Below are 120,521 nucleotides of genomic sequence, written 5' to 3' on the forward strand. Positions count from 1 at the left end.
TGGCTTAACTTGTTGCACCATACACGTGTCCTTCCCATTTTCATTTTTTCAGTATGTTTTCTGTATATATTTTGTTTGTGGTAACCATGAGGCTTAAATACATGACTTAAAATTTTTTTAAAGTATTTATTTATTTATTTATGTGAAAGAGTTACACAGAGAGAGGAGAGACACGGGGAGGGGGGTCTTCCATCCGTTGGCTACTGCCCAACTGCCGCAATGGCCGGAGCTGCACCGATCTGAAGCCAGGAGCCAAGAGCCTCCTCTTGGTCTCCCACGTGGCTGCTGGGTCCCAAGGACTTGGGCCATCCTCCACTGCCTTCCCAGGCCACAGCAGAGTGCTGTAGAGCAGCCAGGTCCCGAACCGGCACCCATATGGGATGCCAGCGCCTCAGGTCAGGGTGTTAACCCACTGCTCCACATTGCTGGCCCCCATGCCTTAAGATTTTAGCAATCTATTTTGAGGTGCTATCAACTGAGTTTTAATTACATATACATGGAATTTTTTTTTCTTTTTTCAGGATCTCTACATTGGTTGATATTTCTCCCATTTCCACCCCCTTGCAGGAACTGGAGCTTAATTTTCCTATTATTTTTTAAGCTTTCTTATTCTTTTTTTTAATTTATTTATTTGAAAGAGAGAGAGAAAGGGGGGGAAGAATGAATATCTTCCATCTGCTGGTTTACTCGCTAGATAGCCACCATGGCTAGGGCTGTCCATGCCAAAGCCATGAACCAGAAGCTTCTGTGTCTCCCACGTGTGTGGTGGGTGCCCAAGCACTTGGGCCATCTCCCACTGCTTTCCCCAGGCCATCAGCATGGAGTTGGATCAGAAGTACAGCAGCTAGGACAGGAACCAGTGCCCATTAGGGATACTAGTTTCACAGGAAGTGGCTTTACCCACTACACTACAATGCTGGCCACAATCCTCCTTTTCTTGAATGAGTGCTAGTCTTAGTGACTCCCCCAAATATTCTGACAAATAAATTATAGAAAGGGACAAAATAACAATTTTACAATAGAGAAATATGGTAGATACCACATTAACCAAGTGTTCACAGTTGGTGTCACCAGTATAATCATGTTGTTGACATGTGATGTAGACCCTGTACATCTGTGGAATTCTTCCCTAAAAGTCAGAACACCCTTCTAATCATAAGATATCAACAAGTATACACAATTTGGGATCTTTCAACCCACAAATTAATGATTAGTACTCTTCAAAACTTTCAAAGTTATTAAAAACATGGAAAGATTGAACAACTATCCCAGATCAGGGGATGCTTAAGCAACAAAGTGAGTAAATTCAATGTGGTATCCTAAATTGTATATTGGAAATAAAAATGACATTGTGGAACACTGATATAATTCAAATAAAATCTTATGTTATCTTTAAGTTGTTCTCTTTGTTCAACTTATCAAAGATGTTGACATGATAGACAGGAAGATCCTAGATAGCAGAATAAGGAGGGAGCTTACTGTTCTAGTCTAAGGGAAGAGAGTTTGTAAAAAAAAAGAAAAAAAAAATGAGAGAGTGCAGTCTTGGGGAAGAGTTAGGGAGAAAATGACAGAAGAAACTTCATGCAAACTAGAGGGACACTGTAGACCTATGTGGGAGGTGTGGAGGCACACAACTCAGGACCCCAGCAGCAAAGAGCCTCAGCACCAGCTTTAGAGAGTGAGGTGAGACCAGCCTACAGCAGCCTAAACCACTGGCAATAAAGCTGTGGAAAGAATCTGGCATGGGACCAGCTTGGAGCCCTGTGGGAAACAGTATACCTGTTAATCTAGAGGAGAAAAAAAGGGACACATTCCTTGTTCCCCGACCATCCTGCACTGCCATCCTGTAACAAGCCGAGAGGATGGGCATCATTTTGGACATTCATAACAGCTGCACCAGCTCATCTCTACATGCCTAACAACCAGCTTAGGGGAGACGCCTGAGTCTGGCTGGAAGAACTAACAGAGGGCTGGATGCTCGTGACTGTGGGAGGCTTGTGGGCCAGGACTGTGAAAACACTGTGGCTATGTGGGAGGGTGCAGCGTGTGGGTGGGACTTTGGGCAGAAACTCCACCTGCTCGGAGCCCCCTGATTCCCTGGTGAGGGTCATTGCTCTGGGATCCATCCTCACACCAAGGATTGCACAGATCCTTGTTGTGGTTCTTGGGGCAGCACGGATGAATATTGTACTCAAGGGACTATCGACCAGGCAATGGCCTCCTTTGAGGAGAGGAGGTGAGCATGAGACTATGCCAACAGGTCAGAACAAACCCCTCGTATAAAAAAAAATGAGATTTACCATGCTTAACCTGGCTTTTGGACACTAAACCACAGAGGCATACTCCAAAGATAAAAGCCATCACAGGGAAAAACCAAAACTAAGCAAAAAAGAAACCAACAAATATCTCTACAAATGCTGAATAATAAATGCAGTGATCCAAGAAACAATAAGGAAGACAGCATCACCCCCCAAAGAACATAACACTTAAATAATAGAATGTGAAGATGAAGAGATTGAAAAAATGCTAGAATGGAATTCAAAATATTGATCATACAATTACTTAAAAGTAATCAGAAGAAAACCCACAAATTAATGAAATCCATACATGACATGAAAAAAATTATCCCATGAAATTGAGATCTTTTTTGTTTAAAGCTTATTATTTGGAAGTCAAACTTACACAGAGAAAGAAGGAAAGGCAGAGAGAGAGAGAGAGAGGTCTTCCATCTGCTGGCTCCCCAGTTGGCTGGCAATGGCCAGAGCTGCACTGATGCTAAGCCAAGAGCCAGGAGCCAGGAGACAGGATCTTTTTCCAGGGGCCAAAGGACTTGGGCCATCTGCTACCACTTTCCCAGGCCATATCAGAGAGCTGGATTAGAAGTGGAACAGCTGGGACACGAACTGGCATGCACATGGGATGCTGGTACTGCAGGTGGTAGCTTTACCTGTTATGCCACAGCACCAGCCCCAAAATTCAGCTCTTCAAGAGAAATCAAAATGAAATCCTGGAAATGAAGTTTTCAATAGAACAATTAAAGACTGGTGGAAAGCCTTAACAACAAACTTGGTAAAGCAGAAGAAAGAATATCCAAGTTAGAAGACAAATCTCTGGAAATTTTACAGTCTGAGCAAAAAAAAAAAAAAAAAAAAAAAAAAAAAAAAAAAAAAAAAAAAAAAAAAAAAAACAAGGAGAAATTAGAAAACTAAAAAATACTGTTGGAGATCTACAGGATACTAACAAATGACCCAATATACAGGCCTTAGGAAGGTGTGGAAAAGGGAATGGAATAGAAGGTCTCTTTAGTGAAATAATAACAGAAAAATTATCTAATTTTTGGAGGAAGAAAGGGATGCACATAGAGGTGTACAAGTACAGGAAGCACATAGAGCACTTAATAGACACGACCAGAGAAGATCTTCATTACAACACATTGTAGTCAAACTCTCCACAGTAAAACATAAAGAAAAGATTCTAAAATGTGCATGAGAGATTACTTTCAGAGGATCTCCAATTAGACTCACAGCTGACTTCTCATCAGAAACCCTACAGGCCAGAAGGGAATGGAGAGAAATAGTCCAAGTTTTAAAGGAAAAAAAAACTGTCAACCTAGAATACTGTACCCTGCAAAACTCATTTATGAATGAAGGTGAAATAAAGACCTTCCATAACGAACAGATATTGAAAGAATTTGTTGCTACTCATCCAGCCTTACAAAAGATGCTTAAGGATGTGCTACAGACAGAAAAACAGAAAAATAGCCATCATTATGAAAGAATGAGAAGGCAGAAAATCTCCCAGCAGAAATACAAAAGAAATCCAAAGTAAACAGCAGGAATACTTATGGAAAAATGGCAGGGTCGAGTTGTTACTTATTGGTAGTCACCTTGAATGTAAATGGCCTCAACTCTCCAGTTAAAAGATACAGACTGATTGAATGGATTAGAAAACAAGACCCACCTCTTTGCTGCCTGCAAGAAACACATCTCACCAACAGTGATACATGCATATTTAAAGTGAAAGGATGGAAAAAGATATTACACACTAACAAAAACCAATAAAGATCTGCTGTAGCATTGTAAGATCAGACAAAATGGACTTTAACACAAAATCTGTTAAAAGAGACAGAGAAGGGAACTATGTAATGGTTAAGGGATAATTCAACAAGAAGATGTGACTATTATAAACATATATGCAACATGGTCAGTGTCCTATCAAATGTGGAAAAGTTGGAAGCATTCCCACTCAGTTTCAGAACCAGACAAGGATGCCACTCTCACCACTGCTATTCAATATAGTCCTGGAAGTTTTATCCAGATCCATTAGGCAAGAAAAAGAAATCAAAGGGGTACAAATCGGGAAGGAGAATTCAAAAATTGCCAAAGTACTTAAACAGGATTTTTCAAAAGAGGAAATACAAAAGAGCAACAGACACATGAAAAAATACTCAAGATCATGAACTATCAGGGAAATGCAAATCAAAAACACCATGAGGTTTCACCTCAACCTAGTTAAAATGAATTTCATACAGAAATCAACAAACAAAAAACGCTTGCGAGGATGTGGGGTAAATGGTACCCTAATCCACTGTTGGTGGGAATGTGGAATGGTACGGTCACTGTGGAAGACAGTATGGAGATACCTCAGAAATCTGAATATAAACCTACCATATGATCCAGCCACCCTACTCCTTGGAATTTACCAAAGGGAAATGAAATCAACATATGAAAGATTTATCTGCACCCCTACATTTATTGCAGCTCAATTCACAATAGCTAAGAATGGAATCAACCCAAATGCCTGTCAACTGAAGACTGGATAAAGAAATTATGGGATATGTACACTACAGAATACTACACAACAGTAAAAAAAAAATGAAATGTGGTCATTTGCAACAAAATGGATGATGCTGAAAAATATCATACTTTGTGAAATAAGCCAATCCCCAAAGGATAAATACCGTGTGTTCCTCCTGACCTGTGAGAATAGTAGAGCACCTAGAAGGCAATCTATAGAAGTGAAATTGACTCTTTGAGATGTGATGACTTTGAACAGAGCTTGTCTCAACTGCTGAGGAACAGGTTTTTCTCCCCATATATTTGTTGAATTCTTTCCTTTACATAGTGTTAATTATATGTGTGTCAAGTTAATTGACAGTAGATCTTAGTAGAAAATAATAATGAGAATAGGAGAGGGAGGAGGAAAAGGGATGGGAGAGAGGGTGGGAGGGCAGGTATGGTGGGAAGAATCATCATGTTCCTGAAGTTCTAGTTATGAAATATATGAACTTTGAGTTCCTTTACTAAATGATTTCTTGGAAAAAAATACAAAAAAAAGATTTTTTTTCCTGAGCTCACTGCCCTTTAGTTCTGCCACATCCTTCTTCTTAACTTGTCCACTTTTTGTTTTTTATGTTTGTTTAATGTCTGTCTCTTCCCCCCAGAAATATTAGCTCCATAAACAGGGGTGAATAAAAGTGCAAAGAAAAAGATAGAGTAACTCTTTGCATAGTTTAGATTAAAGAAAGAAAATATTTCACTGCACCTGACAAAAAACAACTAGCATTAGGGTTACTTCCAAGGAAGAACAGGGCATTGGACCAAATGAGAGAGTCTAATATTCCAAACAATTAACATATTAAGATAGCATGAGAATATGAGGAGGTAATGTTTGAGTCTACTTTGAACTCTGAAGTATGGGCCAGGAGAGGGAAGTCCTGGGTAGAAATTTGGGCATAGTCAAGAGAGAAAAGTAAATATTGAAGGTTTACATATGTAAATACAAGGAGGCATCTCTAAGAAATGTTGAGGATACTGTAGGTTTCTCCTGGTGACCCTTTCCTGGAAAGACCCGTTGTTGATAAATCACACAACTGTGTCCACATTACCTCATCAATTCTACTTAGGTCTGATATTCATGCAATTCACCAATATGGCCACCCTGTATTTAGAATTTTGAAATGTTCTATGAACTGGGAGGGATACCTGGTTTTGGCCTCTTGGTACCAATTGGTTAGCCTAGATATAGTCTTTTGCTTACATTGATTGTCTTTCTAGAGTTGAACTTTCTCAGCATAGAGCATTGGGAATGTAGTCAGTTTCCCTTGAAGCTACATAAGAACAAAAGTCATGTCTGTTTTATTCACTATTAAATTCCCAGCAGGTAGCTCAGTGATGGCACATGATAAGCACTCACTCAACAGACATTTTGATTAAAAGGTGAACAGTAAAGAAAGTAAAACCTTGAAGATATAGATCTGAAAAGATCACCAACAATCATAGAAAAACAAATCATCTAAAGTTTTCCCTGTTACACAGGTGATGAATTTGAGGTCTCAAGAAGTTGCAGTCTTGGGGCCCACGCTGTGGCTTAGCAGGTAAAAGCTGCCATCTGCAGTGCCAGCATCCCATATGGGCGCTGGTTTGAGTCCCAGCTGCTCCACTTCCAATCCAGCTCTCTGCTGTGGACAGGGTAAGCAATAGAAGATGGCCCAAGTCCTCGGGTCCCTTCATCCAAGTGGGAGACCTGGAAGAAGCTCCTGGCTCCTGACTTCGGATTGGCGCAGCTCTGGCCATTGAGGCCAATTGGGGAGTGAACCAGTGCATGGAAAACCTCTCTCATTCTCTCTCTTTCTGCCTCTGCCTCTCTGTAACTCTGCCTCTCAAATAAATAAATAAATAAATCTTTAAAAAATAAATAAAAAATAAAAATAAAAAAGAAGTTGCAGTCTTGCCCATCCAACCTTTATTCATTAATAGAACTGAGTGCAGAACCCTGGCCTGTGTATCTCCATTCCATGTTCTTTTTATTATTCTGAGCTGCCTCCCTTAGATCCAAGGAGACAATCCCCCTTATAATAGGACATCACAGAAAAATTCAGAGTTGACTATAATTCTCCGTCAACCTCATGGGATCTGGAATTTAAGCTGTAGAGTTACATCAGGAAGTAATCACACATAATAACTGCAACTGGTTTTGCTTTACTACCATTTTTGGATCTGGTGGGCACTGTGAGGTCAAGAGTTTAAGCAGAATGGGAGAGTTTGAAGAAGTCGTTATGGAATATGTGAGAGGAAGTTAACAGGAGTAAATAAGGTGCTCGTTGAGGACAGGAAGAATGGTGTCCACATTAAATGTGGTAACTGTACGGGAGGTGAATTTTCTCAGCAAATGTCATTAAGAACAGTGGCTTTTCTACTTGCTACTTGTTGAATTCTGTATTTAGTGGAGGGTTAAACTTGTGATTGTAAAGTAAATTAAAAGTATATAATAAAAATGAAAAATAAGGAAGGAGGAGAGAGGGATGAAAAAAGAAGGAAGGGGAGTAGGGTTGTAAATATCATTATGCTCATATGGTATTTCATATGAAATTTGCTCCCCTTATATAAATAAAAAAATAAAAAGAATAATTATCCAATCCAAAATTTCAATAGAGCTAAATTTGAGAAAGCCTTCCCTAGAAAAGTGTTTCAGTGTTATAGTAGTCACGTGTGGCTAGTAGTCACTATATTGAACAGCACATATCTAGAACACTTCTATCACTGTAGAACATGCTAGTAAGTGATTCCAGTCTGGAAGATTTTCAAGACTCAATTTACTTCTGAGGTCCTAAGCAAAACGATGAATGAAAAAGAGGAAAAGCACAAGATGGTAAGGATGCTGGGGAAAAAATAATACAAAAGGATGAACTAGAACTGTCCTCAGAAGTACCAGTGACCAACTACAGTCACTAAACGTGTGGGACATGTCTGAAATGGAGAGCCCCTAGTCTGTTTCTAGATGTATGAATCACAGCAAAGTGTAGCTTTTGGATCAAATGACCTATTGCCTCTATGTACGATTGTTGAAAAACTAAACACCACTTTGCAAATGCCACTGTGCTCCACTTACCTCTTCCTTTGCTTCTTTCTTACCTCACTGCTATAGCTATGCATGGACAGTCCTACCTCTTTTCTAAGGAGACAACATACACAATCAAGGTTTTCTTTAGAGTAAAATAGGCAGTAAATAAGATATGTGTTTAAAGTTATCCTATTAGACTTGAATAATGACTGATTTTAATTCTCCTTTTGGGTACTGAAATACCTTTCTGATCAAATCACACCTGTATTCAATTCTAGGCACCTGAATCCTGTAGAAAAATGAGCTCCCTTTGGTGTTTTTAAATATCTGAATGGTTCCCCACAGAAATGTTTAAAAACATTACCTGGTATTTAGAAATAAGAGAAATGCTGACTGCATGTTCTTTCAGTGAAGTCCTGGGAATTGTCTGACAGAAAGCTGATAGATTAATGACATCTATAGGGATATACAGCTTTGGCTGCTTGTTTAAAAGAGGTTAACTGGTAGAAAACCAACAGCAATGCAGATATTGTTATCCATGACAATGCACTTGAAATACTGCAGAGAAATAACTAATTTCCCTCCAGTAGTAAAGATAATCCCGAAGTTTTCAATTTATCACCTTCTATGACATTAACCAGTAGTGCATTTATTAGCATATTAGCAATTTTTGACTGCCTTGAATATGTAAATCTGTTTTTTTTTCTTTTAAACTGGTTTTAACGTCTTCCTCTGTAGTCATTAATACAGTCTTTGACATGTTCATTTTATTTATCTATAAGAGCCATGCTTTTCAACTTTTTGAAAATTACACTTAGAAGAAATCTACCTGGTCAGTATTGCTCCTGTATCCAGTGCAGTGGATCAAGGATGTTTAATGGAAGTCACAATTTTTTTTCAATTATGTTGAAAAAATTCCTGATAGGTTCTGCTGAACATTTTCCAATTGCCTCTCAAAGTTATCTACTCCACACCCTGCTCTGTGCCCTGAGATGTTGATTCATATGGACTACATCAATGGACTCTCTTAATCCAAAATTGTAGTAGGCAGTTAGTCTCGGACTTGATGCTGTGGTTGTGGAGACCTCAAAGTAGCTCTCCTTACCTTTTGTGACTTGGGCACCTTTCTTGCTTCAATACAGTTCCAGTCTTGTCTTAACCCCTGACTTTTTTTTATTTTAGCCAATTGGATATCTTATAAGCTCAAGGGAGTATGAGGATAGTGAGGTTCAGGTATTTATTAGACAAGTTTCCTCCCTGATATGTTTTCATGGACTGGCACCATAGCTTCTGTCTGTACTTGGATTTCTTTTTCTTTTTTTCTTTTTTTTTTTTTTTTTTTGACAGGCAGAGTTAGACAGTGAGAGAGAGACAGAGAGAAAGGTCTTCCTTCTGATGGTTCACAACCCAGATGGCCGCCATGGCCGGCACACTGCGCTGATCCGAAGCCAGGAGCCAGGTGCTTCCTCCTGGTCTCCCATGCGGGTGCAGGGCCCAAGCACTTGGGCCATCCTCCACTGCCTTCCCGGGCCACAGCTGAGAGCTAGACTGGAAGAGGAGCAACCGGGACAGAACCAATGCCCCAACTGGGACTAGAACCTGGAGTACTGGCGCTGCAGGTGGAGGATTAGCCTAGTGAGCCGCGGTGCCGGCCTATACTTGGATTTCTTGAATCTTTCCTTCCCATAATCCCATAGGCTTGGGGTTGTTACTAGCTCTGAGGTATTACACTATCCTTTATGGTTTCCCTACACACTAGTCCCTTATTGAATTCTCCTCAGATTGTCTACTTGGATTGTACTTCTCAATTCTTGTCAGGTCCTGGCTGATATACAATCAGCAAGGGCTGAAAATGGCATGGGATGCTTTGATTGCTCCATTCCAGAAGTGCATAAACCAAGGCTGAATGACCAGTGCTAGGAAGCAGCCATCATTTCTGGGAAAAGACAAAACATTGCAGTTATGATTTCTTAATACGGAGGCTGCACAGTTCCACAAAAAGGGACTGTGTCTGTGTGCGCATGTGTGTGTATGTGGGCGAGATCAGGAAAGATAAAAGTGTCAGAAGAAGAGATATAGTTCCCTGTTATCCTATTTAGTAAAGGGAAGTTTGTTGAAGTTAACTGAAAATGACATCTATGTTAGTAAAAGAGAGTGATGGAGGAGTTGAGGGAGATGTTTTTCAGGATCAAGTGTGTCAACATCCAAAGAACTTTTGGTCTACTTTTTAAAAATGTGACTACCTGATTATGGGCTCCAAGTATGAGCATACAAGTCTTGTGCCCAGGTGTAAATTTAATGTGGTTATGCTACAATCTCTTACTCTATGTAAGAGGAAGAAACATTTTAGGTGTACTATATGTATGTGTGTGATCAAGATAGTGAAATGCCGGCCGGCGCCGCGGCTCACTAGGCTAATCCTCCGCCTTGCGGCGCCGGCACACCGGGTTCTAGTCCCGGTCGGGGCACCGATCCTGTCCCGGTTGCCCCTCTTCCAGGCCAGCTCTCTGCTGTGGCCAGGGAGTGCAGTGGAGGATGGCCCAAGTGCTTGGGTCCTGCACCCCATGGGAGACCAGGAGAAGCCCCTGGCTCCTGCCATCGGATCAGCACGGTGCGCCGGCTGCAGTGCGCTGGCCGCAGCGGCCATTGGAGGGTGAACCAATGGCAAAAGGAAGACCTTTCTCTCTGTCTCTCTCTCTCACTGTCCACTGTGCCTGTCAAAAAAAAAAAAAAGATAGTGAAATGCCATCTCAGATTTAACTACGTGATATTCTCAAAAAGCTTTCTTTAATATAGTTTAATAATGTAGGTAAAAAATTCCTAATATTCATGCAGAACATGTGAGGCTAGGTTCAGACCAAGCTGCTGTTTCAAGAGCTAGCTGGGCAAGGAAATTAGTGAGGGTGGCCTGGGATCCTAGTATCTGAGTTCCAAGAATGTGTGACTCAGCAAGAAAGGGAAGATTGATGATTTGAAAACAGTTTGAAAAGAAAGGAAGGAAGGAGGGAGAGAAAAGTAGGAAGGGGGGAAGGAGGAAAGTATGGCTATCTTCTTAGAACTGTACCTATGAAATACATGAAGTCTGTTCTCTTTATATTAATTTAGCAAAAAGAAAACCAATTGAGCTGTTCTCATGGGTGTCCCTGCCACCCTGTTGACACTCACTATGGGCCAGTACCTATGTCAAATGCTGGGGATCCAGATCCAGACCTGCACTATCACTTCCTCACTTCTGGCAAGAGGTGAGATTTTAAATCTTCAATTTGATGTTCTATATTCAGAATATTTAACAAAAGGCCTTTTGATATAAAGTATATTGGAAGATATGCACTGGGCCTTGAGGGAGCTAAAAAATGATGACCATCTTCCCCATCAGAATTTGAAAGCAGTTGAGAGATGCAGGAGTTAGATCGATTGCAGTTATAGCACAATTTGAAGTGTTTAGACAACATGGCTTAGGTTTGGGATCTAAATTGGCTTGTTGAGGACCCTGTTCTGCCTCCTTATCCCCAACTGTGGGATTGCTCATCCCATGGGACCATCAAATATTCAGAAGGCACTCATTTTCTAAGGATGCCTGCCCTTTCTCATCTGGAACAAGAGGAAGAAGAAAAAAATCAATTCGCTGGTACTTACAGTCTATTAAGAAATTAGTCGGAACCAATCAAGAAAGCTGGGCTAATTGCTACCACCTGCAATCAGGCTTGACACAACTCAGTGGGGGAAAGTGAGTAATGGATGGGCCAGGAGACACTGAGTATTACCCTAGAAAAGACTCTTTTACCCCACAGGTAAACAAGAGGAAGAAAAAATTCAATATTCTTTCCTAACTGTTTTTTTTACACTTTGGACTTCATCATTAAGTTAATAGTCAATCAGGGTTGTGTCCATCATCCCATGGAAAGCAGATCAGCAGCTGCCAGGAAAGTCCTGCTCCCACTTTCATGAGATTGCCTTATACTATGCCTTCTTGAGTTCACCTTAGAGTGTTGGTCACTAGTGTTGATTATGTATCCAGAGTCTCTAAAATCATACATTAGTCATATCAACTACAAAACCATGATGTATCAAGATAAAAATATCGTTTGTCACTACATTCCTTAGCTGGAATGCTATTTTTCTTACATGGCTCAGGGAAGCTCAGATCACAGTGTCTTACTGGCCATGGTCCTAAAAGTGGTAGAAGGTAAAAGTCTAATCCAATGTGGGCTGGTGCTATAGAAAGGTTAAAAGAAAAACTAAATGCCAGAAATAATCCAAGCATCTACAACCGACTTATATTTGACAAATGAGCTAAAACTAATCCTTAGACGAAGGACAGTCTCTTCAACAAATGGTACTGAGAAAACTGGATTTCCACATGCAGAAGTATGAAGCAAGACTCCTACCATATGCCTTACACAAAAGTCCACTCAAAATGTATTAAAGACCTAAATCGATAACCTGATACCATCAAATTATTAGAGAACATTGGGGAAACTCTGCAAGACATTGGTATAGGCAAAGATTTCTTAGAAAAGACCGCAGAGAGGGGAGGGTTGCGGGTGGGAGGGAAATTATGGGAAGGGGAAGCCATTGTAATCCATAAGCTGTATACTGGAAATTTATATTCATTAAATAAAAGTTAAAAAAAAAAAGAAAAAGAAAAGAAAAGACCGCAGAGGCACAGGCAATCAAAGCCAACACTGACAAATGGGATTACATAAAATTCAGAAGCTTCTGTACTACAAAAGAAACACTCAGCAAAGTGAAGAGGCAACTGATGGAATAGGAGAAATTATTTGCAAGCTATAAAACTGATAAAGGATTAATAACCAGGATATATAAAGAGATCAAGAAATTCCACAATAACAAAACAAACAACCATGTTATGAAATGGGCTAAGGAATTAAACAGACATTTTTCAAAAGAGGAAATCCACATGGCCAACAGACATGTGAGAAAATCAGGATCACTAGCATTTAGAGAAATGCAAATTCAAACCACAATGAGATTTCACCTCATCCCCTGTTAGAATGACTTTCATACAGAAATCAACAAACAACAAATGCTGGAGAGGATGTGAGTGAAAAAGATACCCTAATCCACTCTTGATGGGAATGTAAACTGGTAAAGCCACTATGGAAGATAGTTTGGAGGTACCTCAGAAATCTGAATATAGTACTACCATATGACCCAGACATCCCACTCCTGGGAATATACCCCAGGGAAATGAAATCAGCAAATAAAAGAGTTATCTGCACACCCATGTTTATTGCAGCTCAATTCACAACCGCTAAGAGATTGAATCAAACCAAATACCCATCAACTGAAGACTCGATAAAGAAATTATGGGATATGTACACCATGGAATACTACACAGTAGTAAAAAAAAAAAGAAATCCAGTCATTTGCAACAAAATTGGTGAATCTGGTAAACATCATACTTAGATAAATAAGCCAGTCCCAATTGGACAAATACCATATATTCTCTCTGACCTGTGATAACTAAGAGGGTACCTAAAAGTCAATATATGGAAGTGAAATTGACACTTTGAGAAGCAGTTATTTGAACAGCCCTTGTCTTGACTTTGAGGGACAGATTTTTTTTTATGCTATTTGTTGAACCCTTTACTTAACATAGAGTTAATAATATGTGTATAAAGTTAATTGAAAATAGATCTTAGTAAAAAATAAGAGTAGGAATAAGAGAGGGAGGAGGAAGAGGGGTTGGGAGTATGAGTGGGAGTGTGGGCACAGTGGAAAGAATCACCATGTTCCTAAAATTGTAATTGTGAAGTGTATGAAGCTTGTAACTCTAAAACTGTACAGTTCTGCATACATTCCTACAGACTTACTTCTAAGGGTACAGTTTAAAAACTTGCCATGAGGCCCCAATTCTCCCTTAAGCTGGGTGGTAAAAATACCATCTTAAGTGTTAAAATGATCATATGGATAGGATTAAGTGTTAAAGTGATCATATAGATAGGATTAAGTGTTAAAGTCATAATATAAATAGAATTAAGAATCTGGTAATAATAATAGATAGAGGGGCTGGCGCTATGGTGTAGCAGGTAAAGCTGCCACCTGCAGTGCCAGCATCCCATATGGGCGCCTGTTTGAGTCCTGGCTGCTACACTTCTGACTCAGCTCTCTTCTATGTCCTGGGAAAGCAGTAGAAGATGGCCCAAGTCCTTGGGCCCCTGCACCCATGTGGGAGACCCAGAAGAAGCTCCTGGCTCCTGGCTTCAGATCGGCCCTGCTCTGACCATTGCGACAATTTAGGGAGTGAACCATCAGATGGAAGACCTCTCTGCCTCTGCCTTTTCTGCTACCTCTCTGTAATTCTGCCTTTTAAATAAATAAATCAGTGTTAAGAAAATTTCTCATTTTGGTCAGTCTCTCAGTCTTGAGACATTGACTAAAACCTTGGGCAGGGATGCCACTTTCTGTCGACATGATGGACTTATCTGGTCTCAGTTTGGAATTCACAATGAGAAGTCAGTTGAATGACTTTGTTCTACTTGTGGTTTTGGTTCTCTAATTAGAACGAGACCATTTCATGTACAGTCAGGGCTGCATACAAGCATTTAAGGTTCCTGAGAGGATACAGCACACCAGGGAAACTACTATGAGGAGTAATTGGGGGAGAACATCAAGAGACTGATGTCTAGACCCAAAAAGGAGTTCCTATGAAACAAGCCAATTAAAATGAGTAAATAGTGGAAGAAGAATCTACTTGTTTTTAATCATGGAACTTGTTTGTTGACTTCTTATAGCTGAGTTTCTACCATACCAGATATAATTATCCAAGGGCAGCAAAAGGTGTTAATTTTTGCATACCTATTTGATCAATTTGATGATTTGAATGATTTGAATCATTTGATGATTAGCTCATCTTAAGTAATGCTGTTATCTAAAACATCTTTATTAAGAGAACTTAAACCAATTCAAAGGGTAACTTTAGCCTTTCCAATAGAGTGTACTATGGTAGTTAACATTGGAAAGAGACTTCTAATCATAACTTTGTTTATAATATCTCAAGATATGGAAAGAGTACCCTACCAAAAGATGCCCAATTAGGGGTATTTATAACTTCAGGAAAATTCCTCTTTATTTTATAGTTCAAATTAAGAGATGTTCAGTTTCCATTTAGTTAGGAAGTGATAGTGGAACTGGTAGCATCCCTAATCCACATTGGCCCCTAATTTTCTACTTATTGAAGCATGAAGCTGCCAGTGAATGCAGTTGATTTAATCCTCCACAGATAAAATTTTATCCTGGAGCAGCACACCAGAGAGTTGTCTGTGGGATGCCTTGTAAGTTAGGGGTCACCCATAGAGAGGCACTAATAATATTTATCCAAGGCTCCATTATTGAATCATTACATAATTGGAGACTAACAATAATTAAGGGATTAGGGTTATAAATTTGTGTACAAACTTTTGAATTATTCTTTTTGATTTTCTTATTCATTTTATGGCATACTTTAACTACAAAACCTTTACTATAGGTTTTGCATGCTATTAAATTTTAAAAAGGATTCTGAATATGTTAATTTAAAAGTTTAATTCTGTATAAAAGGTTATATGTACAATTTGACTGGATAGTCGCACTAAAAGTATTAGTGAAATTTGTTACAGAGTGAACAACATAATCTTTAATATCTCAAGGATTATTTAGGAATTCGTGTTTAATATAACACAGCAGGTTAAGTTCCTTGCAGAAGCTATCCATTGTGAAATTATAGTTATCACATTATCTTACCAGGCATAAACAAAACACAAGTGTAGGGAAAAGGAAAGAGGGGACAAAGATTTCACAATGACTGAGGAGAGGTCTTGATCTGTGACCTTGGGAAAGCTGTCCACGTCTAAGTTGTCATCTGCCTCTGAAGAGAAATCTTCTTAGTCAGTTTTACCTAGAAATCTTCAATGGATAGACAGCCTCAAGAGTCTAGAGTGTTTCTCATGAGTTGAGAAGTGTAAACCCAAGACCCTCTAGCTGTGAAGGTTTGCTGCAGCGTGAGCGGTGAGAATTTCTAGTGTCTGAGGGGATGGCCGCTTTTCTTGGGTGTCATTTCCCAAATACCCAATATCCAAGTTTTAAATCATGGAAGATCCAGTTGTCATGAAGGGCTTTCCATGTGGTGAGGATATATTTTGGTATAATTCAGGAAGTCTTGTAATATTGAGTCCTATCTGAGTTTATAAGAGTGAGATGAAGGTAAGGATTTAGCACTAGTGGCATAGACCTTCCAGTAGCTAATTCCTAAGGGGTCAGTCAGGTTTCCTAGTGTAAATGGGTCTGCTTGCCATTAAGGCCATTGGTAATACTTTGGGCCAAGGTGACCCAGCCAATTCAATTAGTTTTGCTCGATGTCATTGTATTTGCAATACCTTATTTATCTGTTTTATAACTTGTGTGATGAAACAAGTACCTCTGTCACCGGATATCTCTCCAGAAGTGTCTCCATATAAGAGCATTTTAAATTATTTATTTACCTGAGAAGCATAAACAGATAGACACACACAAACACACAGAACAAGAGAGCAAGAGAGTGAGAGAGAGAGAGAGAGAGAGAGAATAAATTAACCAACCAACCAAAAAGGAGCATCAGGTCCTTGAGATGCTTATCCTTTTATTCACTCTCCAAATGCCTGTAATGGCTGGGACTGGATCCTCGAGTTGGAATTCAGTTCAGTTCTCCCAAATGAGTAATAGGGACCCAACTTCTTGAGCTATGACCATTACTTCTGAGGGTTTGCATTAGCAGGAAACTGAAGTTGAGAGTGGGTGCAGGGTTTGAACTCAATTAATTCTGATATAAGATCTGAATATCTTAACTGCTAGACCAAACGTGCACCCCAGGAAGCATATTTTGTATCTTCTTAGCTACTGTTGTAGCATTGGATTTCCCACACAGATGAGCTTCTACCCAAAAAGAAAACATACAAACTACCACAAAACTCAGTTATCCCACCTAAGGTGGCAATTGATTGAAACCCATTTGTAAATGTTTAAATAATAATGTTAGGTGATGGAAATGAACCACTTAAAGTTTTATATTCCCAGGATTATTGGTTTGACAAACAAGACATTGGTTATAGATCATTTTAGCAATTAAAACACCATCTCACTAATATTTTCCCATAATTTGGATCATCTTTTCTACACCATAACGAGTTTTGCCTATATACCATGATGAGTCATGGAGTATAAGGATTTTTAATAATGGAAGCTTTAAGGATCTAGGAAGAACCAAGTGGCCATCCAGGTCTTCTATGTGTCCATGCTTAATACTGAATTTACAGTCTTTTAAATATGTTTTGTTTCTCAAGTTCCTGAGCATAGTGCTATACATTAATAGATTATCATAGGTAACCTAATTTGGATCAATCTTATGGAATTAATCCAGATTGTGTATGTTAATAATTGCAATACTCACTGACTTAGTGTGAAAATCTACCAAAGCATTTCCTGGATATTCAATTAACTCTATTTGACATTAGGTTAGCAGTTTAGTGACCCAACTAATTTCTCCATTGGCATTCTGGGAATGCTTATCTGGTCCAATGGAATGACCTTATAGTTATCAGAAACCTGTGCTTGTCAGAGTTTTTTGAATGGGTCTTCTTAAAGATCAAATACTTTGTGAACAGATGCCCATGAATAGCATTGATGGCACACAATAAAAGAAAATCTCAAGTTTCAAGCAGAAATAGAAGAATCCAAACCAATTTTACTTCCTTACCTATGAAATTTCAAAAGTCCTTCCTTAACAACTTAAATGCTTCTAATCCAAACTGTTTCTCCTCCAGTACTTTCTTTTTTTTTTTTTTTAATATTTTTTTTTAACTTTTATTTAATGAATATAAATTTCCAGTGTACAGCTTATGGATTGCAATGGCTTCCCCCCCCCCAATAACTTCCCTCCCACCCGCAACCCTCCCCCCTCCCGCTCCCTCTCCCCTTCCATTTGCATCAAGATTCATTTTCAATTCTCTTTATATACAGAAGATCAATTTAGTATAAAGATTTCAACAGTTTGCACCCACATAGAAACACAAAGTGAAACATACTGTTTGAGTACTAGTTATACCATTAAATCACAATGTACAGCACATTAAGGACAGAGATCCCACATGAGGAGCAAGTGCACAGTGGCTCCTGTTGTTGACCCAACAAATTGACACTCTAGTTTATGGCGCCAGTAACCATCCTAGGCTGTCGTCATGAGTTGCCAAGGCTATGGAAGCCTTCCAAGTTTGCCGACTCTGATCATATTTAGACAAGGTCATAAAAGACAGAGTGAGGATAGTAACCAATGATCCTAAGAGTGGCATTTACCAGGTTTGAACAATTATACAGCATTAAGTGGGGAAGAGGACCATCAGTACACACATGTTGGGAGTAGAGCCATTGGTGGTAGAGTAGAGGTTATGATTACAAAGGAATGAGGCCCAAGTGCACTAGACAGGGCCTAGAACAAAGGACAGAGTCATTATTAGAGGAGCTAAGAAAGGTGCTGTCTAAGCTACAATTAAGTTTTCTGATTGAGAGGCAAATAGAACCTGATAGAAGGGGCTTGATAATAATCTGGTGGGCTTTAGGCCTTGTAAATTCAGAGGCCCAGACCTATCTATCTCTTCACATGGGGTATATCCTAAGGGAGGTGTGAACCTCCTAGGGGAAGGCACTCTGTTGACTTTCATTACTTGGCTGGCCTGGGAGGAGAGCTGGCCAGGTAAAGGCAGGTGGCATCTCTAACAAGAAATTTACAGTTCTGCCTGCAATGTTGCTGACCCTACTTGACCATCCCCTCAGCTGCAGTGGTCACTTTGGAAGTTGGGCTGAGTGAAGGGCTTTTCAGCTTAGAGCCAATAAGATCTGTGGCTCTGACCTGGGCATCCTTCGACTCCAGGGCAGGTCCATTACCAGTGATCCAACTCTTGGCAGAGCTGCCAGGGCTCTTCACAAGCTGACTTCTGCTGAAGCCCAGGCTTACCACATTGAAAGCCACTGCAGTGGACTGGCCTGTTGGGTCTCCTTGAGGGCAGATCACTGTACAGATCAGCCATTAATAGGCCTGCCACCCATTGCTTCTGATGCCGAGCTTTCTTTTCCTCCTGGTTTGTGTTAAAGCAGACCAGAGGATGCAAGTCAAGGGAGTGCCCGTTTCCCATCTCTAATCTTCGGTGGCCTGAACTACAAGTCTATAGTCACAGGCATGTTCTGTAGTAGTTTTTCTAAGGTAGACAATGCCCATGAGGAAAATTATATTCTCACTTTAAAACTTTCTTTCCCTTTGGTCTGAAAGGGAGGTTTTTTCTACTTACTGTATACTTCGCTGATGGCGAAGTGAATCTAGCTATGAGATTATTATTTGAGTTCTTATTTTGGCTATGCTATTGCAGAAAAATGTTAGCCATCTCTTTTATAAGGTCTAAAGATTAAATTGTGCATCCTACAGATTCCTTCATAATAGAATTAGTTTCCTACCTTGAAGAGAATAGAGAAATGAAAGAACAAGTTGGGCTTCGAATAGAGAAATGAGGGAGCAAGTCCTAGATCGCTTGCTGACAATAGCAATATCACATGAATACTTAGCAAACCGTTTTAAGTCCTTCCTTAACAACTTAAATGCTTCTAATCCAAACTGTTTCTCCTCCAGTACTGACTTTCTTACTCAGTTTTATCTTTTAATTGTTGGAATTTTAAATTATTGCTTTTTATTATTTTCAGATAAACTCTATGGAATAAATTATAAGTTAAGTAGACTTTTGTGGTCAATCTCAGTTTATCACTTCCAAGATTAGTTATATGTGAAATACATTCTGAATTCCAAACAAATGAATTACAAATTAGCTTTTAAAATGTATTGTGGAACTGGCGCTGAGACATAGCTGGTAAAGCTGCTGCCTATAGTGCCAGCATCCTACATGGGTGCTGGTTCAAGTCCCAGCTGCTTCACTTCCTATCCAACTCCCTGCTATGGTCTGGGAAAGCAGTGGAACATGGCCCATGTCCTTGGGCCCCTGCACCTATTTGGGAAATTTGGCCTGGCTCCTGGCTTCGGATCAGCCCAGCTCCAGCCATTGCAGCCATTTGGGGAATGAACCAGTGGACGGAGGATCTCTCTCTCTCTCTCTCTCTCTCTCTCTCCCCCTCTCTTTGCTTTTGCTTCTCTGACTCTGCCTTTCAAGTAAATAAATAAGCTTAAAATGTAACTTGTTTTTTGAATTTTACCTTCATATTGTTTGAATTAATGAGAAACAATAAAATAGCAATGCAATAATATACTTTAAAATAGTTAATACTTACAGGATTTGCTATAAAAATTATTTTGGTTACTAAATACATTATTAATTTAAATTATTTAGTGATTCATGAAAACATTATACTTGAAAAAATTACATAATAATGAAGTTCCAACATCTACTAATACAAAAAGCTAATTTTACAAAATTTTTAATTGCATAAATTGCTAACGTAATGCTTTTTCCCATGATTATGAAAAATTCAGTTATATGATTAACTCAATGTTCATTAATTAAATCGTAAGGTTTTCTTACTTGATAATCAACTACTTGGCTTTAAACAGTAAATTTCCAGTCAGTTTATGCCAGTCTGAGTACCAAATCAGAATTTATTGTAGGAATGTTATTGATTGATCATTCTAAATAACTGAAATAAGTAATGAACTAATTCCTCTTGTTAGTTACTTTCTAATTTTGTCTTATTATTTAGTACGAGTGTTGATTGTTCTTGAACAGACCACTTTGATTTGTTAATTCCAATTTCTGTACCTTTTTTGTACCATCCATTAAAATATTACTATTTGAAAAAGAATTTCGTCTATAATCTTGAAATGATTATTTGCTTCTTTTCACCCCAAGATTGCTGTACAAATGGTGCTTTGTGAGGTAACTAATTTTCATCTGGCAAATTTAACAAATCATCCAGTGGTGTTATATTCTTTGATTTGTGTATTTTGAGTATATTTTTGACAGGCTTTGAGAAACATGTGAAAGGCGAGGCACCAAATTTGTGTGTGTCCATTGGTTTTACTGTGTAAAACATTTTTTCACATTTGCCAACTTTAGTATTCATTTCTTGAACAACATTTTTATCCAGGTAATGCACAATTTTTTTGGTGAGGCTGGAAGAAGCCTGTGGGGGCCTATTGCAAGATCCATTTTCTAACTTCTGATTGTTACTTTTCTCCTTTGTGATCCTGTGGCCCATTTCAAAGGGCATGGGTCGTGTATCGTTCCTCCATGCTATAGATGTAGTTTTCTGGGGTTTGCAAAGAGTGATAGATTGACCGCTAACTAAAGATTTGAGAACATCACAATTTCTTTCTAAAACAAAGTTTGTTCTTTTACGTAAATAAGTGTTTTCATTGTTCAAAGGATAAGTAGAATGTCTATTTTTGGTCAAAAGCAACATTTGTACGTTTCTTGTGTCATGGAAAATGATGGGATTTGTTTCACTTTCTTCCTGTGGATTAAAAAAATAATACTCAGTCATAAGTCTATTGAGGCAAGAAATACACATTAAACATAAAAATAAAGTCGAACATTATTCCAACAATGACTACATAGGAGTATTTATTTATTTTGCTCTTAGGGAATGTGTAAACTAACGTAATTTTTTATTTTTTAACTTTCTGGGTTTTTTTTAAACTTTTATTTAATAAATATAAATTTCCAAAGTACAGCTACCGGATTATAGTGGCTTCCCCCCCCATAACTTCCTGCTCCCTCTCCCATCCCATTCACATTAGAATTCATTTTCAATTATCTTTATATACAGAAGATCAATTTATTATATATTAAGTAAAGATTTCAACGGTTTGCACTCACACAGAAACACAAAGTACTATTTGAGTACTAGTTATACCATTGATTCACATGGTACAACACATTAAGGACAGAGATCCTACACAGGGAGTAAGTGCACAGTGACTCCTGTTGTTGATTTAACATTTGACACAGTAATCACCCTAGGCTCTAGTCATGAGTTGCCAAGGCTATGGAAGCCTCTTGAGTTCGCCAACTTCGATCTTATTTAGACAAGGTCATAGTTAAAGTGGAAGTTCTCTCCTCCCTTCAGAGAAAGGTACCTCCTTCTTTGATGGCCCATTCTTTCTCCTGGGATCTCACTCACAGAGATCAGAGATCTTTCATTTAGGTTTTTTTTTTTTTTTTTTTTTTTTTTTCCCACAGTGTCTTGGCTTTCCATGCCTAAAATACTCTCATGGGCTTTTTAGCCAGATCCAAATGCCTTAAGGGCTGATTCTGAAGCCAGAGTGCTGTTTAGGACATCTGCCCTTCTATAGGTCTGCTGTGTATCCTGCTTCCCATGTTGGATAGTTCTCTCCTTTTTAATTCTATCAGTTAGTATTAGCAGACACTAGTCTTGTTTATGTGATCCCTTTAACTCTTAGACCTATCATTATGATCAATTGTGAACTGAAATCGATCACTTTGACTAGTGAGATGGCATTTGTACATGCCACCTTCATGGGATTGAACTGGAGTCCCCAGGCATATATCTAACTCTACCGTTTGGGTCAAGGAGTGTATTCATATTAAATACATAGGAGTTTAATATGAACAGTAATGATATTCAAATGCAAACAAAGCATGTACTTGCATGTGGTATACTTCTTTCTCCTCTTAATACTTTATGGCATGGCAGGGATAAAATCTGAACTTTCAGCCTTGTTAAGTTCTTTTTGAAATAAAATAGGATATGAAGAAATAAGTATAGTTCTTAAAGATTTGGAGTGTTGTCATTGCAAAATAAAGTTGTGGGTAAGATAGAGTATTGTTTTGGCATTTCTTAATTTCAATACTCCAGAAAAAAAAAAAAGCATATTGGGGCTGGCGCTGTGGTGTAGCGGGTAAAGCCGCTGCCTGCAGTTCCGGCATCCCATATGAGGACCGGTTCGAGTTCTGGCTGTTCCACTTCCTATCCAGCTCTCTGCTATGGCCTGGGAAAGCAGTGGAAGATGGCCCAAGTCTTTGGGCCCCTGTGCCTGCGTGGGAGATGTGGAGGATCTCCTAGATCCTGGCTCCTAGCTATGGATCCATGCAGCTCCAGCGATCGTGGCCATTTGGGGAGTGAGCCAGTGAATGGAAGATCTCTCTCTCTCTGTTTATCTCTCTGTGTAACTTTGCTTTTCAAATAAATAAATAAAATCTTTAAAAAGGATTAATACCAAAGAAATAGACTACATATATATTATTAGTATTTAGCTTTAAAATTTGTACTTGTTGAATATTATGATTAGTGGTGAATTAAACCTGTGATTATAGAGTGAATTAAAATTATGTCTTTGCAACAATTAAAGAAAAATACAGAAAAGAAGAAAGGAGAGGGGTTGAGGAAGGGAGAAGATAAGGGGAGGAAATATGGTTATCTTCTTAAAACTATACCTATGAAATACATAAAATCTGTTTTCTTTATATTAATAAAACATTTTTAAAATAGAGAAATAAAATTTAGTCACCTAAAAAAGAAAACTTGAGTCAATAAATGTTATTTTTTGTTTAAAAATATAACTAATGAAATAAGAATTTAGTCATTGCTCTTGAATATATTTAGTATAAAAGACAAATTAATGCCTGTGATTTTCTTTTTTTTTTTTTTTTTAAGATTTATTTACTTGAGAGGCCGAGTTAGAGAGGGAGGGAAAGACAGAGAGGTCTTCCATCCTCTGGTTCACTCCTCAAATGGCCACAACAGCCTCATCTGGCCTGATCTGAAGCCAGAAGCCAGGAGCTTCCTCTGGATATCCTGTGTGGATGCAGGGGTAATGCACTTAGGCCACCTTGCACTGCTTTCTCAGGCCATTAGCAGAGGGCTGGATTGGAAGAGGAACAGCCAGGAATCAAACCAGCACCCATATGGGATGCCAGCACCACAGGCAGATGCTTAGCTCACTACACCACAGTACCGGCTCCAAGGTGATTATTAAAAATGTGACCAAAGACCTAGTTTGAAATCTACTATTGGTGCCTATATTCCCTATTTAGCCACAGCAGTGGAATGTTGGCATAGTTTTGATCTGTCCAACATCCTAGAGGATTTCCCATCTTACTAGCGTGTGAACCCTGTATGGGCAGAAACTCTTTGTCAGCCTCTCTTGGTGTGATCTAGGCTCTGCCAATCAGACACGCCTCCGGCAGTCCAGCTCAGAAAAAGCAAGCCCTGTGTAAAGGAAGGCAGTGTGAAGACTCTGAAGGATGGTGTAAGCTTTGGTAATCTAGCTTTGAATGGCATCCTTGTCAAAGGTCATGGCAAGAGCATGTACTGTCCAGCATCAGAGTTGTAAACTGTTATCTGTGACAATAGTGTGGAGCTCAGGGGAGCAGGCTAAGGGTGTAACTATTTGATTCCTGATGAGAGAGTTTTCAAGCCAGGTCACCTTGCTACATATGCTGTGGGCTCCCAAATAACCTTAAACAAATGCATATTTTGTTCAAAACAGCTGAAATAATTGTTAGAAAAATTAACACATTATCCAGTCATTTTGTAATTTGCATTTTTATTTGGTATTTCTGTTATAGTCAAGTAAATTTGATAAAGCCTTCTTCACAAAGAAAAACAACATTTCTAACAGATGAAAAGGAATCCCAGTGTTGAGGGTAATGCTAAATAGAACATTAAGAATTTAAGTGCTGATACATGTTGGAATGTGAAACTTAAAAATAACAAGGCTTTATCAAAGATTCTGGTCACTGGAACACTCACGTATGATAGATTCCTACAAGTGACTATGAATAAGCATATTTACTAAATAACAATAGATATTACCATATGAAAAGGTTTTCTTTTCGCTGGACTAATGATCTTGGCATTTGGATTTTTCAGTTCATCCTCAAAGCATAAGGGGACCAAGTTTTTCTTTCTTACTGAATAATAATCACTTAATTGGCAATTTCTGGTTGACTTATTTTCTTTTGTGTTAATATCATTCGTCTGTGGAGGGGCCTTTCTTCTGAAAATGAAAACAAGTTTGGGAAAATGTTTATAAGGCTGATGGCATCCTGTCAGGCAACTCCCAGACTGGCTGCTTCCTTTTATCTCTAAAAGTCACTGCCAACATCCCCACCAGACCCTCTCCCAGATACTTTTAAACTGGTAAGACCATCGCTTCTTGCCTAGTTTCTCTGATAAAACAGCAAAAGCAGGGGTGGAAGCAAAACGGATACTTGTGTAACTCATTGGTTTTTGAGTGGGGAGGACGTTTACTCTGTAGGTTGGTGAGAACACTAAAGGTCGAGATATATTTGCCACAACCTTTGTTGAGATTCTGGGGAAAACTTCACACCAACTTAAAGTGACTCCAGCTTTGTTAAGAGGATGGAATGGTGCACCCATGGGACACGGGCAGTGAGTTGATGATTTTCAAGGGACTTGCCATTGCAGGGATGAAGTAACCTATGACAAATGTTTGGTATGAGGAGACTATGGGCTGTCTTGTTTAAAGAGGGTTAGGATCGAGGACATGACAGACTCAGAGGGTTCTTCTACACAAGTGGAAGTTGAAGGTGTACCCTCGCCAAGATTAGAGAGAAAAGGCCATAAGTCCATGAACCACAGATACTTAGGAAAAGTATCAGCAGCCACAGGATACTTAGGAATGGTAATCACCAATCCTGGCAGCAGCACAACAGTACCGACCATGACCTTTAGTCAGATACCTTTTCCTCAATGTCACAGACTCCAGTGAACCCTCACTCACTGTGTCGGAATGAGAAGGTCATGCCAAGATGGCTGCTGGCAACAGAAACTGCCTGGCAACAGGCTGTGATTGGATGGCTTTGGAAACCACATGGCAATGGAGCCTGCCTGGCAACAGGCTGTGATTGCTTAGGGCATAGACCGTCCCTTGACCGGATTGGCTGCCTTGGCTACATAAGCGGCGGTACCAACTGAAATAAATGAGTCTGTGGGCTGCTCGCCTCTGGCCTCCTTTCACTCAACTCCCAGGGTCTGTGTGGTGACTCCACGCCTCTTGCCCCCACCATGCTCCTCCTCTCAGAACGAATCCACCTCAACATCTCACATTCTCAGATACCTTCTCAGGAAGAAACCAGAGGACTGAGTTAAATGTAAAGAGGTTGTTCATTATTACTGCAAATAAAGGTCAAGACACATTGGATTAACAGGATTTTCCCCATTAAACAGTGATTTATGGGCTCATGAGAAAGATCGGAACCTTTTAAAAAATTTTACTTAAGGTACACAAACTTCATGTATTTCATATATACAAATTCAAGAACATAATGATTCTTCCCAACCTACCCTCCCTCCTGCCTGACTCCCACACTTCTTCCTCCTCCATCTCCTATTTCTATTTTTTTTTACAAAAATCTATTGGCAGTTAACTTTATCTTCATAAGATAGTGTAAAGAAGAAGAAACACACTGTTCCTCAACAGTCGAGATAAGAGCTATTCAAAATCATTGCATCTCAAAGTGTCAATTTCACTTCTATACATCACCTTTTAGATACTCTGTTACCACAGACCAAGAACATATTGCATCTGTCTTTTTGGGACAGGCTTATCTCACTAAGGATAATGGTTTCCAGTTGCATCCATTTTGTTGTAAATGACAGAATTTCATTTTTTTAACCACTGTGTACTATCCCATAGTGAATATATACCATAATTTCTTTATCCATTCTGCAGTTGATGGACATCTGGGTTGATTCCATACCTTGCTATTGTGAGTTGAGCAGCAATAAACATGGGTTACAAATAACATTCATACGCTGATTTCTTTTCATTTGGATAAATTCCCAGGAGTGGGAAGGCCTGGTTGTGTGGTAGGTCTATATTGAGATGTCTGAGATAGCTCCAATACTGTCTTCCACAGTAGCTACACAAGTTTACATTCCCACCAAGAATGGATTATGGTACATTTTCCCCACATCTTAACCAGTATTTTTTGTCTGTTGATTTCAATACGAAAGCCATTCTAACTGGGGTGAGGTGAAACCTCAATGTGGACTTGATTTGCATTTCCCTGTTGGCTAGTGATCCTGAGAATTTTTTCATGTGTCTATTGGCCATTTGAATTTCCTCTCTTGAAAAATTCCTGTTCAGGCCCTTTGCCCATTTCCTAACTGGATTATTGGGTTTATTGTTACTGAGTTTCATGAGCTCTTTATATATTCTGGTTATTAATCCTTTATCAGTTGCAGAGTTTACAAATATTTTCTCCTCTTATGTCAGTTGCCTCTTCACTTTGCAGAGTGTGTTTCAAGTGCAGAAGCTTCTCCACTTGATGTAATCCCATTTGTCAATTTTGGCTTTGATTGCCTTGTTTAAAGGGTCTTTTCAAAAAAGTCTTTGCTGGTGAGGCCAAGGCAACTTTGGCTGGCTGACAAGGTTACAGCAGAAGGTCTGTTTCAGCAAGGTGTGAGAAGGACAGCTGCAGTCCTCTTGATGGTTTTAGAATTGTTGGGAACTACACTCTGCTTAAGAAAGCCAAAGCTTCCTGGTGGTCCTGCTAATGATCACTGTATTCCTAATTTTAGGGAAGAACGCTTAGTATCATTATCCCAAAAATGTCCATTGCTTTGCAGAATTTTAATCAAGCAGAATGTTAGTGTAGGTGAAAGGGTTAATGCTTTATGCAAGGTTGAGCTGTTTGTGGAAAAGAATTAAAAGGCAACAGGCTCTCTGGTGTATGCTTCCCCGTAGAATAAAGATAAATGTTAAAGATTTAATTCACTAAATGCTACAAATACTACAATGGTTAGGATGTCAAAACTGTAGAATAGATCTAAGTGAACCTTTAAATAAGTACAATAAAGAAATTAAAGGATTACAGAAATAACTTCAAAGAGAGGATACATTTTAAAAAGGGTCTGTTTTGAACTTGGGGCTTTTAGTAAAGATTAGATTAGGAAGGTACTATTCTAGCTTGTGTAGCCAATTTCTGCATAGTTCAGCAGCACTCGAGGCCTTGGCTTGTGTGGGCAGCCCATTATCTCACACCTGTCTGTGATTGTAACCCATGCTCTGAATATGCCCTTGAAAATCAAAGAAATTGTAATTAGAAAATAATGGACAACAGACTTATTTTTGTGAGAAAAAAGAATCATTATGTGGCTTATGATATAAAAATAAAGTCTGGTGCTTGAGAGCCAGAGCCATGCCATCAGCTTGGCTGTGAGTGTGTCTCTTATTTCTTCGAGCGCTGACACCTCTCACACCTTAGGGACCTTGGACTGGCTGGAGCTGGTCTCCTGCACTTTGCCTAAGCCAATGTCTTATAGGGTTTCCCAAATGTTTTCTTCTAATTTGATGCTATTGAGTCCTAGATTCAGGTCTTTGATCCATTTTGAGTGGATTTTTGTGTAAGGTAGAAGGTGCAGGTGTGTGTGTGTGTGTGTGTCTTGTTTTATACTTCTGCTTGTGGATAACCAGTTTCCCCAGGACCATTTGTTGAAGAGACTGTCCTTGCTCCAGTGATTAATTTTCAGTTCCTTTGTTAGGAATAAGTTGGTTGTAGATGCATGAATTGGTTCCTGGACCTTCTATTCTGTTCCATTGTTCTCCATGTCTGTTTGTTTGCCATCACCAGTCTGTTTTGAGTATAAATGCTCTGTAATATGACATGAAATCTGGTATTGTGATGTCTCTGGCTTTGTTATTTGTTGTATAAGATTGATTTAGCTATTTGGGGTCTATTGTATTTCCCTGTGAATTTCAGCATCATTTTTTCTAGGTCTGAGAAGAATGTCTTTGGCATTTTAATTGGGATCACATTCAATCTGTCAATTGCTTTTGGTAATATGGATATTGTGATGATAATGAATCTTCCAATCCATGAACATGGAAGATTTTTTTCCATTTTTTGTGTCTTCTTCTATTTCTTTCTTTAATGTTTTGTAATTTTCATAATAGAGATCTTTGAAATACTTGGTTAAATTAATTCCAAGGTATTTAATTTTTATAGCTATTATGAATGGGAGTGATCTTACAAGTTCTTTCTCAGCCATGGCATTATCTTTGTATAGAAAGGATATTTATTTTTGTGTGTTAATTTTATAACCTGCCACTCTACCAAAGTCTTTTACGAGTTCCAAGAGTCTCTTAGTGGAGTCATTTGGACTTCCTGTATTTAGAAGCATGTATCTTTTTTGGTGAGATGTGTTTCTTGAAAGCAGTAAATAGATGTGTTTTATTTTATTTTTTTTAACCACCCCCCCCCCAAACTGAGGGTTTTATTTTTTAATCCATTCAGCCTCTCTGTATCTTTTAACTGGTGAGTTTGGGCCATTTACTTTCAGGATTATTATTGACAAGTTACAACTTGGTTCTGTCATTTTCCCATATATATATTCCTATTGTTTACTTTGGATTTCCTTTGTACTTTTACTGGGAGATTTCCTGCCTTCACCTTCTTTCATAGTGATGACCATTTTCTGTGTTTTTACGTGTAGCACATCTTTAAGCAACTTTTGTAAACCTAGATGAATGGTGACAAATTCTTTCAATTTATGTTTGTTATTGAAGGTCTTTATTTCATCTTCATTGATAAATGAGAACTTTGTAGGGTACAGTATTCTGGGTTGACAGATTTTTTTTTTCTATTAAGACTTGAACTATGTCTCTCTGTTGTCTCCTAGCCTTAAGGGTTTCTGATGAGAAGTCAGCTGTGAGTCTCATTGGAGATCCTCTGAAAGTAATCTGGCATTTCATGCACATTTTAGAATTTTTTCTTTATGTTTCACTGTTGAAAGTTTCACTACAATGTGTCATGGTAAAGATCTTTTCTGGTTATGTCTATTAGGAGTTCTGTGTGTTTCATGTACTTGGGCATCACTTTCTTTCTTCAATTGGGGAAGTTTTCTGTAATTATTTAACTAAATAGGCCATTTAATCCATTCTCCTATTTCTGGTATGTTGGGTCATTTGATAGTATCCCATAAATCTCCAACATTGTTTTTAATTATTCTTATTTCTTCTCCTTCTTCTTCTTCTTCTTTTTTTTTATTTTTTGTTTGACTGAAAGATTTCCTAAGATTTGTCTTCTAGCTTGGATATTCTTTCTTTTGCCTCATCAAGTCTGCTATTAAGGCTTTCCACTGTGTTCTTTATTTGATCTATTGAATTCTTAATTTTAATATTTCATTTTTATTTCTTTTTAAAATCTCAGTTTCATGGGAAAAATTTTCATTCATGTCTTGTATGGATTTGTTTAATTTGTGGATTTGCTTCTGATTACTTCTGGGTAATCCTATGATCAATTTTTTGAATTCTGTTTCTGGGAGTTCATCAATCCCTTCATCTTTACATTCTAGTATTAAAGTATTGTTGTGTTCATATAGAGGCATCATGTTTTATTCCTTATTCCTGCTTCTTGAATTTATGGATTTATTCTTAGGCATTTGTGGAGATACTCAGTGTTTTTTTCCTCCAATGGCTTTTACCTTTGAACTATGCCTCTATGGCTTAGTGGAATGTCTGCTGTTTCATTGAATACCCAGAGATGTGTGCTGGATGTTGTCAGGGAGCTCTGGTAAATGGTCCAGGATGGGGCGAGTATCCAGGGTGAAACCCAAGTGGGCATGGTAGATATCTTTTTTTTTTTTATCAGAAGTGAGTGTTTGAGGATCTCTGTTGGCATAATCACACCCTCACATCATCTCTTCCTAGGTGATCAATGCCCAAGTGTTAGCACACAGTGGGTACAAACTCATCTGTGCTGCCATAAGTACCATGCAAAGGATCTGTGAAGTCCTCAGTGAGAACACGGATCTTTCTGCAATGACCCACCACAGGTAATCATGGAGCTCTGAGCATGTGGCACTGCTCACAGTGACTGCCCAGAGACCCAGCTACATCTTACACCCTCTCATGCCCTCAGATTTCCCACCATCTCAGCACACAAGACTCCCATAGTCTCAGGGAGCAGAGGATCTACTCTGCCCTGCTAGCCTGTCCTGGCCACACAGAGGCAGAGACGTTCCAGAGCCAGCTGCCTGTGCTGCTCCACCTTGGCAGTCTGAGCACCAGAGCTTGTGATATGTCGAGACACTGGGGGTACCTCACAGTCCTATGTGAGTGTTCAGCCCCCATTAATCCTCATAGCCTGACTTGATGTCAATGGAGAACATGGATTTTTCCCTCTGGTCCTGGATCACATGCATACACAAAAAGCACAGGTCACAGCTCCTTCTTATTTCATTATGGTGCTTTCTCACTGCTGGTTGCCCCGTGTGAGGACTGGAGCCACTGCCACGGCTACTGACAAGATGGCGCCTATCTCTTCTTGGTTGCTGGGCCTGTGCACAAGAGCTGGCACAGCTGTTACATTTGTCCAAAATGGTGCCTGCCCTCTCTCAGCCAGTTGCTGGCACACAGGGGCAAACAGGGTGGGAGAAAATGTCCCTTTATTTTTTCCCTGATATTTTGGCAGGTATCCTATCCCCCACAGGACTCCAGGGTGGAGTCATGCAAGGTTCTCTCCCCAGCTATATCGCCAGTGGCATAGACTGCTACAGTCTGATCTCTCCTCACTTTCCAAAGCTGGTGCTCTCTCAGGCTCTCAGCTGCTGGGGTCCTGTGTTGGATCTGTGATCATGATGTGTGTCCACACCCTACCACATAGACCCATGGGTCCCTCTTCCTTCTGTAGAATTTTCACTGCAGTTTTCTCCCTAACTCTCCCCTGAGAATGCACTCTCACCAATTTTTTACTGTCTTCCCCCAACCTAGAACAGTAAGCTCCCTCCCTATTCTAGCATCTTGAAAAACCAAAATCAGAACCTTATACAAAAAATAAAGACCTATTTTTTCACATCTGTGTTCTCATATAGATTTTTGCCTCTACTTCAAAAACATAAATGTATTCTCGCTATTCATTTTCCCATGTCCTTGTCTCCATTTGACTGAGTTTACAGTCTAGATGTGATACCTATTGACTAAGCAGTCTTGAACCATTCATTGGATTGTCTTATGGAACTAAATGTTAATAATAAGCCAGGATGAATTAATTCTGCCCTATTACAAGATAAAAGGCAAAACTCCTACTACCACAAACATCATTTAATAGAGTAAAATATTTGTGTCTGAAATAGATTGAATTTTTACTCTTTGTATTAATATCATGTTAGCATGACAATTGTGCTATAGTAAATATCATGCATTTGCTGTGACCCTGAATTGAATGTACTGAATTGAATGTACTGATAGATTACTTAAAAATTGTAAAACAAGTTACCTTTTATTGACACCATCTTCTAAGTGGACAAGAGAATCCAATGATTTCCCAGTTTTGTTTTCAATTTGAGCTGAGATGGAAAAAGATTTTCATATAAAACATGTATGTATTATGGCATCTTGAAAATATCTTGTATAAAATATCTCATAACATTTTCTTTTCTTTTTTTAAAAGATTTATTTTATTTGAAAGTCAGAGTTACAGAGAGGCAGAGGCAGAGAGAGGGAGAGAGAGAGGTCTTCCATCTGCTGGTTCACTCCCCAGATGGCTGCAATGCCTGGAGCTGTGCCAATCTGAAGCCAGGAGCCAGGAGATTCTTCCAGGTCTCCCACATAGATGAAGAGGCCCAAGGACTTGGGCCATCTTCCACTGCTTTCCCAGGCCATAGCAGAGAGCTGGATGAAAAGTGGAGCAGCTGGGACTTGAACTATTGCCCATATGGGATGCCGGCACTGCCTGTGGTGGATTTACCCACTATGCCACAGTGCCAGCCCCTCCTAACATTTTCTACCCGATGGAGAACATTCTAATTGATATGTTTTGTACAAACACTGGGATAAATATTGAGTGTACTGTGACAGGCTTCCATAGGGTCAAAGGTCAGACTCCAGGGCTGAAAAATCAATATTTTAGTGAACTCATAACCCCAGTATACTGGTTGGAAAGCTCTGTTTCAGAGGGAGGAGCTAGTCAATAAGCAAGTAAATCAACAAATAAATCAATGCATACACAAATTCCAAGTCCTTGTAAGTATTATGCAAGAATATAAACATGTTACTGCACTTACGATGGCAATTGAGAACCTCTCATAGGAGGGGATATTTGAGGTAAAATCTGAGTAGAGAAAAGGAAGCATCTAGGCAAAGAGCTGGGGGGAGCAACTTTGTGGAATTAATGAATTGAAAGAAAATGCCAAGAGATTCACTAGACATACATAGACAACGTTAAAAAGTAAGGGAAAGAGTGCAGTCTTGGGAGGAGTTAGGGAGAAAACAGCAGAGGGAACTCTGTGCAAATTGGAGGGACACAGTAGACCTACATGAAGGGTGAGAACACACACAACTCAGAATCAGAATATATAAAGAGATAAAAAAAACTCAACAACAACAAAACAACCAAGTTAAGAAATAGACAAAGAAATTAAACAGACATTTTTCAAAAAAAGAAATCCACATGGCCAACCAACACATGAAAAAAAACTCAGGATCACCAGCTGTCAGGGAAATGCAAATCAAAACCACAATGAGATTTCACCTCACCCCAGTTAGAATGGCTTTCATAAAGAAATCAACAAACAGCAAATGCTGATGAGGATGTGGGGAAAAAGATACCCCAATCCACTGTTGTTGGGAATGTAAACTGGTACAGTCACTGTGGAATACATTATGGAGATACTCCAGAAATTGAATATATACTTACCATAAGACCCCACCATCCCACTCCTGGAAATTTACCCAAGGGAAATGAAATCAGCAAATAAAAGAATAATCTGCACCCCTATGTTTATTTCAGCTCAATTCACAATAGCTAAGACATGGAATCAACACAATTTCCCATCAACTGAAGACTGGATAAATAAATTATGGGGTATATACTCTATGGGATACTACAAAGTGGTTAAAAAAAATGAAAACCTGTCATTTGCAACAAAATGGATGAATCTGGAAAACGTCATACATAGTGAAATAAGCCAGTCCCAAAGGGACAAATATCATGTTTCCACGATCTGTGAGAACTAATAGAGCACCTAAAAGGAAAGCTGTGGACGTGAAATTGACACCTTGAGGAGCAATGACTTCAACAGCCCTTGTCTTGATTGTTGAGGGACAGTTTTTTTCTCTTTTTCATACTATTTGTTGAACTTTTTTACTTAGTTAATCATATGTGTATAAAGTCAATTGAAAATAGAGCTCAGTAAAAAATAAGAGTGGGACTAAGTGATGGAGGAGGAAGTTTGTAACTGTAATGCTTTGGCCTGGCCCAGTCCTGGCTGTTGCAGCCCTTCTGGGGAATGAACCAGCAAATGGAGGATCTTTTTCTCTGTGTGTCTCTTTTTGTTTCTGTAACTCTAACTTTCGAAATAAATAAATAAATCTTTAAAAAAATAGAACCAGAAGAAGGAGGACTGGAAAGAGCTTATATGCCATCCTAAGGAATCTGAACTTTACCACTTTTGTAATACAGTGTCTTCATCTGTTTTTAAGTAAAAAAATATGGTGAATGTTCAAAAATAGTACTCTTCAAGCTTACATCTTAAATTTGGATACAGTTAACTTTCAGTTATTTCAATATAAACATGCAATTTGAATACCTGTGCATGAAATAGAGTCTTTTTCCTTTTCACAAGTGTTAGTGTGGGAGCTGAGTACAGGAGACAAGACTGTAGAGCTGAAGGAACTTCCACAGGCTTGTAGAGGCTGTGAAAATAGAATATGCAAGGGCTCTGCATTTTCCAGATGAACAGCAGGCGAAATGAAAAACTATCACAGAACTTAATTTTTATTGTGTGTATATTTAAAAATCATTTTTACTTGATAATTCATATTTGGAATGTTTAATTATGGTAACTAACAGCTGTCTGTTAGTTTAATGCTTTCAAATATAATGCTATATTTTATTCTCAAAATTCCCTATAAGACAGACATTATCACTACTACTTTATGGATAACAAAGCAAACCTGCAGAAGAGAAAAGGCTGGCATTTGGTGCAGTAGTTAGAAACTGCTTGGGACAATTGCATTTCATTTTGCTGTGCCTGGGTGCAAGGCCTGACTCCACTTAAAGCTCCAGCTTCCAACTAATACACACCCTGGTAGATAACAGGTGACGGCTCCAGTAGTTGGGTCCCTGCCATCCATGTGGGAAACCTGGGTTGAGTTCCAGGCTTCTGGCTTCTGCCTGGCCCAGCCATGGCTTTTGCATGCATTTTGAGGGTAAACCAGTGGATAGAAGATTTCTCTTCACCTCTATCTGTCTTACAGCTTCTAATCCAGCTCCCTGCTAATGTGTTGGAAGGCAGCAAATGATGACTCAAGTGTTTCTACCCCTGACACATAGATGGAGTTTCTGGCTCCTGGGTGAGGCCTGACCCAGCCATGGCTATGCAGGTTCTTAGGGAATGAGTCCACAGATTCTCTCTTTGCCTTTCAAGTAAATGAAAAATGAATAAAAAACATTTTTAAAAATTGAATACTCATTACACAATAGAATGTATTTTTCACTTTTCTGAAGGCTAGGAAGTCCAGCCTTCGGATCAAGCTCTGGCAGAGTTGCTGTCTGGTGAGGGTCCATGCTCCGTTCCACAGGTGAACCCTCGTCGTCATGCTTCACGTGGCAAGAAGTGGCAAACAACTCCCTTACACGGCTCTTCTAAGGTCCCTAATTCTGTTCAAGAAATGTTCAGCCCTTCTGACTGAATCACATCCTAAAAGCCCAGCTCTTAATGCCATCACATTTGTAATTAAGCTTCCACATGTGAATTTTGGAAGGACATATTCCAACCACGTAACAGCCAGATTGGATAAAAATTAGCAACTTCAAAGATACATATCATGATCAACAAAAAGAACACCTGGTACCAGAAGAAACATATAATTTAAGAAACTAAAAGAACATAAGAAAATGAACTCTAATATCTTTGGAAATTTTTTTAGAACAAATGTGACAGGATTTTATAGGGGAAATAGACAACCACAGGGTTTTAGAAACATTGGGAAGTGAAAATATAACTGCTGAACAAAAGTGCAGATAACGGACTGAAAGAGGAAACTGAGAAATTTCTCATAATGAAGGCCAAACTTTCAAAGACAAAAAAAAAATCTCAAAAAGCATTTTAGAAAATATGTCCAATGAATAGAAACACCAGAAATCAATCCAAACATCTACAGCCAACTTATATTTGATCAAGGATCTAAAACCAATTCCTGGAGCAAGGACAGTCTATTCAAAACTGGTTCTGGGAAAATTGGATTTCCACGTGCAGAAGCATGAAGCAAGACCCCTACCTTACACCTTACACAAAAATCCACTCAACATGGATTAAAGACCTAAATCTACGACCCAACACCATCAAATTATTAGAGAACATTGGAGAAACCCTGCAAGATATTGGCACCAGCAAAAACTTCCTGGAAAAGACCATGGAGGCACAGGTAGTCAAAGCCAAAATTAACTATTGGGATTGCATCAAATTGAGAAGTTTCTGCACTTCAAAAGAAACAGTCAGGAGAGTGAAGAGGCAACCAACAGAATGGGAAAAAATATTTGCAAACTATGCTACAGATAAAGGATTAATAACCAGAATCTACAAAGAGATCAAGAAACTCCACAACAACAAAACAAACAACCCACTTAAGAGATGGGCCAAGGACCTCAATAGACATTTTCCCAAAGAGGAAATCCAAATGGCCAACAGGCACATGAAAAAATGTTCAAGATCACTAGCAATCAGGGAAATGCAAATCAAAACCACAATGAGGTTTCACCTCACCCCGGTGAGAATGACTCACATTCAGAAATCTACCAACAACAGATGCTGGAGAGGATGTGGGGAAAAAGGGACACTAACCCACTGTTGGTGGGAATGCAAACTGGTTAAGCCACTGTGGAAGTCAGTCTGGAGATTCCTCAGAAAACCTGAATATAACCCTACCATACAACCCAGCCATCCCACTCCTTGGAATTTACTCAAAGGAAATTAAATTGGCAAACAAAAAAGCTGTCCGCACCTTAATGTTTACTGCTGCTCAATTCACAATAGCTAAGACCTGGAATAAACCCAAATGCCCATCAACAGTAGACTGGATAAAGAAATTATGGGATATGTACTCTATAGAATACTATACAGCAGTCAAAAACAATGAAATCCGGTCATTTGCAACAAAATGGAGGAATCTGGAAAACATTATGCTGAGTGAAATAAGCTAGTCCCAAAGGGACAAATATCATATGTTCTCCCTGATTGGTGACAACTAACCGAACACCAAAAAGGAAACCTGTTAAAGTGAAATGGACACTATGAGAAACGGTGACTTGATCAGCCCTTGTCCTGACTGTTGATGAACAACTTAATACGTTATCCCTCTTAGTATTTTTTTGTCTGTTCTACTTAATACTACTGATTTATGATCTTCTGTATACAAAGAGAATTGAAAATGAATCTTGATGTGAATGGAAGGGGAGAGGGAGCGGGAAAGGAGAGAGTTGCGGGTGGGAGGGAAGTTATGAGAGGGGGAAGCCATTGTAATCCATAAGCTGTACTTTGGAAATTTATATTCATTAAATAAAAGTTTAATAAAAAATACTACTGGTTTAATTCTGTAATTAATACACAGTTATTCTTAAGTGTTGAAACTTAACTGAAAAGTGATCCCTGTTAAATATAAGAGTGGGAATAAGAGAGGGAAGAGATGTACAATTTGGGACATGCTCAAGCTGACCTGCCCCAAATGGTAGAGTTAGAAATGTCCCAGGGGATTCCAATTCAATCCCATCAAGGTGGCATGTACCAATGCCATCTCATTAATCCAAGTGATCAGTTTCAGTTCACAATTGATCATAATGATAGGACTAAGAGTCAAAGGGATCACATAAACAAGACTAGTGTCTGAAAATACTAACTGATAGAACAAAAAAGGGAGAGAACGATCCAACATGGGAAGTGGGAGACACAGCAGACTCATAGAATGGCAGATGTCCTAAACAGCACTCTGGCCTCAGAATCAGCCCTTAAGGCATTTGGATCCAGCTGAAAAGCCCAAGAGAGTATTTTAGGCTTGGAAAGCCAAGATACTCTGTCAAAAAAAAAAATGACCTAAATGAAAGATCTCTGTGAGTGAGATCCCAGTGGAAAGAATGGGCCATCAAAGAAGGAGGTACCTTTCTCTGAAGGGAGGAGAGAACTTCTACTTTGACTATGACCTTGTCTAAATATGATAAGAGTCAGTGAACTCAAAAGGCTTCCATAGCTTTGGCAACTCATGACAGGAGCCTAGGGTGATTACTGATGCCATAAACAAGAGTGTCAATGTGTTAAGTCAACAACAGGAGTCACTGTGCACTTACTCCTCATGTAGGATCTCTGTCCTTAATGTGCTGTACATTGTGAATTAATGCTATAACTAGTACTCAAACAGTATTTTTCACTTTGTGTTTCTATGTGGGTGCAAACTGTTGAAATCTTTACTTAATATATACTAAACTGATCTTCTGTATGTAAAGAGAATTGAAAATGAATCTTGATGTGAATGGAAGGGGAGAGGGAGTGGAAAAGGGGAGGGTTGCAGGTGGGAGGGAAGTTATGGGGGGAAGCCATTGTAATCCATAAGCTGTACTTTGGAAATTTATATTCATTAAATAAAAGTTAAAAAAAAAGAAAATATGTCCAATGAATCTAATATCTTATTGATAGAAAATAGGAAAAGTAGTAAAGATGAAATTATCCAGAAATAATAAAAAGACTCTTTAGGCCTAAAGAAAGATATTTGGCTGTACAGCCGGTCCATGAGCAATGAATAGCATAATTTGAAATAAAACAGCCAAACCTAGAAAATGATAAAGACATTTCAGAGCAACACTGATAAAGACGAGATCTTAAGAGTTGCTAGAAAAAAAATGAGGTTACTTTCAATGATTAAGAACTTTTCATAACAACATTAAGTTACGTTAAAGCGAAAATTATTTTGAAGCCTAATGCTACTCAGGCAACTTATTAATCCAGTATATTGGAAAGAAGAAATACTCTCTCAGATATTCATGTTCCATTTCTTGGAAAGTTTATTGAGTACATATTCTAGGAAAATAAAGATTAAATCCAAGAAGAAATAAGAAGACATGGGATACTAGACTCTGGAAAACTAAGCCATGTAACAAATGTAAGGAGGCTTAAATATAATGGGTCAAATGTGGAACAAGAAGTCATTGGGCCCTATGAAAACTTCCTCCAAGAAGATTGGAATGAAGTGCATTCGATAGAGAGAATGAGTAAGAAACGTGGTCATGCTCACACGTGGTGAGAAAGTTACATGCTTTCACTTTGGAGACTGAAGACCTTGATGTTAACAGAGCATGCACCAGATGGCTGGGTTCTCCCTAGATCTGTCACATGCGATGTGATCTGGGGCAAGATGTTTATGTTCTTTGTGCCTCTTTTTCCTCATCACAGAATAGATATAACAGTACCTACTCTGTTGGGTTGTTGAGAGTGTATCATTCTTGAATAGGTTCTTGAAACATGCAAGCACTACTTATCTATCGATATTCAGTATTATTATCATTCTCTAAGAAAAAGAAAGGCAATTAGAAATTTCAGGGGGGAAAGGAAACCTCAAAGTGTAAGAAATGATCAGATCAGCTGTTGTGGCATAGTGGGTAAAGCTGCCACCTTTGACACCAGCATCGCATAGGGGTGCCGGTTCAAGACCCGGCTGCCCTTCTTCCAATCCAGCTCTTGCTGATGTGCCTGGGAAAGCAGCAAAGGATGGTCTGAGCTCTGAGGCCCTTGCTACCCACGTGGAAGACCCAGAGGAAGCCAGGAACCAGGAACTTCATCCGGGTCTCCCAGGTGAGTGGAGAGGCCTAAGGACTCAGGCCATCCTCTGCTGCTTTACCAGGTGCAGTAGCAGAGACATGGATCAGAAGTGGAGCAGCCAGGACATGAACCAGTACCCATTTGAGATGCCTAACCTGCGGGCTGGGGCTTTAACCCATTGTGCCACAATGCCAGGCTCGTCGGTTCTCTTTTTTAAAAAATTATTTTTTTTTGTTTGAAGTCCAGAGTAACACACAGACATGCGCACACACACACACAGTATGTTCCCATCCACAGACCTACTCCTCCAGATGCCCACAAAACAGCGGGAACTGGGTTAGTTTGAAGCCTGGACTCAATCTGGGTCACCCATGTCGGAGGCAGAAAATTGACCTATCACCTTCTACCTCTCAAGGTGCATATTTGCTGGAAGCTGGTATTGGGAATGCAGCTGGGACTCAAACCCAGGCATTCCTACATGGAATGAGGGCATTCCAAGTGGCATCCTAACTGCTTGTTCAAAAAGCTTCTCCAGTAGCATTTAAACCTGTTTATAGTAGTCATTATTGCAATTATATACTTTGGTTAACTGTAGCTGCTTAAAAATGGTATTAGCTACATATTATAAGATTAACAAATGATGTACATTTTTATATTATAAAGTAAGATGTTTAAATTATGCATTTATAGTTTTATTTTCATTCATTAAACTTTTATTTAATGAATATAAATTTCCAAAATACAGCTTATGGATTACAATGGCTTCTCCCCTCCCATAACTTCCCTCCCACCCACAACCCTCCCCTTTCCCACTCACTCTCCCCTTCCATTCACATCAAGATTCATTTTCAATTTTTATTTACAGATCAGTTTAGTATATATTAAGTAAAGATTTCAACAGTTTGCCCCCATATAGCAACACAAAGTCAAGAAATACTGTTGGAGTACTAGTTATAGCATTAAATAACAGTGTACAGCACATTAAAGACAGAGATCCTACATAATTTTTTTTTCAAATTAATTAATTTTCTATGCCATTTCCAATTTAACACCAGGTTTTTTTTTCATTTCCAATTATCTTTATATACAGGAGATCGATTCTGTATATAATTAGTAAAGATTTCATCAGTTTGCACCCACACAGAAACACAAAGTATAAAAATACTGTTTCAGTACTAGTTATAGCATCACTGCACATTAGACAACACATTAAGGACAGATCCCACATGGGATGTAAGTACACAGTGACTCCTGTTGCTGACTTAACAATTTGACACTCCTGTTTATGGCGTCAGTAATCTCCCTAGGCTCTAGTCATGAGTTGCCAAGGCTATGGAAGCCTTTAGAGTTCGCCGACTTTGATCTTATTCCGACAGGGTCATAGTCAAAGTGGAAGTTCTCTCCTCCCTTCAGAGAAAGGTACCTCCTTCTTTGATGGCCCCATTCTTTCCACTGGGATCTCACTCACAGAGATCTTTCATTTAGGTCTTCTTCTTTTTTTTTCTTTTCCAGAGTGTCTTGGCTTTCCATGCCTACACTACTCTCATGGGCTCTTCAGCCAGATCCAAATGCCTTAAGGGCTGATTCTGAGGCCAGAGTGTTGTTTAGGACATCTGCCATTCTATGAGTCTGCTGTGTCTCCCACTTCCCATGTTGGATCATTCTCTCCCTTTTTGATTCTATCAGTATTAGCAGACACTGGTCTTGTTTATGTGATCCCTTTGACTCTTAGACCTATCAGAGCCATCAATTGTGAGCTGAAACTGATCACTTGGACTAGTGAGATGGCATTGGTATATGCCACCTTGATGGGATTGTATTGGAATCCCCTAGCACATTTCTAACTCCACCATTTGGGGCAAGTCCGATTGAGCATGTCCCAAATTGTACATCTCCTCCCTCTCTTTTTCCACTCTTATATTTAACAGGGATCACTTTTCAGTCAAAATTTAAACACCTAAGAATAATTGTGTGTTAATTACAGAGTTCAACCACTAGTACTAGAACAACAACAAAAAATACTAAAAAGGATAAAGTATTACATTGTACATCAACAGTCAGGACAACAGCATTTATAGTTTTATCTGAAGAAAACACATTTTTATATTATCTATACAAAGTAGAGTCTCGTGTAATATCAGAGCTGAAATTATTTTAAAATTATATGCCTTTGAATCCAAAATCTATTTTAATTTGAGATTTATAGAGGTATGTATAAAATTATTAAGGCCAACCTGAATTTCTGTTAATTATAAGTATACAGAATGAAACCTACCTCAGGTGTATCCTTAAGGTAATGAAAAAGTTCAACAGATCTTGATTTTAAATTTTCTTCTATTTTTTCTAAAGAAAAATAATCCAAACATAAGTATTTCATAACCTTAAACTACCTTTAGCCAAACTCAATCAACCATTTTCTGGTAGTCATCAATCAACCATTACTAGTAGTAAACTATTCATAAATGCAGTTTAATATTCTTCTTTTCTTACATATATATATTTTTATTAGAAGTACTTTTATTGGAGCAATTTGTTGATAAATGTTCAAGAAGGAGTACAGAGTGATCAGTAATAATAAAATCTGATGGAGATCATTTCCCAAAATGCTGTCTAGGAGTAAAACTGATGTAGATTCTTTAACCCAAGGTAGGTTTTTCTGTACCTTTCCACTAGTAGTTTTTATATGTCATCTCTGGAGAAATTTCAGATGTTTAAAACCTAAACCTACATCAAAGCTGGGATTTATAAAAACAGCAAAGGGGTTCTGTGTATTTATTTCCATTCGCTAATCCTAGCCAGCAGCTGAAAAGAATTGGAGTTTAAATCCCATTACTCTCTCTCAACACCCGTTTCATAAACCACAATGTCAAGCTGATAGAATCACTGCTGGGATGAGCAAGGAAGCTATCACACTGACCAACCATTTCTAATGCTCAGGAAAAGGAGAAGGTTTTATCTTTCAGATTAAGAGAAGTTTGTTTCTCTAATAACTGTAAACCTTTACATGGGTTACTCTTATAGCTGCCCCCAAAGCCAAAGGCAGAACTGTGATTTCTTGGCTTTGGGCCCAGGCTGTCATTTTACTTTATTTTATTTATTTTTAAAACTTTTATTTAACAAATATAAATTTCCAAAGTATAGCTTATGGATTACAATGGCTTTCCCCCCCATAACTTCCCTCTCACCTGCACCCCTCCCCTCTCCCACTTCCTCTCCCATTCCATTCACATCAAAATTCATTTTCAATTATCTTTACATACAAAAGATTTATTTAGCATATATTAAGTAAAGATTTCAACAGTTTGCACCCACATAGAAACACAAAGTGTAAAATACTGTTTCAGTACTAGTTATAGCATCACTGCACATTAGACAACACATTAAGGACAGAGATCCTACATGAGGAATAAGTGCACAGTGACTCCTGTTGTTGACTTAACAAATTGACACTCTTGTTTATGGTGTCAGTAATCTCCCTAGGCTCTTGTCATGAGTTGCCAAGGCTATAGAAGCCTTTTGAGTTCACAGACTCCAATCTTATTTAGACAAGGTCATAGTCAAAGTGGAAGTTCTCTCCTCCCTTCAGAGAAAGGTACCTCCTTCTTTGATGGCCCATTCTTTCCACTGGGATCTCACTCACAGAGATCAGAGATCTTTCATTTAGATTTTGCTGTTGTTGTTGTTTGTTTGTTTATTTGTTTGTTTTTGCCAGAGTGTCTTGGCTTTCCATGCCTAAAATACTCTCTTGGGCTTTTCAGCTGGATCCAAATGCCTTAAGGGCTGATTCTGAGGCCAGAGTGCTGTTTAGGACATCTGCCATTCTATGAGTCTGCTGTGTCTCCCACTTCCCATGTTGGATCGTTCTCTCCCTTTTTTGTTCTATCAGTTAGTATTTTCAGACACTAGTCTTGTTTATGTGATCCCTTTGACTCTTAGTCCTATCATTATGATCAATTGTGAACTGAAACTGATCACTTGGATTAATGAGATGGCATTGGTACATGCCACCTTGATGGGATTGAATTGGAATCCCCTGGGACATTTCTAACTCTACCATTTGGGGCAAGTCTGATTGAGCATGTCCCTAATTTCTTACATATGTATTGCTTTTATTGCTTTTACATTTTAGAGCTCAATCTATTCTACAATGATTTCCTTAAAAGTGAATTTTTTTAACAGATACAAAATTGTATTGCATAGTTTTATTGTATATTATATAAAGTTTTATCTTCTTGGGAAAAAAATAGATGCAAATTTTTTATTTAACTGATAAGCAAAGGAGCCAATGTCGTAGTGCTGTAGGTTAAGCCACTATTTGTAATGCCAGTATCCCACTTGGAGCACTGGTTCAAGTTCTGGCTGTTCTGCTTCTGATCCAGCTCCCTGGTAATGTGACTAGGAAAGCAGAATAAGATGACCCAAGTTTTTGAGCCCCTTCCACCCACATAAGAGACCTGGATGGAGTTCCAGGCTTCAGCCTTTGGTGTTGCATAGCCCCAACCATTGTGGCCACTGGGGAGTGAATCAGGGGGTGGTGGAAGATCTCTTTCTGTCTCTCCCTTTTTCTCTGTCATGCTGCCTTTCAAATAAATAAAATAAATCTCTCTCTCTCTCTCTTTTTTTTTTTTTGGAAAAACTAATAAGCAACGAGAGAGAAAGCTTCCATCTGCTGGTTTACTTCACAATGCCAGGGCTAGACTTGGGCTAGGGAGGAGCCAGGAGTGCAATCCTGGTCTCTCATAAGTGTGGCAGGAACCCAACAATTTGAACCATCGCTATTACCTCTCAGAGTCTGCATTGGTGGGAAGCTGGGGACAGGAGCCAGAGCTGGGAATCAAACTCAGGTACTTCAACGTAGAATGGGACATTCCAACTTTTAGGCTAAATGCCCACTCAAAAAAGGGTAGGTTTTTAAATATTGTGGAATCATGCATGTTTTTCAAAGGAATCTTTTGATTAATTCATTTGAAAAAAAGAAGTAATTCCTTCTACCTGCACTTTCATATCCCCAATTATGAATTTTATAAACTTGGATTGGCACCTAAGGAATTTTCTTTTTTCTCTTGTTTTTAAGATTTATTTATTTACTTGAAAGTCAGAGTTACACACAGAGAGAGAAGGAGAGGCCAAAAGAGAGAGAGGTCTTCCATCTGCTGGTTCACTCCCCATGGGCCGCAATGGCTGGAGCTGTGCCAATCTGAAGCCAGGAGCTTCTTCCGGGTCTCACACACGGGTGCAGGGGCCCAAGGACTTGAGCCATCTTCTACTGCTTTCCCAGGCCACAGCAGAGAGCTCGCTCAGAAGTGGAGCAGCCAGGACACTAACCGGCGCCCATGTGGAATGTCCTGCACTGCAGGCGGTGGCTTTACCCGCCATGCCACAGCACCAGCCCCCAAGGAATTTTCTTAATGGATAGTGTAGGGCTTGAGCATATAGAGTATGGCTTTAGCAAATTTGCATCCAAATCACACTTTTTTTCTAAGTTAAGTGCCTTAGGAAATTTGTTTTATCTCTCTGAGCCTTACTTTCCTCTCTGTTAATTGGAAATAACAGTACTTACAAGCTTAAATAAGAGACGGAAAAGGGGCTGGTGCTGTGGCGCAGTAGGCTAATCCTACTGGCTGTTCCTCTTCCAGTCCAGCTCTCTGCTGTGGCCTGGGAAAGCAGTAGAGGATGGTCCAAGTGCTTGGGCCCCTGCACTCATGTGGGAACTCCTGGCTTTGGATTGGCTCAGCTCTGACCATTGCAGGCATTTTGGGGAGTTAACCAGCGGAAGGCAGACTTTTCTCTCTGTCTCTCCCTCTCACTGTCTGTAATTCTACCCCTCAAATAACAAATAAAATCTTAGAGAGAAATAACAAACAATATGGAATCTGGTACTCATTCAACCAACAGCTATGTGTTCATCACCTACTTTATGCCCGACACTGGTGCTGGACCCTGGACTGAGAGTCCTGCCCAACGACGTATATATTTTATTGGGTAATGTAGAAAATCAATAAGTAAACAGACGAAAGAGTGAATAATTGTACATTGAGATACATGCTGTGCCAGAAATGAACACATTTTGGTGAAGGAGAACAATAAAAAGAGGTGTCATTTAGACAAGGGAGTCAGAGATGAGCTTTCCTAACAGATGACATTTTATAAAAACATGCAAATGAGGAGAAAGCTATATGAATAAGGAGTGCGAATCTAGGCGAGCGGCAGCCTGGCAGCTGCACTGAAAGGTGGCTAGAAAAGATATAGTTTAAGTGAAGAGCGGGAAAGCACAAGTGAGACTGAATATACAAGCGAAGGTCATAATATATAGGATCTTTGTAAGAACAGGTTTCATGCTAAGTGCAGTGAGAAGTCACTGAAAGGGCTTTAATTAGGAGATGTGATGAAACAGCTTTAAAAAGATCATGGTGATTTTAGAAAAGAAAACCAACCAGAGAGTTCTGCTGCCATTATTAAGGACCAGAGAATTAGTACCAGGCTTCCTAGTGAAGGCAACTAAAAAAGCTGGACAAAATATTTTTAAAAAATCTAAAGAGGGGCTGGCACTGTGGCCTAGCATGTTAAGCCACCATCTGCAATGTCGGCATCCCATATGGGTGTTGGTTCATATTCTAGCTGCTCCATTTCCAGTCCAGCTTCCTGCTAATGTGCCTGGGAAAGCAGCAGAGGATGGCCCAAGTGCCTGGGCCTCTGCTCCCATGTGGGAGACCTGTAGGAAACTCCTGACTCCTGGCATCAGCCTGGCTCCACTCTGCTGTTGTGGCCACTTGGGGAATGAACCAGCAGATGGAAGATTTCCCTGTCTCTCTGTCTCTGTCTCTCTCTGTACCTCTACCTTTTAAATAAATAAATAAATCTAAAACAAAACAACTATACACACACACACACACACACACACACACACCTAGAGCATCCAAGAGCTGAAAGCTGATAACAGATTTTGGTAAAAAGGTAAGAACTCAGATACGTAAGTCCCACAAAGCCACGTTTACCCTGAGAGTATTTGTGATATGAAAGTAAGCTCAGGTTTTGGAAACATCATGGGCTGAAATACACAAAAACTAAAACAAGACCAAAGATTCAAAAGTGAGATATTGAAATGATTTTCCCTCCTGACCTCCTCCCCAAAGAAAGCCACAGGCACTCATTTTACCTGGAATTCCAAAAGGTTATAACCTTATGGGAAGAGAATACCAGAAGAAATACATGTGTGTGTGTGTGTGTGTGTGTAGGACTGAAGTTAGTGCTCCTGCCAACTGGGAGTTCCAGGAAAATAAATGCCATGAATGTGGGCTAGGAAATGTTTTGACGAGTATTGCTTCCAGATATCTGAAAGAAATCATAAAAATCTTCTCTGTAGTAAGGTCCCATCATCTTAGTCTTCAGATTGTTTCCAAATACTGTCCAGCACACATTCAAAGATAATAAGGTACATAAGGAAATATGACATTATAAAAGTGAACCACCAGAAAGCAGACAATACAGACCTACAAAGATTGCAAGTGTCAGGTGCAGAGTAAGACATAGATATACCTACCATGTTTACAAAGCAAGAAATAATCTGGAAATAGCTAAAGCAATAAAAGTCGTAAAGCACATTTAGGAAAGATATGTTCTTAACATATTTTTTTATGTTTTTTTCTCCAGAAGCAATTGATTTGATGCAACAGGAGAAAAAATGGAAATGTAGACCACAGATCAGAAGAAAGAATTAGGAATTTATCAGAGAAAGACACAAAGAGGAAAAATGTATAGAGGAAAGCAGGAGACAACAGAGAACTCAGTAAAGTTTTTTTTTTTTTCTTTTTGACAGGCAGAGTTAGACAGTGAGAGAGAGACAGAGAGAAAGGTCTTCCTTCCACTGGTTCGCCCCCTAGATGGCCGCTGCACCTATCCGAAGCCAGGAGCCAGGTGCTTCCTCCTGGTCTCCCATGCGGGTGCAGGGCCCAAACACTTGGGCCATCCGCCACTACTGTGGCAGCCATTTTGGGGGTGAACCAATGGAAGGAAGACCTTTCTCTCTGTCTCTCTCTCTCACTGTCTAACTCTTCCTGTCAAAAAAAAAAAAAAAAAAGATATGGATTTGACCAAAATGTCTGTCAACTGAAGACTGGGTAACGAAATTATGAGATATGTATACATGGAATACTACACAGCAATAAAAAAAGAAATCCTGTCATTTGCAACAAAATGGATGCAATTGTAAAACATCTTATTTAGTGAAATAAGCCAATTCCAAAAAGACAAGTACCATATGTTCTCTGTGATCTGTGATAACTAATAGAGCACCTAAAAGGTCATCTGTAGAACTGAAATTGACGCTTTGAGATGCAATGACTTTGAACAACTCTTGTCTCGACTATTGAGGAACAGTTTTTTTTCTTTACTACTATTTGTTGAGCTCTTTACTTGCTATAGAGTTAATCTTATGTGTATAAAATTAATTAAAAATAGATCTTAGTAAAAAATAAGATTGGGAATAGGAAAGGGAGGAGGAAGATGGGTAGGAGTGTGGGCGGGAGGGTGGGTATAGTGGGAAGAATCACTATGTTCCTAAAGTTGTACTTAAGAAATGCATGGGCCATTGCCGAGGCTCAATAGGCTAATCCTCCCCCTTGCGGCGCCGGCACACCAGGTTCTAGTCCGGTCGGGGCGCCAGATTCTGTCCCGGTTGCCCCTCTTCCAGGCCAGCTCTCTGCTGTGGCCAGGGAGTGCAGTCGAGGATGGCCCAAGTGCTTGGGCCCTGCACCCGCATGGGAGACCAGGAGAAGCACCTGGCTCCTGCCTTTGGATCAGCGTGGTGCGCTGGCCGCAGCACGCCAGCCGCAGCAGCCATTGGAGGGTGAACCAACGGCAAAGGAAGACCTTTCTGGCTGTCTCTCTCTCTCTCTCACTGTCCACTCTGCCTGTCAAAAAAAATAATAATAAAATAAATAAATAGTTTCTGGGAAAAAAAGAGATACCTGTGCCACCATTTTTATAGCATCACTGTTCACTATAGACAAAATATGGAATCAACTGAGGTGCCCGTCATCAAATCATCAGATAAACAAAATGTTATACAGACACACATACACACACAATATTATCCATCTTTTAAAAATGAAATTCTACCATTTGAGGCAAAATGAATGCACCTGAAGAACATCATACTGAGTGAATTAAGCAGGACACAGAAAGACAAATATCACACACACTCCCTCGTATGTGGGAACTAAAAATAAATAGATAAATAAATAAAACAAAAAGGAAAGAAATGTCTGTGTGTATCACTATTGCTGCAAATATAGTTTTGTCAAATTTTGTGTTTTTGTAAAATGAATGGTTCAGAATGTTATACTGCTATAGTTTTAATGATTTATGATGATTTTTAAATTTACTGTATATGGTTAAAGGAAAAAAAAAGCTGGAACTAGGAATCCATTCCAGATCTTCCACATAGATCATAGGAATCCAATTACTTGAGCCATTATTGCATCTACCAGGTCTGCAATAGCAGGAAGCTAGAATCAAGAGCCCCACCTGGATATCGAACACAGAGACTCCAATAAGGGATATGGGCATCCTAACTGGCCTCTTAACTACAAGAACAAATACTGGCCCCTTGACTTTATTTTTTAATAATAACAAGGTAACTCTTAGGGTTGAGAACCAAGGAAGCTAAGGGAATTTCTTTCTAAAAGGAAAAAATCTCCTGTAAACATAAATATATTTCTATTCTTTGAATTGTCTAAAATAGCCACTTTGATAAAGTGCCCATTTCTTCACGGTAAATTCTTCTTTCTTTTTTAAGGTTTATTTATTTGAAATTCAGTGCTACAGAGAGAGAAAGAGGGAGAGACAGAGAGAGGTCTTTGATCCACTGATTCACTCCCCAGATGGCCACATTGCAGGGTCTGTACCAGGCCAAAGCCAGGAGCCAGGAGCTTCTTCCAGGTCTCCCACATGGGTGCAGGGACCTAAGCACTTGGGCTATTCTCTTCTGCTCTTCCCAGGCCATTAGTAGGGAGTTGGATCAAAAGTGGATCAGCCTGGACTCAAACCTGCACCCCTAGGAGATGCTGGCATAGAAGACAGCAGCTTAACCCACTGTACCACAATGCCAACCCCAGTAAATTCTTCATTATAGTTCACACAAATGCTTTTGATGGAAAAAACTTTTCTTTTCTCTTTTTTTTTTTTTTTTTGGACAGGCAGAGTGGACAGTGAGAGAGAGAGAGAGACAGAGAAAAAGGTCTTCCTTTGCCGTTGGTTCACGCTCCAATGACCACTGCGGCCGGCGTGCTGCAGCCGGCACACCACACTGAACGGAAGGCAGGAGCCAGGTGCTTCTCCTGGTCTCCCATGTGGGTGCAGGGCCCAAGCACTTGGGCCATCCTCCACTGCCTTCCTGGGCCATAGCAGAGAGCTGGCCTGAAAGAGGGGCAACCGGGATAGAATCCGGCACCCCAACCAGGACTAGAACCCGGTGTGCCGGCGCCGCAGGCTGAGGATTAGCCTATTGAGCCACCACGCCGGCCAGAAAAAATTTTCAATAATTTTTAATGCACACATGAACAAATAATAATAAATAATAAAATGATTTATTAATAAAGAAGCGAATGTTACAGAAGGCATTACCTGTTGGCTTACTTTCTTCATTTTTTGTATTTGTTGGACCAAGGTGTGGTCTAAAGTCTGAATTTTCAAAATCATTCTTTCCAGGTTTACGCTCACATTTGAAAGAGACATGCCTGGGGGAAAAATAAGCCATAATAATAAGAGAATTTACAAAATGAATCTAAAAAATACATTTGGAGAAATAGATTTGAATATTTTATTGATATGATCTATTAATATTTTATAGTCCAAATGTAAAACATTAAGACTGGTTAGGTAGGAGCCAAAAATATTAGTGATAGTCATTTGACGTAGAGGGCAACAAGAAATCTCCAGACTGCTGGGACAGGACTGAGGGCACCCCAGGGAGCTATTACTCACAAGCTATTCACAAGTATTTCCCAGCAAAATACTCTGGAAAGTAGTTCAGTGAGATATAAGAGCTATTGCCCAATCGGAATGCAAGTGGCAAGACATAGAGTTATGGATGGATTAGACACCAGAATTATGGACCAGATATGATCATAGCCTTTATCTATTGCAAGCAGGAATTTTCCTCTTCTAACATCTTTAACTGGTGTAGTGGTTCATTTTAGGTAACCACCTGATTGGATTATTTACCTAAAAAACTGGTAACTATTTCTGGGTGTGTCTGTGAGGATGTTTCCAGAAGAGACTGGCCTGTGAGTCAATGGATTAATAGGGGAAGAGCTACCTTCAACAGAGTGGGCACCATCCCACTAGCTTGGGATGGCTTCCTCTCTCTCCAGGAGCTGGGATACACTCTTCTCCATCCTTGAACATCAGAACTCCTGGGATCTCTGATCTTTGTACTCTAGGACTTAGACCAACAGCTTCCCAATCACTCCCTGTTCCCTGCTATACCAAATCTCACTGGGTCTTAGAAATATATTCCAAATCTAACCACTTTCTTCCTCATTACTTCAACCTTAGTCCAAGATCACATCATCTTTCACCTGAACTGCAGCTGCCATCTCTCTCTTCTGTTTATTCTCCCTGCTATCATTTTGGACTTGGACTGAGTCACACAGCCACATCCTAGGTTCTGAGGCTTACAGCACCCTGTCAGGGAACTTCTAAGTCTCAAAAATCAGGTGACCTAACTCCTCTATTAAACTTCCATCTATATCTGTATCTATATCCATATCTGTATCTATGTCCATATTTATACCAATATCTACTTCATCCCTCTATCATCTATCTATCTATCTATCTATCTATCATCTATCTATTATACATCTATTTCTCTTATCTCTCTAGCCTATTGGTTCTATCACTCTGGAAGACCTAATACAACTGGCTAATGATGTTTTATAGTGATAGTATATCAGCATAGACATGTCTATTGACTGAAATGATCAGAATTGAGATGGAGAATCAAAGTTAAAAGTGCCCCCGTACCCGTGTGGGAGACCTGGAAGAAGATCCTGGCTCCTGGCTTCGGATCGGCACAGCTCTGGCCGTTGCAGCCATTTGGGGAGTGAACCAGCAGATGGAAGACCTCTCTCTCTCTCTCTCTCTCTCTCTCTGCCTCTCCTCTCTCTGTGTAACTCTGACTTTCAAGTAAATAAATAAATCTTTTTAAAAAATTTAAAAAAGAGGTATAATGGCCTGCGCCATGGCTTAACAGGCTAATCCTCCGCCTTGCGGCGCCAGCACACTAGGTTCTAGTCCCGGTTGGGGCGCTGGATTCTATCCCGGTTGCCCCTCTTCCAGGCCAGCTCTCTGCTGTGGCCCGGGAAGGCAGTGGAGGATGGTCCAAGTGCTTGGGCCCTGCACCCCATGGGAAACCAGGAGAAGCACCTGGCTCCTGGCTTTGGATCGGCATGATGCACCGGCCGCAGCGGCCATTGGAGGGTGAACCAACGGCAAAAAGGAAGACCTTTCTCTCTGTCTCTCTCTCTCACTATCCACTCTGCCTGTCAAAAAACAAAAACAAAACAAAACAAAAATAAATAAATAAATAAAAAAGAGGTATAGTACATTTCTGCACTGGATATTATCTAAATGTGAGGAGGTAAGCAATGGGGTTTTTCAGACAAAGGGATTGTCAATCATTTTTCCTTTAAGGGCCCTAAGAGAGAGATCTTCCTCCATCTCAAATGGCGGGGGATGCTTCCCGGGTCACAGAGTTTGTGAAAAGTCATGTTACTTGGGGGACTGACTTCAAAGCATCTTCATAGCATAGATCGTGTCTCAGCCGACTTAGGCCTCTGCAGTCACCACTCCACAGTGACGTTCACCCATCCAACCTCTAAATGCAGCAGCCACCCATAACCCAGTCCTGAGACTTCACTCACCTTGGCCGACATCATCAAGTCCTATACCTTTAAATATCACCTATAAGCAGACGTCCCCACATTTCTAGCCCAATGCCAGTCTTTCCTGAGCTTCAATTTTAAATGCAACTGCCTACATGACTCCTGCATTTAGAGGTAATTTCAAACTGAACATATTCAGAACCAAATTTTGATTCTATCCCCTTCCCACTCAGTTTCTTATCCTGGCTTCCACAGCTTCTTTCCATCAGAGGCTTGGGCCATAAGGTTTTCAAGCACCTTTTCTTTCTCTTTCTCTCATTTCCCACTTTCAATCCACCAGAAAAATCTCACAGAATCTCGGAAATGCGTTTCAGATCCAGTCACCTCTCTCCTCATTACTTTCGCCTGGTCCAAGGTCCCTTCATGGTTCATCTGAAGTGCTTCTGTTGTCTCTAGCTGTCTTCTATTTCTTCTCCCAGCTATCACTCCTGTCTCCAATATCATACTCACAATGCACTCTTTTTATTTATTTATTTTTTTTTTTTTTAATTTTTTGACAGGCAGAGTGGATAGTGAGAGAGAGACAGAGAGAAAGGTCTTCCTTTTTGCCGCTGGTTCACCCTCCAATGGCCGCCGCGGTAGGCGTGCTGCGGCCGGCGCACCGCGCTGTTCCGACGGCAGGAGCCAGGTGCTTCTCCTGGTCTCCCATGGGGTGCAGGGCCCAAGCACTTGGGCCATCCTCCACTGCACTCCTGGCCACAGCAGAGAGCTGGCCTGGAAGAGGGGCAACCGGGACAGGATCGGTGCCCCGACCGGGACTAGAACTTGGTGTGCCGGCGCCGCAGGCGGAGGATTAGCCTATTGAGCCGCGGCGCCGGCCACAATGCACTCTTAGCGATACTTGTAAATACATGATTATTGTTTCCCTTCAAATGTTTCCTGTCAGACTCCAGAATCCGAATTCTGCCAGGCAGAAACTGTTTCTACGTCGAAGAACTGCCACCGAATGTCCCTCCAGGCTTTTTTGTGCCGAGCTGCTATCACCTTCACTTCCATGGGGAGCAGCGTAGCCCAGCTGTTTGATGTAGGGAAAGGACCACCTAAGGATCTTGGCACTTTCCCTGTCATCTGCCTGTAATATTGTCCCCCAGGTGTTGATATGCTTACTCATACACTTTTTAAATGGGAAGGGAAGGGAAAAGAAGTGGAGGAGAAGGAAGGGGAGGGGAAGGGAGGGGAGGGAAGACATCCTCTGTCTGCAAGTTCCCTCCACAAAGTAAACATAACAGCCAGATCTGTGCTGGGCTGAAGCCAAGAGCCAGGAACTCCATATTGTTCTCCCACGTGGATGGCGATATCCCAATCACTTGAAACATACTCGATTGCCTTCCCAGGCACACTAGCAGGAAGCCAGGCTGTAAGCAGAAGATCCAGGACCCAAACTGGCCAACCGGATATAGCATGCCAACAACTCAAGAAGCATCTTAAACTGCCACGCCACAATGCCGGCTCCCTCAACTTTCTCTTTTTTAAAGATTCATTTGAAAGTCAAAATTACAGAGAAAAAGAGAGAAACAGAGAAAAGAGAGAGATCTTACATCCACTGGTTCATTCTCTAAGTGACTGCAACAGCCAGCACTGAGCCAGGTTGAAGCCAGGAGCTAGGAGCTTTACTGGGTCACCCACATGGGTGTCAGAGGCCCGAGCACTTGGGCCATCCTCTGCTGCCTTTCCCAGGCCATTAGCAAGGAGCTAGACCAGAAGTGTAGCAGCCAGGACACAAATTGGCACCCATATTAGATGCCAGCAGCACAAGTAGTGACTCCATGCACTAAGCCATGATGCCAGCTCCTCAACTTTTTAAAATCTGGGCAAACAACAACTCAAGCCCAGATTTGTAGTGTTAGACACTTTCTGTTGTGGAAATTCTAACACGGTCAGTTTCAAGCTACTAATGTGACATCACCGAATGTGGAATTGAGCAGATGTGCAGTAGCATACTAGAATTCTTATCCACAATATAGTATGTCATTGCAATTTCAGTTTACATAATTTAGTTGTAATAGTGGATATTCAATAATCATCTCACCAAAGTGTTGAGAATTCAACAACCAGATAATGAAGTGGCAGGAGCTGACTTTAGCAAACCACTGTTCCCATACATGAGATAAAGGAGATCAGGAGAGGAGAGAGGAGATGGTGTCCTCAAAGAAGGTCAAAGCTACCCAACAGTCATAGGTGGAGAGACATGAAAATCAAATGGTTGGCCTTGCCCCCTTTCCATTTCAGCTTCTCCAGTGTTGCGAGACTGTCTTGTATGGGGAAGGCAAAAAACCTCAATTATAATTTGGGATCAAAATACTGAGTTCCACAGACTCTTAATAACCTAAGTTATAAGGGTGAATGAAATTAGAGAAATAAACAACTGCTTTACATTTGTATGTCCTTGAATCAAGCATAGGCAATAAAGAGTTAAACTAGTATTGTAGATTTCTGAAACTCTGTATTTTTAAATTGTGTTTTAAATTGTGTCAGACTTTGGGATCAAAGCTGTGTTTATAACAAAGAATGGAGAACTGTTCCATCTTTTCTATTCTCAGAGACCATTTATATGGTTCTTTGAAACTTTACAGAAACTCACCCTTGACACAACTTGAAAGTGGTGCTTTTGTGAAAGAGATCTTTGACTATATTCTCAAAATTTTCCACAGTTACTGATCCATTTCTGTTTCTTTCTTGTTGCTAAGATTATTTTCTCCATTTATATTTTCCCAAAAGATCAGCCGTTATTACACCCACATTGCAAAGCAGTGTAAGTACCCAAAGGAATTTCAAAAAGTTTGTGGAAAATGGAATGAAAAGATAAAAATATAAACTTTAATTCTCAACATACTTTCCACAAATGCAAGACACCTCTGTAATCAATTATACAAGTCATTTAATCCATTCCTAAAGAGCTGGGGATTCTGGAAATTCAAGTATGTGAATGTCATCTTTTTTACATTACTAACTGAAGAAGAATGACTGCACTTTAAGGATATCTTTTTTAATTTTTATTTAATAAATATAAATTTCCAAAGTACAGCTTATGGATTACAGTGGCTTTTTCCCCCCATAGCTTCCCTCCCACCTGCAACCCTCCCATCTCCCGCTCCCTCTTCCATCCCACTCACATCAAGATTCATTTTCAATTATCTTTATATACAGAAGATCAATTTAGTATATATTAAGTAAAGCTTTCAACAGTTTGCACCCATACAGAAACACAAAGTGTAAAGTACTGTTTGAGTACTAGTTATAGCATTAATTCACATTGTACAACACATTAAGGACAGAGATCCTAAATGGGGAGTAAGTGCACAGACTCCTGTTGTTGATTTAACAATTGACACTCTTGTTTATTCCGTCAGTAATCTGTTCTACTTAATACTATAGGTTGAACTCTTTAATTAACACACAATTATTCTTAGGTGTTTAAATTTAACTGAAAAGTGATCCCTGTTAAATACAAGAGTGGTAATAAGAGAGGGAAGAGATGTACAGTTTGGCACATGCTCAATCGGACTTGCCCCAAACGGTAGAGTTAGAAACGTGCCAGAGGACTCCAATTCAATCCCATCTAGGTGGCATGTACCAATGCCATCTCATTAATCCAAGTGATCAGTTTCAGTTCACAATTGATCATAATGATAGGACTAAGAGTCAAAGGGATCACATAAACAAGACTAGTGTCTGCTAATCTTGATAGAACAAAAAAGGGAGAGAACGATCCAACATGGGAAGTGGGATACACAGTAGACTCATAGAACGGCAGATGTCTTAAACAGCACTCCGGCCTCAGAATCAGTCCTTAAGGCATTCAGATCTGGCTGAAGACCCATGAGAGTATTTTGGGCATGGAAAGCCAAGACACTCTGGAAAAAAAAAAAAACCTAAATGAAAGATCTCTGTGAGTGAGATCCCAGTGGAAAGAACAGGCCATCAAAGAAGGAGGTACCTTTCTCTGAAAGGAGGAGAGAACTTCCACTTTGACTATGACCTTGTCTAAAAAAGGTCGGAGTTGGCGAACTCAAAAGGCTTCTATAGCCTTGGCAACTCATGACAAGAGCCTAGGGTGATTACTGACACCATAAACAAGAGTGTCAAAAGGATATCTTGAAGTTAGAAACAAAAATCAAAAGGAGCCAAATCGGGGCTGTAAGGTTAATGTCTAATTTACAATCAAAACTTGCAAAGTTGCCATGGTTGGATAAGAGGAATTAGTAGGGGCTTTGTTGTAGTGGAAAAGGACTCCCTGGGAAAGCTCCCCTGATGTTTTCCTGCTAAAGCTTTGGCTAACTCTCAAAAACTCACAGTAAGCAGATGTTTTCATTCTTTGCTATCCTGAAAGCCAGTAAGCAAAATGCCTTGAGCATCCCACATAACTGTTGCCATGACCCAATTTGCTTTTTGGTGAGTCTGCTTTTGATTTTACTCAACTGCTTCCACCTCATGGTAGCCATTGCTTTTACTGTGCTTCGTCTTCAGAATCTTACTGTTAAAGCCATGTTTCAACTCCCATCACAATTCTTCAAAGAAATGCTTCAGGATCTTGGTCCCACTTGTTTAAAATTTCCATTGAAAACTCTACTGTTATCTATAACAGATCTAGGTGCAACAGTTTGGGTATCCCTTGGACAGAAAGGTTGTTCAACTGTAACTTTGCAGTAGGCACTGTGGAAGCCTAACCACTTGAGATGTCTTTGGGGTTGGATGTTTTTCTGTTGTTAATCATCATTCCTCATCAATTACAGCCTCGAAAAGGTGAAATGTGACATGGATGGGCAGCTGCTGAAGGTTTCATTGTCAACATCATCTCATCCCTTTTTAAAATGAATTATCAATTTTTTAGAAGATTTTATTTATTTAATTGAGAGGTAGAGTTAAAGACAGTGAGAGGGAGACAGAGAGAAAGGTCTTCCATTGCTGGTTCACTTCCCAAATGGTTGCAACGGCCAGAGCTGGGCTGATCTGAAGCTGGGAGCCAAGTGCTTCTTCCAAGTATCACATGTGGGCACAGAGGCCCAAGTGCTTGGGCCATCTTCTACTGCTTTCCCAGAGAGCTGGCTTGGAAGAGGAGCAGCCAGGACTAGAACTGGCACCCATATGGGAGGCTGGCATCACAGGCAAGTGGATTAACCTACTGTGCCACAGTGCACAAAAAAAATTGAATTACCAAAAAATTGAATTATCAAAAAATTGAATTATCAAAAAATTGAATTATCAATTTTTTTTAAGATTTGTTTACTTGAAAGGTCAGAAATACAGAGAGAGAGAGAGAGAAAGAGAGAGAAAGAGACAGAGAGAGATCTTCCATCCACTGATTTCACACACCAAATGGCCGCAACTGCCATAGCCAAGCCAGGCCAAAGTCAGGAGCCAGGAGCCAAAAGCTTTTTCCAGTCTCCCATGTTTGTGGCAGGGTTCCAGGAACTTCGGACATCTTCCACTGCTTTCCCAGGCACATTAACAGAAAGCGGGATCAGAAGTGGAGCAGCAGGGTCTCGAACTGGCATCCATATGGAATGCCGACTGTAAGCCGTGGCTTAACTCACTGTGCCACAGCACCATCCCCAGTTATCAATTGCCATAACATTTTCATTAAGTATCAGTGATTCCACCATTCTACCCTCCAAGCTCCCCCATAAATTTGATGCTCTTCTTCAATTTTACCAGATTCCTGTTGCTCTGATAGGCTCTCCTCAAACTGATGGGTTTTTTTCTTCTTTTTTAGTATCTCAAGCCAGATTAGGTATGTTATTAACAAATTGGTATGAATTTATTTCAGTGCAAAAAGTTTTTGAAATTCGCTCTTGGCTCTTGGTTCTTCTCTCTTGGCTCTGCTCTCCTCTCTCCTTTTCTCTGCTCTCGCTTCACTCCTTGCTAGCTCCTCTCCTCTCTGTTTCTCTCTTTCTCTCTTTTTCCTTCACCGCCCCTCCACTCCGGTCTGTAGGGTGTTCCCCAATAAACGCTTTCCCTTACTCCGGTGTCTGGTGTGTTTTGCGATGGCTAACATTAATATTTATATATTAATTGGTGCCGTGACTCGGATAGCCTCATATTGGTAATCCAGCGTCCCCCAGTGCTCTGGGGTCCTGGATTTCTGCCGGTCACAAAGCACACCTCCGGAACTCCTTCCACACCACGGAACGCTCTGCAATCTCCATCCACACATCGGCCTTCCAAATTCTGAGGTAAGACGCAGAACAGGAAATTTTCACAGCGACTCTTTGAGTTGTGGTCTGCTCTCATCTACATTCGCCTGAGGCTTTTCTACTCAAGTCTAAGGTTGTTGTGTTAGACACCACAACTCCTACTAAAGGCCTTTAGCCTCTACGGACACTGTGTCCAGGCAACACTGGGTGCGAGTGACGACTCCATCTCTGTTCGCCTCTTTACAGGCGAGGCCCTGGCTCCAGCGGGTACTTGGATGACGACCCCGCCTTCTGCTCCCATATTCTCTCATTAGTCAGACGGCCGGGATGCAAGGACGCTTGCAATCCACAGATCTGACTCTACAGGTCACAATGGGAACTTTTCTCTAACCGCATTCCGTCTGATGGTCCCTCAAATTGGCCCCAGCCAAGTGGCCCCTCCATGGTGGCCCATTTGGCCCTGAGGGATTGGAAGTTGGAGTGGTTTGACCCTGATAACATTTTTATCACTTCCATGAGTGTTCAGGAAAATGGAAGGAGATTCCATATGCTCAAGCCTTTTCCTATCTTCGAACTAAACCTTCCCTGTGTACTTCTTGCTCTCCCGCTCAAGTCCTTCTGGTCTCCAAGACTCCCACTAGGGGTCAGAGGCCTGTTCCTGCCACTACCACAGCCTCCTTTGATCCTGCAGATGACTTGCTCCCTAGCTCCTACCCCCACTCTCACTGTATCTCCCCCTCCCACCTAGGAATTCTTTATCTCAAAACCAGTCCGGGCCCAAAGTCTAATATCTCTGTCTTGGGAATGTCGGTCTCCCAGGTCTCCAACAGGTCTTTTGTCCCTCTCTTGTCCCAGTCTTACCATAAGAATAGCAAGGGAATGGTAGTCCCTCCTTTTGGGCTCCCTGCTTATTGAGAAACAAATTAGGTATCCCACCCTTCAGGTGGCTCTTGTTTTATCATGAGCAAGGCAAACAGGAAAATCAGGTTTCATGCATGGACCTGGCCCACTTTAACTAATTTTTCTTTAAATCTATGAAGTTCACTATCCTTAAAAATATTGCTTTGTAACTTGCTAAACTTATTTTGCAATTTATTTTACCAGATTTCCGGGTAATCAGTACTCAATGAAACAACAATGGGTAATTAGTACTTGTTTTAGATGAATGCAATTTTAATTTTAAATTCAGATAGAGATATATAATATCAGCATCATAAGTCATTTAGGTGTAACTGCTAATTTAAATTGGGTAAAGGCGAATGAAATAAATGTCTAAATGTAAATTTTTGTATACTCAACATGTTATATTCTATAAAAACTATTTGGGTTAGTTTATAAACTGTCTGTGAAAATAGTTCAACACTGTTTAAAGTAACTCAGGCTGAAATTTGATGTGTTACCTTAATCTTACTCTGAAAATTTTTAATGGGTTATTTCAAAATGTATATCAAGGACATTGGCAGATGGAAAACACAAGTATACTAATCTATTCCTCTTTACTGTAAAATTAAAATCTGATTCTCTGTTAAAGCAATGAGTTAAAGTAATATATTATGTTCTGTTGATGTCTCTGTTAAACTCTAATTGTTCAAAAACAGCTAAATTTTTATTAATAAATATGTGCTTATTTTCAAACATTTAAATAATTACCTTGTAACAATGATCAAATTTGGTCTATATTATGTCATGATGTTAAGTAATCCTATTTCAACCAGATATTTTGGATTTTGAGCCTTCTTGACATTCTTGGCAGACATTCAAAAAATCAAAAATCAAAATGAAGTAGGCAGGCATACAGGTTGAAGTTGATCGGATTTGTGAACTGGAAGACCACGCCCCTGTGTGACCTCATGCTCCTACCTGATGCCTTGGCCACGCCCTTGTGTGGCCTCATTCCCCTACCTGGCCATACCCGGGGTGCCCACCAGCCAATCAGGTTAATTGACCACTCCCCTTTGGAGTGGGTTAAAAGCCTGGGGCACAGTGTGCCCAGCCGGCTCTTTTTCCCTGGTGTCTTGATAGGAAGGGGCTTGCTGTAGCCCCACGCCTCCAAGGCGCATGGCCTTCGGGCCATGTGCTCTAGGCTTCCTGGCCTAGATGCTCTTCCACTTGGCTGGTTCCTGGTGCTCGGTATGAACCCCTAATTACCTCTTTCTCTTAAATAAAGCTCTTACTCTCCTATGCATCTTTCTTACTGAACAAAAGCTTAAAACGTACCATGCTGCCTTGTTTATCTGTGCTGGTATTTAGAATTCTTCTCTAAATATTAGGCAAGAACCCTCTTGGGCTTATTAATATCGGGGATTTAGTAATAAGCCCGTGGTAAAATCGTAAGGCACCCCAAATCCTGGTAGTACATGTGGCACCCGGCTAGCATTTCTATGGAACTTTAAGGGGCCACGTTTTAGTGTGAATTTTAGGGGGTCTTGTCCAATATCAAAAGTTTCAAATAATTTGGACTCTGAAATTTCCAGTAAATTCTGGACTTCAGTTTTTCCAGTTTGGGCCCAACTGAAAAAAACGAAGGACCTATGTCTCTCATCTTGTAGAGACACCAACTAATCAGGCTATTTGGATTATATTAGAAGTACTGTCAAGATGTGAAGTGGTACTAAATTTTAAGTTTCTATAATATAAAATGGCACTAATACAAATGTCAGAATTAAAAAGCCTAATGATCTTGTGTTACTAGACACGATAGTTATCTTAGTGAGAAAGCCCCAGAGGCCTAAAGGGTTAAATGCTTTGTAAAATCCTACAGGTGCTTTCAAAAATACTGTAAAGTAAGCAAGTGCCTCTTGTTGGTTAATGAGTTTATAATTTTAAATGTGGCAACTTAAAGTTTTGTCATCTACAGTTTTATATATCAGATTTGCTGCTCATGAAACTAAAGCATTGTAGGTTCTGTGTTTAGCTGTCCTCCTATAGGTTCTGATGAACTTTTCCAGCCACTTCTATTGTATTCAGTACTTTGGGATGGCTCTGTAAACAGATGAAGCCAATAATGTACTAAAGGTACCAACTGAGAGAAAGTATGGTTAACTGAGGTTACTAAAAACAAAAAGTAATTCAAATCAATTGGTAATTTACAAAAAGGAGTTATTTTTTTTTAAAAAAAGCTATTATTAAAACTGCTATGTTCTATTATGTTATATGTGTATACATATTGTATGAATACATGGGAAAATTTATTAAGAGTTTTATTTTAATTGGCTTATAGTTAAGATTGCCCATAAATTTAAACAGCTAAAATTATTTGAAGTTACATTTAAAATTTGTGTGACCTAAATCTATCATATGTTTTAAAATTGATGGTAAAATTCTTTTTATGAAGCCAGCATCACCTTAATTCCTAAGCTGGAAAAAGATACAGCATTGAAAGAGAATTACAGACCAATATCCCTGATGAACATAGATGCAAAAATCCTCAATAAAATTCTGGCCAATAGAATGCAACAACACATCAGAAAGATCATCCACCCAGACCAAGTGGGATTTATCCCTGGTATGCAGGGATGGTTCAGTGTTCACAAAACAATCAACGTGATACATCACATTAACAGACTGCAGAAGAAAAACCATATGATTCTCTCAATAGACGCAGAGAAAGCATTTGATAAAATACAACACCCTTTCATGATGAAAACTCTAAGCAAACTGGGTATGGAAGGAACATTCCTCAATACAATCAAAGCAATTTATGAAAAACCCATGGCCAACATCCTATTGAATAGGGAAAAATTGGAAGCATTTCCACTGAGATCTGGTACCAGACAGGGATGCCCACTCTCACCACTGCTATTCAATATAGTTCTGGAAGTTTTAGCCAGAGGTATTAGGCAAGAAAAAGAAATTAAAGGGATACAAATTGGGAAGGAAGAAGTCAAACTATCCCTCTTTGCAGATGATATGATTCTTTATTTAGGGGACCCAAAGAACTCTACTAAGAGACTACTGGAGCTCATAGAAGAGTTTGGCAAAGTAGCAGGATATAAAATCAATGCACAAAAATCAACAGCCTTTGTATACACAGGCAATGCCACAGCTGAGGAAGAACTTCTAAGATCAATCCCATTCACAATAGTTACAAAAACAATCAAATACTTTGGAATAAACTTAACCAAGGATGTTACAGATCTCTACGATGAAAATTACAAAACCTTAAAGAAAGAAATAGAAGAGGATACCAAAAAATGGAAAAATCTTCCATGCTCATGGATTGGAAGAATCAATATCATCAAAATGTCCATTCTCCCAAAAGCAATTTACAGATTCAATGCAATACCTATCAAATACCGAAGACATTCTTCTCAGATCTGGAAAAAATGATGCTGAAATTCATATGGAGACACAGGAGACCTCGAATAGCTAAAGCAATCTTGTACAACAAAAAGCCGGAGGCATCACAATACCAGATTTCAGGACATACTACAGGGCAGTTGTTATCAAAACAGCATGGTACTGGTACAGAAACAGATGGATAGACCAATGGAACAAAATAGAAACACCAGAAATCAATCCAAACATCTACAGCCAACTTATATTTGATCAAGTATCCAAAACCAATCCCTGGAGTAAGGACAGTCTATTCAATAAATGGTGCTGGGAAAATTGGATTTCCACATGCAGAATCATGAAGCAAGACCCCTACCTTACACCTTACACAAAAATTCACTCAACATGGATTAAAAACTTAAATCTACGACCTGACACCATCAGATTATTAGAGAGCATTGGAGAAACCCTGCAAGATATAGGTACAGGCAAAGACTTCTTAGAAAAGAAGCAGGCAGTCAAAGCCAAAATTAACATTTGGGAATGCATCAAATTGAGAAGTTTCTGTACTTCAAAAGAAACAGTCAGGAGAGTGAAGAGGCAACCGACAGAATGGGAAAAAATATTTGCAAACTATGCAACGGATAAAGGGTTGATAACCAGAATCTACAAAGAAATCAAGAAACTCCACAACATCAAAACAAACAACCCACTTAAGAGATGGGCCAAGGACCTCAAAAGACATTTTCCCAAAGAGGAAATCCAAATGGCCAACAGGCACATGAAAAAATGTTCAAGATCACTAGCAATCAGGGAAATGCAAATCAAAACCACAATGAGGTTTCACCTCACCCCGGTGAGAATGACTCACATTCAGAAATCTACCAACAATAGATGCTGGAGAGGATGTGGGGAGAAAGGGACACTAACCCATTGTTGGTGGGAATGCAAACTGGTTAAGCCACTATGGAAGTCAGTTTGGAGATTCCTCAGAAAACCTGAATATAACCCTACCATACAACCCAGCCATCCCACTCCTTGGAATTTACTCAAAGGAAATTAAATTGGCAAACAAAAAAGCTGTTCGCACCTTAATGTTTATTGCTGCTCAATTCACAATAGCTAAGACCTGGAATAAACCCAAATGCCCATCAACAGTAGACTGGATAAAGAAATTATGGGATATGTACTCTATGGAATACTATACAGCAGTCAAAAACAATGAAATCCGGTCATTTGCAACAAGATGGAGGAATCTGGAAAACATTATGCTGAGTGAATTAAGCCAGTCCCAAATATCATATGTTCTCCCTGATCGATGACAACTAACTGAGCACCAAAGGGGAAACCTGTTGAAGTAAAATTGATGGTAGAAACTAAAAACATTCTATATGCTTGTGCTTAAGTTTGCTGGTTAAACAAGCTATACCATATTGGATATTTAAGAGATGTTTCCAAATATATGTATTCTTAATATTTATGGAAGGCATTGGACCTTCTGGTAAATGTTTTCTTAAGTTGTTATCTAATGGTTAAAACTGCTTTCTAAGTTTTCATGTGATATTTCTATTGTCAGTAAGCGATCTGGGACTGGCACCCCAATTTCTCTATTCTAAGCCCAACTTGTTCTTTCATTTCTCTGTTCTCTTCAAGGTAGGAAACTAATTCTATTATGAAGGAATCTCCAAGATGCAAAATTTGATTTTAGATCTTATAAAAGAGATGGCTAACATTTTTCTGTAATAGGATAGCCAAAATAAGAGCTTAAAGTATAATTTCATAGCTAGATTCACTTCGCCATCAGCAAAGTAAACAGGAAACAGAAAAGACCTCCCTTTCAGAACAAAGGGAAAGAAAGTTTTAAATTGAGAATATAATTTTCCTCATGGGCATTGTCTACCTTAGAAAAACTACTACAGAACATGCCTGACTATAGACTTGTAGTTTAGGCCACCAAGATTAGATATGGGACTTGAGCACTCCCTTGACTTGCATCCTCTGGTCTGCTTTAACAAAACCCAGGAGGAAACGAAAGCTAGGCATCAGAAGCAATGGGTGACAGGCCTATTAATGGCTGTTCTGTACAGTGATCTGCCCTCAAGGAGACCCAACAGGCCAGTCCACTGTAGTGGCTTTCAATGTGGCAAGTCTGGGCTTCAGCAGAAGTCAGCTTGCGGAGAGCCCTGGCAGCTCTGCCAGCCAAGAGTTGGACCACTGGAAATGGACCTGCCCTGGAGTTGAAGGATGCCCAGGTCAGAGCCACAGATCTTATTGGCTCTAAGCTGAAAAGCCCTTCACTCAGCCCAACTTCCAAAGTGACCACTGCAGCTGAGGGGACAGCCAACCGGGGTCAGCAACATTGCAGGCAGAGCTGTAAGTTTCCTGTTGGAGTTGCCACCTGCCTTTACCTGGCCAGCTCTCCTCCCAGGCCAGCTAGGTAATGGAAGTCAACAAGGTGCCTTCCCCAAGGAGGTTCACACCTCCCTTAGGATGTAGGCTATATGAAAAGATAGATGAGTCTGGACCTCATAATTTACAACGCTTTAAAGCCCACCTGATTATTATCAAGCCCCTTATGTCAGGTTCTATTTGCCTCTCAATCAGAAAACTTATCTGTAGCTTAGACAGCACCTTTCTTAGCTCCTCTAATAACTCTGTCCTCTGTATCTAGCCCACTTGAGCCTCATTCCTTTGTAATCATAACCTCTACCACCAATGGCTCTACTCCCAATCTATGTGTCAAAATTTCTCTACAGACAAACCCCACTACCTGCAAAAGTGGCCTTTCTCCCAGTCTTGGCTGGGATCAGCTTTAAGCCACATCTATCAAACTGCCTCCACAAAGGTCCAGAGACCCCCCGCCATTTCCTCTCCTCTATGAAATCCTCTCATCACCTGGTTAATGTTACTCTCAGGATCATTGGTTGCTATTCTCACCCTTTTATACTATGGTGTCTAAGTGTTTACAGCAGGTTATAATGGAACAAACGAAGGCCTTCAACAACCAGGCGGTTAACCAAATGCTGCTACAAGGATTTACTTGGCTCCCACCCAGGAGACAGCGACTTGAGACATCGCCCCATGCCGTGAAGAGTACCTCATCACCCCATGTCAGCAGGAAGTAGCTCTAAAGACAGATCATCGTCCCTCTACCCCTCCTGGACTTTTGGGACTAATATAATCCCATACAAATCCTGCTTTATAAAAAACAAAAGGGGGGAATATTAGGAAACTGGCACAGTTTTAGCCAGGTGGCTGCATGGCCCAGCTAACTGAGCCAGGCTCCACCCCCACCCTAATGGGATTCGCTGCTCCTGCTTCCCTGCCCGCCCTCAGGCAAAGTTTTAAAAGGGCCTGTTCCTGGACACATGCTTTCTTGGCTCTTGGTTCTTCTCTCTTGGCTCTGCTCTCCTCTCTCCTCTCCTCTTCTCTCTCTTCTCTCCTTGCTAGCTCCTCTCCTCTCTGTTTCTCTCTTTTTCTCTTTTTCCTTCGCCGCCCCTCCACTCCAGTCTGTAGGGTGTTCCCCAATAAACCCTTTCCCTTAAAAAAAAAAGTTTTTGAAATTCATGCATAGTTTCTTCAATGTATTTTCCAGGAATTTTTAAAGATCCTATGTATAGGGGGAGGCATGGTGGCTTGGCAGGTAAGGCCACCGCTTGCAGTGCCAGCATCCCATATGGGTGCTGGTTCAAGTCCCAGCTGCTCCACATCCGATCCGGCTCTCTGCTATGGCCTAAGATGGCCATTGGGCCTCTGCACCCATGTGGGAGACCCAGAAGTAGCTCCTGGCTCCCGACTTCGAATCAGTACATCTCCAGTCGTTGCAGCAATCTGGGGAGTGAACCAATGTATGGAAGACTTTCTCTCTCTCTCTCTGTCTCGGTCTCTCTCTCTCTCTGCTTCTCCTTCTCTGTGTAACTCTTTCAAGTGAAATAAATAAATCTTTTTAAAATAAGATCCTATGTATAAAGTATTCCTTTATAATGTTTCATTTTTTCTATGTTCATGGGTATGGTTCCTTCCTCACTGTCAATATGGTGCTATTGTCATTTTGTTCTCTTTCATTTCTCAACTTACCATAATTTTAACATTCATTCAAGAGGTACTAGACATGCTAACTTTCCCAAATGCCTTAAAATTTCTTGTACTTAAAAGAAGAAAGCCAAAGTTTGCAGGACTTCTGGGAGATGACAGCTTTTCTTTGATCCTTAAATGCATATTTAACATGATTTACAATCAATATATTGAACTAAGGACTAAGTGCTATATATTCGGCTTATAATATTAATCATACATATAGCTTGTCCTTAACTGATCTTGACTTTCTTTTCTAGTTTATATGAGCACACACTGATTTCAAAATGTTTTTTCATTAAAATAAATTTGTCTTTTAATTCCACTTTGCACCAACTTTTTGAAGTACCTTATAGTCCCTTGTCATGTTTTTTATTGTATTATATGGATCAATTTTGTCAACTTACCTAACATACTAATATGACCAAATTATAAATCCTGCTATCTAGAAGTGAGTAGAGTTACAAGATAGATAAAACAGATATATAAATAGTTTCCCTCTAGGCTGATAGGAGCATAGATAAAGACATTGTACAACTTAATCAGGATTGGTCCACCATTATTTTTAATGCTCACTTTTCCTATCTGCTGGTTCACTCCCCAAGTGGCTGCAATGGTCATGGCTGGGCCAAACTGAAGCCAGGAGCCAGGAAGCAGAGGCCAGGAGCTCCTTCTGGATCTCCCATGCGGGTGTAGGAGCCCAGGGATTTGGGCCAACATCTGCTACTTTCACAGGCGCATTAGTAGGGAACTGGATCAAGAGTGGAGCAGCTGGGACTTGAACCAGCGCCCTATAGGGGATGCTGGTATCTCAGGCGGTGGTTTACCCCACCACACCACAACACCAGTGTGTGTTGATCCTACTTATAAACTAACACATTATCATAATGTTGGGAGAAGACTTGAAACACCTGATCAAAGACAATAACTATTTATTTCTCGACAGTATGAGCAATCACATTACACACCAGTTCCCTGAACCCCAGTCCCACAGAGTAACAGAGGGCCAGCTGACACTCGCATGGGTGGGTTGTCACAGGAATGGAACACTGAGTTTAGGGCATCTAAATTTCTATAATATACAGTATGTATGTCTGCTGTTAGTCCAAAGGATAGATACCTTTCTGCCCTTTGAGGTTGTTCACTACACAAACATCCTTACAAAGTCAGTCTTACAATGCTTCTGTACACAGTAATACAGAAATGCAAGAGATACATGGAGAGTTGTTTCTGAACAAAAGGAGGGAAGTAGGAAAAGGAATGGTAGGGATAAGAGCCTAGATATAGGAATTGTATTCCTAGCATTGGATTCTCATAGAACTTAGGGACCAGAACCTGGAATTATGAATTTGGTGGGATAATGCCCCAGTGTAAGATTAAATCTGTCTTTCATTGACTTCCTGCATTTTGCATTAAAAACAAACATCTATCCTTTCATCCCTTCCTCCCTCCCTCCCTCCCTCCTTCCTTCCTTCCTTCCTTCCTTCCTTCATTTTTTCCTTCCTCTTATCTTTAGAAAAATTCCCTGTGAAAGTATTTCCGGTCTTAGCTGAGTTAAGGGGAACATAGACAAAGGCTTTGAATTGAGTTGTGTGAGCTGGAATTACAGGAAGTCTGCTGCACATAAGTGGGAAGAGCCATTGATATGGCACTGGATGCAAAGGAAAAAGACCCAAGGGACGGGTACAGCTCAGATAGAAGCACGGGGGTCGTTCTAAAAGCTGCTCCTTCCAAGCTGGAAATCCTTGTAGATTACTGCCCAAGTAACTTTTGTTTTTTTTTTCACAATACAGCCACTTTGAAATGGATACACAGACTTTGATTTTGGCATCATGGGATAATTTAAAATACATTTTTCTGTAATAAAGATACTCATTTATATATTTATTGGGATCTTCATTTTATTTGTTTAATTTTTTAAAATGCTTATTTATTTAAGAGATTCACAGAGACACTTCTCAAATGCCTGCAGCCACTGGGCTGAAGCTAGAAGCCAAGAAATGAAAACTCAATCCAAACCTCACATATGAGTGGCAGGACTCCAACTGCTTGAGCCACCACCACTCCTTCCTAGGGGTGCGCATTAGCGGGAAACTGGAATCCAGAGTCAGAATCAGGTATTGAACCCAGGTACTCCTCCATGGGACATGGGTGTCTTAACTGTCAAGGTGCATGTCCACCCAATTCATTAAAAAATTTATACTGAAAACAATTGTAGGAGACACCAAGATGACAGACTAGGAAGGGAGCTGATTGCTCTAGTCTAGAGGATAATAGTTTAAAAAAACCTGGAGAAAGTCCAACCTCAGAGAAGAATCCATGCAAATTTGAGGAGCGCTGTGAATGTAAGTGGAGGGTGTAGATGTGCACAACTCAGGACCCCAGCTGCCGAGAGCCTCAGCACCAGCTTTGGAGAATGAGGTGAGACCAGACTGCAGCAGCCCAAGCCACTGGTGATAAATTTATGGAAAGAAACTGATGTGGGTATGGTTTGGAGACCTGTGGGGGACAGTGTACCTGCCAACCTAGAGAAAAAAAGCGGGGCACATTTCCCTCTCCCTGATCACCTGGCACTAGCATCCTGTAACTAGCCAAGAGAGAGTGGGTGCCAATTTGGACATACATAACAGCTGTGCCAGCTCATGTCCATGTGCCCAGCAACCAGCAGAGTGAAGATGCCGGAGTCGAGCTGAGAGAATTGACAGGGTGCTGAGTGCTCATGACTGTGGGAGCCTTGTGTGCTGGGACTGTGAAAACACGGTGGCTGAGGGCACAGGGGGTGGCTGGGTCTTTGGGTAGTTACTGCAAGTGGCTCCACATGCTTGGGGCTCCCTGATTCCCTGATGAGGTCATTGCTGTGGGACCCATGCTCAAAATGAGGACTACACACATCCTTTGTGTGGTTCTTGGTGAGAATGAATATTATACCTAGGCATTGGTCTCCTCAGAGGAGAGGAGTTGAGTGTGAGACTATGCAAACAGAGCAGATTAACCCTCCCCTCTGATAGAGAGAGAGAGAGAGAGAGAGAGATTTACCACGCCCAATTTGGGTGTCACCTTGGACACTCCCCTCACCCTGGTGCCCTGAACAGAGCTCCCTGGTCACACCCAGCACACACCTCAGGGTATTAACTGAAAGAGCAGACACTACTAATCCACAGACGCATAGTCCAGAGATAAAACCCATCACAGGGGAAAAAAAACACAATAATACTTGTCTCCACAAATGTCCAAAAATAAACACAATAACTCAAAAAACAAGAATAAGGAAGACAACATGATGCCTCCAAAGGAACACAACAACACTCCAATACTAGACTGTGAAAATGAAGAGATTGAAGAAATGTTAGAAATAGAATTCAAAAAATTGATTGTAGGATTACTTAAAAGTAATCAGAAGCAAATACACAAATTAAAGAAATACATACATGACATGAATGAACATTTTTCCCATGACATTCAGATTTAAAAGAGAAATCAAAACAAATATTTGAAATGAAGAATTCAATAGATCAAACTGAATTCAGTAGAGAGTGGAGAGTCTTAACAACAGACTTGGTGAGGCAGAAGAACGAATATCAGAGTTAGAAGACAAATCTCTGGAAATTTTGTAGTCAGACCAAAAAAGAAAAAGAAGAAATTAGAAAACTAAAACATAGTGTTAGAGATTTATAGGATACTATCAAACAACCCAATAAATGGGTTCTAAGCGTTCCTGAAGGCTTGGAAAGAGGAAATGGATTAGAAGGCCTTTTTAGTGAAATAATTACAGAAAACTTCCCTAATTTGGAGAAAGAAAGGGACGTCCAAATACAGGAAGCACATAGAACTCCTAATAGACATGACCAGAAACATCCTCACCATGACACATTGTAGTCAAACTCTCTACAATAAAACATAAAGAAAAGATTCTAAAATGTGCATGAGAAAAATGTGAGATTATTTGAGAGCATCTCCAGTTAGACTCACAGCTGAAACCCTCATCAGAAACCCTCCAGGCCAGAAGGGAATGGAGAGATATAGTTCAAGTTTCAAAGGAAAAAAAAAAAAAAAACAAACTTGTCATCCCAGAATACTGTACCCTGCAAAGCTCTCATTTATGAATGAAGGTGAATTAAAGACTTTTCATAACAAGGCCGGCGCCGCGGCTCACTAGGCTAATCCTCCGCCTTGCGGCGCCGGCACACCGGGTTCTAGTCTCGGTCGGGGCACCGGATTCTGTCCTGGTTGCCCCTCTTCCAGGCCAGCTCTCTGCTGTGGCCAGGGAGTGCAGTGGAGGATGGCCCAAGTTCTTGGGCCCTGCACCCCATGGGAGACCAGGAGAAGCACCTGGCTCCTGCCATCGGATCGGCGCGGTGCGCAGGCCGCAGCACGCCAGCCGCAGCGGCCATTGGAGGGTGAACCAACGGCAAAGGAAGACCTTTCTCTCTGTCTCTCTCTCACTGTCCACTCTGCCTGTCAAAAAAAAAATAATAATAAAAAATAAATAAAATGAAAAAGTCACTTCCTCTCTATGAAAGATCTATCTATGAAAGATCTGTCTTTCAAATAAATAAATAAATCTTTTAAAAAAAAAAAACCTTCCATAACAAGCAGAAATTGAAAGAATTTGTCACCACTTGTCTAGCCTTACAAAAGATGCTTAACAATGTGCTATACACAGAAACATGGTCATCACTATGAAAGGTGAAGGCAGAAGATCTCCCAGGAAAATTAGAAAGAAAATCCAAAGTAAACAACAGGAACATTTATGGAAAAACAGCATGGAAATTGAACTTACTCTGGTCTTTCTTTTGTAGCCCTCATAATTTTAAACTACATATTTCCTTTGCTACTGAATGGTATTTTTGAAGTCCAATTCTGAGTATGCACTTCCTTATTTCAACTCCTAGGATGCTCCTCCCCGTCTCAGGAGATTGTCCACAGTTCTTTAACTGGCTGAGAAGACCTTCGCTGACCTGACCTTTGTGTGCCTTTTTAGCCTCACTTCTTAACAATTGCTCTCCAGTCTTACCCCTTAGCATGTTCAAGTCTACTAACACTGAGCCACTTGTGGTTCACTCGCTGATTTCTAGCTTCTTTGGTCTCTGGCTGGTCCTTTGTCGATATTACTGCTTTGACCTGAAACATATTTCTCCCTTTCCAATCCTGTTTCTCCTTCACTAATTCTCTGGGTTTCACCTGAGGTTCTGCCTCCTCTGGGAAGCTTTTGCTGGCCCTCCTGAGAGAAATCTTTCTATAGCAACTAGTTCCTGTTCACTTATCTAAATCTCCTATTGAATGTTAATGGCATAAGTGTGTTTCACCACTACTGTGGTACCCGCAGAGTACATCAGTCTTCCAATAAATACATGTAGAATAAAAGAAACTTATTATACTATAAAATATAAAAGTCTATATCGGAGCTGTTGTTAATTGAAGAAATCCTCAAAGATTTCTTATTCAAATTTGGTTAGCAGTCCCAGAAACAACAAAAAAATTTGTTCCAGAATGAGAATTACTCAAGTCTGAGTGAAACCTATTACTATATTAAATAGCAATCTAGGATCCACTTCTGGAAACACAAGTGGGTGGTTTGGCCAAGCAATCCCCTTGAGAACAACTAGAAAATCCAGGAGAGGGGGAAATATAAGATTAAAAACATTTGCTTGGGGGTAGGTGCTGTGCCATAGTGGGTAAAGCCGCTGCCTTCCATGCCAGCATCCCATATAGTTCCAGACTTGGCTGTTCCAATTCCAATCCAGCTCTCTGCTATGGCCTGAGAAAGCAGTAGAAGATGGCCCACGTACTTGGACCCCCACACCCATGTAAGAGACATGAAAGGTCTTGGTTCCTGACTGATTGGCCAGCTCCAGCTGTTGCAGCCATCTGGGGGAGTGAAGCAGTGGAGGGAAGACCTCTCTCTCTGCCTCTGTCGCTGCCTCTCTGTAACTCTGCCTTTCAAATAAATAAATAAATCTTTAAAACAACAACAACATTTTCTTGAAGACCTCTAAGAGTTTGAAAAGCAATAATGACTTGAGGGGCCAAGAGCTGGGCAAAGAGGGAAACTCAGAGAGGCAAGTCTGGCACCTGGGGCTCTGTTTTGTCAATTCCAAAGTTGGCAGCAAAGAGACCAAGAGGTCGTGCGGTGCTTGTGACAAATATGTAGGGCTGTGGGAATAAAACTGGAGATCAGGCCCCACTGATGAGGAAGGATCTTAGAATACTCTTCAGACTTCGGTTGGGCCCCAAATGTTTATAGTTTACAAAAATGTGAGAGTGCACGACAAATACACCAGCCCTCAAAAGAACTGAAGTTTAGTGTTTAAATTCAGTGTTAAATTAACTACTCTGACCCGGGAATGCTAATGCCTTAGCCTAGCTAAATGTCTGGCTAAAACATTGTGTCAACGTCTGCACAATTGAAGAGAACAGAACATATGGAGCTTCAAATTATATTTATACTTTTATAATTGCATTTTCCAGTTCTAATAAAAATAATCAGGCATATGAGAAGATAAGACTATGTGCTTTTAGATACATGAAAATAATGAAAAGCACAATGGAAATAAAAGGCAATAGAAACAGGTTCACAGGGGAAGTCATAAAATAGCAATGTTTGGGTACCAGTTTGTGTCCTAGTTGCTCCTTTTCCAATCCAGCTCTCTGCTAATGGTCTGGAAAAGCAGTAGAAGGTGGCCCAAGTCCTTGGGACCCTACACCCATAAGGGAGATCGGGAAGAAGCTCCTGCCTCCCAGCTTGGATTGGCCCACCTCTGGCCTTTGCAGCCATTTGCAGAGTGAACCAACAGATGGAAAAAATCTCTCTATATCTCTTCCTCTCTCTGTCTGTAACTCTACCTCTCAACTAAATAAATAAATATTTTTTTTAAATAAAGCTATGCTTAATATTCTCAGAGAATTAAACGGTAATTGAAAACAAGTTATGTTTCTTAATTTTTGCATAGATTACTTGGGGTCTAATCTTTGTAATTTTGCAGGGAATTAATACATGGGTGGCAATTTTAAATAGTCTTACTTTATAGACAAAATTATACAGGACGGGGCCAGCGCCGTGGCTCACTTGGTTAATCCTCCGCCTATGGCGCCGGCATCTCATATGGGTGCCGGGTTCTAGTCCTGTTTGCTCCTCTTCCAGTCCAGCTCTCTGCTGTGGCCCGGGAAGGCAGTGGAGGATGGCCCAAGTGCTTGGGCTCCTGCACCTGCCTGGGAGACCAGGAGGAGGCACTTGGCTCCTGGCTTCAGATCGGCGTAGCTCTGGTAGTAGCGGCCCTTTGAGGGGTGAACCAATGGAAGAAAGACCTTTCTCTCTGTCTCTCTCATTGCCTAACTCCGCCTGTCAAATTTAAAAAAAAAAATTATACAGGATATGTTAACAACTATGAGTGTTAGCAGGAACTCTGACTTTTGTAGAAATTGCTACTACCTAAAGAATTTGCTTACTTTGAGAAATAATACACAGCTGTTATATGAGGAAACCTACTTGAAGACAGGCAGGTGGAAGACAGGAACAGTCTTAAATCACAAGACAGCCTCAGTGGGCTGCTGCTTAGGCCTACCTAAATATCCCTGATCATCTTACTTTCTTTAGCCACATTTTATTATCTTTGGCTGGAGGAAAACCCTAACTCTTGTGGAGATTCTTACACTTTTCTTTTTCTTTTTTTTTAAAAAAAAATTTATTTATTTATTTATTTGAAAGTCAGAGTTACACAGAGAGAGGAGAGGCAGAGAGAGGGAGAGAGGTCTTCCATCTGATGGTTCACTCCCTAGTTGGCTGCAACGGCCAGAACTGTGCTGATCCGAAGCCAGGAGCCAGGAGCTTCTTCCGGGTCTCCCATGAGGGTGCAGGGGCCCAAGAACTTGGGCCATCTTCTACTGCTTTCCCAGGCCATAGCAGAGAGCCGCATGGGAAGTAGAGCAGCCGGGTCTTGAACCGGCGCCCATGTAGGATGCTGGTGCTTCAGGCCAGGGCATTAACATGCTATGCCTAAGAACCAGCCCAATACTTTTCTTTTTTCTTCTTCTCCTCCTTCCCTGTCCCCTCCCCCTCCCCCTCCCTCTCCCCCTCCTTCTCCCCCTCCCTCTCCTCCTCCTCCTCCTCCTCCTCCTCCTCCTCCTCCTCCTCCAACTTCTTCTTCTTTTGGCTGATTCTGCTTTCCTGGACACTGATCAAACAAATCTCCCTGGTCTTTGAATGCTGCAAATATGTACCACTTTGTCGTTATAGTTTGCACACTTCCCAGTTAGCCAGGCTTACACTTGACTCAAAAGGAACATTACTCAGATGTCGATGGGTTTCAATGTCACTAATACAGAATCAATGATGTCTTTACAAACTGTTTAGGAAATGATCTTTTCAGACAAGAAAGCAGTAACAACAACTATAAACCATTGCTCATTACCTTTGAATGTATCTAATGGGTCATTAGCCTTATACTATCCTGTTACATAGTACACCACATATATATATATATATATATATGTACATGTGTTTGTGTGTAGATATATATTCTTCTTTTTCCTTCCCTTATATTCTCAAAATTTTATTTTATGCCATTTTTCTGGGCATTAATATATTTTAATATGGATAGTTCCATAAGTGATTTTGAAGCAAAGTAATTAAAACAAAGTAAATAATGTAAGAAATTTGTGATAAAGCTAACTTTTATAAACTATTGGTATTGACTGGTGCTGGAAACAAACTCTCCTGCTAACTTGTGGCTCCCCATTGGAAACATGTCCTAGTATCTCAGTAAATCTCAGTAAATCATTAAAATATGAAGGAGTGATATTTCTTGCCACAGTCAGGATGCTTACAAGTAAATCAGGCATTAGCTACAATTGTGGGAATAGTTGTTTTACTTCATCTTCAAATCATTGTTCAGTACTCTTCCAGACATCTCCCCTTGGGTGCCTCACAGGCATATTTAACATAAACAAAATGAAATGAGATGAATCACAGCTCTTTTCATTTTAATCCTCTCATCCACCTAATCTTCTCCTGACAAGTCCTCTACCTAAGTACAAAATGTTACAATGCACCTTGGCAACAAGCCGGAGAGGTTACAGTCACTTCCTGTTAAACCAGGCAGTGAGGAGGGGCACAGGCTCTGACTATAGGCCACTAGGATTTTAATACAATCTCTGCTACTTCTTACTGTGTGACCTTGGACAGGTGATTTAACTTCACTGAGACGGACTTTTCATCTGCAAAATCTGCTTTACACAGTGGATTGTTACATAGGATAAATGAAAGAACAGTATTTATACTACCAGCAATATCCAGTTGGTTTTAAGTTCTATTGAGGGGCTGGTGCTGTGGCGCAGCGGGTTAACACCCTGGCCTGAAGCGCTGGCATCCCACATGGGTGCTGGTTCTAGTCCCACCTGCTCCACTTCTGATCCAGCTCTCTGCTATGGCCTGAGAAAGTAGCTGAGGACAGTCCAAATAAGAAGCTCCTGGCTCCTGGTTTCTGGCTTCATATTGGCTCAGCTCCAGCCATGGTGGCCAAGTGGGTAGTGAACCAGGGATGGAAGACCTCTCTCTCTGTGTCTCTCTCTCTCTGCTTCTCCTTCTCTTTATGTAACTCTGACTTTCAAATAAATAAATAAATCTTTAAAAAAAAGTTTTATTGATTCTACATCTTAGTACTTGGGCTCTCTTCTATATTTCCTATGCCTGAAAAAATTCTCTGACATTAGAAATGTATAAAGGGTAATGAATGACTGGGGTTGACCTGTTCAGGCCATCCCTTGTAAGGATGCAGAGAAAGTACCTTACGTGGTCTTTTTAGGCAGACATTTTCTTCAAATGCATTACTTTAAACTTACAGTAAATCCTGACAATTATCTGGAGCCACACAATGGAGCTCAAGGAAAGAATTCTTTAGAAATTCAGCATTGCTATTACCGTCTACACTAGCGAAATATGATGATGATAAATATTTTATAAACCAAGAATATCCACAACAGTGATTTAGTATATTTTAACTCATAACCATTATAAAATACACCATATGACAAAGCTCAATTTAAAATACTGTGTGTAATATCAGACAAAAATAAAGTAATGCTTTAAAGCTTCAAACTGAAAATTGGAGGTAATTATGATAGTTACGCTTTTGGTTTTTTGATGTCACTCAGCTTGTTTTTTCTGATCTTTGATAGTGCCTTAGCTGTGGGTGTAGCAAGAGCCTCTTCACATTCCAGCCGAAAATCAAATGTCAGGGGTATGACCAAAACCTTTTTTCTTCCTTCACTCTGAAGCTGGTTTTTCTACAGCAAAGTCAAAGTAGAAAAAAAAAAAAAAAAACGGAAGTGCGTTGATATAAGAAATCCCTCCTTGCCAACACACACATGAATGCGTATACACCATGTTATACATCGATGTGCATATAATAGCAAAAGAATAGAAAACAAGGAAGCTAGTGCACTAAATTTTTAAAATTTGTTTATGTCTTTGCTCTATGTCCCAAATCACTCTTTTTCCATCTACAATCTGAGCTGCTTCACCAGATAGATGATCATAAGGCTTTGCTGTGGTTTAACAGGATATGGCTCTTAGGGCTCCAAAGTCACAAGTTTCTGGCACTAAGAAAGTGAAAACTTAATCCAGCTGTGCTGTCTAGGAGGTGAGCAGAGTTATAGGTCCATATACCACTGGGGGTGTGACCTCAGAAGACAGTTTTTGAGAGAGGGTGGCTTCTAAATCCAAGATGGGCCCAGCCATGCTGTCTGCTTCCAAGCTTGCCGTGTGATCTTTCCTTCCCTCGTGTTCTGCCTTTGCCATCCTCGGGCCTCCCTAGGTGGCTGCCCACAATGACTGTGATCTTCAAAACCGTGAGCCAAAAAAAAGTTCTCTCCATCACAAGTAGCCTTTCTCTGGTATCCGTTATAGTGACCAAAAGCTGACTAACACAGAAAATTGCTAATGAGGAATGGAATCATTACTATAAGGATAGCTAAAATAGGGGAGGCAGCTTTGGAGTTACTAACCGGCAGACGTTGGAAGAGTTTGCAAGGCTGGACTAGGACAAGTCTAGAATGCTGAGTATTATGGGTGATCCTGGATAAGGCTCAGAAGAAGGGGAAATGAGGAATGAGCTGCAACAGCTTAGAAATCGGCTGAGTGGCTCTGACGGAATGTGGACAGGAACGCAGACAGTAAAGGCCATGCTGATGAAGTTTCAGATAAAATTCAGATCCTGGTGGGAATTGGACTAAAGACCATCCCATTACGCCGTGGAAAAGAACCTGTCTGTATTGTGTCCCTGGCCTCAGAGTGTGGAAGGCAGAGCTTAAATATGAGGGACTGATTTATTTGACAACGGAGACTTCCAAAGAGCAAAACATTCAGGCGGGAGCATCGATAGTACTGGCCACTTCTCATCCACTGCACAGTGAGAATCAGAAACAAAAAAGAACAGAGTAGAAGGATTTGGAAAAGTCACAGCCTGGCTAGGAAGGAGCAAAGAAAAACTCAGTTTGGAACAGAAGAGTAGGGAAGAAAAATTTCTTGTATTTTTTAAGATTTATTTATTCATTCATTCATTCATTCATTCATTTGCTAGGCAGAGCCACGGAGAGGTAGAGAGAGAGAGAGAGAGAGGTCTTCCACCCACTGGTTCACTCCCCAAATGGCCGCAACGGCTGGAGCTGGGCCAATCCAAAGCAGGAGCTTCTTCCAGGTCTTCCAAGGGAGTAGGGGCCCAAGGGTTTGGGCCATATTCCACTGCTTTCCCAGGCCATAACAGAGAGCTGGATCACAAGAGGAGCAGCCGGGACTCAAACCAGTGCGCTAATGGGATGCCAGCACTACAGGCAGCGGCTGTACCGGTTATGCCACAATGCCCGCCCCAGGAAAATTTCTTGATAAAGAAATTTGTGCAGGGTTGAGGGGTTGGGGTTTGGCTTTGTGGCACAGCAGTTAAGCGTCATTTTGGATGCCCACCTCCCATATTGAATTGCTAGTTCAAGTCCAGTTACTCTCTTCTGATCCAGCTCCCTGCTATTAAACCTGGGAAGCAGCAGATGATGGCTCAAGTACTTGGGTCCCTGCCAATCATGCGGAAGACACTTATGGAGTTCCTGGATCTTGGCTTCAGTCTATCAGCCCCAGCTGTTGAGGCCATGTGGGGAGTGAACTAGAGCACACAGAAGGTCTCCCCTCACTACCCTTTCACACACACAGCCTTTCACATAAATTAAAAAAAAAATACTTTTTAAAACATTTGTGGCTCAACAGGCTAATCCTCCGCCTTGCGGCGCCGGCACACCGGGTTCTAGTCCCGGTCGGGGCACCGATCCTGTCCCGGTTGCCCCTCTTCCAGGCCAGCTCTCTGCTGTGGCCAGGGAGTGCAGTGGAGGATGGCCCAAGTGTTTGGGCTCTGCACCCCATGGGAGACCAGGATAAGCACCTGGCTCCTGCCATCGGAACAGCGCGGTGCGCCGGCCGCAGCGCGCTACCGCGGCGGCCATTGGAGGGTGAACCAACGGCAAAGGAAGACCTTTCTCTCTGTCTCTCTCTCTCTCTCACTGTCCACTCTGCCTGTAAAAAAAAAAAAAAAAAAAAAAAAATTGTGCAAGTAAAAGGGAGTAATACACTAATAACAAGACAATGTGAGATAGATTCCAAAGGCATCTCAGAAATCTTTTTTTTTTAAATATTTATTTATTTGAAAGATAGAGTTACAGTGAGAGAGAGAGAGAGAGAGAGAAACTTCGATCCACTGGTTCACTCCCTAAATGACCACAATGTCCAGAGATAGGTAAAGCTGAAGCCAGGAGCCAGGGGATTCTTCCAGGTCTCCCACATGGGTGCAGGGGCCCAGGATCTTGGGCCATCTACCACTGCTTTCCCAGGCACATTAGCAAGGAGCTAGATTGCAAGAGGATCAGCCAGCATTGGAGCTGGCGCTCATACGGGATAATGGCACTGCAGGCCACAGCTTAACCTGCTGCGCCACAGTACGGAAACCCATCCAGCAAATCTTTAACTTTTCTGCTCCCATCATAGCCCAGAAGCCTGGGAAAGCAGACCGGCTTCCCAAGAGTGCCTCAGCATTCATTTCTCTGCATACAACTGACACAGCACCATAGGACTGCAGCCGTAATCTGATCTGCCCGGGTGTGCCTCATGCCGGTGGCAAGGTGGCAAGCCTTGTTGGAGTCCACGTGATGCCGGTTTTGCAGACATGCAGAATTATGGAGCTATGACAGATTCCATTGAGATTAAAAAAACAAAGCCCTAGGGGACCAGGCAGGGTTGTGTCTCAGGGTTGGAACACCTGCGTGGAACACCTGCATGGGGGCAATGCCTGGGGGAATGCGGGAAGGAAGCAGCAGGACAGACTTCAGCAGGGTACAGCCAACAGCAGTGTGAAGCATTCACGGGGCAAAGGGGCAAGCAGCATGCTGCAGAGGCCTTGGAAAGCACAAACATCAACAAGCAGCCTCCCAGAGCAGCCAGGGGGGCGGAGAGCACCAGAGCGTGGAGGCAAGGAGACGCCACCTAGATTTCAAAGACCGTGTGGACAGCTTGACTGTGGACACACACACCTGTCACAAGGGTGGAGCCACTGCAGAGCGCCTGCACTGAAGCAATGCCAAGCAGAAGCGTGCACCTGGAGCTGCCGTAGAGGCCCCAGCAGGGCAATGCCTAGTGAAGATTCAGCAAGGAGACTCCAGCTCGTGAGAGGATAGCACGTGCTGGGACCGATGGAGCTTTAGGGGTGGGGTTATCCAAGCCCTTGGGATCTCACCCTCCACAATATGCCCAGGACGCTGGCCATTGGGGCTTAAGAATTTAATGCTTGCACTGCTAGGTTCTGGATTTTTTTTGCTTTGGTCCAATTAATTCCCTCTACTTAGAATGGAAACGTGTCACCCTATCTACCCACCATTGTATTGTGGAAGTATGTAACTTGGATTTTTTTTTTTTTTTTTTTTGACAGGCAGAGTGGACAGTGAGAGAGAGAGACAGAGAGAAAGGTCTTCCTTTGCCGTTGGTTCACCCTCCAATGGCCGCCGCGGCCAGTGCACTGCATCCGGCGCACCGCACTGATCCGATGGCAGGAGCCAGGTGCTTCTCCTGGTCTCCCATGGGGTGCAGGGCCCAAGCACTTGGGCCATCCTCCACTGCACTCCTGGGCCACAGCAGAGAGCTGGCCTGGAAGAGGGGCAACCGGGACAGAATCCGGTGCCCCGACCGGGACTAGAACCCGGTGTACCGGCGCCGCAAGGTGGAGGATTAGCCTATTGAGCCGCGGCGCCGGCCGTAACTTGGATTTTTACAAGCTCACAGTTGAAGTTTACCTTGAGTCTCAGAAGAGATTTGGGAATTTAGACTTTTGAATTAATGTTTGACTGAGTTAAAGCTATTGTGAATGGAATGAGTGTATGTTGTATGTGAGAATGACAAGTTTTGGGGAGGCAGAGGTGGGATGCTATGGTTTCAGTCGGATATGGCTCCCGAACTAAAGCAGGTGGTTAAATCCCAGTGTCATAATTTGATTCTACTAAAAGAGAAGAAGCTTAATCCAACCATGAGGCCAAAGAAGTAGACCTGGTGGGAGGTCCTTTGTTCATTGTTGACATGCCCTGGGAAGATAGTTCTCACAGGAGAATGGTCATAAGAGCCAAGTTTGGGGTCAGCACTGTGGCATAGTAGGTTATGCTGCCACCTGCAGTGCCAACATCCCATATGGGTGCCAGTTCATGTCCTGGTTGCTCCACTTCTGATCCATCTCCCTGCTCATGTGCCTGGGAATGCAATAGAAGATGGTCCAAGTACTTGGGCCCCTGCACCCACATGGAAGAAACGCCTGGCTCTAACTTCAGACGGGTCCAGCTCTGGCTGTTGCAGCCATTTGGGGAGTGAACCAGTGGATGGAAGATCTCCCTGCTTCTCCCTCTGTCTCTGTGTATGTGTATCTCTGCCTTTCAAATAAATCAGTACATCTTTAAAAAACCAAAGAGTTGAGTTTGGCCCATCCTCTTTGCTTCCTGGCTGGCCATGTGATCTCGCCCCACACACGCTCCACCACTGCCATCCCCTAGCTCACCAGCTGCCGAGTGAACCAGTCGGGTATGCCCAATCTTGGCACGTGAACTTGGGAAATTATGATCCAGTATAAACCTCTTTCCTTCACAAGTAGTTTCTCTTTGGTATTTGTTGCAGTGATGAAAAAGTGCTATCTCCTAGCAGTTTTAAGCATTTTAAGAAAAGACCTATAAATTTAGCAAAGACAACAGTGATAAAGTTATTAGAACGATGGCAGTCATCTCTCTCCAATCTGCTCCTCTTCCTGTAGGCACACATATGGTGAATGTCACACCAACCTTCATGTGAGTTAGAAATAGAGTTAAGAAAGCAATCAAAAGAGTACTTTGTTAAAATATTTATACAGATGGACTGAAGGGGACAGAGGATATAGCTGAAGCACTATTTAAGGAGTTGACTTAAGGTTTGCTCTAAAAACTTCTCTCAGCACAGCACAGAAAAATAAAGAGATGACAAATTTGAAAGCAAAGTCTGCCAGTGATGGGGTAAGTGCTAGGAGAATTAACCTCCTGCTGTTACAACCAGGAAATCAGAGAAAGTACATGAAAATTACTGCCTTCAAGCATAAGAAAACAGAGCAGGAGCGGATCCCTGAAAGAAGGGAACCAAATGGGGTAAACAGTCCAAGAGTCTACCTAGTAGCTGGAGGCAGTTTCTGGGCTAAGGCGCAGGGAGGGGAATCCTGATGGGTTTGCCTTAACTGAAACCAAACTTTGTGGCCTTGATCTTGCTGAATTTAGGAGAACCATTGGGGTAGCAGTCACTCTTGGGCATTCACCCCAGAGAAATGACAACTTCTCCTCATACAAAAACCTATGTCAACATTCATAGCAGCTTTATTGTTAATAGCAAAATCCTAAAAACAGCCTCAATGTCCTCCAATGAATGAGTTGTTGAAACTCTGGACATCCATGTGATACTATTCAGCAACAAAATTTGTATCTCATTTATATTATGGTGCAAAACCCACAGTGAACCTCAAGGCCCATTATACTTAGTGAAAAAGTCAATCCCAAAATGTTATAGTGAATGATTTAATTTATATAACATTTTAAAAATTATAGAGGTCTAAAAATTAGTGATACTTATGGATAGTGACAGGGGAGTTCTTGTATGGATGGAAAACTGCTGGAATTCCTTATGCAATTTTTGCAACTTTAGATACAGAATTACCAAAAATGTGTTTGTATTATCCCATTTTATCATTAAAAAGGGACTCTACCTGGTGTCCATATGGGATGCTGGAGCTGCAGACCATGACTTAACCCATTATACCACAACTCTGGCCCCTTCTTTTTTATAGACAACTAACTAATTTTTATATATTTAATATATTGTTAGGACCTATAAGAGTTGTCACATTTAAGGTGTAACTGCTTAGGATTTTTATCTTAAGCAAGTTTGATACATAATGTAACCTAGCATGACAGCTATCCAGAAGTTATCTTGCATATTCTGTATATTTTTCACTTAGATAGATGACTCTTTCAACTAATACAACCTTTTTAAAATATTTTTTAACTTTTTTATTTATTTATGTGCTTTTAACAAATTGGTTTACATATTCATATTTATAAATCATTCTAAAAAGTGAAATTATTCTTATTTGAAACATTAACTTCATAATTATTAAATCAAACTTTAGCTTTTCCTTTGTGAACCTTTGCTCTTTGGTCCAAAAGTGTCTTTTCTTGTTTATCCAGGACATCTAACTTTTCCAAGATTTTTTCTGCCATCATCAGTCAGTAATTCCTATTGAAAAGGAGAAATTTAAAAATAAATTCAAATTTAAATTTATAGTGAATTATTTAGGCATAAGCTAAGAGGAGACTCACTTTTAAGTCTGTTTTAGGCAAACATCAGAATTGCAGCCATCCTGGAATAATCATAGAATTGCAAGTGTACCAAAGTTTTTCCAATAGGAAGCCATGTGATCAGAACTGCCAGGTTTGTGTGGGCCACAGAATTGCTTAATTTATGATAAAGATTACCATATGAGGATTGGATGTGACTCATACTTAAAGCAGGGACATATGGCTTGATTTACATCTCTTTGCTCTTTGTCATGCTATAATTTTAAAGAAAGTAAAAGCAAAGACCTCTGATTTATATATTTAATTTCATTTAAATTAAGTTGGTCAATGATCCAAGGCTGTTAATATAATACTTAGCAGGCAATTAGTCACACAGAAGGAGTAGCAGCTAAGCTGGTTAGGCTCTATTACTATTTTCCAGTTAATTAATATCTAGCTGTAAGTGTTTTCCAGTTGATTAACATCACTGAACATCTCATCTTGAGGTCAAAGGACAAATGTTTGGCTCAGAAAGCTCTATGTTAGGCATCAGGATCTAGTCTAATTTATTTTCATTTTAGATATAAAAACTGAAGGCCACAAAGTCCCTATGGCCACAAGAACTACATTAATTCCTTCTAAAGGCACCACCCCACTGATCTACTTTCTTCCCACTAGGCCCCACCTCTTAAAGGTTCCAGCACCTTGCACATTGCCACACTGGGGAGCAAGCTTCTAACCCATGAACCTTATGGGAGCATACTTAAAACATATCCACACCATAGCACCAGTGGGACAAAGAACTTACACACAGGAATTTCTGGATCATGGGGGTGATGTCAGACAGTACATCTTGTTATGAACTAAATAACCTAAAAAAAGGAGTTAACACAATGTGAATGTCTTAGGCTCTCTGGATCTCCTCCAGGAGATCTGGGGAGAGAATATCAGAGTATCTGGGTACTATATACTTTCCTTGCAGACCCAGGAACCAGGCCTCCTGTAAATCCTAACAACAACTATGAAATGTTAGTTTCTGGGTTCCCCTTAAATGTAATGAGTTTAAGGAAGTGAAAAAGGCCCCTAGAGTCCTCACTGCAATTTCTTTTATTACAAGGAATTCTATTTCTCAGGAAGAGATAGAAAGTTAAATAACTGGAAGCATCAGCATAGTGAAGTGAGTGGGTTCCCCAGGTTGAGGAATATGTAAATTACACAGGGACATGCTGCTTATTCACAAGAAGGAAGAGAGAGCACCCACTGTTTCATTCTCCAGATGGCCGCAACAGCCAGGGCTGAGCTAGGCAGAAGCCAGGAGCCAGGACCTTCACCCAGATTGCCCACATGGGTGACAGGAGTCCAAGCACCTGGACCATCTTCCCTTGCTTTTCCCAGGCCACCAGCAGGGAGCTGAATCAAAAGTGGAGCATCTGGGGACACAAACCGGAATCCATGTGGGATGCTGGCATCACAGGCAATGGCTTCTATCCTCTATGCCACAACGCCAGCTCCTGTTCTAATTTCTTAAATCCTTTCTCTTCCCAGTTGGCCATTATTTGGTTTCCTTCTGAATAATTTCACAAAGTCTGCTCTCATAGGTCACCAGAGTCACCATACACTTTTCTGCTCTTAGTTGAATTCTTAAAACATTTATTTATTTCCATGGAAACTCTTATCTCTCTTGGTCCCTGAGAAAACAGTCACATCTTCCTGCTCTAAAGACCCCTTGTCATGTCCCCAACTTTCTCATCTGTCTTACCTCACTCCCTAAACACCAGTAGTCCTAGGGTCCAGCCATTTTCCTCATCATGTATTCTTCCAAGACGACCTCTGCAACCCATGCTTCATCTACCACCACCTATTTCCAAACAAAATCTCTCTTCTGAGCTCCAAACCTATATTCTTGGCTCAACCCATTATCTCAAGTGCAGGAGTAGGAGTAGCCCAAGTGCAGGATTAGGAATAGCCCAAGTGCAGGATTAGGAGTAGCTTGTTCCCACCCTTCCTCTCCCAACAGAAAATCTCCTCTAGCCTTTATTATCACATTAATATCTCTAGGTCTGTAGCTCATGCACCTAGGAGGGACAGTAAGTCTTCATCTTCATTATACCTGTAGGATAAACTAGAAAACCTCTAAGGAATGGAGATTCTCAGTTTCCCTATAAGTCAGAATTTATGGAGGTGAAGATTAGCAATCCATTACTGAAGTTCAGGATTTGCTCAATTCCTTTTCACCTCTCCCACCTTCGTGTACACAAAAATATTATCTTATGCGTTATATCTGAAATATATTTTAGCTCTTTTCTGATCAATTCATATTGCTATTGCTTCAATTTAGGATTCCATAACTTGTTACCTGGAATATTACAGTGGCTTCAAAATTTATCCATACATTTAACCCTTTTCATCCTCCATTCTCTCTATTCCATTCCCCACATCTGTCTGAATTTTTTTTTTCCAGGAAAATACGGTCACACGCCTCCCTGCTTAAAGCTTCAACCCCTTCCAATAGCTTCCAGAACGAATGTCAAGATCTTTGATTCAGGGGTGGCACCATCGGTAGCACTACGGCAATCCCATAGGCAGGGCCAATTTGAATCCTGACTGTTCCACTTCCCATCCAGCTCCCTGGTAATGTGCTTGGGAAAGCAATGGAGGATGGCCCACCTGCACCCACATGGGAGACATAGACGAAGCTCCTGGCTTCTGGCTTCGGTCTGGCCCAGCTCTGGCAGCTGTGTCTATTTGGGGAGTGAACCAGCAGATAGAAGATAACATATCCCTCCCTTCCTCTCTCTCTCTCTGTCTCTCTCTATTTCTCTCCCCCTCTCTCTCTGTAATTCTGACTTTCAAATAAATCAACAAATCTTTTATTAAAAAAAAAAAGATCCTTGATTCATCATATGAAGCTCATTGTATGACCTCTGATCATATCCTGAATTTTACTTGTCACTTGCTCATGTACCCTTGATACCTCAGTCATAATGAACAACTTGTGTTGTATTTATTTATTGCTTTGCTTTTGCTATTTGCTCTGCCTGCAAAGCCAATCTTCTATTCTTTGTATTCCTAAGTCCTGGTCATCCTAGACCCAACACAAGTCACACCTCTGTTAGGAAGCTTTCCCAGATACTTTACGATTTAGATGCCAAACATCTGTGATCATGTGAAATCTTAGTATACGGCTATCTATCACTTGTCACACTCCAGGAAGACATTTTGTATACATGCCTTATTCCCCCTCCAAATGATGGGTTCCTGGAAGGCAGGAACCATGTCTGATTGTCTCATTCATTTTTGTAATTCTAATATCTAACAACTTAAATAAATGAGTCAATCATCATCCACAAAAGAAATGCATGACTGTAAATGCTATGAACTGTTAGCATGCACTTAGCCGGCTGCGACTTTTAGTTTATATTCATTATTATGCACACATCTTTGACAGAGTCTTGACAAGGTTCTTCTAGATCAAGAGGCAGCACAGCACAGTGCTTAACAACATAGACCTAACAACATAGAGTCCATCTGCCTGGATTTGAATCCTTAGCTTTGCCACTGACCAGCTGCGTGATTATGGGCTGGCTGCTTACCCTTTGTGTTGTCCATGTGGAAAGTGGAAGCAGTAAAAGTAGCTGCTTCATGGGGGCTGTGATGATTTTAACTGTGCCCAATGTAAATGACATATAAATGTTAGTAAATAAATAAGTCCTAAGTAATGAGACACGTACCAGTTGGAGGTGTGGGAGTTCCTTATTATAAATGCTGCCAGAGGCACAGTGCCCATTTGCACGCTAAGCTTCTTTCTACCATACCTGCCAGCACTCGGACGTCAGCGATCTCCATACGTCTAACTTCCTACTTGCTTCCTTCTCAATACGTTGCTTCAATTATATTTCAAACATTTCCCACTTTGGAACTTGGGAAACAATGAAAACACATTCAGCAATTTAGCATCTTCTATTTTAATTCAAGAATTCGCTGTCTTCTCTACATCTGATTATGGTTGCTTGTCTTTCCCTAATTTCCTCATAGTTTTACTTCTGAATTTTTTGTTAGATTATTATTCTGAGCCCAGGGAACAGAAAGTAAAACCCATTGCCCTGTAAAGCCCAAGGCTAGACCTTAAATAGCCAACAACTATTCAGGGAGATTATCCTAAGAAGCATTAGGTCTCTGCGCTGGAGTCTCATCAAGAAACAAACTTAGTTTTGTCTTCATTAAGCCCAATTATTCCCCATAACTAGGGGCTGGAGAGATGATTTTACTTCTTTAATAGGTATAGATATTTCTGTAGCACTTTTTATAAAAGATTTTTATTTCTTGGGGCTGGTGGCGTGGTACTGTGGGTTAAGCCACCACCTGAGATGCCAGCATCGCATGTTGGAGAGCTGGTTTGAGTCCCAGCAACCCTGCCTCTGATCCAGCTGCCTACTAATGTGCCTGGGAAAGCAAGGCCAAGAACCTGGGCCCCTGCCACCCATGTGCGAGACCCAGGTTGACTTATGGGCTCCTGGCTTTGACGTGGCCCAATACTGGTCATTGCAGCCATTCAGGGAAAAAATCAGCAAATGGAAGATCTCTCTCTCTCTCTCTCTCTCTCTCTCTCTGTCACTCTGCCTTTCAAGTAAATACATAAATACTTTATTTAAAAATACCCTTTTTACTTAGAATAGTTTTAAATTTACAAAACAAAAACTGTGAAGTAGCACAGAATTCCCGCATAGCCACACACAGCTCTCCCTATAGTTAACATCTTATGTTACCGTGATATATTCGTCACAGCCTATAAACCTCACCCAGCCTCCTCTATTTTTAACATCCCATATTACTAAATTGGTCATAATCATTAAATCACACCCAGATTCCTTTACTTTTTTCTGATTTGTACTCCTTCAACCCCTCCCAACCCTCCCAGTCCCCATCTGAAGCACTCTTTGTACTTACGGCTGGGAAGAAATGCTCTCTTCTGGAATCTTGGGCTTCTAGTGTCACAGAAGCCTGCCTTGGAATCTCCGAGCTAGTATGGCCCAACTGTCTCCCACAGAATCCCGTCAGCGGCTGGGCTGCCGTCATACGCGGGGGCCAAGGTCGTTGTGATCCTCGCTTTCATTTCCATGGCTGCTGTCCTCCTCCAGACCTTCAGGTTTTCACTTTCCCTGCCCTGAGTTATGGCCTGATCCTCCCCCACCCTCAGCCCCACCCCCAATTTGCTTGTCCCTAACCTTCTCTCTCAGCCCTCAAATATGGAGACTTGGAAACACTACCAGAGCTGTCTTTCTTAAACAGACGCTAGTTGGGTTCAGCTCCAGTCCTGCTACAAAACACCAGCCGGACTCCTCAGAGGACATGCGAGACCTTTGGGGAAGTCAGCCAGGGTCTGGCCTGGTTCACCTTTCCCATTTGTCTGCCCCATCGCTGCCCCCTCCACTGAGGCTGCTGCTCCCATGCCTGGGACACATCCCCTTTCCAAATCACATTCTTTATTCCTGCTTTTCCTTCCACTCGAAATGTTCTGGCCTCCTGTCTTCCATCCAGAAGCCTCCTCTTCATCAAGATCTGGTGCAGAGGTGACTTTTTTATGAAATTTTCCTTGTTCCCTTGTCTCAGTGGCACCATCTTTCCCTTGTATGTTCTTATTGTACATTGCCACTTCCCCCGCCCCCTTCTCTGCACTAGGCAAAGTTATACCTCACTGGGATCTGAAAATTACACTTCAATCTGGGGATGCCTCTGAATGTGACATTTTAGAAAGAGGAATCCCAGTGGATCTGCAATGAATTATGTTACTTTGCGATGAATTACTGGAGCATGAAATATGAAGTTGAGCGAATTATAAATTATAAATATGTCTCTTGCCAAATCTAAACTCAGTAAAAATTGTTTTAAAATGAAACTTGGATTTATGTTCTTAATTATTGGGTCGATAATGACATTTTGGGGGTCAAAAAGTATACAATGAAATAGAGAATTCACCCAGTAAGCCAGAATAAACTCCCAATCACTGTCACAGTAAATCATCCACAGGCTTCAGTGCCAGGCTTGTCGGCATCAAAGAGGTCAGCGTCAACTTTATTAGAACATCACAGGCTGGGTCGTTACAAAAATAGCAGTATAGACCTTTAGAAAGGTTGCTTTAAGAGCACTATTTCATTTTAATGGCACCTTTGGAACTGAAAACAAAAGCCAACAAAACTCAATACTGTCAACATAATAGTTCCACTAAGTCTTTTTCAGCAAGTTTTTTTTTTTTTTTTTTTAAGATTTATTTATTTATTTGAAAGAGTTACACAGAGAGAGGAAGAGGTAGAGATGAGAGAGAGGGAGAGAATCTGCCATCCGCTGGTTCATTCCCCAAATGGCTACAGTGACCAGACCTGAGTCAGGTCAAAGTCAGGAGCCAGGAGCTTCTTCAGCGTCTCCCATGTGGGTGCAGAGGTCCAGTATTTGGACCATCCTCCACTGCTTTCCCAGAAGCATTAGCAGGGAGCAGGACTGGAAGTGAAGCAACAAGGTCTCAAACTGGTGCCTGTATGGGATGCCAGTGTTGCAGATGGCAGCTTGACCTGCTACATCGCAATGCTGGCCCCATTTTGCAGTAAGTTCTAAATATCCCCTATTAAAAAGGAGAATTCAGGACAACTAAGAGAGTCTCAACACTCACAAGCTAAAGAGCTGGACTGAGCAATTACCTATAAAATGTAGGCTTAAAATAGAATTTATTTCTATTTTATGTCTGTATTAGTTCCAGACTTTACAACCTGAAGACAAAGTCTGACACTTTTTAAAATTTTTATTAATATAAAGAAAACAGGTTTCATGTATTTCATAGGTACAGTTCTACGTAGTTAACTGTATTTCCCTCTCTGCTTTCCTTCCCCCAATTCCTTTCCTTCCTTCTTTTTTTTCTTTGATTTTTGCAAAAACACAATTTCAATCCAGTCTATAATCTCAGGCTTAATGCAGCACTAGCCATAATATATAAAAAAGTAGAAAGACCACAGTTCCACAGGAGTACAAACAAAGGCTAATGTGCTATACATTGTGATTTAATGCTATAACTAGTACTCAAACAGTATTTTTCACTTTATGTTGCTATGTGGGTGCAAACTGTTGAAATCTTTACTTAATATATACTAAACTGATCTTCTGTATATAAAGAGAATTGAAAATGAATCTTTTTCTTTTCTTTTTTCTTTTTTTTGACAGGCAAAGTGGATAGTGAGAGAGAGACAGAGAGAAAGGTCTTCCTTTTTGCCATTGGTTCACCCTGCAATGGCTGCCGCGGCCGGCGCACTGCGCACTGCGCTGATCCGGAGCCAGGAGCCAGGTGCTTCTCCTGGTCTCCCATGCGGGTGCAGGGCCCAAGCACTTGGGCCATCCTCCACTGCACTCCTGGGCCACAGCAGAGAGCTGGCCTGGAAGAGAGGCAACCGGGACAGAATCCGGCACCCCGACCGGGACTAAAACCCGGTATGTCGGCGCCGCAAGGTGGAGGATTAGCCTATTGAGCCGTGGTGCTGGCGAAAATGAATCTTGATGTGAAAGGAAGGGGAGAGGGAGCGGGAGAGGGGAGGGTTGTGGGTGGGAGGGAAGTTATGGGGGGGGCATTGTAATCCATAAGCTGTACTTTGGAAATTTATATTCATTAAATAAAAGTTAAAAAAAAAAAAACAAAGGCTAAAAACAAGAATCAAATCACAAAATGTCTATTCTGTACATTTTTTGTTTTCTATATTAATTACCACATATCAGAGAAATCATATGATATTTGTCTTTTTGAGTTTGGCTTATTTCTTTAAACCTAATGGTTTCCAGTTGTTCCAGAAGACAGGATTTCATTTTTTTTATGGTTGAGTGGTATTCCACATTTTCTTTATGCAGTCATCAGTTGATGGACAACTGGATTGATTCCATATCTTAGTTATTGTGAATTGAGCTGCAATAAACATGGGGGTGCAGATAACTCCTTCATAGGCTGCTTTCGTTTGATTGGGTAAAGTTCCAGGAGTGGGATGGTAGATCTATTTTCACATATCTGAGGAATCTCCATACTGTCTTCTGTATGCTTGCACTAGTTTATATTCCCACCAACAATGCATTAGGGTACATTTCCCCCCATCTTTGCCAGCATTTATTATTTTTTGATTTTTGGATGATAGCCATTCTAACTGTGGTAAAGTGAAATCTAATTGTGGTTTTTATTTGCATTTCTCTGATGGCTAGTGATCCTGAGCATTTTTTTTCTTCTGTCTCTTGGCCATTTCTATTTCATCTTTTGAAAAATGCCTGTTCACAGGGCCAGCGCCGTGGCTCACTTGGTTAATCCTCTGCCTGTGGCACTGACATCCAATATGGGCGCCAGGTTCTAGTCCCGGCTATTCCTCTTCCAGTCCAGCTCTCTGCTGTGGCCCGGGAGGGCAGTGGAGGATGGCGCAAGTGCTTGGCCCTACACCCGCATGGGAGACCAGGAAGAAGCACCTGGCTCCTGGCTTCTTCTCTCACTGTCTGTCTATAATTCTACCTGTCAAATAAAGAAAAAAAAAAAAATGCTTGTTTTGTCCTTTGTCCATTTCTTTTTTTTTTTTTTTTTGACAGGCAGAGTTAGACAGTGAGAGAGAGAGACAGAAAGAAAGATCTTTCTTTTTGCCATTGATTCACCCCCCAAATGGCTGCTACGGCTGGCGCACTGCGCCGATCCGAAGCCAGGAGCCAGGTGCTTCCTCCTGGTCTCCCATGAGGATGCAGGACCCAAGCACTTGAGCCAACCTCCACTGCCCTCCCAGGCCACAGCAGAGAGCTGGACTGGAAGAGGAGCAACCAGGACAGGACCGGCACCGCAACAGGGTCTAGAACCTGGAGTACTGGCGCCGCAGGTGGAGGATTAGCCTAGTGAGCCACGGCGCCGGCCCTTTGTCCATTTCTTAACTGGATTGTTTGTTTTGTTTTTGTTGAGTTTCTTGAGCTCTTTATAGATTCGGGATATTAATCCTTTAATCAGTTGCATAGTTTGCAAATATTTTCTCCATTTCTGTTGGTTCCATCTTCATTTTATTGAGTGTTTCCTTTGTGGTGCAGACACTTCTCAGCTTGATATTATCCCATTTGTCTATTTTGACTTTGATTGTTTGTGATTCTGGGGTTTTTTCCAAGAAATCTTTGCCTATACTGATGTTTTGCACATTTTCCCCAGTGTTCTCCTCTAGTAATTTGATGGTATCAGGTCATAGATTTATGTACTTGATCCATTTTTGAGTTGATCTTTGTATTGGGTGTAGGGTAGGGGTCTTGTTTCATACTTCTGCATGCATAGGTCCAATTTTCCCAGCACTAAGGCCTGACACTTTTACCTGACACAGTCTACCAAGTGTTGTACTGGGGCCACAATAAGCCATCTCTCTGTTAGATGACTGATTTTTACTCACTGATGAGAAAACTGTCGGATTTGAACTACTTCACATTCAAGCACAGACACAAGGGAATCTTTTGTCTTTCAAATCTAAAATGCTGATAATTTAATGGCCTTTATAACGGGCTGAATGATGTCTACCCCAAATTCATATGTTGAAGCTCTGACCCCTAGTATTCAGAATTTGATTATATTTGGAGATTCAGACTTTAGAAAATTGAAATTGAAATTGTTAGCGTGGACTCTAGTCCAATACTTCAAAAATGTTTACGGAAAAATGGATTCAAAAGATAAGTTCATTTTTGTGTAAAACATGTTTGAAATCCTCACATAGTTTTTTTTTTCCCCCAATAAACACTTTCCACAAACTCTTTGCAGATCCCTCATATCAAAAAATCTGCCTGACTAAACCCATGTTTCTCCTATTTCACCTCTTATCACTGTACAAATTTCAAGTTCTATCTTTCCCAGCATGTACTTTCCTCTCTCTTCTGGCTCTGGTGGTCACTTTATACTCCTATAAATAGCCATGTGTCCTGTATAAATAGAAACAATTTCCTGTGCTTTTTCCAGTTCAAAAAGGTGTTGAGAGCGATGTTACCTTTCCTAGCAGGAGTTTTGCCCACGTACTTTCTTCACTAACAGCCAAAGTGACTCACCGAATACTTATGGGTGTGAAGCTGACGGTGCTGCAGGTGTGGAAAGAGAGATTAAGAAAGGGAGAAGATTGGGCAAAAACGAACTGGGGTGCAGTGACTTTGCTTCTCTTTGTTGTGATTCCTTTTTTCTTTTGCACTTACCTGGAAACAGGATTCCAAAAAGAAGTTCAAAATTTTCCCCATGCAGCTTGCATTTCTGAATGAAAGTCAACTGCTCCTATTTGAATATTTGATGGAAGATTTACTCTTATTCCTCAAAATAAGAAGGCTATGGTTGGTAAGATTACTTTTGGATTTTAGAAATTATATAGCAAGCTTGGACACACATATCCCACTTCTTTCATACACACGCCAACATATACACACCTCAGAACTGTCGTCTAAAGATAACTAATTTGAAAACAACTTGTATTTGAACAAGATGGAGGAACTTTCTTCAACACTGATGAGATTTTTTAATTAACAATTAAGCTGTAAGCATTTCAGGGTTGTAACTTATCTGAACAAATCAAAACAGAAAAAAAACTTTAAAAACAGCATTATCAACCACTACAAGTCTTTGCTAGTAGTAATGGCAGCAAGTTTGCAAAAAAATGTATTTATAGCAATGTATTAATAAAAACTTGGCTAGACATTGCTTTTCAACATCAATGTGTGAAAACAATGTAAGTAATTTGTTTCACAGACTTAAAAAATAAGAATTGTAATCATGAAAAGTATGTTTGATTCTACCATATTTTAAGCAATGTAGACTCAAGAAAAATAATTTGCATTGAATTGGTAACAAGACTCTAATTAATAGTGGTGATTTGCCTAAAATTATTGTAACACATCTCATAAATTTACACAGATGTGAAATTGGTTCCTTAAAAGAAAAATTGAGTTCAGAATAGTTAGTTACTCCTCAACCTTTAGCCAGTAAAATTTATAAAGGATGACTCCTATGTGAAATTCTTAGAATATTATCATTATCTGAGTTAATATTTAGGACATGTATTACATGCCCAATGTTTTTCTAAACTGTTTTAATATTATTTCTCACTTTATCATTCTTTTTCATTAATCTTTCATCTTTAGACTCTATGGAAAATATATTACATTTGATTTTAGAAATCATCAGATAGAGGCTGGCGCCACAGCTCAATAAACTAATCCTCCGCCTGCGGCGCTGGCACACCGGATTCTAGTCCTGGTCAGGGCGCCAATCCTGTCCCGGTTGCCCCTCTTCCAGTCCAGCTCTCTGCCGTGGCCTGGGAGTGCAGTGGAGGGTGGCCCAAGTCCTTGGGCCCTGCACCCAATGGGAGACCAGGAGAAGCACCTGGCTCCTGCCTTCGGATCAGCACGGTGCGCCGGCTGCAGCGGCCATTGGAAGGTGAACCAACGGTAAAGGAAGACCTTTCTCTCTGTCTCTCTCTCTCTCTCACTGTCCACTCTGCCTGTCAACAAAAAAAGTAAAATAAATAAATAGAAAGAAAGAAATCATCAGATGGAAACGCAAAGAAATTACATGAACTACATGATTTTCACACATCATAGTTAGTAGATGCTAACATAACACAAAATATTTTCTTTTTAATATTAGACATATGGTAAAATGTACACAAAAAAGAGTTTAAATGGATTCTTTCCTAACCATTTTAGTTGCTCTCGGTGAAGCTCAGTGGATATCTATAGGATATGTTCATGAACTTACTGTAAATACTAAGTCAAGGAGTCCAATAATGTTTTACTTTAAAAGTATATAAATTTCTTAAGCTATAAACTATGTCTGTATTGAAAGCAGAGAAATTAATATATATGGCCTTTTTCCTAATCATGGAAGGGAATGCAACTGTAAAGTTCAGAGGGCAAATTCTCTGTGACTATTCTTGTCCTTTCTTCAGATACTAAGTGCAAGGAGTTTCCAAAATCCTGAATAGAAGTCTCACAGAACTCACTGAAAGGCACGAGAATTATACTTAAGATAAAATTTATTGCATGGAAAGAATATTGATTAAAATCAGCCCAGGGAACAAGTACATAGGTAGAGTCCAGGTTCTAGGAGAAGTACAAAATGTGGAGCTCCCAGTGTCTCTTCCTGGGGAGTCAGGACAAGTCACGCTCCCAATATTGCTGTATGACAAGACATATGGAATACCGGCAACCAGAGAAACACACCCCAGTTTTGTGCCTAGCATTTTTGTCAGGTTCATCCCATAGCCACGAATGACTGATTGCCTGCAAGGTTCATAGACTCCTGGATGCCTTGTGGCATGTGACTCAAAGCCTTCATCTTAAGTCACACCCTTGGCATCTGTGGGGTGGCCAGACAGCACCTCCGGCCCCTGGGGGTGTGCTCAGCTTCTCACTCCACATCACTGGGTTAGACAATCTAGACTAAATCAAGATCCCTGGGCAAACAATGATTCTCCTGTCAGACACGACTTCCCAGCCGCCGAGAGCAAAGGCCAGACTTTCTTTTTGGGAATGATTCTTTTCTATAAACTCTTTGCTGTCCATCTACTACATTTGGTTTAGAAAGTACCCAAATTTTTATTTCATCATTCAGAAGTGGTAAAAATCTATGACTCTCTACCCCTACTCTCGGTGCTCTCTGGACGAGGGTGCCTCCCAGCCTCCTTTTCCAACACAGCCCATGAGGCCTAGGAAAAGGGTCAATATTCTTCAACCCTCCTATTGTCCCTTTCCAAGCCTTGATTTTCCTCTTAGGAAACACTGCCTCTTGTGAGGTTGATGCCAACTGTCTCAGAACATCTCATGAACAAATTTCCAGTCACTTTCTGCTTTTACAGATTTGGAAACTTTCTTGATGTTCCTTTTTATATCAAGTCCACGAAGTCAATGGACTTGCCTCAAAAACTCATTAACCATCCACACTATGGCGGTCTTTACTTCATTGTCCTTTAAAACTGGATCTCTGGAATCTTACTAACAGGGTATCTCCCAGCACAGCCCCTCATCCCTTTAACCCACTATCTCTCTTGTTCTGGATAGCAGGCTCTTTGTCCCCTCTGGCTTTCCATCTCTGACTGCCCTTACGTTATTTGATTTGTTCTGAATTGGTTCCTTGAAAGGTTCCCTTCCCTTAACTCTAACACATTGAATCACTTTTTAATTTAACAACTGATGAGTAAAATGTAAAGGTTCTTATAAACAAGGCCATAACAAGTGTCACATAGGAAATGTGTAAAAGATGAAGATGTCTAAAGAAGATAAATTAATCACCCTAGATTTACTCTGTCAAATGAGAAAGTAATAATGTGACAAGCTAACTTATTACCTGTTTACAAGTGTGAACACTTTAATTTCCCAGTAATGTGAAGAAAATGAGATGTTTGGAAGGAATATTCTGAAAGTCAGTTAGCAACTGACTATAAAGTTAATATCTCTCCTGAGGTAAGAATAATTAAGTTATGTCTGCAATTGCAAGTGAGGGAAAATGTGTTAAGCTCCTCAGTGCTTAAATTACTGTGCTCTAACAGAATTTAATAATAAACTACTTGAGCTCCACTAAGGACAGAAACATGAAACATAGTTTTATTGCCAAAAGAGTCTCCCAAGAGCAGTACTTTAAAAAAAAACTGCTTTTATATTTCAATAGAATTTTGGTATGCTCTCAAGTATAGTGCTAAAGAATTCAACATTTTACTTTTTTCCCAGTGTAAACTTGAGTTCTATTTCCTCGATACTTTTTCCATTTTATTGAGATATTGGATAAAAATCTGCAAAGGAGCAAAGCGTTGAACTCAATGTTGGAGTTCTGTCCTATTTCACTTGTCACCCCCTTAACCAAGAAGCTAACACTGAGTGTGAGTACTTATGTGTCAGACACTGTGACGCACATGTTATAGACGTACATTCACGGCTTCCCCAAGCCCTGCACAGTATATCTTACTGTCCACATTTTACAGAGAAGGAAACTGAGTATAAAAGGTTGGTGACTTGTCTAAGATCATTCAGCTAGTAAATAGCTATGCTGGAATTCAACCTCAGATCATGAAATGGGCATTTGGCATAGAGGTGCTTGGGACACGACACCCACAGCCCATATTACAGTACTCGGGTTCAAGTCTGGCTCCACTCCCAACTGCAGCTTCCTGCTAACGCACACCATGGGAGGCAGTGGTGACAACTCAAGTACTCAGATCGCTGCCACCTATGTGGGAGACTTGGATTGCGTTTCTGGCTCCCAGCTATGGTCTTGGCCCACCCCTAGCAGTTGTGGGCACTGGGGAAGCAAATCAGAAGATGGGAACTTTGTCTCCTTGTCTCTTTATCTGCTAACTAATAAATAAATAAATATTTAAAAGACATGACCTGCTCTTAAAAACTCAGTAATTTGGAAAGAACAATTTTAACTTAGAATACTTGGGGATGCGTTCCTTAAAGTCTGAGAGTTTGTAGAAAGATGGTATTCTTGCTTCTTTGAAGTGACATCTGTAGAATTTCTAGTACAGTCCCTGACATTTCAAGAGCTGCCTAGTTCTCTACTTTAACATTTTGGCATTGACAAACTCTATGTACCTCATTTTACTGAGCTTGTATCTCTGTAGTGATCCTAAAGTTGACAGTTACTGTCTTTCTTGCACAGCATCCGGTCTTCTAGATTGTGTTTCTCACATCCATCCTGTGGAGAGTAAGTGACAGCACCAGCCTCCTGTCCTTCCTTACCTCCCGCTCTAACCAGGGCTCCGCTCTGGACGTGCACAGCTTCCCTGGGTATATCTCTTTGCCCTGGACTTGGTGTTCTGCCATGGACTTGCTTTGACCGAGTGCTTGAAGGCACATGTGGAAGTTAGGACAGCTCTAAACCTGAACTTCTTTTTTCTTAGAAAACTTTTATTTAATAAACGTAAACTTTGAAAGTACAACTTTTGAATATCATGTAGGATCTCTGTCCTTAATGTGCTGTACATTGTGATTTAACGCTATAACTAGTACTCCAACAGTATTTTTCACTTGGTGTTGCTATGTGAGGGCAAACTGTTGAAATCTTTACTTCATATATACTGATCTGATCTTCTGTATGTAAAGAGAATTGAAAATGAATCTTGATGTGAATGGAAGGGGAGAGGGAGCGCGAAAGGGGAGGGTTGCAGGTGGGAGGGAAGTTATGGGGGGGGAGCCATTGTAATCCATAAGCTGTACTTTGGAAATTTATATTCATTAAATAAAAGTTTAAAGAAAAAAAAAGTACAACTTTTGGATTATAGCAGTTTCTTACCCCTATAACCACCCTCCCCACCTGCAAACCATCCCATTTCCTACTCCCTCTCCCATCCCATTCTTCATTAAGATTCATTTTTAATTATCTTTATATACATAAAATCAACTCTATACTAAGTAAAGATTTCAACAGTTAGCACCCATACAGACATACAAAGTATAAAGTACTGTTTGAAGACTAGTTTTACTGTTAATTCTCATAATACAACACATTAAGGACATGGGGAGTAAGTGCACAATGACTCCTATTGTTGATTTAACAATTGACACTCTTATTTATGACATCAGTAATCACCGGAGGCTCTTGTCATGAGCTGCCAAGGCTATGGAAGCCTCTTGAGTTCACCAACTCTGCCAGTAGGAAGCACAGCTGCCCCAGCCAGCTGACAGATCTGTGCGATGAATGACAGCTGTGTTGAACCTCTGGCTGGCATGCTTTGTTATGGAACGTTACAGCTCCCACTGCCCACAACCCTTGGACTCACAAAATTCTTATCAGATCAGATCCCCGTTTCCTGACATCACTTTCCAAGGGCCGACTGGGCCATCTAGAACTCTTCTCAATATTTTGAACTTAGAGAGAGGACATCAGGCACTCCTTCTGGTTCTAAAAAGTCAGAAGTCTAACACCTGTCAGTAGTTAAGCAGAGATGGTGGCCACCCTGTGGACAAAGCAGAGTTGCAGTGAGAAAGAATTCAAGTCAGGAGGCGAAGGGCGACACCTAGGGGCTTCTTATAGTTGCTGTTCTTATGGCCTTGAGGCAACCTTGTCTGTTTTTAGGTTCCATGAACTCATGAATGTTTCCTTTTCTGATGAAGCTATTTTGGTTGGGTTTGGTCTTTTAACTTGAATGTGTATTAACACACACACACACACACACACTTCATTTTCTTTTCTTCATTGTGACAAAACCCATGTAACATGCAATGTGCCATGTTAACCATTTTCAAGTGTACAGTGAACAGCTCATTGGTGTCTAGAACTTGTTCAGCTGCAAAACTGAACCACTGCACCCACTGAACAGCTCCCTTCCCCTTCTTCCCTACCTCTGGTAATCACCGCTCTGCGTGCTTTTTCTGAATTTGAGGCTTTCAGATACCCAATATCCTTAGAATCATGTAGTTTTTGTCTTCTGGTAACTGGACTGCTTCACTTAGCAAGATGTCCTTAAGGTGTGTCCTTGTTGTTGCATAATACAGAATTTCATTCTTTTCAAAGGCTTAACCATATTCTATTGTACACACACCACTTTTCTTTACCCATTTATCTCTTGAGGAACATTCCACCTCTTGGCTATTGTGAGTGATGCTACAATGAACATGAGTGTACAAATATGCGAATACACATATTTTCTTGATAACTTCAAACTATTAGTTATTTATACAATCTCTGCTTCTTCAGTTTGGGTCACAACAAGCCACCAATCAAACACTCTTCTGAGCTTTCTCACCCTGACCTTTAGCCATGCTAAATTTTTTAACAACAAAAATTCCATCGTTCCCATATTTTAGGGGCTCTCTTAAAGTGCCATGCCTTCCGCATCCTGTATATTCTCAATAGAGAATTACTTCCTTTTTACTCAGATCTCTATAGCTTATCTCTTCCTTTCTCTGGTTCTTATCCAGAGATAAGAATTCCATTAATTCCATTTTTTGTGCTGTGATCTTTCTGATGAAAAGCACAATGTTATATCAATATTTATATTTCCAAAGTACCCTATCAAATGTCTTAGACATAATAGACTCTCAGTGAATATTTGTAGAATTTGGGTGGTCTACCACCAAAATACCTGAGTTAAAACTGGATTCTCCTCTTTTATCTGAACAAACCCATATTTATTCTCATCTACTTTTAAAAATTTCTTTTGTATTTTTATTTACTTTATTTTGTCAAGTTTTTTAAAATCATTAATGGGAAAAGAGTGATGAAAATAGATTACTTTTCAAGCTAATTTCAAGAAAATAAAATTCATTACATTTTATTGTCTAATTGAAAACATATTTTAAAATATGTGTTTATTTATGAAAACAAAGGTTAAAAAAAGTATGGTCTAGTTTAAAATTAAAATTTAGTTAAAATAGTCTTTTTCAAATGAAAAGATATCTATTTCACTAATATAAACTACATTTTAAAAGTAATAGATCATTAATGCTATAATAGTATGTCATTTTTAACAATTTCAAATACTACAGAAAAGTATGAAGAAGACTTCAATAAGTACACATAGATTTAATAATTTTTAACATTTTGATATATTTGTGTCATATGTAAATATCATTTATATATATATTTTATATATGTTTTTATATATGTTTTTTAAAGCAGGGGTAGATTTATTAATATCATGTAATCTCACAGATTCATGACAAAGATCATAAAATGAGGAACCACAGGTATATTATTATATGAAGGGTATAATTCATTAAAGACAACATTTATAAATATCTATAAATATGTTAATATAGCATCCACATTTTTCTACAATGACTTTCACATATGAGAGAAAACATGATATTTGTCTTTCTGTGTATTATTTCACTTAGTATATTGATATCCAACTTCATCCACTTTGTTGTAAATGTCAGGATTTCATTCTTTTTTGTGGCTGAGTAATATTTTATTGTACACATACAGCACACTTTCTTTATCCTTCCATGCACTGATAGATGTCAAAGCTAATTCCACATCTTTGCTCAGTGACAGTGCTACAGTAACATGGCAGTGCAGTTATCTGTTGAAGCTGATGACTTCACTTCCTTCACAGGTGTTCCTAGGTTTAGGATAGCTGGTCCATATGGCACACTTATTTTTAGTTTTTTGAGGAATCTTCATATGGTTTTCCATAATGACTATTCTAATTTGCATTTCCTCCAACAATGCTTTAAGGTCACTTTTTATCCACATCCTTACCAGCATGTGTTATGTTTTGACTTTTTTGACTTACTAACTTTGTACTGGAGGTTTGATTTTTAATCATTCCATTGCCTATGATTAGGCTGAAATTAAATCCCAAAATTAGAATTCAGTAAGTTAGTTTGTTAAAGATCAAAGTATTTGTTGCCTAACATTCAGCAGATTAAATTTCACCATCCTTCAGATTGAATACTTAGATTCTATGATTTTTTGACTTAAAACCACTCCTTGGTATCTACTGAAGATTGATCCCAAGACCCCCAATAATGTAACAATCCAAGATGATAAATCCCCTAATAGATAGTGGGATAGTATTATTCAGACCAAAGAGAAGGAGGAGGAGGAGGAGGAGGAGGAGGAGAAGGGGGAGGAATAATTAGAAAACTAACACACCATGTTGGAGATCTATGGGATATTATCAAATGACCCAACATAGAGATCTTAGAAGTTTCTGAAGGCATGGAAAGAGAGAATGGATTAGAAGGCCTTTTTAGTGAAATAATTACAAAAAGCTTCCCTAATTTGGAGAAAGAAAGGGAAATCCAAGCACAGGTAACACAGAGAACTCCTAATAGACATGACCAGAAAAGATCCTCACCACAATACATTATAGTCAAACTCTCCACAGTGAAACATAAAGAAGAGATTCTAAAACATGCATGAGAGGAACACCAGATTACTTTCAGAGGATCTCCAATTAGTCACACAGCTGACTTCTCATCAGAAACCCTACAGGCTAAGAGAGAATGGCAAGATATATTTCAATTCTTAAAAGAAAAAAAAAAACTGTTAACCCAGAATACTGTAGCCTGCAAAGCTCTCATTTATGAATGAAGGTGAAATAAAGACCTTCCACAACAAACAGAAATTGAATTTGTCACCACTCATCCCGATGCTTGAGAATGTGTTACACAGAAACATAGAATCATGGTCATCACTATGAAAGAAGATGAAGGCAGGAAATCTCCCAGTGAAAGTACAAAGGACATCCAAAGTAAACAATAGAAATATTTATGGGGAAATGGCAGGGCCAAGTTGTTACTTATCAATAGTCACCTTGAATGTAAGTGCCCTCAATTCTGTAGTCAAAAGATACGGACTGACTCAATGGATTAAAAAAGAGAAAACATCTATTTGCTGACTACAAGAAACACATCTAGCCAACAAAGATACAAAGTCTGAAAGTGAAAGGATGGAAAAAGATATTCCATGCTAACAGAAACCAAAAAAGAGCTGGCATAGCCATCTTAATATCAGACTAAATAAACTTTAAATAAGAACTGTTAAAAGAGACAAAGAATGGCAGTGTATAACGATAAAGGGATCAATTCAACATGAAGATTTGACTATTATAAATGTATATGCACCTAATTATAGAGCACCTGGGTATTTAAATGTTAATGGATCTAAAAGGAGAGACATGCAGTCCAATAAAATAGTAATGGGAGACCAATACCCCACTTTCAGCAATCGACAGATAAACCAGACAGAAAATCAGCAAGGAAACAACAGTTAATCAACAGTATAAACCAAATGTATCTATTGTATATTCGTAGAACTTTCCATCCTACAGTTGCAGAATAAAAATTCTTCTCACCAGTGCATGGAACTTTCTCTAGGATAGGTCACCCGCTGGGCCATAAAACAAGTCTCAGCAAACTCAAAAATCGAGATCATACCATGCATCTTCTCTGAGCCCAATGTAATGAAATGAAGATGAGAATACAATGTATCATAATTTATAGGATACAGCCAAGGCAGTATTTAAAGGAAAGTTTATCCAAAAGGTACAAAATAAATGAGCTATCAATACATCTCAAGGACCTAGAAAAATAAAAGTAAACAAACCCAAAATTAGTAGGAGAAAAGTAATAAAGTAATAATTAACATAAGAGAAGAAATAAACAAAATTGAAACCAAAATAACAATACAGAAGATCAGCAAAAGGAAGAGTTGGTTTTTTGAAAACATAAAAAAAATTGATACACTATTGGCCAAACTAACCAAAAAAAGGAGAAAGAGAAGGCCCCAATTAATAAAATTAGAGATGAAAAAGGAAATGTAACAACAGATACCACAGAAATAAAAAGAATCAATAGAAATTACCACAATGAACTGTGTGCCAACAAATCAGGAAACCAAGAAGAAATGAATAGATTCCTGGACACATATAACCTGCCTAAATTGAACCATGAAGACATAGAAAACTTAAATAGACCAATAAACCAGAGAGGAACTGAATAAGTAATAAAGACTCTCCCAACAAAGAAAAGCCCAGGACCGAATGTCCTCACTGCTGAATTCTACCAGATATTTAAAGAAGTAACACCAATTCTTCTAAAGCTATTCAAAACAATTGAAAGGGAGCGAATCCTCCCAAATTCCTTTTATGAAGCCAACATCACCTTAACTCCTAAACGTGAAAAAGATACAATAGAGAAGGAGAACTACAGACCAATTTCCTTGATGAACATAGACACAAAAATTCTCAACAAATACTAGCCAGTCAAATGCACCAACATATCAGAAAGATCATTCACTCAGTCCAAGTGGGATTGATCTTTGATATGGAAGGATGGTTCAACATTCACTAATCAATCGATATGACACATCATATTGACCAACTGAAGAACAAAAACCTTATGATTACCTCAATAGATACAGATTTGATAAAATAGATAAAATAGAACATCCTTTCATTATGAAAACTTCAAGCAAATTGAGTAGAAGGAATATTCCTCAACACAATCAAGGCAGTTTATGATAAACCCACAGCCAGCATCTTACTCAATAGGGAAAAATTGAAAGGATTCCCACTAATATCCAGTACCAGACAAGGATGCCCACTCTCACCTTTGCTATGCAGTATGGTCCTGGAAGTTTTAGCTAGAGCCATTTGCAATAGAAAGTAATCAAAGGGATACAAATTGGGGAGGGAGGAAGTCAAACTATGCCTATTTGCAAATGACATGATTCTATATATAGGAGGCCCAATGACTCCACTGAGAGACTGTTGGAACTCAATAAAGACTTTGGTAAAGTGGCAGGATATAAAATCAATACACAAAAACCAGCAGTTTTCGTATACACGGTTATTGCCACAGTTGAGAAAGAATTTCTAAGCTCAATCCCATTCACAATTTCAGCAAAAAATAATTAAATAACTTGGAATGAATTTAACCAAGGACATCAGAGAGCTCTATGATGAGAATTACAAAGCCGGTGCCGTGGCTCAACAGGCTAATCCTCTGCCTAGCGGCACCAGCACACCAGGTTCTAGTCCCAGTCGGGGCGCCGGATTCTGTCCCGTTTGCCCCTCTTCCAGGCCAGCTCTCTGCTATGGCCCAGGAGTGCAGTGGAGGATGGCCTAAGTCCTTGGGCCCTGCACCCCATGGGAGACCAGGAGAAGCACCCGGCTCCTGCCTTTGGATCAGCACGGCGCGCCGGCCACAGCACACCGGCCGCGGCAGCCATTGGAGGGTGAACCAACGGCAAAGGAAGACCTTTCTCTCTGTCTCTCTCTCTCACTGTCCACTCTGCCTGTCAATAATAATAATAATAATAATAATAATAATAATAAAAAGAATTACAAGACATTAAAGAAAGAAATAGAAGAAGACTCAAATAAATTGGAAAAATCTTTCATGTTCAATAATTGGAAGAATCAATATCATCGAAATGCCTATACTACCAAAAGCAATTTATAGATTCAATATGATACCAATCAAAATACCAAGAAAATTATTCTTATATAGAAAAAATGATGCTGAAAGTTATATGGAAACACAGGAGACCTGGAATAGCTAAAGCAATCTTATACAACATAACAATACCAGATTTCAAGACATACTACAGGGCAGTTACAATCAAAACAGCCTGGTATTGGCACAAAAACAGATGTATATACCAATGGAACAGAATAGAAACACCAGAAAATATCTCATGCATCTACAATCAACTTACCTTTGACAAAAGAGCTAAAATCAATTCCTGGAGCAAGGACAATCTCTTCAATAAATGATGCTGAGAAAACTGGATCTCTGAATGTATGAAGTAAGACCCCTACCTTATGCCTTCCACAGAAATCCACTCAAAATGGATTAAAGACTTAAATCTATAACCTGCTACCATCAAAATACTACAGAACATTGGGGAAACCTTACAAGATATTGGCATGGGCAATGAGTTATTGGGAAGACCCCAGGGTCACAGGCAATCAGAGTCAAAATCAACAAACAGGATTACATCAAATTGAGAAGCTTCTGCACTGCAAAAGTAACACCCAGCAAAGTGAAGAGGCAACCAACAGAATATGAGAAATTATTTTCAAGCTCTGTAACTGATGAAAGATTAATTTCTAGAATTTATAAAGTGCTCAAGAAACTCCACAATAACAAAATAAACAACCTAGTTAAGAAATAGGCAAAGGGCTGGCACCGCGGCTCACTAGGCTAATCCTCAGCCTTGTGGCGCCGGCACACCAGGTTCTAGTCCCGGTCAGGGCACCGATCCTGTCCCGGTTGCCCCTCTTCCAGGCCAGCTCTCTGCTGTGGCCTGGGAGTGCAGTGGAGGATGGCCCAAGTGCTTGGGCCCTGCACCCCATGGGAGACCAGAAGAAGCACCTGGCTCCTGCCATCGGATCAGTGCGGTGCGCCAGCCGCAGCGTGCCGGCTGCAGCGGCCAATGGAGGGTGAACCAACGGCAAAAGGAAGACCTTTCTCTCTGTCTCTCTCTCACTGTCCACTCTGCCTGTCAAATATATATATATATATATATATATATATATATATATAATTCACATATCTCACAATTAAAAAAAAAAGAAATAGGCAAACAATTAAAATGGGCATTTTTTTTCTTTTTTAAGATTTATTTTATTTATTTGAAAGGCAATGTTACAGAGAAAGAGAGAGAAGGACAGGAAGAGAGAGGGAAAGACAAAGAGATCTTCCATCCACTGGTTGATTTCCCAAATGGCCAAAACAACTGGAGCTGGGCCAGGCTGAAATCAGGATCCAGGAGCTTCTTGTGGTCTCCCACATGTGTGCAGGGGTGCAATTACTGGGCCATCTTCCACTGCTTTCCCAGGTGTATTAGCAGGGAGCTGCATCTGAAGTGAAGTAGCTAGTACTCAAACTGGTGTTCATATAAGATGTAAATAGGCATTTTTCAAAAGAGGATATCCAAGCAGCCAATAGACACATGAAAAAAAATGGTCAGGATCACCAGCCAACAGGGAAATTCAAATCAAAACCACAATCAGGTTTCTCTTCGCCTTTAGAATGAAGAAATCAACAAACAACAAATCCTGGTCAGGATGTTGGGAAAAAGGCACCCTAATCCATTGTTGGTAGGAATGTAAACTGGTACAGTCACTGAGGAAGATAGTATGGAGATACCTCAGATATCTCACTATGGACCAACCATATGATCTACCCATGCCACTTCTGGGAATTTACCCAAGAGAAAATGAAATCAGCATATGAGAGAGTTATCTATACCCCCGTGTTTATTGCAGCTCAATTCACAATAGCTAAGATATGGAATCAACCCAAACGTCTGTAAACTGAAGACTGGATAAAAAAATTATGGGACACCATGGAATACTACACAGCAGTAAGAAAAAATGAAATCCTGCCATTTGCAACAAAATGGATGAAACTGGAAAACATTATACTTAGTGAAATAAGTGAGTCCAAAAAGGACAAATAGCATATATTCTCCATGATTTGTGATAAATAATAGAGCACCTAAAAAAAGGTAATCTATAGAAGTGAAATTGACACTTTGAGATGCAATAACTTTGAACAACCCTTGTCTCCACCGTTGAGGAAGTTCTTTTTTCATACAATTTGTTGAACTCTTTACTTAGTATAGAGCTAATCTTATATGTATAAAGTTAATTGAAAATAGATTTTAGTAAAAAATAAGAATGGGAAGAGGAAAGCGAGGAGGAAAAAGGGTGGGATGGTGGGTGAGAGGGCAAGTAGGATGGGAAGAATCACTATGTTCCTGAAATCATATTTATGAAAAGCATGAAGTTTGGATTCCTTAAATAAAAAGTTTCTGATAAAAAATAAATAAATAATATTGGAATAGAACCAAAACACCTCTTCCCATATACTTTAAATCATGGCTCAATTGCTATAATACCTGATACAATGAAAAATGCTGTATAAATGACTGTTACACTGTATTGTTTATGGAACAATTATGAGAAAAAAAAGTCTTTACATATTCAGTACAGATACAACCATCATAAGCCTAACTGCATGGTCCATGTCACCAATAGCATTGCAAAATTGATCTATGGTTGATTGAATTCACACCTGCGGATACAGAGGGGCAGCTGTACTTAGTTAACAATTTGCCCAATCATAAATAAGTGTATTTCCTGGTAACCCTCTTAATATGTCTAGCAGAAAAATTGTTTCAGTTTATTTTTCCTGATATATTTTACATAATAGCATTCTGGGTTGAGTCCTAGTATGTCCTTCCGGTGGTAAATAGCTAATTTTAAATGATACATCAATGAATATTTTCATTTAATAGGTGTATATTCACTTTAACGTGTATTAGGAAAAAGAAAACTTATTTTCTGGATGTGACTTTTCAGGATGAGGCTAGTGGGCTGGTGCATGTAAAGATGTGGTTGTTGGCCGGAGCCGCGGCTCAACAGGCTAATCCTCCACCTTGCGGCGCCGGCACGCCAGATTCTAGTCCCTGTCAGGGCACTGGATTCTGTCCCGGTTGCTCTTCTTCCAGGCCAGCTCTCTGCTATGGCCCGGGAGTGCAGTGGAGGATGGCCCAAATGCTTGGGCCCTGCACCCACATGGGAGACCAGGATAAGCACCTGGCTCCTGCCTTGGGATCAGCGTGGTGCGCTGGCCGCAGCGCGCCGGCGGCAGCGGCCATTGGAGGGTGAACCAATGGCAAAAGAAGACCTTTCTCTCTGCCTCTCTCTCTCTCACTGTCCACTCTGCCTGTCAAAAAAAAAAAAAAAAAAAAAAAAGATGTCATCGTGTACACACCATGTGAATCACAGAGATAGGACTCAGTCCTGCCTGGGGTGATCATAAATGAACCTCTCTCTGGAGACTGAATCCCCTCCTATAACTGTTCATAAGAATGTACCACTTGGATGATGTTGTTCGCTCATGTATTTTATTAGCTACTGAATTTTCCGACTTGTTCTTGCATTTATTGAAGCACTAAACTGAAATATCACTTAGAGAAACTGGCTATTGCTAAATAATGGTGCTGGGGCTGGCGCTGGCTCTGTGGCATAGCGGGTAAAGCCCCTAATTGTTTTTCTTCCATCTTAGGCGATACTCAAAGTTTTTCTCTGCTTGCTTGTGCCAATGCTAAAGACTATGCTTTCAGGTCAACCCTTTTAATGCTTATTTAGTTAGTTAGTTATTTAAAGATTTATTTATTTGCAAGTCAGAGTTACATAGAGAGAGAAGGAGAGGCAGAGAGAGAGAGAAGTCTTCCATCCACTGGTTCACTCCCCAGTTGACCACAACGGCCAGAGCTGTGTCGTGCCAATCCAAAGCCAGAAGTCAGAAGATTCTTAGAGTCTCCCACATAGGGGTAGGGGCCCAAGGACTTGGGCCATCCTCCACTGCTTTCACAGGCCATAGCAGAGAGCTGGATCAGAAGTGGAGCAGCCAGGACTCGAACTGGCGCTATTTGGGATGTGGGCACTACAGGCAGTGGCTTTACTCGCTATACCTCAGCGCCAGCCCCTTAAAGTTTTTTTTTTTTTTTTGTATTTCAATGTATTTAGTAATTTTTAAATATTTTCAATTACCATACATGTATAGATAATCATCCCCAAAATAGAAAGTTGTAGAAAATCAAAAGGAATCAAAAAATAATCATCATTCTATAATTCAAAAAAATCACTATGGATATTTTGGAGTACTTTTTTTTTTTTTTTGACAGTCAGAGTGGACAGTGAGAGAGAGAGAAAGGTCTTCCTTTTTCCGTTGGTTCACCCCTCAACGGCCACTGCAGCCGACGTGCTGTGGCTGGTGCACTGCGCTGATCCAAAGCCAGGAGCCAGGTGCTTCTCCTGGTCTCCCATGCGGGTGCAGGGCCCAAGCACCTGGGCCATCCTCCACTGCCTTCCCAGGCCACAGCATAGAGCTGGACTGGAAGAGGAGCAACCGGGACAGAATCCGGTGCTTCAACCAGGACTAGAACCTGGAGTACCGGCGCCGCAGGCGGAGGATTAGCCTATTGAGCCACGGCCCAGTCCTGGAGTACTTTTTTTTACATACAGTTTTTATTGACTTGTGTAATAAGCTCTAGTGCAGTAGTCTTTGAAATGTTTTCCTTGAGCACCCTTAAAAGAAGCTTTGAAACTTCACCACTAATTCTCTTGCACATTGTAAAGTTCACATCTAAAATAGTAAGTAAAACTTACAACTGGGGCTGAGAGGCTGGTGATCAGCTCTGGGGTCAGTAACCACTAGAAACCATGGCTTCTGGAAGGCTGCCTGGATCTGGCTAGTGAAACTCCCAGGCTTGAAATGGCCAGAAGTAAGAGTAGTCCCAGAGGCAGCAGCAACTTCAGCACAGCCCCCGGCCAGTGTTCCTGGAAGATATGACACGGACATCATCAAGGCTGTCTATGACAACAATGGCAGGAACCACCAACAGAAGGTTCTCCCAGGTCCTCTTTGAATTTATGATGTAGGTGTCACCATTTTCCTTTTGTAGATGTCCTATTCCACTTGGAAGTCAAGGTTGGTGCCACCTAAGTGGATTTCTGCAGCAAGGAATTGAGGAAACCCTTCTCCTTCATTTGCAGAACATCAAGGGCTCCGGACATTGTGAAAGCTTCCCTTTAAGTTACATCGGGCATCAAGAACAATGCTGTATGGACCCTTCTGTGGATAGCATGGAAAGGGTCACAAATTGCTTCTGATGCCCTAACTTCAGATTATTCAAAATTGAGCCTCTTTATGTCTTTGAAGTGGCTAAACTTCATAGTATCCGAATATGGACTGAAAATACAACTATTTTAGTGCGTTTCACTTTTCCAAAAAATATATAAGGTGAGATGAAAATGCCTTGATTATTTCTGCAAAGAGGTTCCCCTGGAAGCAATATTCCCATGTATCCATTGGTGAGATTTATATCCAGAGTAGTGCACGAGACAGATTTTGGTTGAGGGATGTTGTTCTTTATGAATTGAGGGAATGACTAATGTGAACTGAAAGAAATCAAATTTAGAAAAGGACACATATGAAGTCGAGAATCTGGAAACTGACTTCCTTAAAAGTATGCATATGGTCTTTATGAGTTAGAGTTGTCTACTATCATCTCTACTTTTAGCACTTTTAAGTATCTAACAGGCTCCTAGGAAATAGGCAAAGTTGACTGTTAATTCACAGCTTACCAGAAATAGTGATGATCCAGGCTGTAGCAGCCTTTCCTCCAGCAGAGCTGAATGAACCATAGGTGCTAATTAGTGAGATGAATGGGACCAACTGCATGGGAGTAGTGTCATCTTTTGGATGGGCTCAAAAGATTGTGGAATTTTATTTATCTTCAAAGAATCTATGTGCCTCTTTATGAATAATAGGATTGTCAATTCAGTGGTTAAGAAAATTAATACACCTAAGTGGCACCTCATTTATTTGGCATATTTGAAGCATGAGTAAAAGTATTCTCAAGATAATTAAAGCATAATTTCAAGGCCATAAAGTTAGAAAAATAAGTCTAATATTTTTGAGAAACATGTAACTTGTGCTTTTTTTAAAAATTACAGATTTATGAGTGTTGGAAGATAGGGCAAACCTAGGCAATGAACTGAGTCCACTGGGGAAGCAGAATGGGTATGGTTGGGGTGGTACACACACCCATGGGAGTAGCAGGAGAGCCAGTCAAAAGAAAGATACCAGGACCATGAAAACTAGTTCAAAGTCATAAATGTCAGAGAGAGTCAAAGAATGGGCAAGAAACCACCCTGCATCAGTGGAGTCAAATCAGTGAAATGTAGCCCTGTAGGAGTTTCCACGCAGGGTAAAGCGTATGAAAGTGTGACCTTGACACTGTCATATATTCCTCTCTGCTCTCAGCTATTTTCATATCTCTACTTGAGTGTTTTAGTAATTTTTGTATATTAAAAGATCTTTGCCACTTCAGAGTCAAAGGACTCTGCCCCAGTTCCAAGCACAGAGCGTGCTGGCCCACAGAAGGCCCTTGGTGAACACGCAGTCCTATAGTAACAGAAAGTCCAATCAGTTATCAGAGTGAGTGTTGCCTGCTACTGCACACACTCTACAGTGTGTTGGACAAAGGAAAAGATTTCTTCAGGGTCGAGCCTTTGGTGCTGTATATATGAAACTACCTTAAATGGGACGTGAGGGGTTGCCTACGGCACACGCAGTCACCCTGGCCCTTGCTTCTCTCATCCTCAACTAGCGAGGACCCACCCATGTTGTTGTCCCTCTTTGTGAATTGTCTGTCCAATGGCAGTTCTGTCATCTCGGTTCACTTGGTGACCATGTAAGAGGGCAGGTATGTGTCTTGTCTCTGGCAGGGAGTGAGGTGGGGTTGCAGCCACACTTCACCCAGCACAGTACAATAAGCCTTCTCACCGAGGCATCTGCTTTGTACCCAGTGTAGAGAGAGAGAGAAGGGGCTGCCCCATGGCAGCCTGCCTACCAAGAATTGTGCCACCTCTTTCCTGAACACACTCATTTTTTTTTTTAGAGGACTCTTTGACCTTTCCAAGGAGCTGACATTATCGTCTCTGTTTCAAAAACCCCCTCATCCAACCACCCACCAGCCACTCTGTCCTCCCATAATACTGGTTTATCCGTTCCATACTGAAGTGCTAGACTTCTGAGGCACTAAATTTTAATCTCCCAAATCATGTCTTCCTAACGAGATCTGGTCACCAGCAGTGCCTGCAGAGGAAGGCTTGGGAGCTCTCACTACTGTAGGATTCAGACCCTCTCCTCCACTAAAATTTCTTCAAAGAAGCATAGTAATCTAAGTAACAAAAGCGTACCTGCCATGCAAGCTCATATCTCTAGTTTCCTAGTCCCTCTCTAATCAGATCATCAGCCCTCAGCCAGGCCAATTAAAAATACTAGAGTTGTCCTGATGCTTCCCCATAGAAAGATGGTAAGGTTCCCTTCTGTATACGCAGAGATTGGTTAAGTTGCCATTCAAGGATTCAACAGTTTATTCCCTGTTCTATTCATTATCCATTCCCCACCACTTAGAGCGTCTGGATCCTGAGATAAAATAGATCCCTCCAGACTTGCTTCCTTTAGGGCAACCCAGTCTCTCTAAGTGACAATTGAACATCTTGGTTTAACAGCTCAGATGAACCCCGGGAACTTGCTCTGTCTGCCACAAAGAATGAAACAGATGAGCACATGAGAAAGGAAAGATGAGAAACTCCTGTGGAGTTAGCTGGGAGGGGAGTGTCCCACTGTTTCCTGTGCCAGGAGTTTATATATGTGAAACATCAGACATTTCTCACAAAACAAAGAAAAAGCTCCATTTTGGAGCCTGAGAGAGGAGCTGTTTATCTTCCCCATACTCCAAAGACTGGTCACAGACAACTCCAGCTACCTGACCTTACACGTGGCCTTGAATCCAGAGCCTGCTTTTCTCCCCACTAATTAACAAGATTCTTTATGTCTCCCCCATTCTCTCAGACTTGCTTCTTAACTCAGACCGGTTTCCTAGCTAGGGTAAGAACATTTTCCGCATGACCAGAGAGGCCTTTTGTCCCCTCTACCTTCCTACCACTCTCGTTGTGACTCCTTTCAGGGGGCGTCTTGGTCTCTAGCTGTTCTTTTTTTTTTTTCTTTTTTTTTTTGACAGGCAGAGTGGATAGTGAGAGAGAGACAGAGAGAAAGGTCTTTCTTTTTGCTGTTGGTTCACCCTCCAATGGCCGCTGCGGCCGGCACATCTCGCTGATCTGAAGCCAGGAGCCAGGTGCTTCTCTTGGTCTCCCGTGTGGGTGCAGGGCCCAACGACTTGGGCCATCCTCCACTGCCTTCCCGGGCCATAGCAGAGAGCTGGCCTGGAAGAGGAGCAACCGGGATAGAATCCGGCGCCCCAACCGGGACTAGAACCCAGTGTGCCGGCGCCGCAAGGTGGAGGACTAGCCTGTTAAGCCACTCTAGCTGTTCTTAACTGGAAGATCGCAACCAGTCTACATCAAGGAGCCCTGCTATAGTCTAAATCTTTGCGTCCCTCTTACACTCATATGTTGGAGTTTAATCCTCAATGTTCTGGTAGTAAGAAGTGGAGCCCTGAATGGGGAGAAGAGGGTTAAGCCCGCTGCTCGTGATGCCAGCATCCCATTTTGGAACTCTGGTTAGAGACCCAGCTACTCTACTTCCAATCCAGCTCCCTGCTAATGCATCCAGGAAGACAGCAGAAGATGGCACAAGTGTTGAGCTCCTGACACCCATGTGGGAAACCAAAAGCAGGTTCCTGGCTCCTGATTTTGTCCTGGCCTGAATCTAGATGTTGTGGCCACTTGGGGAATGAACCAGGAGATGATGATTCGTTCCATCTCTCTCTCTCTCTCTGTCTTTCTCTCTCTCTCTCTCTCTCCCTCTTATGTCACTCTGCCTTTCAAATAAATAAATCTTTAAAAAAAAATAAAAGTACTGGGCCTTTGGAAGATGCTAGGGATATGAGGGTGGAGCCTTTGTGAGTGGGATTAGTGCCTTTGGAAGGAGGCCTGCTGTCTGTCTCTTCTGTCCCGTGTGGATGCCTAGAAGACACTATTGGTGAAGAAAAGAGTGAGTCCTCACCAGACACTGAGCTACCGGTGCCCTGAACTTGGACTTTCCAGCCTCCAGAACTGTGAGCAATAAATTTCTCGTGTTTATAAATTATCTCATATAAGGTGTTTTGTTACAGCAACCCACAAGGACTAAGACAAGTCTCTTCCAGTAGCCAGTTAGCTGATGACAATGTTTGCTGCCTCTGGCAAGGGGACTGGAGATATTTTCCACCCAGCAACTGCAGGTAAATTTATAGAAAACATGATTACACAAGGACCACAATTCTAGCTATTTCTATGTGTTCTGGCTTTAAGTTCTCCAGGAAGAATTTTCTTTTAAAGGTTTGGGAAATCTAAACTATTGCATTATTTGCCTTAAAGATATGATAATATAATTATTAATTTAAAATGTTTTCAGGATCATACATTTTATACTGTTACCCTTTTGCAAATGGGAATAATTTTGAAAATAAAATGGGATATGGAGAGGTGGGGGTGGAGAAGGAAAAAAATATCATTATATTCTTAGAATTGTATATTTGAACTTCATTGACTCTATTCTCTTTGCATTAATATCACGTTAACATAAGAATTGTGTTGTAATAATTACCATGCATTCACTGTGACCCTGAGAACCTAATGTGTTGATAAATTCTTGGAAAAAATAAGATGAGATGTTCTTTAAAGTTACATGGGGACAAGCTTGAATTGGACTGTCTTTGGGCCAACTCAAATGACAGCACTGCCAGCCAAGAGAAAGCTAAGACAAAGGGTCTGATGCTTTCTCATTAGCAAATGAAGTAACACTAATTACATACAATATTGTATACAATACAGCCTCATTATTAATTAATACTCTTGGCATTTTGGTGGGGTGGTCATTCATAAAGATGCAAAGCATTGGGCCTGCACTGTAGTACATCGGGTTAAAGCCCTGGCCTGAAGTGCCCACATCCCATATGGGTGCCAGTTCTAGTCCCGGCTGTTCCTCTTCCTATTCAGCTCTCTGCTATGGCCTGGGAAAGCAGTAGAAGATGGCCCAAGTCTTTGGGCCCCTGTACTCATGTGGGAGACCCGGAAGAAGCTCCTGGCTTTGGATTGGCACAGCTCTGGCCATTGTGGCCATCTGGGGAATGAACCAGTAGATGGAAGCTCTCTCTCTTTCTCTATCTCTCTCTGTAACTCTGTCTTTCAAATAAATAAAATAAGTCTTTTTTTTTTTTAAAGATGCAAAATATTTGAGTTGCCTGACATGAACACTCCCAGCTAAAGTTGAATAAGGCAACACTCTGCAATCTTTCTTCCTGGTCTCCTATTGTAAACAAGTGTTCTATCTAATGTCTAGTTAGTGTCCTGTTTTTCACACTTTTGTGCTCTGTGTTGGTGTTTTGCTGTTTAAATGGCCTCCATGTTTAGTCCTGGAGTACTGTCTCATATTCCTAAGAGCAAGGAGCAAGAAGGCCATGATATACCTCCAGAGAAAATACATGTGTCAGATATGCTTTATCTAGGCATATATGGATTATAATTGTTGGGAATTAGCTCAATGTTAATGACTCAATCACATAAAGAAAATATAGGATAACTCATCAAAAATAGAAGATATTCTGAAATTGAATGGGGTAACGAGACCATAGAGATGATAACTAGGAATTCCTGCTGCTTCGTCTTGAAGATGTGTCATTCGGATGACCCCTCTGTTTTCACATTTGCCTTCTTCTCTGCTTCTCTGTGAGTCCTCCTCTTTCTCCGGTAAGGATGCTTCCACTGGATTTAGGCTTACTGTCACTCAAAAGAAGCTTACCTGTATTTTTTTTTCAATTTTTAAAATTTATATAAGGTGAACGAATTTCATGTGTTTCATATATACAGATTCAAGAGCACAGTGACCCTCCTCACCCTCCCCTCCCCTCCACCCCCACTGCACCCTTCTTCCTCTTTCCTTTCTTATTCTTTCTTTTAATTTTCCAATGACATACTTTCAGCTTGTTTTATAACCATTAGCTCAAAAATGCTTTTCAAATAAACTTTAAAAAATAAGGCTTTTTAAAAGTGCTGCTGAAAAAGTGAATTATCAACAATAACATTTAAACTTACTTTTCTCAAGAAATAGATTTATATACCACTCACAAGAATTAACTTGAAGTATTAAGTGTAGGAGCATAAATTATAAAATTTTTATAAGAAAACAAAGAGGAAAATTTTATCAGCATTAGTTTTGGTAAAGATTTTTTGGATATGACATTAAAAGCATAGAAAAAAAAGCAAAAATAGAGTTATCTGTACCCCCATGTATATTTCACCTCAGTTCACTATAGCTAAGATATGGAATCAACCCAGAAGCCCAGCAACTGATGATGGGATAAAGAAAATGTGGTACATATATATACACTATGGAAAGTTACTGAACCAGAAAAAAGAATGAAATCCTGTCTTTTGCATTGAAATGAATGAAACTGGAAACCATTATACTTAATGAAATAATTCAGTCCCAAAAAGGCAAATACCATATGTTTTCCATGATCTTTGGTAGCTAATAGAGTACAAAAAAAAAACTAATGTATAATTATTTGCATTATAATCTGCATGAAATTATTCCTGTACATGAACTGTTGAGAGAAAATGGCTTAAAGTCTACATGAACTTAATTATTATCTTGTAACCATACAGGAAATTTTTAGATGTTACATTGTCACTGGTTTTATTTCATTGAAGGAAATTATGAATGACTAATTGACAAAGAAAATTCTATATAGGTGAAAAGGCCATTTTTATATTTAATTATTGTTTATATCCATTGTCTATGTTCCCACTAAACTAGAATCTTTTTGCTTTTTACTTGTTAAATGTCTTATTTGGTAAAGTATTAAAATTTTTACTGTAATGTAAATTTAAGATATGTTATCTCAAGCCTAAAAAAGGCATAAAGAAAGGTAGAAGGAAGGTGAGTAGGAGGGAGAGAGGGGTAAAGAAAGAGAAACTTCTGTTTAACAAAGAAAATAATCAATAAAATAAAAAGACTGTCTGAAGAATGGGAGAATATATTTGCAAACTATATGTCTGATAAGAGGCTAATATTAAAAATATATGAAATTTGTGTTTGACATTTGTTTAAATGTTTAAATGTTCTTGTCATAAAATCAAACAACAAAGAAGAAAACTAGGTGACGCAATAAATGTATTAACTAACTTGATTGTGGTAATCATCTCACAAAATATGTGTATACCAAATCATGTGTACACCAAAAAATTATAAAGTTTTATTCATCAATTATACTCAAAAGCTGCAAATTTTTTAAAATTTAAGAAGCACAGGCAATAAAAGCATAAGTAGACAGATTGGACTGTATCAGGCTAAGACACTTCTGTACTGCATAGGAAACACTCAGCGAAGTGAAGAGGCAACCATCAGAATTGGAGAAAATATTTGCAAACCTTGCAACCGATAAAGAATTAATATCCAGAATATGTAAAGAGCTCAAGAAATTCAACAACAACAAAACAAACAATCCAGTTAAGAAATGGGCGAAGGACTTGAACAGGCACTTTCAAAACAGGAAATTCAAATGGCCAACAGACACATGAAACAATGCTCAGGATCACTACCCTTCAAGGAAATACAAATAAAAACCACAGCAAGGGTTCACCTCATCCCAGTTAGAGTGGCTCTCATACAGAAATTAACAAACAATAAATGCTGGCAACAATGCAGGGAAAGGGTACCCTAATCCACTGTTGGTGGGAATGTAAACTAGTGCAGCCATTGTGTAAAATGGTAAGGAGATTCCTCAGAAATCTGAGAATAGATCTACCATAATGACCCAGCAATCCCACTTCTGAAAATTTACCCAAAGGAAATGAAATCATCATATGAAATAGTTATCTGTACTCCCATGTTTATTGCAGCTCAATTCACAATAGCTAAGATATAGAATCAACCCAGTTGCACATCAACTGATGACTAGATAAAGAAATTGAGATATATATATAGTATGAAATACTATTCAGCCACAAAAGAAGGCTGAATCCTGTCTTTTGCAACAAAATAGTTGCAACTGGGAATCATTATACTTGATGAAATAAGCAAGTCCCAAAAAGGCAAGTACCATATCTTTTCTCTGATTTGTGGTAACTAATATAGTACTAAAAAATGTAATGTGTGAGCAATGTTGACATTTTGAGATCCAGTGACTGTTTACAGCCCTTATATCTACTGTTGAGGAACAGTGTTATTTTCTGCCTAATATTTGTTGAACTCTTTACTTAAAGTTAATCTATGAGTATAAAATAAACTGAAAGTAAGTCATTGAACAAATTAAAAGAAAGAATAAAAAAGGAAGGAGGAAGGAGGGTGGTAGCCTGGGAGGAAGAGAGGGTAGGGAAGAAAGTATCACTATGCTCTTAAATCTGTATATATGACATAGATGAAATTTGTTCACCTAAAAACTAAATAAATTAATTATATCTAAAAAAAGTTTTAAAAATTTAAAGAAACACATAAATTAATATGATATTAGTTGCAAATTTAAAAAGTATATTTTCAATGTCAAAAAATTTGACAAGGCATGTGTGTATGTTCTTGTATGAGACATATAATTTTAAATGAACCCGAGGAAGAAAGCACTGACTAGGCAGTTCACTTTCAGTAATCTGGGTTTTCCCAAACAGTGACATGAGAGCCAGTCATTTCAAACTGGACAGTTTGAGTTCCTCTTCAAGAACAGGAAATGTAGGTCAGGGCTCTACTGACATTTCCAACTGCTTCAAAGCTGAAAATCTGAAGTGAGCACTGACAAGCAGACAGAGGAGACAGAAGGCATGACACAGCCAACAAGCAAAGCCACCTACATCTACATGGAATTATGAGCTCCAAATAGGTTGAAAGGTAAAGAGACAACAGCTATCCGAATAGACAGTTCTATTTCCTTTTGGAAATACATGGGCCAAGTGGTTTTCTAAGATCTTGTGTTATAGCATTTGGGGTCTCCTGGAAGTTGCTGCAGCAGTAGTATTGCTAGATATCACATCCCTTTCAATAACAATTATTGCATATACTAGAATAGATGCAGTCATTACATAGTCATAGTCTATTCATTTATAACTAGGACCATTTCAGGGCTTGTATTCCTCTTCCTTATAAAGGAAAGATCTACTGCCAACAAATTATGAAAAGGATGCCTTATATACCTGATCTTGGGGACCCCTGTTTTTAAAATTTTTTCAGGTGTTTGATGCTATCTGATGAACCAGGAGTTTTGCTTTTTATCATTGTTCTATATTAACGGTTAAGGTTGTACTAAACAGGTTAAAAATGCAGTGATTGAATGATGTTGATTATTGAGTAGCTGAATTATTCAATAACATAAGTAACTGATACATGGCAGCAGGCAGCTCTGGTTGTAAACTGGTGACACTATTATTGGAATTTTCACCCTGTGCTTCTTCTGAATTCTTTAGAGATCAAACTCTTCTCTGTGAGTTTAACTGAAAGCAGCACTTTTGCCTTTGTCTCACCTTGTTTTTCTTTACTTTCTATGTTTTTTCTCTGGTAATCCTGAACTTTTTGGATTTCTCTAGTTTTGCTCATCAAAGACTGATATGTTTACAGCTCAGAAGTTTATAACTCTTGTCAGGAGAATAATTCAGAG

At 40.3% G+C, this 120,521-nt stretch overlaps 1 protein-coding gene across 1 annotated transcript; it reads right to left on the reverse strand.

Annotated features, from left to right (window-relative positions):
• Positions 1-20,751: 20,751 nt before the first annotated feature.
• On the reverse strand, positions 20,752-83,836 carry C5H1orf141 (chromosome 5 C1orf141 homolog). Its single transcript, XM_062190092.1, has 6 exons — positions 83,762-83,836; positions 77,157-77,314; positions 50,230-50,342; positions 32,079-32,148; positions 24,649-24,829; positions 20,752-21,324 (listed from the first exon to the last, which is right to left on the reverse strand). Exons 1-6 carry the CDS (start codon positions 83,834-83,836, stop codon positions 20,752-20,754), a joined length of 1,170 nt encoding a protein of 389 aa, XP_062046076.1.
• Between the last annotated feature and the right edge of the window lie 36,685 nt (positions 83,837-120,521).

This window comes from Lepus europaeus, chromosome 5, assembly GCF_033115175.1.
Source record: "Lepus europaeus isolate LE1 chromosome 5, mLepTim1.pri, whole genome shotgun sequence".
Classification (NCBI taxonomy): domain Eukaryota; kingdom Metazoa; phylum Chordata; class Mammalia; order Lagomorpha; family Leporidae; genus Lepus; species Lepus europaeus.

Bases quoted from the DNA above. Each gene is read 5' to 3' on its own strand.
- C5H1orf141 (XM_062190092.1), bottom strand. From the start codon at position 83,836: ATGGCAGAAAAAATCTTGGAAAAGTTAGATGTCCTGGATAAACAAGAA. The intron at 32,149-50,229 runs GTAATGCCTTCT...TTTCCATCTCAG, and splicing joins TGAAGAAAGTAAGCCAACAG to CTCAAATTGAAAACAAAACT. The intron at 21,325-24,648 runs GTAATATCTATT...TTTAATCCACAG, and splicing joins AAAGAAAACCTTTTCATATG to GAAGAAAGTGAAACAAATCC.